This window comes from Ovis aries, chromosome 7, assembly GCF_016772045.2.
Source record: "Ovis aries strain OAR_USU_Benz2616 breed Rambouillet chromosome 7, ARS-UI_Ramb_v3.0, whole genome shotgun sequence".
NCBI lineage: Eukaryota > Metazoa > Chordata > Mammalia > Artiodactyla > Bovidae > Ovis > Ovis aries.
This window is the reverse complement of record NC_056060.1, coordinates 4031762-4175940: the sequence shown is the minus strand read 5'-3', so window position 1 is coordinate 4175940 and position 144179 is coordinate 4031762. Positions and strand designations below refer to the sequence as shown.

The 144179-nt window shown below is 40.5% G+C and overlaps 2 protein-coding genes, 1 long non-coding RNA gene and 1 pseudogene across 5 annotated transcripts; 3 read left to right on the top strand and 1 right to left on the bottom strand.

Annotated features, from left to right (window-relative positions):
• The first annotated feature begins 40950 nt into the window (after positions 1-40950).
• CCDC112 (coiled-coil domain containing 112) lies at positions 40951-72922 on the top strand. Its single transcript, XM_027971452.3, has 10 exons — positions 40951-41236; positions 50616-50737; positions 54549-54670; positions 60550-60639; positions 63095-63170; positions 63567-63957; positions 67896-68306; positions 69720-69815; positions 70982-71100; positions 71326-72922. The coding sequence occupies exons 1-10, from the start codon at positions 41123-41125 to the stop codon at positions 71354-71356; spliced, it is 1572 nt and encodes a 523-aa protein (XP_027827253.2). The 5' UTR covers positions 40951-41122; the 3' UTR covers positions 71357-72922.
• On the top strand, positions 54813-55268 carry LOC121819927 (small ribosomal subunit protein eS27-like; annotated as a pseudogene).
• On the bottom strand, positions 63522-75729 carry LOC105612984 (uncharacterized). 3 transcript variants are annotated; one of them, XR_006060277.2, is made up of 4 exons: positions 73449-75729; positions 69928-70046; positions 67328-67389; positions 63522-63936 (listed from the first exon to the last, which is right to left on the bottom strand). It is a non-coding gene; the product is annotated as an uncharacterized LOC105612984 (long non-coding RNA). The 3 variants fall into 3 exon arrangements; XR_006060276.2 differs by lacking the exon at positions 73449-75729 and adding an exon at positions 70390-70986; XR_009601394.1 differs by lacking the exon at positions 73449-75729 and adding an exon at positions 70390-70986 and having other exon boundaries at positions 67328-70046.
• A 185-nt stretch (positions 75730-75914) lies between these two features.
• On the top strand, positions 75915-134627 carry PGGT1B (protein geranylgeranyltransferase type I subunit beta). Its single transcript, XM_015096697.4, has 9 exons — positions 75915-76062; positions 87290-87408; positions 103770-103837; positions 107806-107957; positions 109374-109506; positions 118356-118401; positions 123827-124011; positions 129178-129286; positions 132315-134627. Exons 1-9 carry the CDS (start codon positions 75923-75925, stop codon positions 132494-132496), a joined length of 1134 nt encoding a protein of 377 aa, XP_014952183.2. The 5' UTR covers positions 75915-75922; the 3' UTR covers positions 132497-134627.
• Positions 134628-144179: the final 9552 nt, after the last annotated feature.

Here is a 144179-nt window from a genome sequence, read left to right as displayed (position 1 = left end):
ACCCAGTGTGTAACAACTATAGAAGTGATGCAAGCAAAGTGATTTTAGAAGGTCAAGCTTCACAAACTCAAATGGCCAAGGAATATAGATGAGTGATTGTGACCAAAGCCGTAGGGGTGACCAGGCAAACAGAGAATGTTTATTCAGTTTAAAACATTCATATTGAATTTAAAGATTACTCAGGACCTGCTATGGACTTTCCATCTTCCATTCCTGGAACATGGAAGAGAAAGTCAACTCTTACAGAAAATATTTTATTTACTTCTATTTATATTGAACCTTGCAGGTTTCCCTGGTGGCTCAGAAGGTTAAGAATCCACATGCAGTGTGGGAGACCTGGGTTCAGTCTCTGGGTTGGGAAGATCCCCTGGGGAAGGAAATGGCTACCCACTCCAGTATTCTTGCCAGGAGAATTCCGTGGACAGAGGAGCCTGGCAGGGTACAGTAGTCCATAGAGTCGCAAAGAGTCGGACACTACTGAGCAACTTTCACTTGCAGAATGAGTAAAACTCCCTGCCCTCACCACCAAAAAAGGAAAAGAGCAGGAAGGGCATTCTAACCTGAGACGTCTCACAAGCGCAAGCCTAACTGGCAGGGGAGAAGAGCCTTTGTGCGTCGGGTGAGGTCTTGAACACCTGTGTGAGGAGTTTGAACTTTATTTATTGTGCATAGAATAGAATTTTTAGATCTGCTCCAAGTGTCTCCTTTTCCCAGGTACTGTGGCTCAGAAATGTGGCTACCATTCCACCTGTCAGTCTGGCCCAAACCTAACAGCTACCATTTTCTACTTTCTTTTTCTCTCAGACCTCAGGGACAGAGTCATGTTTTGTGGACGTGAATCTCATAAATTGGTGATGGGTTCTCTTCAAGAGAAAGGCCATATAGCCAGGTGCAAATATGAGTATTTCGGATGGTCTGTGCACGTGGCAAGAAACCCACTTCTGCAGAATTTATATCAAAACCATCACCGGAATCTGCTGCCTCTATCTTGAAAAATACATTTCCAGACCCAACTGCTTCTCTTGGCATCCGCCACTACTTCTGCAGAACAAGCAACCGTCAGCTCTGGTATTTGTCGTTGTTGAGTCACTCAGTGGCGTCTGACTCTTTGCAGCCCATGGACAGCAGCACACCAGGATTCCCTGTCCTTCACTGTCTCCCAGAGATTGCTCAAACTCATGCCCATTGAGTCGGTGATGCCGTCCAAGCATCTCACCCTCTGTTGCTCTTTTCTCCTCCTACCCTCAATGTTTCCCAGCATCAGAGTCTTTCCCAATGAGTCAGCTCTTCGCATCAGGTGGCCATTCAGTTCAGTTCAGTTCAGTTCAGTCGCTCAGTCGTGTCCGACTCTTTGCAGCACGCCAGGCCTCCCTGTCCATCACCAACTCCCGGAATTCACTCACACTCACATCCATCGAGTCAGTGATGCCATTCAGCCATCTCATCCTCTGTCGTCCCCTTCTCCTCCTGCCTCCAATCCCTCCCAGCATCAGAGTCTTTTCCAATGAGTCAACTCTTCACATGAGGTGGCCAAAGTACTGGAGTTTCAGCTTTAGCATCATTCCTTCCAAAGAAATCCCAGGGCTGATCTCCTTCAGAATAGACTGGCTGGATCTCCTTGCAGTCCAAGGGACTCTCAACAGTCTTCTCCAACACCACAGTTCAAAAGCATCAATTCTTCGGCACTCAGCCTTCTTCACAGTCCAACTCTCACATCCATAAATGACCACAGGAAAAACCATAGCCTTGACTAGATGGACCTTTGTTGGCAAAGTAATGTCTCTGCTTTTGAATATACTACCTGGGTTGGTTATAACTTTTCTTCCAAGGAGTAAGCGTCTTTTAATTTCATCGCTGCAGTCACCATCTGCAGTGATTTTGGAGCCCAAAAAATAAAGTCTGACACTGTTTCCACTGTTTCCCCATCTGTTTCCCATGAAGTGATGGGACCAGATGCCATGATCTTTGTTTTCTGAATGTTGAGCTCTAGGCCAATTTTTTCACTCTCCTCTTTCACTTTCATCAAGAGGCTTTTTAGTTCTTCTTCACTTTTTGCCATAAGGGTGGTGTCATCTGCATATCTGAGGTTATTGATATTTCTCCTGGCAATCTTGATTCCAGCTTGTGTTTCTTCCAATCCAGCGTTTCTCATGATGTACTCTGCATAGAAGTTAAATAAGCAGAGTGACAATATACAGACTTGACGTACTCCTTTTCCTATTTGGAACCAGTCTGAAGCCTGCAATTCTACCCCCCCAACTGGTCCCCCTGCTGACTCTTTTGCCCTGCTGCAGTCTGTTCCAGACACCTCAGGCAGAATGTTCCTCTTAAAGTCTAAATAAGATCACATCATCTCTTTCCTGAAGATCCTTCAGTGACTATCTACCATACAAAGAATAAAATCCAGAGTCCTTCCTCTGGGTTTCAAGCTTCTAGTGTATAGCCTCTACTTCCTCCTCAGGCAACATCTCCGCCCCTCTCCCCACTGATCACTCCACTGCAACTACGCTGGCTTCCTGGCTGTTCCTTTAACAAGTCAAGCACTCCACTGCCTTAGGGCCTTTGTATTTGTTTTTCCCTGTGCTTGGATCACCCTTTCCGTAATATTTTCACATCTCTCCCCATCATTTTATATAGCCTTAGCTAGAATGTCCCCTTCTGATCACCCTGTCTAAATGTACCGCTCTTTAACCTCTATCCCTTTACTTTTACTTTATAGTCTTTATCACTGCTTACTTTATGATTGATTTTTCATGTTACTGTCTATTGTCCCCACTGCATGTAAACTCCGTAAAGGCAGAAATTTTTATCTGTTTTACTCCTCTTTTCCCGAAGCCTAACAAAGTACCTGCCACAGAGAATAGTGTAAATCCTTTTCTGGAGATAGATGGGATTCTTCAAAGCCTCCACAATTTTTCAAACCCAGCGTTTCCTTTTTAAAAAAAATTCCAGACATACCAAGAAGGAGGACCAAAAGAAAAGAAACAGAAAGTAGAACGATACCTTTAGATGACCCACTTAATGAAATTATCAGGCACAAACTCTATATTAATTAATACCTTTTTTAAAAGCCAGATTAAACATATAAGACATGATGAAGATACAGATGCAATGTGATAAAAAGATCTAACATGAGTACAGTGGGACTTCTAGGGGAAAAAAAGAAGAAATAGGCTAAAAATAATGGCCAAGAATCTTTCAAAAGTCATTCAAAAAAAACCTTGCCACGAATTCAATCAGCTCTCCAAGCGTCTGAAGGGTTAGTGTCAGTCGCTCAGTCGTGTCCAACTCTTTGCAACCCCATGGATTGTAGCCCACCAGGCTTCTTTGTCCCTGGGATTCTCCAGCAAGAGTACTGGAGTGGGTTTCCACGCCCTTCTCCAGGGGATCTTCCTGACCCACCGATCGAACCCAGGTCTGCTGCAGTGCAGGCTGATTCTTTACCGTCTGAACCACCACCCTGAAGGGATAAATACAAAGCAAAGCACGATGAGGTGCATCATTGGAACACTGCTGAAGGTGACAGAGAGAATGCCTTAAAGAAGAAGGAGGAGGGAAGGGAAGAAAGGGAGGGGAGACGAAGGAGAGGGGGAAAGGAAGGTAGGAAATTAGGCACTTCCTTCAACAGAATGACAATAGGACTGACAAATCAGGTCACATTGGAAGATGTGGCAGAAGAGGGCCAGTGGCGCTCAGAAGGCAGTGTAACGGCATCTTTAAAGTGCTAAAGGAAAATGATAGTGCTCAGTCACATCAGTTGTGTCCGACTCTCTATAAGCCTGTGGACCATGGCCCGCCAGGCTCCTCTGTCCATGGGATGCTCCAGGCAAGGATACTGAAGTGGGTTGCCATTTCCTTCTCCAGGAAAAGAAAATAATTACCAAAAGGTAAAATTATGTTACCTTTTCTGATCCACAGAAATGTAGGTGATAACCTCCCTGTGATCTTCTCAGTGTGGAAACCAGTTCTTCCAAGGCCTCCTACCAACACTGGCTCACTCACTTCCTCTGCAGGCCACCCAGAGCCCGCCCCGGGGCTCCCGTCCAGGCCCTGCGCCCTCGGCACACTCTCATCCCCAGCTGCTGCTCCTCTGCCCTCACCTATACTCCATAGCATTGCTTCCTGCTTACCCAGCGACTACAGACCGGCTCCAGGCTGGGAAAACCAGTGAACCTCTCTACCATCCAGTGGTCCGAGTTATACCTCCCACAAGGTCTGAACTCCTGTGTTTGTCCTTTCTTAAGAATTCTCTCAAATTCTCAAATAATCTCTCCCAATCTCTCAAATTCTCAAATAGGATGCCACCTAGAGTTTCCTTATACTTTATAGTCACTCTTATCAGGGTGTAGTAATTCTTTATTGTCTATTAACATTATTAAGCTTCTACTGTTAAGCCACTGATTGGACTCAGATTAATACAAAAGACTATGTCAAAATGATAAAGGACCATTTCACCAGAGAAACAGCAAATTCTAAATTTGAATTCAGCTAATACAACTTCAAATTACACAAAACAAAAATGGACATAACTAAAAAGAGAAATGAATTAATGTATCAGCATAGAAATTCAATATCTCATAGTAACTGAAAGAAAAAAGCAAATCTCTATATTCCAAAGCTGTTCTTTGTATAAACATCCTTGAGAAGGTGTCTCAGAACAGAAGCAGCCTGTGCCTCTATACACAAAATTTGCAGAAATTCAAGAGACTCTGTGGAAAATTATCTCCCAACAGTTGTTTGGTGGTATATGGGTAAAGAAAAGTTTAAATATTTTTCCTTAGCAGGCAAGTTTAATTTTTCTTGCTTAAAGCATTTGACTAATATTTTTTTAATGTGAGATTTGCACTATGTATAATACATTGGTGGAGGACCAAATGTTCCTGGGCCCTTATATGAGAACTATAAGGGCCCAAATATTCCAAATATAAGGGACCAAATATTCCTGGGCCCTTTTTCTTTTTTGGAGGAGAAAGAAAGAGTGGCTTTATTACTTTGCCAGGCAAAGGGGGAACACAGTAGGCTAGTGCCTCAAGACCTGTGCCCCTGAGAAGTCTTAATAGATGAAATGAAGCTTATTCAGTATCATTATCCATGTCCACTCTCAGTTAAGTGTTCACTGATAACTCGGGCAGCTCTAACTGGAGTGCCTTAAAAATAACACCGGTTAGTATAAATTCTGCCATATCCATGTAAAACCCAGCACAAGTCTCATCTACAACAAGATAATGTCTCATCTTAAATTAAATGGACATTTAATGTCTTAGAAGAATATAGAAAAAGGGGCTTGGGGTTGTCTGGGAAAGGAGAGAAGGGCTAAGAATGTACAACAGGAAGAGCTACCTGATTCCATTACTTAACCATACACAGAGAGAGAGAAGCTTTTCTCTGAATGCACAGCAGCGCTGACCTCCCCTCAGGTATCATGACATAAGTCGGACTTCACTTCATCAGTCCCAGTGTAGAGGGCACCAGCAGACTTTGGAGTCAGATATTCCAGCCTTTGCGGCTGACTAGCTTTGAGAGTTGTGCATAAGTTTCACGTTTTGCTCCTTAACTGGGAAGCAGATATAATAATGGCACTTACCTCATAGGGCCATTACGAAGAGTAAATTCTGAAGAGTGCTTGTATAGAGTCTAGTATACATTGTCAGTAAATGGTAGCTCATATAGTTGTTGAAAAGACATTAGTGATGATGGGCTTAATGATATATGGGGAAAAAAAAAAAAACCATGTCTTGTCCTCTATTCATATTCCTCACATACGTGAGACAAAAGCCATTCTGTAAATCACCAATGGTGAGTGTAGACTCGCCATCAGAGTGATGAGGCATCTCTGATGCTCAGTGCACCTCCAGGCCACAGTGAGGTTTCTCTGGCTAATGATCATCTGTCCATTTCCTGGACTCTGTGCAGCCATAGAGCTCCCAGATCCAGGAGTGGGCTGCAGGGTATGGTAGTTAAATTTACAGAATGTTCAATATGTATTCTGGTTCCAGTTCTTTTTTATACTGAGTTCACTTCTTTTTCATATTGATTTATCCCTGGTGGCTCAGACGGGAAAGAATCTGCCTACAATGCAGGAGACTCGGGTTTGATTCCTGGGTTGGGAAGATCCCCTGGAGAAGGTCATGGCAACCCACTCCAGTATTCTTGCTTGGAGAATCCCATGGACAGAAGAGGCTGGCGGGCTACAGTCCATGAGGTCACAAAGAGTTGGACATGATTGAGAAAGTAACAGTTTCATACTTACACATAGTTGATATACAGTATTCTGCAAGTTTCAGGTGTACAACACTGACTCATAATCTTCAAAGGTTATATTATAGTTATTATAGAATATTGGCTATATTTCTTGTGCTGCACAAATATATCCTTGTAGCTTGTTTATTTTATGCATAGTAGCTTGCACCTCTTAATCACCTACCCCTATCTTTCCCCTCCTCTCCCTCCCCCTCTCTACTAGTCTCTTCTTTGTATTCGTGAGACTTTTTCTCTTTTCTTATATTCTCGAGTTTGTTTTATTTTTTAAATTCCACATGTAAGTGATATCACACAGTGTTTGTCTTTATCTGACTTATTTCGCTAAGCATAATACCCTCCAAGTTCACCCATATTGTTGCAAAGAGCAAATTTTCATTCTTTTTCTATATCTGAGTAATATTCCATTGTGTATATGTATGTATGTGTATGTATAGTGTTTTTAAATGAAATAGAATACTACTTCCCAATCATCTGGGGTCTAGAAGAGGCAGCTCTTGTAGGAAATCTGAAAGTCCTTAATTTTTTTTTGTCTTACTCATTTTATTTATTTATTTAATATAAATTTATTTATTTTAATTGGAGGCTAATTACTTTACAATATTGTATTGGTTTTTCCATACATTAACATGAATCCGCCATGGGTGTACATGTGTTCCTCATCCTGAACCCCCCTCCCACCTTCCTCCCCATACCATCCCTCTGGGTCATCCCAGTGCACCAGCCCTGAGCATCCTGTATCATGCATTGCACCTGGACTGGTGATTCGTTTCACATATGATATTATACATGTTTCAATGCCATTCTCCCAAATCATCCCACCCTCTCCCTCTCCCACAGAATCCAAAAGACTGTTCTATACATCTGTGTCTCTTTTGCTGTCTCGCGTACAGGGTTATTGTTACCATCTTTCTAAATCCCATATATATGTGTTAGTATACTGTATTGGTGTTTTTCCTTCTGGCTTACTTCACTCTGTATAATAGGCTCCAGTTTCATCCACCTCATTAGAACTGATTCAAATGTATTCTTTTTAATGGCTGAGTAATACTCCATTTTGTATATGTACCACAGCTTTCTTATCCATTCATCTGCCGATGGACATCTAGAGTGCTTCCATGTCCTGGCTATTGTAAACAGTGCTGCAATGAACACTGGGGTACACGTGTCTCTGAAAGTCCTTAATTTTAGTGAGCATAAGAATCACTCAAGGAGCATGTCAAAAGTGCAAAATTCCCAGGCTCTACCCACAACATTTTTGAATGAATAAATCAGGTGGTGCCCAGTAATATGCATCTTTAGTAAACTCCCTGGAGATTCTTCTGCTGTCGGTGATGCATGGAACCCTCTTTGAGAAATATCGCCTCAGATGTACCAAGCTGGTTGGGGCTCATTTATCCATCTGAGATTACTTATTTCTGTTTCTCTTTTACCATATGCCATCATAAAAATCTGCTTTTCAGCATGAGATGTAGAACATGGTGGAGAAGATCAACCAGGGTGAGGCAGGCAGCTGTTCTATTTCCATCCCAGAATCCTAATGTGGGTATCAGGGCCTGGACTTGACACTACAAATAAAAAGTGAATTTTCCAGTGATTGAGAGACTGTGTCTTGGTTTGAGAGAAGAGAAATGGAGGAATTTCTGTCTTTAAGGGCACAGAAATACATGAAAGAAAAGGTTATCAAAGAATAAAGCAAACTGCTTATTAAATAAAAGGAACACCATCCGTTAACATGTGGCTGGTCAGTGAAGATTCAGGTTATTATACAGATAAATTCAGAAGTTTATATGTTTTCAGTGACAAAAATGGACCCTCAGGTTATAATTCTGCTAATTAATATCTCCTGTACTTGGAAAAGTCATCTGAGGATGAAAGTGATGATAAACACTGTGTCCTCTTCCATGTTATCATGTTGCAGGTGGAAAATACATGATAGAGAGTGGCTGTCAGTTCTTGCCCCCAGTCCTACACTGTTTATGGTCTGTTCCCAGCTGGCTGTTTCCTAAAGAATGAAGTATTTCTGTTACAGAGACTCTGTGTTTCTACAGGTGCTTTCCTGTTCATTATTCAAATCCATACAAATACCTGCTTCAGCAGCAAAAGTTTCTTTGCTTCAAAATGGCAAGGTATAAATAGTTTTGTAAAACTGAGTGCCTATATCATCTTATAATGTTGAGAACATTGGCATATAGCTGTGAATCAGGTTTCAAACTGTTGTACAATTTCTTGGGGGAAAAAAAGAAGTGCACTTCTTTAATTTATCCCTCAAAGGTCTAATGAATTTAATTGCTCCTATTTTCAGCCTGGCTTCAAACAGTATACTCGATTAACCGGGCTATATTTAAAGGAGGAGGAATATCATCAAATCAAATAAAAATGCAACACCCAGAGATACAAAACTGAAAATAATGTTACTCTTTATTGAGTCATTTTTTGAGAGGAGTAAAGTGACCTCTTACATGCTGCTGCTGTTGCTGCTAAGTCGCTTCAGTCGTGTCCGACTCTGAGCGACCCCATAGACGGCAGCCCACCAGGCTCCCCCGTCCCTGGGATTCTCCAGGCAAGAACACTGGAGTGGGTTGCCATTTCCTTCTCCAATGCAGGGAAATGAAAAGTGAAAGTGAACTCACTCAGTCGTGTCCAACTCTTAGCAGTCCTATGGACTTCAGCCTACCAGGCTCCTCTGTCCATGGGATTTTCCAGGCAAGAGTACTGGAGTGGGGTGCCATTGCCTTAGCAAAGTAATACTCAAAATTCTTCAAGCTAGACTTCAACAGTACATGAACTGAGAACTTGCAGATGTTCAAACTGGGTTTAGAAAAGGCAGAGGAACCAGAGGTCAAATTGCCAACATCCATTGGATTACAGAAAAAGCAAGAGAATTCTAGAGAAACATCTACTTCTGCTTCGCTTACTATGCTAAAGCCTTTGGCTGTGTGGATCACAACAAACTGGAAAATTAAAATACTGGACCACCTTACCTGCCTCCTGAGAATTCTGTATGAAGGTCAAGAAGCAACAGTTAGAACTGGATGTGGAAGAATGGGCTGACTCCAGATTGGGAAAGGAATATCTCAAGGTTATATATTGTCACTGTGCTTATTTAACTTATATGCAGAATACATCATGTGAAATGCTGGGCTGGATGAAGCACAAGCTGGAATCAAGATTGCTGGGAGAAATGAAAATAACCTCAGATATGCAGATGACACAACTCTTATGGCTGAAAGTGAAGAGGAACTAAAGAGACTCTTGATGAAGGCGAAAGAAGAGAGTGAAAATGTTGGCTTAAAACTCAATATTCAAAAAACTAAGATCATGGCATCCAGCCCCATCACCCTATGGCAAATAGATGGGAGACAATGGAAACAGTGAGAGACTTTATTTTCTTGGGCTTCAAAATCACTGCAGATGGTGACTGCAGCCATGAAATTAAAAAACACTTGCTCCTTGGGAAAAGTTATGATAAACTTAGACAACATATTAAAAAACAGAGACATTACTTTACCAACAAAGGTGCATCTAGTCAAAGCTATGGTTTTCCAGTAGTCTTGTATGCATGTGAGAGTTGGACCAAACAGAAAGCTGAGCACAGAAGAATTGATGTATTTGAACTGGGTTTTGGAGAAGACTCTTAAGAGTCCCTTGGACGGCAAGAAGAACAAACCAGTCCATCCTAAAGGAAATCAACCCTGAATATTCATTAGAAGGACTGATGCTGAAGCTGAAACTCCCGTACTTTGGCCACCTGATGTGAAGAACTGACTCACTGGAGAAGAACCTGATGTCGGGAAATACTGAAGGCAGGAGTAGGGGATGACAGATGATGAGATGGTTGGATGGCATCACCAACTCTATGGACATGAGTTTGAGCAAGCTCTGGGAGTTTCTGATGGACAGGGAAGCCTGGCATGCTGCAGTCCATGGAGTTACAAAGAGTCGGGCATGACTGAGCGACAGAATTGAACTGAACTAAATGACCTAGAGACATGAAGTCTCCAGGCCATCCTATATTTGGAAGTGAACATGGACACAGTGAAATGGAATGATTGACTTCCTTCACCAGGAGGAGTACACTGATCCACAGCCCAGTGAGGGGAGAAGACCCTTTCTTCTCCATCTCTAACATAGAGAATATCACACCTCCATAAATTCCTAAGAGAGAAAGTCTTCCACCACCCTCCCGAATTCTGTCACAGAGGATATAACAGATGCTATGAAAGATACTGATTCAGAAACTTTCCTATAGTATCTTTAAATGAAACAGAACACCCTTTGCTGATTATTTTTAATCAAGAAGACAACTGTGATTTGCTGTGCATACCTCGTTTTCCTGGCCCTTACTTAGATCGAGCTGTCCAGCCATCCATCCATCTCTTCCCTCCCACTCTCAGATTCATTATTCAGAGAAGATCATTTCCCAGCACTTTCCACTGTGGTCACTGACTTGTCTAACTTCTTATTCCCTCTGTTCAAAAAATTATCAAAGGAGAGTGATGAAGCTCAGAAGGCTGTGAATTACTGCATCTTCACAATGTACCACAGTTTCTGTGCACATTTGAGAAAAGCACTGGGTTTGGGAAAAGCAGATAAAAATAACCAGCTGATACTTTAGGGGTGTTTATCATGTGCCTTTGGCCTTGTTCTAATTTACTTAATCTCTACATCAGGCCATGCATTTATTATATCCATTTTACAAAGAAGTGAATCAAGGAGGAGGAAGGGTCAGTGACTTGCTCAAGGTCACAGTTCACAAGGCTTGCAACCAGGATTGGGACACGGGCTGTAGAAGCTGTGCCTTTAGCCACTATGTAAACAGGAAGACTAACCAACAGTGTGCACTCAAGCCCTGTTCTCCTGGCTAGACGTTAAGTGGACTGTGTGACTTGGGGGAAGAAAGGGGGAAGAGCCAGTGCTGCTGCTGTCACTCAGAGTGGAGAGGGCAGCCTGTCCGCAGCTGAGAACCTTTGGAGGAGGCTGCTGGCAATGTTACGTGAGCCCCTCAGACCTGGGCTCTGGAAAATAGGCCTCCTTTCTGAAGCTGCTAGCTCAGCTGGTAAAGAATCCACCTGCTATGTAGGAGACCTGGGTTTGATCCCTGGGTTGGGAAGACCCCCGGAGAAGGAAAAGATTACTCACTTTACTATTCTGGCCTGGAGAATTCCATGAATTGTATTTTCCATGGGGTCGCAAAGAGTCGGACACGACTGAGTGACTTTCACTTCACTTCCTGAAGCCGCAGGACTCTAAAGATCAGTTGACATTTCACTGTAGGTGTCAAGATGTCCATCACATGTGCTGGTGGGGAGGGAGCCACTGTCTTTTGTCCTGACTCTGTGTTTTATCATTATTAATTTTTATTTCTTTATTTGGTTGCACCAGGTCTTGGTTGCATTCAAGATCCTGTGGCCTGCAAACTCTTGATTTGGGTGTGCGAGCTCTTGGTTGCTGCCTGTAGGATCCAGTTTCCCAGCTACTGATAGAACCTGGGTCCCCTGCGTTGGAGTCTTAGCCACTGGACCACCAGGGAAGTCTCATGGCTCTGCTCTCTTGAGCCTTCTCAGCTTCATTCCCTAACACAGAGGTGCCAGAGCTCCCCCACTGCCGCTCTGGTTGGTGGAGTCCTGAGCTGTGAGGATGTGGTGCAGATGGAGGGTTTTCTCTGTGAGCAAACAGGACCCTCAAAGCCCCAGGTGTGGCAATAGGAGGTGCACACCTGAGAGAAGGAAGACCCACTTCCTGTTAGGGCCTGGTCCAGCGTGGCCCTGGGCACTCACACCGCGACACTCATGGGCATCTTTCCTGTAGTCCACTCACGGGGCAGCCCCTTTCATGTGGCCCAGGATCAGGTTCCAAGTGCAAAAGAGTATGTAAATTACACCTGTTTTAATCACTTCAGATATGTATGTGTGTGTGTATATATGTATACAAACTCAGAAAAATCTCTAGATGTTGTCTTCCTTTCTCTTTTTCTTTTCTTCTTTGTTTTTCTCCCACTCGATTGAAGCACAGAGTATTGTCTGTAGTTTTGAACGGTTCTCTTTGCTAATGTTCCCTTCACTGTTTTAATAATAGTGCAGTAATTTCTAAACTTCAGTGCCATGCAAAGCTTGCTTGTCTTTGACAAGTAGAAAACCATTTTTACAGAAACAAAAGTGCATACTTCTGTTTATGTATGTTTGCACTAACATGGAAAAAAGATTAAAAGAATACACCCTGGGTCAGGAATATTGGTTATCTTGGAAAGGGGAGATAGTAATGGGGGGGGGGTAATTGAGGCAGTTTATATTATTAAGGTTTTCTTTATATGTTTTTTTTTTATTGTTTTACTTGTCAGAATAAGCACTTTTTTTTTTTGTAGATTAAGAGAACATTTTCAAAGGAAAATATAGACTTCCACTTCTAAAAGGATGGAGTAGAGTATACACACTTTTCTCTACTGCTCCCACCAAGTGCAACTAATAACCCTAGACAATTTATATAAAACAAAAATAAAAATACTCCGAAAGGTAGAGAGAGAAGGCAGACTAGCATCGGCCAGAGGACTCCATGGAACAACTTAGTATTTAATTCTCTGGGTTTTCCCTTCTGCCTTCTTTATTCCTGACTTTGAGCTAAAGAAGCTAGCCCCTCAGAAAAGCCAATGGATACAGACACAGATAAAGCCTAGGAAAAGCCTGCTGTTTGTAACCAAAGGACCCGGGAAAGGGCAGTCTAGTAAGACAGAAAGCATTTAGATAAGAACCACTCTTCTCCAGCCAGACACCTAGCAAAGGTTGAGTGGGGAGCCTAGACTTCTACCCCCAGCATACCGTCAGAAGAGGGTGTCAGAAAAGACCAGATGAAAAGCCCCTGTGCTTGCCAGACAGTAATAGCCCCACACCTTTGTGATGTCAGGTGGGAGCCTGTGGGACCTGGCCTTCCACCCTGCAGGGTCAGTGACAGGCACCCCCCGCTTCCTACCAGGTAGCATCAGGGCAGTCACCACCATCCAATGGCAAGGAGATGCCCTCCCTCCCCAGGCAGTGTCCATTGGGCAGTAACAAGGGACTTCCAGCTCCTCTTAGCCAGGGAGGTACCCACAGAGGCCTCATGGGTATCACCACAGCCCCTCACCCCCACCGTAACATCTATCACCAATTTTTAAAAGCTGTGAGACTCAGAATAGGCAGAGTTGTATCTTTACTTGACCAGTGAACTACTAATTAGCAATTCACTCAATATGTGCCTTGAATGTTTGAAATACCTGGTTTCCTAAAAAATTTTATAGAATATATGAATATATTCTAATTTAAGAGTCTAAAGTCTATAGACGTATATAGAAGACAGTCACAGCTAGCAGTTTGATGTATACCTTTCCAGAAAATTATATATCCATTTATATAAATATACACATATATATTTATAGACCTATGGATAGAAAAATAGTCTTTGAAAATTTTAACGTAAGTGGAATTAGGCTTATGTGTTATTTTACTTTTTAAAAACTTATAAACCAAAGAAAACTTAGCACAATATCATGGAACCCTTTACATGGTAGTACATACTAGAACATGATATTTACACGACACTGAACAGTCTTTTCTCCACTGCTGTGTATCTATTACATGCATATATCATAATGCCATCATTACCGTAATGAGTATCTTTGTATTCTTTGGGCACATATATATGTATTTTTCTAAGGAAACTCTCTAGAAATGAAATTTCTGGTTTGAAAATCGTGGCACTTTTAAAATGTTGACCCATCCCACCGCATTGTCATCAGTAAAGCGTGTACCAGTATCTCCTCCCAACGTGAGGGAGCCTCATGTCTCTGTATCTGGAACCCAGCGTCTCTGATATATATATACTTGCTAGAACAGACCCTCACCTGCAGCAGCTCTCCAACAGTGTCCTCCCTCAGCCCACTTCTTCTTGCTGTCTTTCAGGAAATTTTCAAAACATCTGTTAGTGGCAGTCCTTGTTTTCTAGCATTCCTTTATTTATTTTTAAAATACGGATCTGTTAATTGAAAGGATTTGGAGAGGTGGGTATGTGGGCATGTCATTCTGATCTTTTAGCTCTGCACAAAGGGAAGGTGAGTGATTCAGAATTGTCACAGGAAAAGACTTACTAAGAACCTTTACATAGAAATTCTCTAGGAAATTTTCCTCTTTTGGAAATCTCTGACCTTGAACTCTGCCAGTGGGCTCTATGAAACATCATCTGTCGTGCCAGTTTTCTTGTCGCTGTTGAATGTTTCTCACTGTGGGTCACGGGGCAGAGGACATTAGATTTTGTATCATCCTAATGGATTAATGGCTCAAAATCATATCCTGGCAGAATATCAAAGACTTACATCAGAAACACAGGGTGAAAGTTCCGTTTCTTGAAAATGTATAATTTGGGACTTGTTGTAAATGTTGAATATATTTATCATTTTCTTTTCATCTGAAAAATCAAAAGAAAACCACATGGTACCAAAGTAAGAAAGCAAGCCTCCAAAGAACACAAAATAATTTTGGAAGCAAGAAAATCTACTTTAAAAGATTTGCTCATTTTGAAGAGCAGCTCAGTGACCTCATATTGTGTATCAGGTTTCTGAAGTCTGGACGATCGTATTCTGTTCTCTGTGTAAAGTCCCGTTCCAGCACCCAGGCACTGCTTTCTCCAGCTGCGTTGTGCCTCGAGCTGTCTCTGCTCTTTTACAGGATTTCAATCACTTCAGGTGGCAGGAAGGTTTCCAGCCACAAACTCCGTACTCGGGGCTGGATCTCTGCAACGCTGTGAAGTCAAGAGATTTTCTTTTTAATCTGACTTGCTAGTTTGAACAGCCTTTTTCTTCTTCCTCTGCATTTTCCTCCATCTCCTGGCTGTTATAAACCTTTGGTTCTTTGTTAGGTTTCGGTGCAGATAACCGTCAGTAGCTTAAACGTTTACCCCTTTGAAAGTACCTGCCTCTGATCATCGACGCTGTAAATGTGACGCCCTGCTGTCAGCAAGCAGGTGAGGGCCGATGACACAGGCCTCGGTGGGAGCCAGCACCTTCATCTGCTTCTCTTCTCCTCAGGACTCTCACCTCCTTGCAGCCAACCAGTTCCTGTGCCTTTTCTGTTCAGAGTCTGGAGTCAGCAGGGCTTCATATGGTCACTTCTTCAGTGTGAGCCCCTCAGAGGCCTCCAGGGGAGGAAGTTGGTGAGCGAAGGTGGGACTCCTGTCCCTCCCTAAACCCGTACTTCGACCAAAGTAATTCTTATTTTTCCTTTTCTTCAGTGTAAAATGTTTCAAAAGGGGGTTCTGTAGCCAAAGGAAAAATTTTAAAAAGGAAAAAAGTTGTCTGGAAAGGGAAAGATCTGGGCTCTAACTCCAGCTTCCTGGAGCTCAGGCGAGTTCAGTATACAGTTGTATATTGATGAATATACATGTCAGAATATACATGTATGTATGGGCAAATTTAACTCAGATGACTGCTATATCTACTACTGTGGGCAAGAATCCCTTAGAAGAAATGGAGTAGCCATCATAGTCAACAAAAGAGTCCAAAATGCAGTACATCTCAAAATGACAGATTGATCTCTGTTCGTCTCCAAGGCAAACCATTCAATATCATAGTAATCCAAGTCTATGCCCCAAGCAGTAATGCTGAAGAAGCTGAGGTTGAATAGTTCTACGAGGACCTATAAGACCTTCTAGAACTAGCACCCCCAAAAGATGTCCTTTTCATTATAGGAGAATGGAATATAAAAGTAGGAAGTCAAGAGATACCTGGAGTAACAGGCAAATTTGGCCTTGGAGTACGGAATGAAGCAGGGCAAAGGCTAATAGAGCATTGCCAAGAGAACACACTGGTCATAGCAAACATCCACTTCCATCAACATAATGGAAGACTCTACACATGGACACCCCCAGATGGTCAATACTGAAATCATACTGCAGTGAAAGATGGAGAAGCTCTATAGAGTCAGCAAAAACAAGACCAGGAATTGACTGTGGCTTAGATCACAAACTCCTTATTGCAAAATTCAGAATTAAATTGAAGAAAGTAGGGAAAACCACTAGACCATTCAGGCATGACCTAAATCAAATCCCTTATGATTATACAGTGGAAGTGACAAACAGATTGAAGGGATTAGATCTGATAGTCAGAGTGCCTGATGAACTATGGACAGAGGTTCATGACATTGTACAGGAGGCAGTGATCAAGACCATCCCCAAGACAAAGAAATGCAAAAAGTCAAAATGGTTGTCTGAGGAAACCTTATAAATAGCTGAGAAGAGAAGCGAAAGGCAAAGGAGAAAAGGAAAGCTATACCTATTTGAATGCCGAGTTTCAAAGAATAGCAAGGAGAGATAAAGTCTTCCTCAGTGATCAATGCAAAGAAATAGGGAAAACAATAGAATGGGAAAGACTAGAGATCTCGTCAAGGAAATTAGAGATACAAAGGGAACATTTCATGCAAAGATGGGCACAATAAAGGACAGAAAGGACAGAAGCAGAAGATATTAAGAAGAGGTGGCAAGAATACACAGAACTATACAAAAAGATCTTCATGACCCAGATAACCATGATGGTGTGATCACTCACCTAGAGCCAGACATCCTGGAATGCAAGGTCAAGTGGGCCTTAGAAAGCATCACTACGAACAAAGCTAGTGGAGGTGATGGAATTCCAGTTGAGCTATTTCAAATCCTGAAAGATGATGCTGTGAAAGTGCTGTACTCAATATGTCAGCAAATTTGGAGAACTCAACAGTGGCCACAGGACTGGAAAAGGTCAGTTTTCATTCCAATCCCAAAGAGAGGCAATGCCAAAGAATGTTCATACTGCCTCACAATTGCACTCATTTCATATGCTAGTAAAGTATTGCTCAAAATTCTCCAAGCCAGGCTTCAACAGTACATGAACCGAGAACTTCCAGATGTTCAAGCTGGATTTAGAAAAGGCAGAGGAACCAGAGATCAAATTGCCAACATCCACTGGATCATCAAAAAGCAAGAGAGTTCCAAAAAACATCTACTTCTGCTTTATTGACTATGCCAAAGCCTTTGCCTGTGTGGATCACAAAACACTGTGGAAAATTCTTCAAGAGATGGGAATACCAGGCTACCTTTCCTGTCTCCTGAGAAATCTGTATGCAGGTCAGGAAGTAACAGTTACAACCAGACATGAAACACCAGACTGGTTCCAAATAGGGAAAGGAGTACGTCAAGGCTGTATGTTGTCACCCTGCTAATTTAACTTATATGCAGAGTGTATCATGCGAAATGCCTGGCTGGATGAAGCACAAGCTGGGATCAAGATTGCTGGGAGAAATATCAATAAATATGCAGATGACACCTCAAACATGCAGATGACACCACCCTTATGGATGAAAGTGAAGAACTAAAGAGCCTCTTGATGAAAGTGAAAGAGGAGAGTGAAAAAGTTGGCTTAAAACTCATCATTCAGAAAACGAAGATCATGGCATCTGGTCCCATAACTTGATGACAAATAGATGGGAAAACAGTGAGAGACTTTATTTTGGGGGGATCTAAAATCACTGTAGATGGTGACTGCAGCCATGAAATTAAGATACACTTGCTCCCTGGAAGAAAAGCTATGACCATCTTAGACAGCATATTAAAAAGCAGATACATTACTTTGCCAACAAAGGTCCATCTAGTCAAAGCTGTGTTTTTCTAGTAGTCATGTGTGGATGTGAGAGTTGGACTATAAAGAAAGCTGACTGCTGAAGAATTGATGCTTTTGAACTGTGGTGTTGGAGAAGACTCTTGAGAGTCTCTTGGACTGCAAGGAGATCCAACCAGTCCATCCTAAAGGAACTCAGTCCTGAATATTCATCGGAAGGACTGATGCTTAAGCTGAAACTCCTTTACTTTGGCCACCTGCTGACTCATCTGAAAAGACCCTGATCCTGGGAAAGATTGAAGGCAGGAGGAGAAAGGGACATGGGAGGATGAGATGGTTGGATGGCATCCCCGACTTGATGGACATGAGTTTGAGCAGGCTCCAGGAGTTGTTGATGGATGGGGAGGCCCAGTGTGCTGCAGTCCATGGGGTTGCAAATAGTCAGACACGACTGAGCGACTAAACTGAACTGATATGAATGATTGTCTGTGCCATACCTGTGCCCTACAGCTGCTGCCCAGCTCAGGCCACACATTTGTAGAGAGAGGACTTTTCACTCCTCCTTGGGGCAGGAAAGATAATGTACATGAGTACATAACCAAAAACCATCTGGTTTTTAGTAAACATGGAAAAGCACACTGTTGTAAGAGACATGTGATATTTTAACTGACTCTCCAAGCCTCAGTTTCCTCATCTGTAAAATGGGAATGATGGCAGTGACCTCATCGGGCTGTTGTAAGGACTGAGTAACGAGGAACACGCAAAGCAGTCTGCCTACTGTTTGGCCCACAATCAGTGTAAGTGCAGCTATTATCATTAAGGATATGCTGTTCTGTTTCATTCTCCCATCTCTTTTTGTGGGACAGTGTGTCTCCCAGCTGGACAGGAAGTGGTTGGAAAATATCCTATGTTTTTAAACTCCTATTTCCCTACTGCACCTAGCATGGTATCTGACATATCATGGATTCTCAACAAAACTTGTCAGTTGAGTCATAAATATTGCAGCTGAGATCATGAACTCTTTTCTTCTGAAACCAATGAAATTGTGTCACCTCGGCTGACCTCATTTCTGTTTGTTCTTCATATATATAGAACTCCACATTTCCTTCTAAGCATTTTTTGATTTTTTTCAGAAAGAAAAGTTTCTCCTATTTGATCTTTTGGTCTATGTACATGAAAATGTAAAGGAAAAGAAGGGATAAAAATCAACTTCCTCTGTGTTTTTTTTAAATGTACTTTTGAGTCAACTCAGTAAGAGCTTATATTTTCTGCTCTTAAACTATAGCATGTTGGAAGAATCTTTCGTTTTCATTTTGCTTTATAGTCGCATCTTAGAAGAGGAAAATATGTTCCTGTGTCTTACAGAGACTGTCTTGTTTTTGTAAGATTAGAGAGGTAAACATCAAGAAAGATCAACTGCATAAAATGTGTTCAATAGTAGGGACAGGAAGAGAAGAGGATTACATTCTCTTCCATCGTTGGGTGGATTTTAAGTTAAAAACAGATCTGATACAAGGTTAGGTTTGTAATTTATGAGGTGGCAAAATAATGACTTCATTAAGTTTTTTAAGATTTGTTGTTGTTCAGTAGCTAAGTCATATCAGACTCTTTGTGACCTGATGAACTGCAGTATGCCAGGCTTCCCTGTAATTTTAAGAATTACAGAGTAAATATTGTAGTTAATATTAGATTACAAACGAGTTTTCTTGCTTAACGTATGCTTTATAAACAAATAGGAATAAAGTGGTAGAGTTACTCCAGAATACAGTTGGGTAGTTTCTTTACTACTAAACATGTGCTTGTCATACAACCCAGCAATTGCCCTTTGGGGGATTTATCCCAGAGGAATGAAAGCGCATGCTTATGTAAAACTTGTACACAAATATTCACTGCAGCTGGAAGCAACCCAACTGTCCTTCAGTGCCTAAGAGGTCAAACAAACTGTGGTCCATCCATTCTCAGCAATAAAAAGATGAGCTACTAATATACACAACAGGAATTATGCTGAGTTAAAGAGCCAATCTCAAAATATATGGTATTGCATACTGTATGACTCGATTGTGACTCCATTTTCTTGCAGTAGCAAAATTAGCACTATGGAGAACAGATTAGTGGTTGCCACGGTTTAAGCAGGGAGGGCATAGCTGTAAAAGAGGAACAGGAGGCAGCCTGGTGTTGGTGACACAGTTCTGTGTGTTGATTGTGGTGGTGGTTACATTCATCCACACGTGCGATAAAACTGCATAGAGCTGAACACAAACATACACACACATAGGGCATGTGATGCTGGTGCAACTGAATAAGCTCTGTGTGTTCCACCAGTGTCAAACCCCAGGTGTTGGTATTGAACTAGCTATGCAGATGATACAGTTAGAATAAACTGGATAATGGGTATTTGAAACCTCCCTATGTATTTAGCCCAGGTATGTTTATTAATCTCTTAAAAATCCAGGCGCGTTCCCCAGCATACTTATCCATATATTTAGAGAAATAAAGCATAAAATGTCTCACTCTATGTCTCACTGATAAACTCTATATAGTTTACGCTACTGAATTTCTGTTATCCCAGAAATTCTTCATTCTCCGCTATTCTCTGTATTTCTTTGATCCTCAAAATAATCACATGGGATATGTAGGGGAAAAAAAACAGAAGTATAAAAATCTTGTGTGTATGCTCAGTTGTGTTCAACTCTTTGTGAACCCATGGACTGTAGCCCCCCCAGACTCCTCTGTTCATGGAATTTTTCAAGCAAGAACATTGGAAGGGGTTGCCATTTCCTCCTCTGGGGGATCTTCCTGACCCAGGGATCAAACTTGCATCTCCTGCATTGGCAGGCAGGTTCTTTACCCCTGAGCCCCCTGGGAAGCCCGGAGAACACTGTGTTCTTGTTGTTCAGTCGCTCAGTCAAGTCCAACTCTTCACAACCCCAGGGACTGCAGCATGCCAGGCTTCCCTGTCCTTCACTATCTCTCAGAGCTGGCTCAAATTCATGTCCATTGAGTCAGTGATCCCAAACAACTCATCCTCTATCATCCCCTTCTCCTCCTGCCTTCAATCTTTCCCAGCATCAGGGTTTTTTCTAATGAGTCAGCTCGTCACATCAGGTGGCCAAAGTATTGGAGCTTTAGCACCAGTCCTTCTAATGAATATTCAGGACTGATCTCCTTTAGGATGGACTGGTTGGATCTCCTTGCAGTCCAAGGGATTCTCAAGAGTCTTCTCCAACACCACAGCTCAAAAGCATCAATTCTTTGGCATTTGGCCTTCTTTATGGTCCAACTCTCACATCCATACATGACTACTGGAAAAACCATAGCTTTGACTAGATGGACCTTTGCGGGCAAAGTAATGTCTCTGCTTTTAATATGCTGTCTAGTTTGGTCATAACTTTTCTTCCAAGGAGCAAGCATCTTTTAATTTCATGGCTGCAGTCACCATCTTCAGTGATTTTGGAGCCCCCAAAAATAAAGTCTGCCACTGTTTCCACTGTTTCCCCATCTATTTGCCATGAAGTGATGGGACCGGATGCCAGGATCTTAGTTTTCTGAATGTTGAGCTTTAAGCCAACTTTTTCACTCTCATCAAGAGGCCTTTCACTTTCATTAAGAAGCTCTTTAGTTCTTCTTCACTTTCTTCCATAAGGGTGATGTCATCTGCATATCTTAGGTTATTGGTAATTCTCCTGGCAATCTTGATTCTAGCTTGTGCTTCATCCAGCCCAGCATTTCTCATGATGTACTCTGCATATAAGTTAAATAAGCAGGGTGACAAGATACAGCCTTGACATGCTCCTTTCCCAATTTTGAACCAGTCCGTTGTTCCATGTGGCTGCTAATATTATAGTTCTTCCATGAACTGCTCAGATGTTCACACATACCCAGGCACAAGTGCCCCCAATAGCCCAGAGACCACAGGTACCCCTCAAATATCACGTAGAAGACCCAGTGTGCAGTGACTTGACAGGTTCTGCAAAGCACTGTGCTGATCCAAGCATCGTGCTGTTTGCCTCATTACATTCCCTAACACTTGGTTCTCTGACAGTCCTGTGAGGTAGGCATCTTATAAAGAATCCAGATAACCTGTAAAACTTGTTGATGGAGTCTGTAGATAGGTAAGCCCAGGGCAAGTCCTGGCCATGCCACACTTGAAGTGACTCTATGCTGTGTGGGTCATGCAGTGTGGGTGTGAACTTCAGCTGTAGGGTATGAGCTGTGCCATCCCATCTATATGACTTCTCTGTGCCACAGTTCATCTGTAAATTAAAGGGTATGATTGGAGTGCTTTGAAGATCAAGTAAGTTAATACAAGTAAGTCATTTAGATCAAGGGCCATCAAGCTGTGTCCTGTGGACCTCATCCAGCCCCACCCATGTTTGGGAAAATTCAGTGTTGCCGGAACACAGCTGTTCCTGTTCCTTCCCTGTTACCTCTGGCTGCCTTCTCACTGCAACAGCAGAATTGAGCTCTGCTTGCAACAAGACCATCTGGCCCACAGACTGAAAACATTTTCTGTCTGGTCCTTTACAAAAGTTTGCCAACACCTGAGTTGGATAAATGCTTGGTGAAAACTCAGTGTTTAGGAAGTGGTGACTGTTGTTGTCACTGTTAATAAAGTTGACACAGAAGTCTTGGGGCACAGTTTCGCCCCATCCATTGAGGGCCTAGTGCAGTTCAGACTTCGAGTAGTTTATCCTTCAGTCGTCATTCTGAAGCCTCACACTACGGAAAGCCGTACAGTTGGCCATGTCTTAGGCCTCTGTTACAGGCCTCTGTCATGAGGGCAGTAACCTGATAGAACTGGTTCCTGCTTTCAGAGAAAACTGCAGTCACTCTGATTAATGAGTATAGATGACCTGTCAAAAGTGCCTGGGTCTTGGCAGAGCTGCAGCATGGCTTTCCCAGGTCAGACAAACAGATGTGTTTGCTAGGAAATCATGAGGCAGCGGACTGCTTCTCTCCTCTACTAGGTCGTGATGCTCATGTTCTCTGGGGATGGGAAAGGTTATCACCCAGAAGGCCCTGCTGTTTCTGGAGGTCACGTCTAAAGATAAGGAGAAAGAGAAACTAATCCAGATTTGCCAAAAGCAGAAAATAAAAATAACAGCCCTTTCACTCACCCGAGGAGAACTCCTGGGTGAGTTGATATCAGTCCAAATCACAAAGCTAACATAGATCCATTTGTCACACAGCATGCTGCTCCATCTGTGAAGACACAGACCAGATTATGTCCCTCCTTTGACTAAAATCTCTCACCAGCTTCTCATTTTAACCTAAAATCAGAATTCTGCGATCCTGCTCTGCCACTTCTCTGACCTCAGTTTGCCACCCTCCTCCTGCCTGCTCACGGGGACCCATCACGTAAGCCTGCTTTCCTTCCCGGCGTGTGTCAGGCTCCCCTGCCCGGGCTGTGTGTGCCTGCTCCCCTCGCCCTTCTGCCTGCCTGGCACACCGTGTCCCCGCATCTCCACGGGGCTGCCGCGTCCTGCTCGCATCTCAGCTCACATGGCACTTCCCCAACCCGTTTTCTCTCAAGATCTCCCACTCACGTTCTCCATGACATCTTCCTGTTCCATTCTGTGCAGAGCCGTCACTGCTAACTGGAATGATCTTATTTGCTTATTTGATAACCATCTTCTTCCATGAGTACATGAACTCTGTGAGAACCTAGGATTTCCCTGGTACATGGTTGGTCCTTAATAAGTAGTTGTTTGATGAAGAATGAATGAGTCGGCAAGGTTTTTACCTCACAATTTACCAAAAGTCTGAGGCAAAGAATAGTAAAAAAAAAAAAAACAAAAACAAAACAACCATGAATAAAAAATAAGAACTTTCTAGGGAAAATTAATTTGGGTCAAAAAGCAAGGTATAGTGGAGTGTTGTTAGTATAAGGTGGCAGAGACTGTGTCAAGCAGAGGTCTCCCAGATGTGCTTATGATGTCCGGATAGGTGCATCCTGTCTCCTGCCACTTAGGCTGGGCTTTCCTACTTGAAAAGTCTATGGAAGTGTGTTTTAACTAGCAATTCCATTCCTCCTTGTTAATCTTCATCAAAGTGCCATTAAGGCCAGCAGACAAATGAAATTTCCCCCAGTGCTGAGTTCACCAAAATGTCTGCAGGTAATTTTTTCCTTTTAGGTAGTTTTTCTTCTAGCAACGTGGTCAAAAGGTCAATCAAGTCCCTCTTTCAGAAGAGAACAAAAATCACTTATAAACACTTTTGAACTTTTGGTTAATGGTTCCATTTCCAGTTAAAAAAAAAAAAAACCAACGTAAAACGTTATTAACATATAAAAGCCCATTAAGGAAAATCATGTTGTATGTGAGAGTGCGTGCTCATTCTGTCAGTCATGTCTGACTCTTTGTGACCCCGTGGACTGTAGGTCCCTCTGTCCATGGAATTTTCTTGACAAGAATACCAGAGTGCGTTGCCATTTCCTACTCCAGAGAATCGTCCTGACCCAGGTATCAAACCCACATTTCTTACATCTCCTACGTTGACAGGCAGATTCTATGCCACCTAGGAAGCTACATATGCGAGAGTAGTTCTCTCATATTTTCACAAAAACTAAAACCGAATTTGTCATTAACTATTGGAAAGACCTCAACCATAAGTTCTTTGCATTATTACCAAAATTAGACAAATATTCCACACAGAACGTGAGATCTAAACAGCCCCTTAAATTATCTATACTACCAAAATTATTATTATCCAAGACTACCGTGAAAGCAGCCCTCTATTCTTCAGGTATGTCTCTTAGGACCAAACATGTCTAAGTCATTTGTCAATAGTACATGGATATTGTCATTGAAGTGTGTTTAAATCTGCATACAAGGTAAAATGTACACAGTTCATACACGTGAAAAGCTCTAGATAAACTTGAGAAATCAAAAACAGGGAAGAGTTTAAAATAATTTAATGAAAAGAAAAACTACATGTAATATTCTGTGTATTTAGATGAAAGAAGCTTACCCTAGTACAGATCTTATTTGCTAGCCCAGATGGCAAAAAGTGTGGCAAAAAGCTTACTGGTTCATTCACCGTTCACTCAACAGTGACTTATTAAGTTCCTGCTATGTACCAGGTAAGATTTTAGAATAGAACTTATATACTAGTGAAGAGAGACAGATAGTTATCAAAAAAAAAAAACCACCAAAAACACAGAACTTACATACTAGACAATTAAAAAAAACCACAAATGAATTCAATTCCATATTTAAATCCAGAAGTTTTAAATGTCAAGCAAATTATCTGAAAATGTTATAGTCTTGACCAAGCTTTAATATTCTTCATGTAAATTATTGAATGTTGGTCTGAACAGACTTAAGGAATATTAACTCTAGCAAGAATCCTGAATTTCTCATAGACACAGATTTGAGTGAGAATTTCAAAGTGGGACAGATGAGAAGTGTGTCTTCCAGTAGGATTTTATTTTTAATGAACTGAAAGAGGATTGGCCCCTGATTTTACTGAAGCAAATTAAATATTGGGCATTTGCTCTAATCATGTAACAAAATACATTTTCTAAATGGAGTTTATAAAACAAAAAAAAGCTTTTCATCTATTTAGTGGCTTAGAAAGGCCAGTCTTTCCTGGAACCACGCATTTTGCTTTTTCCACAGAGTGCTCCTCTGAGAGAGCATGTGCAGGAAAACAGGGCCTGAGGCTCTGGGGCTCTTGCTGGGCTCTGCCAGGGTGCAGATGGCTCTACAACCTTATTTAAACAATCACCTTATTTAAACCTCACAAACAACCCACCCAGACACGCAAAGAAAATGACCGGAAACAGTTAAGTAATTTGCCCAAGGTTTGCACAGCTAGTGGGTCAATGGGAGAATCTAGGTTTGAATTTAGGTCTGACTCAAGAGTCCATCTTGGAGGAGGGCACGGCAACCCACTCCAGTGTTCTTGCCTGGAAAATCCCATGGATAGAGGAGCCTGGTGGGCTACAGTCCATAGGGTCCCACAGAGTTGGCCATGACTAAAGCAACTTAGCATGCACGTAGGTAAGCAAGAGTCCATAAACCCTCAACTGCTTCACTGGGACCTCTCTCAGTTGAGAAATATCTGGTGAACTTGAATTTGAATCAAGACAGTGTTATGGGCCATTTGACTATTTCCCTAAAGTGAACTCCTCAAGTCCCCTGGATAAACTCTGGCATTTGACAGGCTTGTTTTAACAATGCTGGTCAAAGATATTTTGTCCCAGCGCTTTTGTTTTTCACTGTGGATCTTCACTGTGGGTTTTGCCTTAAATTTTTGATTCTTATTTTAAGTTTGTTAATAAACCTTATCAAAAGGAAATTCATGACATAGTTAAATGCTAAGAGACCAGGGGACAAACTTAGGGCTGGAAATAGTGACCTGGTTTCTCTAGATATTACAGTAAAATTACTGATTTATAGGTCACTGCTTTTTTTTCTGCCAGAAGTGTTTGACTAAATTAGGTTACAGCCTGTAGGCCCTTCACCTGTCTCTCAGATAAATAAAATTTCCCAAGAGTGGCCTCTCAGCCCTGCTCATTGGATGGCTGACAAAAAACATTTGAACTAGTAAAAATTACCTTTAGTTTGTTTGTTTCAGGAGAAACTTGGTTCCCTCAAATGAGTGTGGGTATGACATGAAGATCTGCTCAAAGCCAACAGTAAATGATAAAATGTCTCTGAAAGGATCCCGGTCCCATCACTTCATGGGAAATAGACAGGGAAACAGTGGAAACAGTGTCAGACTTTATTTTTTGGGGGTCCAAAATCACCGCAGATGGTGACTGCAGCCATGAAATTAAAAGACGCTTACTCCTTGGAAGAAAAGTTATGACCAACCTAGATAGCATATTCAAAAGCAGAGACATTACTTTGCCGACTAAGGTCCATCTAGTCAAGGCTATGGTTTTTCCTGTGGTCATGTATGGATGTGAGAGTTGGACTGTGAAGAAGGCTGAGCACCGAAGAATTAATGCTTTTGAACTGCGATGTTGGAGAAGACTCTTGAGAGTCCCTTGAACTGCAAGGAGATCCAACCAGTCCATTCTGAAGGAGATCAGCCCTGGGATTTCTTTGGGAGGAATGATGCTAAAGCTGAAACTCCAGTACTTTGGCCACCTCATGCAAAGAGTTGACTCATTGGAAAAGACTCTGATGCTGGGAAGGATTGGGGGCAGTAGGAGAAGGGGATGACAGAGGATGAGATGTCTGGATGGCATCACTGACTCGATGGACATGAGTCTGAGTGAACTCCGGGAGATGGTGATGGACAGGGAGGCCTGGCGTGCTGCGATTCATGGGGTCGCAAAGAGTCGGACACGACTGAGCGACTGAACTGAACTGAACTGATGCCTAAGACTCTTCGATTATAGGATATGGAATTGAAATTAATGTGACATGTTTCACACAAATGAGCAGATCTAAGATTAGAAGTATGTCATGATTTAAAGACAACTCCAAATTTGTTTTTAGGCTACATCAATCTTTCAAGGTTCCTGAGTTAAAAAAAAAACACATACTCTAGTTAGTTTAAGCAAAAAAAAAGTTTTATTAAAGGTTTTAAGTAGTTCTCAGAATCTTAGTGAGGACAAGAGAATCAACCATGGATGCTCTGAGACCGGGAGCCACGTGCAGGTTACATAGGAGGATGGCTCTAGAGGATACCCGGCTGTCCCTGTCTCCCAGGGTCCAGACAGCCCATCTCCCACCCCAGTGCTAGAAACGAAAGGCTCCTGCTAGGACCTCTGGCCATGGCCTCTAGAAGGCGCTGCTTCTCCGTCTGCCTGTCATGATGGCGTCTGTAAGATACCCTGCTCACTTCCCCATGGAGTTCTCAGTCAGGTGGGTCTGATTGGCAGAATCTGGACCCTACATCCTCAAATCTAAGGTGCCAGAAGAGTTTATGACTTCTCTGGAGAGCAGACTCTTAAATTAGTACATTCTCCAAATACGAAATGAGCCCAAAGGTAATGAGTAGCCAAATAACATGACGAATGCCCGCTTCAGTGAAGCAGTATGACCTCAGCTTCCCCTCCATGCCTGGGGAGAGTGAGTCATGCCTTGCCAGGGTAGTTAATGCTCCATGGGGCAGACTCATGACCAGTGGGAAAGTGAGGAGTGGGAAAGAGCTAACAGATCAATTCCTTCCCTTTCCCTTCCCCTGATTGGCTGCCTTGCGATGCAGTAGCTTATCTGGTCTTACTGAACACATCCCATGAGATGGAGCTTAACTCTACATGTTACCAACCACAGGCGCACTCCAGCCTCCCTCACTACACTTCCCCTCACTGTCGCTTTCCTGACATGGCTTCTCCTTAGAAAGTGGCAGCTCATCAGCTTTTCCTGTAGGCTTCTTGCAGCCCAGCCTACAAGAGCATCTCTTGCAGATGCAATATAGTCTCACTAGAGTCAATTATTTTCTCTAGAAAACTGGTAATAGCAGCTTGTGCTGATTTGTAAACCTGTGTTTCCTGTAACTGTCACTCATTTTGAAACTTTTCTATTATCTCTATTTTTTTTCTCATGTGCAAAAAAAAAAAAAAGGAATTATTCACTGGGTGGGGTTGGGTTGTGAGAGTGGCAAAGGAAAGATTAACTAGCTTCTAGTTAACTGTCTTCTAGTTCCCTAAATGAGCCATTGGGTCTCACTTCTCTGTGCCCTCTCAGATTATTTTCTCTTCTAAAAAGTTGTTTGCTCTTTTTTTGTCCTTGAAAACTAAGCTTGGGTGTCTCCTCTTTAAGAAAACTGTCTTGAGGACCTCTGATCCCAAATTTAATTTACACTGGGTTGGGTATTCCCATAATATGCTGTACATCGTATTTACATGGGCCACGCTGGACTTCACTTGTTGGTTTTCCTTGAACATCTGTCTTCCCTAAAGGATCGTAAGCATTTTAGGGGCAAGGACATGTCTCATTTGGCATTGTAGCCCCAGCTTAAGTCAGTGTAACTGGCACTTAATGATTATTCAATAAAACAGCTGCTGAATATGTGATTAATACTTATGGGATGACTCATGGAGTGAGTCCATTCATGATCCCTGTGCCATGCTGTGGCAGTGCTTGGGAAAGCCCCCCATCCAAGCTCTTTCCTGACTGGAAGAGCTACCCTTGCACCCAGCTAAGAGGTGGTAATTGCACTGCAGTGTCCTACCTGACAAAGCCCAGTAATTTCCCCAGGAAAGAAGAGAAACCTATGAAAGGATTTAGTGTTGCATCTGTGCTTGATTCCTGAGTGAGTGAATGAAGGTGATAAAAAAAATTCCTACTGAAAAAAATGTAAGTGTAATGTCACCTAAGATTTGCTTCATGAATGACCAGTGGTTTTGTTATCCACATACCACTTGGCCAGTGGACAAAAATAGTTGTTAAAAAAAAGATATTTATTTGCTCTTGTATTTGGTAACTCTGTCTAAAGTTAGTCCTCATTTAGTATATGTATCCAAATATGTTCTAATTTTCTGTTTAGAAGAAGAGGGAAACAGGAAGATGGACAGGGCCACAAAATACAGGATTTGTAGGTCATTTAAGGAGTCTGGTTACACACAATAGGGAATAAGAGACTATCAAAGATGAACGAAATTATTGGTAAACATTAACTTGTGAACGTCAAAGTTACAAGTGTCTAATCTTTTGGTTTATATTCTGAAATAAGTAGTTGAGTTTTTTTTAACTGTTTATATCATATAGAAATTAGTAGTATTAAAAACTATTCTAACAATTTTCACTAAAAAGACTTCTTAGATTTAGTATAAAATTTGGGAAAGTGAAATCTATTTGAGAGACTGAATGTCAGTTGACTGTATTTGAGAATCTGAATATGAGAGTAAATGTTTTTATTTTCCTTCCTGGGTTTTAACTGGTATGTGCCTTCATACCCTAAATGGTGATAGATCCTAAGAAGAACATTCTAATTTTCATGCATAAAAGATGAAAAAATTTTTTTATTAAGAATCATAGTCTCTCTACTGTTGATTATTGTCTCTCGGGTGCCATCTGGTGGATAAAAACTAAAATGCAGTTTTCTGTTTGGGAATGAGAAGCAAAGATGAGGTTCTGCTAAGAAATCATTAAAGAATATGAACTGAACAGGTTGAAGATTAATTTTGCTTACACTTTTGATGTTCGATTTTCTACCTTAAATAGGCATCCTGGGGTCAGATGTAATGGAGAGAACACTCTAGAGAACAAATCCAGGAGAGAACACGCTCTCCTGGATTTGGCAGGCTTTGAGTTCTGCTCAGATTTCTGACAGTAAATAGCAAGATGATTTGCTTTTGTTTTTTCTTTTCTAAAGAGTTTCCAAGTTAAACGACGAGATTAGCTATAGATGGAAAAGAATCAGATTGTTCCTGGACTTCTCAGTGGCAATACTGGGTAGAACAGAAAAGAGGACGATATCGTCAGTGTTTCTGAGGGAGAATTTCTTTCTTTCTCTAGAGTACTCTACTGAGCCAGGCTCTCTCCTTCAGGTACGAGCAAAATAAAAGCACTTTCAGACATACATAGGCAAGAAAGTTATCCTTTCGTATAAGTTCTCTCTAGAAGAGTTACTAATTTCAATGTCATCTTTGTTAGGCCCTGTGTTTCAGTTTAACTTTAGATATTTTCCTTTTTGGCTATTGCAATTTTGGTGTTCATGTCTTTTTTTGCTTTTTTTGCTTTTTTTTAAACTTGCATATCCATGATGTCTTCTGACTGGTTGTTTGTATAAATGAAGGCAATTCATTTTTGCACACTAATCTGGTAGCCATCCGTCTCATAAGTTCTCATATTGTTTACAGCAGATTTTTAACTGAGTTTATTGGGTTTTGCAGGTATACAGTTATCTATTAATAATAATAATGTACCACTCTTCCAGTGTTGTTACCTCTTACATATTTCTCTTGTCTAATTGCATTGGTTAAGCCTCTAGAGTTATGCTAAATAATAGTGGTGACTGTGGACATAATTGTCTTGTTGTTGATTTTAATGGGAATACTTCTAGTGTTTCCTCATTAAACATAGATACTGGCTTTTAAGAAATATTTATCTTTCCTATGTTGTGAAGATTTTAAAAATTAATTATGGATGTTGAAATTCATCAAATGCCTTTCCAGCATATTTGAAGAAAATTGTATACTTTTTCTCCCTTTTAACCTATTTTATCAGCCAGAATTCACCTGCAGAAAAGTGAAAGGGATTGAAAGGGATTTAATACAGGGAATAAACTGCTTCTGATTCAGTGGAGAGCTGGAGGTGCAAGCTCCTCTGGGAATATCGCCCAAATCCACACTATAGACCTGACCCACCAGGAGACCCGGTCCCCCTGCCATAGTAGGAGGTCACGCCTGCACTCTTAGCTCCAAGAGCACACTGTCTTCGTGTGGTCTGGGAACAAGAAGTTGCTACCAGAATTCTTACCTGCAGGAACATACCTTCTTCTCTCTCATACCTCTGAATAAGGAAACTGATGCTAGAATTGGCAGCTGCAGGGTTTTACTGCATCTGCTGTGACGTGTCCTGGAAAAATGTGCCTCACCAATGTGTCTTCCCCTACTCAGTTGAGTTCTGAAGTGGAATTTCACACAAATGCATCTGATTAGCAAAATAGATTTTACATTGCAAACCCTAACTACAAGGGAGCCTGGGAAATGAGGATTCGGAGCTTTTCCGTCTCTGCAGTATAGATGGCACACCAAAAGAAGCTGAAATAGATGCTGAGTGAGCCAGCGGGTGGTACCCACCCACTGCATAATGGGAAATTATACTGAAACGCTCTTATGATACTGGGTGGGGACAAAGTAGTTTCTTTTAATTCTTCCAATATGTTACTGGATTCTGTTTGCTGAAACTTGGTAAACACTTTCTGCATCAATATTCATAACTAATTTCTTTTTTGTGCTATTGCTGTCAGTTTTTGGTAACAAACATATGTTGCTATTAGAATTTGGAAGTTTTCCACTCTTTATCTCTGCTCTGGAACAATTTAAAATGCATTAGAGGCTGTTTGTTCTGTTAAGTTTCATAATATTAGTCTATGAAGTCCTCTGGGCCTGGTGCTCTTTGGGAGCCTACCATTTTAATATTTTTTCCTTTTTTTTAGGTTTTTAATATTTAATTTAGATTTTTAATTTTCCAACTTTAGTAAGTTGTATTTTCTTAGAGAAATGATCCATTTCATCTGGATTTTCAAATTTATTTGCAGACAATTGTGAGCAAAGTTACCTCCTGTGATTCTTTTTTTTTTTCCTTTCATTTTTCTTATGTATGTTTAGTGGAGCTTTCTTGACTTTAATTCTTGATCATGTTAGCTAGTGATTTATCTGTCTTAACTGGTTAAATTTATTCTTTAGAATTGTCATTTCCCTGTTTTTTATTTTATTTTTTCTTTTATATTTCTTAATTCATTTCTCCTTTTTTCCTGTTCTGATTATTGATTTTTTCCCCATCTTCTTGAGTTGAATGGTTAATTCATTTATTTTTATTCTTCCTTATTTACTAATATAACTACTAAAATTGCTTATTTTCTTCTGAGGATGGATTTAGTTGTATTCCATGGATGATGGTTTGTAGTGTTACCAATGTATTTTAATTAGATTGCAGTTTTAGTTTTCATATTTTCTTTGACTTGGGAGTCTTAAATATTTATGTAATAGAGTCTTTATGTCTTTTCAGTTTTGTGTATGTGGGTGTGTGATCAGAGGATTATATCTGCATTGTTTCTGCTTTTTGACGTTTATTGAGGTTTTGGTGGCCTAAATATATGGTTGTTTTTGTGACAAAAATGCCCCATTTCATGAGTGTTAAAAAAAAAAGTATAATCTATGCTTCCAGTGAATACATTTCAGGATATGCCAATTGGAATTATCTTATCAATCCATCATCTAATCTACTCCATATTGAAAGCTCCTGTCTGTGCCCTTCTTCATATAGTCTCCCCATGGCCTGACAGCCTTAAAGAAGGAAAACAATTCTGCAATAGATGTCTGATAGCTACAGTCCCAAACTCTGCCAAGTAATTGCGCACCCCTGCCTCCCAAGCTAAGGACTAGCCTTTGCAGAAATATTGACAGACAGAGGAAGCAAATCTTATTCATTACACTGACCAATAGCCAAGTCAAGCACACACTTGGCTGTATGTATTTGTTCAAAACCAAAACCTTTCCTTTTTTTCTTTCTTTCTTTCTCTCTTGATTCCACTAAGGTTTCCACCAAGTACTTCCTGCAGACAGATCTGTATCACCCTCTGAGCAATCTTTCAGTGCTGCCCAAGTCAGGGTGGGCTGTCCACTTCCTTGTATTTTCCTGTCCTTGGAAACCTGGTTTGATATCTATAGTCTTTCACTGATAATGGCCCTAACACTTATTGATTTTCCTTCCAATGTGAGCAAGTCATATAGTGTCTTTGTGCTCCAAATTATGCCTATCACTAGACATTTCCTTTCTTTTATATGTTACAAGCACTGTAGAAGGAAATGTCAACCCACTCCAGTATTCTTGCCTGAAGACTCCCATGGACAGAGGAGCCTGACAGTCCATGGGGTCGCAAAGAGTCCGACACCACTGATCCGGCATGCATGCAGAAGCACCATCTGGGGCTTCCCCTGTGGCTCAGCAGTAGAGATTCACCTGCAGTGCAGGAGACACAGAAGACAAGGTTCAATCCCTGGGTCGAGAAGATCCCCTGGAGGAGGGCATGGCAACTCACTCCAGTATTCTTGCCAGGAAGATTCCATAGCCAGAGGAGCCTGGTGGGCTGTGGTCCATGGAGTTGCAAAGAGTTGGACATAACTGAAGCGACATAAGCACCAGCTAGTATTAAAATGTTAAGATTATCTCAGTCTATGTGTAACAAAAATTCAAAAAACACTGGTTTAAAAAATAGTTCTTTTTCTCACATAAAAAGAAGCCCAGAGGTAGCCAGTATATAGCTGCTCAAATTAATATATATAATTGTAAATAAACCTCAAACATTACAGAAGTCCCAACCATTGAGTAATATTTTCTGTATCATTTTCATGATGTAAAATTTCTTAACTTTCACATTTATATAAAGAAATGTTTTTGATTTAAAATTCTCAAGTAAGAGTAAATACGTCATTGAAAATTTATTGTGCTCCTATGAGCTAGGAGTTCCTGACATCTTTTGGTATAAATCCAAGGGAATATATATGTATGATACATGAGTTTAATTTTCTATCCAACTGTAGAAGAATGACCCTGCGACATCTTCTGAAATTAATTTTTAATGGTAGGTTCATGTTCATCAGATGGGTTTGAATTTTCAGGGAAAATGGCTCTATTGGGATTAAGGGGTGTAGTCATAAAACTGTCAACCATACTAAAGATTTTTCACTTCCTAAGGCTGATTTGAAAGATGTAAACCTAGGACCACCCGAACAAAAATAACCAACATCCATTCAAACACAAGTGATTCTCTTCTTTATTTTTACTTTTTTCCCAGGGGGAAAAAATATTTTTCAAAAGATGAAAAGAGACTTAGAGGTTTTTTTGTTTGCTTTTGTTTTTGCTTTAGGAAAATAAATTTTAACTATTAAGTTAGATCCAAGTCAGATCCAGGCTTGATGCTTGGCTCTGCCATATTCTAGCTGTATTATCTTAGAAAGTTTATTGACTAAGATTCTCAAACTTCATTTATTTTTAGCAAAGAGTAGTTATGTGTGTTGATAAGAGTGTTTGGCACCAATAGGTCATCGAAAGTGAGAATTATTATTTTTAAAGTAAATATTCACATTTTCCCCTTGTATCTAGACCTACTCTCAAATTGTCGTGACAGTTTCATCTGATGTAAAGATCCACTGTTGTTGCTTTGGCTGTTGTTGTTGTTATTGTTCAACAGTAAATATTTCTGGCCCACCCCTAGGGAACTGACAGCCTGTTGAAGAGTATATGGTTAAGGAACTCTAATATTACCAAAGAACTATAAAAAAAGAGCTGAAAGACTGGGAACTCTTTAAATCACTTTCTCTTTTCAGTTTCTAAGAGTATAGCTGTTTAAACAATTGAACATTTTGCATGGGGATAGTCATTTAATGGTTAGTAGAAGGCGTTCAGCTGTTTTTATGAAATGAAAATTGTTGAGAAGTTATCATCTTTTACATAGGTAATAGGGCTTGCCTGGTGGCTCAGTGGTAAAGAATCTGCCTGCAGTGCAGAAGACCTGGGTTCAATCCCTGGGTTGGGAAGATCCCCTGGAGAAGGAATCTTGAATGGCAACCCACACCAGTATCCTTGCCTGGGAAATCCCGTGGACAGAGGAGCCTGGTGGGCTACAGTCCACTGGGTCACAGAGTCGGACACGACTGAGTGACTAACGCTATATAGGTAACATCAGTTAGCTTGTATTCTAATTTCTGAAGTCAATATGAGACAACCTTATTCTAGCCCTGTCAAAACTGACAATACTGATGAATTCTATAGCTCATCATACAATTATCCATTTGTTAGTGTTTAAGAAGATAATACAAATATTTTGTTATTAATTAAGCTTTATATAAAAGAATAAATCCAATACCCAGGCATAAGAGTATATGTGATTTTGCTTAACTGTCTGGAGCAGTTCCACACATTTTCAGCATATTATTCTGTGACTTTGGAATGGATCATAACTGTTTCATCATGCAATAGTGATCTCTACATAATTATTAAGACAAAACAGTTGCCTCTTCTAAGTCCTTGTTTCATAATCTGACTTCGTGCTAGTTGCTTCAGTTGTGTCTGACTGTGCGACCCCATGGAGTGTAGCCCACCATGCTCCTCTCTCCATGGGATTCTCCAGGCAACAATACCGGAGAGGGTAGCCATGCCCTCCTCCAGGGGATCTTCCTGACCCAGGGATTGAACCCAGGTTCTTATGTTTCCTGTTTTGGCAGGCAGGTTCTTTATCACTAGCCCCACCTGGGAAGGGGAGCCCAAATTGACAGCCTTCTTCTGTCTTCCTGTCTGGAGTAAGTGTGAGAACTGGAAAGAAACAGATGACATTATCTCTATTTGCAGATAATGTAATTGTATAAAGGGAAACCCTAATGTAAAAATATGAAATTAAGAAATCATTCTTAATTGTACAACCAAAATTAACAGAATTGATTAAAGTAGCAATATAAAAAACGAACAAAGAAAAATCAAGAGTGTTTATATATCCAAAGAATAACACTAGAGGATATCAAGGGAGGGTAAATCACACCTGTAGTTGCAATAGAAAATTATTAAAACCTAGGAATAAGCTTAAAATACTCATTCCTCACAGGTGCAAAAGTAGGCTTGAACAAATGAAAGGCCTTTGTTCACGGGTAGGGCACGTCTACATCATACATGTGTAAATTCTTCCCAAGTTAAGAAAACATTTAATGTAATTCCATTAAGAATATTGAGATTCTTCTCTTAAAGTAGACTCTCGATTCTAAAGTTCTTTGGGGGTCAGGAAAAGGCAGAAAAATCCCATAAAGAACAATGAGAGGAACTAGCCCTGTATGATACTAAAACATTTTATCATTGCCCTATAAATTTAAAAAGGCGCTTTCATTGATACATCACTAGATATACAGAATGACAGACTAGAATAAAAAATTTAACATAGAACAATTATATGGGAAAAGTGATACCTCAAGTCACTGGTGAAAATATACTGTTTTTAATAAATGTTTTTGGTATAACTAGATAGCCACTTGGGAAAAGTAAAATTGAATCCATATTTCATCCTGGATACCAGAATGAAATCCAAATAATCCAGACATCTATCTGTAAAAAATAAAACTGCAAAAGAAAACAGATTCATTTCTTTATAAACTGGAAGTGAGAAAAACCTTTCCAACTATGATTACCAATCCAGAAGCACCAAGGAAAATCATAAAACACTGACAGACTTGACTCCATAAAAATAAACTTTTCAAAGCAAAGGGGGAAAAAAGCAAAAGTCACTAATCAAATTAAAATCCAGAAGAAAATATTTGTAATTTATATCAAAAAAATCACAATCACTTAAGTGATAAAGAGCTCTTAAAAACTGGAAAGAGAAAGACCAAATACCATTGAGGAAAGATATGAACAGAATTTAAAGAAAAAGCTGATGTCCTTCAACTTACAAAAAAGAGCTTCATTCATACCAAGAGAAAGGCATATTAAAATTACTTACACATACTATTTCTCACCTATTGAGACTGTCTAAAATACAAAAATTTGAAGAACTGTGATGGCAAATAATAAGGAAACAGGCACCCTTAGGCAAAGCTAGTGGGAGTGCAAAATGGTACAACTTTCTATGGAAGGGAATTTAGCAATATCTAACTACATTGCCTTTGCATTTATCATTTGACTCAGCAATTCCACTGAAGGTACACTTCCCCAGATAGGAAATACTAATGATCATTACTTGTGATGGCGTTCAGGGCAGGCCAACCCAAAGTATGCTACTTTGACATATTGATTGTTTTGAATTCAAGTTGAGAAACAGCCAGTGCAAGAAGGACATTCTGACCCTGCCCTCCTCCCCCTGAAATCAGGAAATAAATCTCCCATCCGAAAGGCAGCCTCTGAGCACCAGGGCATGGGACATCTTTATGTCCAGGGATAGAAAATTCAAGACAGAGATGACTCTGCTTCGTTTCTTCACTCATTAGTACCCAAGCCTAAGTGTCTTTGTCAGTTCCTCACAAAGACATCTACTGTTTCTTTTCTAAACAATATAAAGGCTGCCTGCTTTAGTCATTTCTTTGAGTCTCACATTTCCATGAACTCCCATATGTGTGGAGTTAAAATTTGACCATTTTCTGTTAATCTGTCTCATGTCAATTCAATTATTAGACTACAAGAATAACCTAGAAAGGCAGAGGAAACAAATTTCTTCCCCAACACTGTAACTGCAAAAGACTGGAAATAACCTGTCCTTAGTGTGTCAATAAATGACTGAAAGTGAAAGTGTAGTTCCTCAGTTGTGTCCAACTCTTTGCAATCCCATGGACTGTACCCCGTCGGGCTCCTCTGTCCATGGGATTCTCCAGGCAACAATACTGAAGTGAGTTGCCATTGGCTTCTCCAGGGGACCTTCCCAACCCAAGAATCAAACCCAGGTCTCCTGCACCGAAGGCAGATTCTTGACTGTCTGAGCCACCAGGGAAGCCAGATGGATGACTGGCTGAGTGAAATACGAGCATTGTGGTTGTCGTTCAGTCGCTAAGTCGTGTCTGACTCTTTGTGACTCCGTGCTCAAATTCATGTCCATTGAGTTGGCGATGCTATCTAACCATCTCTTCCTCTGCCACCCCCTTCTCCTTTTGCCTTCAATCTTTTCTAGAATAAGAGTATTATCCATTCATTTTTTAAAAATAAGGAATATTTCTGTGAACTTACTTCAAGGAGTTACAGAATCAGTTCAGTCAGTTCAGTTGCTCAGTCATGTCCGACTCTCTGTGACCCCATGGACTGCAGCACGCCAGGCCTCCCTGTCCATCACCAACTCCCGGAGCCTACTCAAACTCATGTCCATCGAGTCAGTGATGCCATCCAACCATCTCATCCTCTGTCGTCCCCTTCTCCTTCCGCCTTCAATCTTTCCCAGCATCAGGGTCTTGTCCAGTCCAAGAGACTCTCAAGAGTCTTCTCCAATACCACAGTTCAAATGCATCAATTCTTTGGCACTCAGCTTTCTTTATAGAGTTACAAGATATATTAAGTTAAAAAGAGTAAGGTGTAGAGTATTATATATGTGCTATGAGTGGAATTGTGTCCTCTAAAGAGATATGCTGAAGTCCTAATGCCCAGTATCTCTGAATGTGACCTTATTTAGAAACCAGGTCTTTGCAGATGTAATAAAGTTAACATCAGGTCATATGGGATTAGAAAGAACCCTAATCCAATGACTGGTGCCCTTATAAGAAGAGGGAAATTTGGACACAGAGACACAGACACACAGGAGAGAAGGCCATGCAACCATACAGGCGACGACTGGAGTAACGTTTCCACAAGCCCAGGAATAATACTTCAGGTAACCAGAGATGGTAGGAGAGAGGCGTGGAACAGATTAACCCATTCTGAGTAGGGAGGAACTGAGGAACCAGGATCAAAGCCTGGCTGAGATGGTGGAGGAGATAATGAAGGTTATGAGATTCTTAACTGTTTTGTTTTGGGGAATTTTTCATCCTAACAAAACAGGAAAAATCTTAAAGCAGGTATTTTGCATATTGTTGCCACATTCCCTTAAGAGTGTCCAGTGGCCTCCCCATTGTCAAATCTAACCATCAGTTCTGTTGTCATGTCACAACCTCTGGGCAGCAGAGCACAGTTGATCATCCTCTCCTTTTTGAAACACTTCCTTCCATAGGATTGCAGACCTCCCCCCTTCTTACTGACCTCTCCCACCTTCCACGTCATATATGTTGGAGAGTTCTAGGCCTCACTTTCCAGACTCCAGTTTGTACTCTTCCTGAGCAGCCTCATTAGGTCTTTTACGATATTTTCTACATGGAGATGAAGACCAAATTCATATCTTTAGCTCCAGTCTTTGTCCAGGGCTCCAGCAGCATTTATCCATCTGCCTGTTTAACATTTCTACCCAGAGGATCTCTGGAGTCAGGCCACCCAAGCTTGTATTCTAGTTCCCACCTGTATGATCTTGTGTTACTTAACTATATCTGTGAGATGAAAATGATAATAGTACCTACTTCTCTAGATTATTTAGAACAGTGCTGGCACAAAGTAAATGTTCAGTAAATATGCTGTTTACTTGTTTGAAGTCACTGCTAGAAGTTTGGAAAGAAGGAATCTTGTGTGTTCACCTGATTCAACAGTTAATTTTCCAGGGCTGGCAGCTGGATATTGACTGAATGAATGATTTGATGAATGGATGAATCCATTCCTTTAAAGGAAGAAAATGCAAGGTAGCACAAACTAGCTGAATTGTGACTGGTTGCACATGCCTTGACTGGAGAAGTCATCTCTGCCTTTCCCCCCGCCACTTCCCAACACTGTATCTTTGGAATTTCTCTTCTCTTTGGCCAAGTCCTCGGAGTGGGCCATTCCTGCTTCTGATATCTGATGGGGTGGGGCATGCTCTGTTTTGTTTGTTTGAAAATGTGAAATATCGTTTATTGTTTAGGCTCATCAATCATGTTTTTTTCACTTTATACTGTTTCACCAGAACTTAACAGAAACCTACAAAAGTTCTATTTTGTAAAGTATCTATCTTTGTTTTTTTGTGAAGTTGCTCAGTCGTGTCTGACTCTGCGATCCCGTGGACTGCAGCCTACCAGGCTCCTCCATCCATGGAATTTTCCAGGATGGAAAAGAGTACTGGAGTGGGTTGCAATTTCCTTCTCCAGGGTAATCATCCTGACCCAGGGATTGAACCCAGGTCTCCCACATTGCAGGCAGACGCTTTACCGTCTGAGCTACCAGGGAAGCCCAAAGTACCTATATCTATGAATATATCGATACCTATATATATAATATATATATGACATGAATAAATTTAAGTATGACAGCGAAAGAGAGTGAATTTTCCTGGTAGTTAGGGAACCGGGGGCGAGGAGAAATATTTTTGCCGAGTAAGAGTAGATACATGGACGGTGATATATCAATACTACCGCGCCACACAGCACGGCACAGCCCACCCCAAGGCCCGGTCCCCACCCCGCCCCAGGCCCCCGCCCCTCGGCCCCCGGCCCCCGGCCCCCGGCCCCGGGTCCCGGGTCCCAGGCCCCCGGCGCCGGCCCCCGCGCCCCGCCCCGGTTCCGACCGCGCCCCGCCCCAGCCCCCGCCCCAGCCCCGGTCCCCGCCCCAGCCCCGGTCCCCGCCCCAGCCCCCGTCCCCGCCCCGCCCCGGTTCCGGCCCCGCCCCGGCTCCGGCCCCGCCCCGCTCCGGCCCCGCCCCGCGCTCCGACCCGGCCCCGCCTCGCTCCGGCCCCGCCCCTGCCCCGCGCTCCGCCCTCGCCCCTGTCCCGCGCTCCAGCCCCTGTCCCGCCCCAGCCTACGTCCCGCGCTCCGACCCCGCCCCGCGCTCCGGCCCCGCCCCGCTCTCCGGCCCCGCCCTGCGCTCCGGCCCCGCCCTGCGCTCCGGCCCCGCCCCTGCCCCGCCCCCCCCCCTCCCCGGCCCCGCCCTGGTTCCGAACCCGCCCCGCCTCGCCGCTCGGCCCGGCTCCGCCCCGCATCTCCGTCGCGCTCTGCATCCCTGTGGAGGAGCCCAGCCGCCCCGGCAGAGCCCGGATCTCCGCACGACCGAAGCCCGCCACTCCAGACCCGGGTGGCCGCCGCTGGAGCGCGCGGCGCGGCGTGAAAAGATGGCCGCCCTGACGACGGTTGTGGTGGCGGCGGCGGCCACCGCCGTAGCCGGGGCTGTGGCGGGGGCGGGCGCGGCCCCGGGAACCAGCGTGGGAGCCGCGGTGCCGCAACAGGTAAATAAATGGAGGAGGCAGAGGTGGGCCTGAGGGGGCTGCTGGCGCCGGAGGCGCGGGACGGGTCCCCGGCTGAACAGGTGTCCTCTGCAGCGCGGCCGGGAGGCGGGAGCCGCGGCCGTTAGCCTCCCTTCGCCCGGGGCCTGGCGCTTGCCAGCCTTGTGCTTTGTTCGCTCGTGCATTTTTAACTGCTGTTACGGAGCCCCCTCCCTGGTTGTTTGGGAGTGGAGGAAAGTCTGGGTGGAAACCCTGGCTCTGCCTCTGTGATAGGAACACACTTAACCTCTCGTGACTCCGTTTCTTCTCTAAGCGTTGGATCTGATCATACGCACCTTCCTGAACCCTGCACCTTGTCTGGGAAGCCCCTGGTACAGTGCTTGGTTGGAGAGAGAGTCAGTGCCCAGTGGCTGATGGCTGCTCTATTATTGTGTCAGCGCTGGGAACACAAGGAGGAATCAAACTGGGATGGTCTCCGAGGCAGATGTGTTTCCAGAGATCTCCTTGGGACCCCTTTCTCTGCAGTAAGGATTAGGAGATTCCCGGAAGAGGATCGTTGGAGCCAGCAGCTCTTGTCAAAGATCTCGACTCCTCCGCATTCTCTCACAGCCCACACCCAAAGCACAGGCAATTCCTGTCTGCCCTACCTTCAGAATAAGTCAAGAATCCCACTTCAAGCACTACTACCCATGTCCACGCCATCATTTCTCCCTTAGCAGAAACACTTTCTTAGTTGGTTTCTATTCATCCACTCTTGCCTTCCTGACATATTCACAACAACCAGACCATTCAGGAATGACACTTGTCTGCCCAGATCCCTCAGAGTGAAAGCAGACGTTTTCACCATGTTCCACACCTTAGACTCTACAGGGCCTCTGAGCTGCCCCCAAGATCTCCCTGTCACCTCATCTCCAGTCCCCTGCTCTGGGTCTGCTGCAGTCATACTGGCTTCCTGTGGTCCTTCAGACAGGCGAGCACACTCCTGCCTCAGGAGCTTTGCAATTGCTGTTCCCTCTGCTTGGAATGCTCTTCCTTCCTGGTCTCACGGCCAGCACCATCTCCACCTTCAGATATCTTTGTTCAAATGCAATCAGCTCAGTGGTTCTTTCTTTGACCTCCCCAAACTGAATCCCCTTACCTAGCACGCTGTTCTCTTTTTAGGTTTTTTCTATATCCTACTGAAGCGACTTAGCAGCAGCAGCATAACACTTATTACCCTATAATATACTACATATTTTATATTCATTTTTTGTGTGTTGTTTTTCTCCTCTCCATCTAGTAATGTAAACCCTGCCCTCTATGAGGGAAGAAACTTTTGGAAATTTTATTCACTGTTACATCCCCAGCACCAAAAACTGTGCTGCTTTAGTCCAGAAGCGTAGTAGACACTCCCTAAATGTTTGTGGATTAGTCCAAACCTGAAGGAAGGCTGTTATGAGCTGAGGACAGCTTCCATCATTTTCTTCCTCTAAGGAGATTCAATATCTTTACATATTTCCAGAAATTCCACTTCATCCTGGTTTGCATTTCTCACAAGTTGCTTAATATTGTTACTGATGCACACTCCTGCCCACTACAGTGGTTCTCAGAGGTTTGCCTTCCTCAGTGTTGGATCAGAATCACCTATGGAGCTGTTTCAACTGTCCCTTCAGCCCCTCACATTTACCAGTGTCTGGAGACAGTTTGGGTTGTCACAACTGCAGGTGGACTGTGGAGAAGGCTGTGTGTGCTACTGGCATCTAGCCGACACAGGCTGAGGGACAGTCCCCCACAACAAAAAGTCCCCTGGTTCAAAATATCAGTAGGGCTGAGGTTGAGACACCCAATTTTATATGCTCTCACCAATTTAGAGAAGGCAGAGCCTCATGGTTGGCTATTGTGGTAGTAGCGAGGTAGAATTTCTCAAGGGTGTTTGGGTTTTAAAAAAGAATTAGAATCTCTAGCAGATTGTGACTTTTGAGGAGTTTATGTGTTATCCTTCTTTGTACCCCCCCCAACATATCACACACACACACACACACACACACACACACACACGCACATTATAGACTCAGATTCTGTAGCCCCGCCCTGGACTTGAATACTTGTCGTAGGAATTTGTGAATCTGTGACCCTGACATTGAAACCGCTAACGTGTTTCTGAGAAGAGATCATTTTCCTCGTGACAGCCTCATGATATTAGAGGTATCTGCCAAAATACTGAAGTTCCTAGATTAGCCTGCCCGGGCTTCTGTGACAAAATACCACAGACTGAGTGATTTAGATTACAGAAATATATATATATATTTTTTTACACTCTGGGAGGCTGCAAAGATCCAGCCGAGATCTTGTGCAAGATGAGGGAGCTGTCGGGGTTGGTTTTTGGCTTGTGAACAGTTGCCGTCTTGCTGTGTCCTCACATGGCCCTTTGTGTACATGCAGAGAGAGAGTTCTCTGGTGTTCCTCTTCTTGAAAGGACACCAGTCCTGATGGATTAGGACCCTATCCTTATGAGCTTATTTAACCTTAATTACTTCCTTAAAGGCACCACCTCCAAATCTAGGGCCTCCACATGTGAATTAGGGGAGTGGTAATTCAGTCTATAACAGTTCCCTTAAATTATTTTGGAACAATTATCTTTGAAGTTTTAGGACTATTTTATATTTTATTTTATAGCCTCCAGAGAGTGTGAAATCTTCTCATTCATCATTAGGAAAAGTAATAATGTACCCTATCGATGTATTTTAATGTTTGTATATTATTTGTTCATAATTCCTCTCAGCCATTGCTTTTCAAGACCAAAGACTACTAATTTCTTGATTCTCCTCTTAGATGCCATCTCCCTCTTGATCTTTTTAGCACGTTTAATTTTGACTTTTTTGAAGTATCTCTGGCTGCATCACACAAGTGTATGTCCCGGTTTTGCTCCAGAGTAGGGCTGTGTCCTCTCTTTGTCTCTAGTGCCCTCTCTGTGATGACCTGTATGTAATGGCATTCGGCTGACTGGAGTGGTCCTTCAGTAATAACCACATTACTTTTCTGACTTTACATAATTACTCAAAATGGATTTCCTCTAGAAGATCACACAAATGAATAGAGCTGTGTGTATATCCAGGTGTGGCAGAGTGAAGAATTCCCCACCCCTCCCATATACACCTTTTTTTGGTCTTCTTTTGACATTTCCCTTAATGTTGTTAATACAACAAATACAAATAATACACAATAAACACAAATAGGGGAGGGGGAATCCTTTGTTATTAATATATTTTTACAAGCAAGCCTGTCCCACACAGCTGCTTGGACAGTCCATCTCTTCTCTACTCCATGTCAGTCAGTCATTTCCATCTGCCTCAGACACAGTGGATTGTAAGTCAGTGTGCATCCTCACTGTATCACTATGTTACCTCAAGGATAGTCACATCCTAACCCCCAACACCTGTGAACATGTGACCTCATGTGATAAAAGGAATTTTGCAAATATGATTAAGTTGAGGCTCTTGAGGCAGGGAGTTTATGCGGGATTATCTGGGTGGGCCAGTGTATTCATGGAGAAGGAAATGGGAATCCACTCCAGTACTATTGCCTGGAAAATCCCATGGACAGAGGAGCCTGGTAGGCTACAGTTCATGAGGTCGCAAAGAGTCGGACACGACTGAGCAACTTCACTCTACTTTCCAATGTATTCACAAGAGTCCTTGTGAGAGGGAGCAGGAGGATTAGAACCAAGAGGAGATGTAATAGTGAAAGCAAGAGGGCGATGCGATATGAGGAAGCGGCCATGAGCCAAGGAATGAAGGTGGCCACTAAAAGCTGAAAAAAGGTAAGGGAGTAAATTTTCTGGGTCTCCAAAAAGAATGCAGTCTTTTCAACACCTTAATTTTAGACTTGACCTCAAAAACAGTAAAAGAATAGCTTTGTGTTGTTCAAGTCTCTTAAGTTTGTGGTGAACTGATTTTTTTGGTAAGTTTGTTGTAGTAGTGATAGGAAATGAAAACAACCAGAGAAAGCCTAAGAAGGCCTGAGCTCTCATCTTTGGCTGACCTTGAAACTGTGCAACAGGAAATGAAGGCTAAAGTGGAGTTGTAAACTGCTTGCCCCAGTATTGATGCCATGTTCCAGCTTGCACACAGACCCTCTCAGCAAAGTGTGGGGACTTAGAGGTGAAAGACATCTAAGAAAATCTTTGACCAACCAATCATTCACTGACAACTAAGCTAACAAAGCAGAGATTTCAGTGCCACACAAACAAAGAATCCAGACTTTACTGAATTAGTTCAGAGAAATGACTGAAAAAAACCCAGCAACAACAGCAGACCTTGGAAAGAGGGGAAAAAAATCTCATTTTTAGTGTTGCCACATTATATATTATTTAAAGTATTGAGTTGCTGACAAATTATGAGATATGCAAAGAAATAAGAAAATATGGTCCACACACAGAAGAATTAAAAAAAAAAAAAAGAATAGTAAAAAGAAACTGTCCCTTAAGATGACCGAATGTTGGAGATAATAGACAAAGATTTTAAATTATTGATTTAAACATGTTCAAAAAGCTAAAGAAAACCAGCTCTAAAGAAATAAAAGTATGAGAATGGTATCTCACCAAATAGAAAATATCTATAAAAAGAGACTGGAAAAGGTGAGCTTTCAATCCAATCCCAAAGAAAGGCAATGCCAAAGAATGCTCAAGCTATTGCACAATTGTACTTATCTCACACACTAGCAAAGTAATGCTCAAAATTCTCTAAGCCAGGCTTCAACAGTATGTAAACCATGAACTTCCAGGTATTCAAGGCAGAGGAACCAGAGATCAAATTGCCAACATCCATTGGATCATCAAAAAACCAAGAGAGTTCCAGAAAAGCATCTATTTCTGTTTTATTGACTATGCCAAGGCCTTTGACTGTGTGAATCACAACACACTGTGGAAAATTCTCAAAGAGATGAGAATACCAGACTCCTGACCTGTCTCCTGAAAAATTTGTATGCAGTTCAGGAAGCAACAATTAGAACTGGACATGGAACAACAGACTGGTTCCAAATCGGGAAAGGAGTACATCAAGGCTGTATATTGTCACCCTGCTTATTTAACTTATATGCAGAGTACATCAGGAGAAATGCTGGGCTAGATGAAGCACAAGTTGGAATCAAGATTGCTGGGAGAAATATCAATAACCTCAGATATGCAGATGACACCACCCTTATGACAGAAAATGAAGAAGAACTAAAGAGCCTCTTAAAGAAAGTGAAAGAGGAGAGTGAAAAGCTGGCTTAAAATTCAGCATTCAGAAAATGAAGATTATGGCATCTGGTCCCATCACTTCATGGCAAATAGATGGGGTAACAGTGAGAGACTTTTATTTTTGGGGGCTCCAAAATCACTGCAGATGGTGACTGCAGCCATGACTGCAGCCATGGAATTAAAAGACGCTTGCTCCTTGGAAGAAAAGCTATGACCAACCTAGACAGCATATTAAAAAGCAGAGGCATTACTTTGCCAACAAAGGTCCGTCTAGTCAAAGCTATTGTTCTTCTAGTAGTCATGTATGGATGCGAGAGTTGGACTATAGAGAAAGCTGAGCACCGAAGCTTTTGAACTGTGGTGTTGAAGAAGACTCTTAAGAGTCCCTTGGACAGCAAGGAGATAAAGCCAGCCCATCCCAAAGGAAATCAGTCCTGAATATTCATTAGAAGGACTGATGCTGAAGCAGAAACTCCAATACTTTGGCTACCTGATGCAAAGAACTGACTCATTTGAAAAGTTCTGATGCTGGGAAAGATTGAAGGCAGGAGGAGAAGGGGACAACAGAGGATGAGATGGTTAGATGACATTACCAACTCAATGGACATGAGTTTGAGTAAACTCTGGGAGTTGGTGATGGATATTGGAAGCCTGGCTTGCTGCAGTCCATGAGATGGCAAAGAGCCATACACGACTGAGTGACTGAACTGAACCGAACTGATTAAGAGAGAAGTTATAGCAAAAGAATGGAATAGAAAATTTGGAGCTAAAAAGTACAAAAATGCAAATGAAAAATTCACTAGAGAGACTCAACAGTATGTTTGGGCTGGCAGAAGAAGGTAGGTCAATTTAGATTATCCAGAATGAGGAATCTAAAGAAAGAAAGAATGAAGAAAAGTAAACAGAGTGTTAAAGACCTGTGAGACACCATCAGATGTCACAGCTAATCAGAGTCCCAGGAGAGAGGGAAAAGTGGGGAAAGACATTTTGAAGGAACGATGGCTGTAGTATTGATCTACACATTACTGGAAATTAGTGAACTTCAAGATCCGTACCTAGACATGTCATAATCAAACTGTAAAAAAGAGACAAAAAGAAAATTCTGGAAGTACCAACCAAGAAATCAGTTCAATACATATTAGGCATTCTCAATAAGATTAACAACTGATTTCTCAACAGAAACCTTGGACTTCAAAAGTATGGGATAATATGCATGCATGCTAAATTGTTTCAGTTGTGCCCAACTTTTTGCAATGCTAGGGACTGTAGCCTACCAGGCTCCTTTGTCCATGGGATTCTCCAGGCAGGAATACTGGAGTGTGGTGTTGTGCCCTCTTCCAGGGGATCTTCCAGACCCAGGAAGCGAGTGTATGTCTACGTCTCCTGCATTGGCAGGTGGATTCTTTACCACTAGCCCCTCCTGGGAAGCCTCATGGGATAACAGACATAGTCAAAATGCTAAAAGAAAAGGACTGTTGACCAAGAATTCTGTGTCCAACAAAATAATTATCTAAAAATGAAGGAGGCTACATCAAACTGAAAAGATTCTGCACAGTAAAGGGAATATCAGCAAAATGAAAAGATGACCTACTGAATGGGAGAGAAACATTTGCAAATCATATTTTGGTAAGGACATATCTAAAATATAAATTCTTAAAACTCAAAAAGACACCCCAGTTTTTAAAATTGGAAAATATATAACTAGGTATTCCTTCAATGAAATAGCCAATAAGTACATGAAAAGATGCTCAGCATCATCAGTCATTATGGACTAATCAAAACCACTGTGAGACACCACTTCACATCCAGTAAGATGATTATAGTAAAAGAGACAGACAATAACAAATGTTGGTGAGGATGTGAAGAAACTGGAACTCCCGTAGCATGCTGATGGCAATGTAAAATTATATAATGATGCAGCCACTGTGGAAAACAGTTGGATAGCTCTTCAAAAGTTCAAAACTTCTGTCTTTCAAAGGATATTATCAGGAAAGTGAAAAGAACTCTGAATTGGGGAAAATATTTGCAGGTCAAACAAAATATGATAGTCATGTGGACTATTACTTAAGCATGAAAAGGAATGAAGTACAGATTCATGGTACAACGTGAATGAATCTTTAAAATATTATACTCAGTGAAAGAAGCCAGACACAGAAGGTTGTATATTGTATGACCCTGTTCATGTTAATTGTTCAGAATAGGCAAATCCATAGAATCAGAACGTAGATTAGTGATTACCAGGAATTGGGCGGTAAAAGGGTATGGGAAGTGACTGCTTAATGAGTGTGAGCTTTCTTTTGGGTATAATGGAAATATTCGGGTACTAGGTAGTGTTGCGGAGAAGGCAATGGCACCCCACTCCAGTGTTCTTGCCTGGAGAATCCCAGGGACAGAGGAGCCTGGTGGGCTGCCGTCTGTGGGGTTGCACAGAGTCGGACACGACTGATGCGACTTAGCAGCAGCAGCAGCAGATAGTGTTGGTGATTGCATGACTTTGTGAATATAGTAAAAAACACTGAATTGTAAACTTTATGTGCACATTCTATGGTATGTGAAGTAAATCTCAATTTTAGAAGTACTAACCTAAAATCATTACTTTATTCTTGTTTGCTCGTTTCTTGAAATTTGACGGCTTGGTTCCTTTATTATTTTTTTTTTAATCTCTCAGGCTGTCAGCAGTTCCTCTTGGTTATGCCTCCAAGATACATCTAGGCTCCTTACTTTTGGTCTCCACCATCATCCTGGTAGACCTGAATGCCATCATTCCTAGTCTTTGCTGCTGCTTCACCTGTCTCATTGATTCTCCTGCTTCCAGCCTTGCCTCACCTCTTCCTCCACCTCCCTGAATTTGTTCTTTAAAAAATAGAAAGATTTTCTTTAAAAATTAAATGTATCATGGCATTCTCCTACCCTAAACCCTTCAGTAAAATTCAGACTCCTGTAGTGACTTAAAATGCTGGTGTGATATGCCACTTGCCTGACTCTATACCTCAGCTCCTACAAAGCTCTGCACTTCACTCATCTTATGTCACAATTGCCTTTGCTCTGCTTGAACCAGCCAAGCTTTTTTCCTGCTGGAGGGCTTTTGGACACCCTGGTCCTTCTGCCTGGCACACCTTTCCTTGCAGCTTTTGGCCTGGCCGGCTCCGTTCTTCCTTAAACATCATCCCCTCAAATAGACCTCTGTGGCCATTCTAACTGAAAAGAAAAAACAAAAAAAACAATCTCTTGTCCCCTTTATCTTCATCTCAGCACTCTTTATTTCCTTAATAGCCCTTACAGTATTGGGTTTTTTTTAAAAAAAGTGTCGCTTATTTACTCTTTTCTTAAGTCTGTTCTCCTCTCTAGATTTTAAGGCAGAGGCCCTATTATCATGGGGGCTTCTCCAGTGGCACTAGTGGTAAAGAACTCGCCTACCAGTGCAGGAGACATAAGAAATATGGGCTCGATTCCTCAGTCTTCTGGGTTCAGAAGATCCCCTGGAGAAGGGCATGGCAACCCACTCCAGTAGTCTTACCTGGAGAATCCCATGCACAGAGGAGCGTGGCAGGCTGTGGTCCCTAGGGTCACAAAGAGCTGGACACAACTGAAGCAGCTTAGCATGCAGCGCACACATGTTACCATGGACCGTCTTTGTTTCCCTAGTGTCTAGGCCAGCATCTGTCACATCATAAGTGTTCAATGCATATTGGTAAATGAATGAATGAATGGAAGAGATTTTTCTAAAACTCCCTGAAGACTTTACATTTCTCACTAATTTAGCATTTTAAAACACATATTCCTTCTTCCACAAGCTGTATTTTTAAAAATTAAATAAGATTGGCCCCAAAATTATCCCCTGAGAAACTCCATTATTGATGTTTTATCTCTGAAAAAAGGGCTTCCCTGGTGGCTCAGACAGTAAAGAATCCACCTGCAATACAGGAGCCCTGGGTTCAATCCCTCTGTTGGGAAGATGCCCTGGAGGAGGCATGGCAGCCCACTGCAGAATTCTTGCCTGGAGAATCCTCGTGAGCAGAGGAGCCTGGTGGGCTACAGTCCATGGGGTCACAGAGTCGGACACTGCTGAGCAACTAAGGACAGCATACACTCTGAAAAAAATTCCACGTTCATCTCCCACCATTTTTATTATTGAGGATAAATTTGTTTTTGTTTTCTCTTCAGAATGATGGCTGTCTTGGTACTTCAGGTGGAATTCGTCCTTTTCAGCTTCAAAACTGGAAGCAGAAAGTTAATCGAACTAGGAAAGCAGAATTCATACGTACAACTGAAAAATTTAAAAATCAGTAAGTATAAGAACAGTATCTTCAAGGAATATTACTCATCATTTTATTATGAACAATATAAAGTTAATTCTCCCCCAGTCTGTCTAATCCCATACCAAAGACTAGTCACTAGACTTTCAAATGTAAAACAAGGGACCAGTGAGAAATATGAAATATACAAATGATAGTAAACTATTTAATATAAAGTTAATTTTAAGTAGAGTTCTTTAAATCTTAATTTCACTATTTTGAATCAGTGAATATCAAGGAGAATAAAAGATCACATATATCAAGTAACAGATTGAATACATTTTGACTTAGCAAAGTAAGCACTTGGTAAATATTTTTGAGTGAATAATTTTAATGAAGAGTCCTACTGTACTCTTGAGTTTTTTTTTTTAATTGGCCTTTTAATCGGTCTCCCTTCCTTGGTCTCTACCTCTTTCAGATCCACCCTGTACATTATGACTAGAAAAATTGGGAAGGTGGCATTTAAGTTTTAGTGTTTATGTATTTTTTAAATAACCAGTGATATTTACTGAATGTTCAACATTGTTAGTAGCACCGTATGATTTAACAAATATAATGAGTAAAGGTAAAAGAACTAGAGCTCAGGCAGCTAACCCTCTCCTATAGCTGGAAGCTTTATAGAACACTGCTCTGAATTTATGCAGTATCAATTTGTTGAAGAACCAAGAGAAAAGGAGGCTTTTGTAAGAAATGATCTCTGGACCAGAATTAGTGGCAGTTGTCTGTTTAGAAATTCTACCAATAAATAGTATACTGTTTGAATTTTAACAAGTTATACCATAGTGCAGCCTTGTGAGACTAAATTCTAACTGTATTGGTTTAATTCTCATTTTTAATACTCAGAATTTGATAAACTACAGTTTTTTTTTTTTAATTTATAAAATGCATTATCTTAGGATTGGACTCTAGGTTAAGATTTCTGGTTTATGTTTCTTTCTAGATAAGATAATCTTCCAGATGATTAATGTACATAAGTATAGCAAGCCAGTTACATTATGCCAGTATAGATAGGTACCTTATCTGTGTATAGGTTTTATAACTCTGGTTAGGCTTTCTTCATCTGTTATAAGGTTTTGGAAAAACTCATTGAAAGAGTATTAGAAAAATCCATTGAAATTGAATCCAACAATTCTCATTGAATATAGAGAAGAACACCATTTGTAATATTTTCATTTTCAGAATAGGTTATATATTCATGTAATTCAAAAATTAATTCAAATCAAAGGATCCACAGTGGAAGGTCTTTGTTTCACCTGTGACCCATATCACCCATTTCCCTTTTTCCCAAACAACCATTTTTAGTTTCTTATGTATCCTTCCACGGGTATTTTATATGTTTTTTTAAAGACATAAAAATGCATATTCAGATGGTTCCTTTTTTTTTTTTAATAAATGGTAGTATACTATATACATTGTTGTGCATCTTGTTTTATATTTTTAACTTAAGAGTATATCCTAGATACCAAGAAATTATTGATTTTGTTCAGGCATGATATTATACAAATCCAATACTCATAATCTCTAGGAATGCACACTGAAGTATGTTGGGGTAGAAGCACATAATGTAGTGGGTTTCCTTTAGAGTACTTAAGCAAAAAAGGAAGAGGAAAGATAAGAAAAGGTAGATGAAAGAGAGGAAAAAGACAGGTAAAATTGTTGAGTTAGAGTGATATGAGGTATATATCATATGAAACGATATGAGGGGAATCAGTTTACCAGTCTCTAGTATGTCTTAACATTTACATGTAAAACTTCTGTTAAAAAGGAGAGTCTCTTGGCGATCTTTCCTTATCCGTACATAGAACATGGTACTGCATTGTATCCTACGGTATGCATATACCATCACTTATTTAATCTGCCCCCTGGAGAATCCCAGGGACGGGGGAGCCTGGTGGGCTGCCGTCTACAGGGTCACACAGAGTCGGACACGACTGGAGTGACTTAGCAGCAGCAGCAGTGATAGGCATTAGATTGCAGAAAACGTTAAGTTATAGTAAATAAATGCTTAATTCATTGGCGCCTCCATGGAGGTTCATATCATTTTGCACATCTTTGAGTGTATCTTTAGGAAAAATTCCTACAAATAGAAGTGCTGGATCAAAGGTATATGAATTTGTGATTATAATGAATAGTTTCTGATTATGCATGATTGTAATGAATAATGAATAATTTCTAAATTGTCCTTGATAGGCCATTTATGATTTCCCCAACAATATATGAGAGGACCCATTTCCCCACAGCTTTATCATCAGAATATATTAAACTTGTGTGTTTTTTCCCACCAGTCTGATCGATACGCCATGTTACCATGGTATAGTTTCAGTTTTCCTTTCTCATGTTACGAGAGAGGTTGAGCATCTCTTTTTCTTTGGCAATTTATCTCCATTATACATTTTGAATACCGATATGGGTCAATATTGGAGAAGGCAAGGGCACCCCACTCCAGTACTCTTGCCTGGAAAATCCCATGGATGGAGGAGCCTGGTAGGCTGCATTCCATAGGGTCGCTAAGTTGGACATGACTGAGCAACTTCACTTTCACCTTTTGCTTTCATGCATTGGAGAAGGAAATGGCAACCCACTCCAGTGTTCTTGCCTGGAGAATCCCAGGGACGGGGGAGCCTGGCAGTCTGCCGTCTGTGGGTTTGCACAGAGTCGGACACGACTGAAGTGACTTAGCAATAGCAATGGGTCAATATTTCGAATCCAGGAGTAACAAAGCATGACTGACTGTTGTAGCATAGCCTGCGTCCATGGTGGGCATTTCTGTCTGCTTGTAGTGCCTCTCCCCACCCCAGCCAGAGTCGAGACGGGCTGGCGCTCAGTGCAGGGCTGCAGGAGCTGCCCTCAGCCTGTCAGACTGACCTGCAGACTAAAGGCTTTTTGATGTCTCTGTTCTCCCCCTTCGTTCCTCCCAACATAGATTGAAGCTCTGACTCCCTTAGCCTTGGGGCAGCCAGGTAGGGCCTGTGGCATTCTCATCTATTTACCTCAGGGTGCCTTATATATGAAATTCTTTTCTTGGTGTGGCAAGCGAAAAAGATTGGGAAACTCTGCCTTATATAGTTGCCCCTCAGGATAGAGCAAAGGAAATCAGTGACCAGAGATACTCCACCACTCATTAAATTCAGGATTAGTGGAGACGTATTTATATTAATTTCCACCTTGTGGGAGAAAGAAAATAGATGTTGAGAAAATAAATTTCTTTGTCCAACCGAAAAAGTTTCTTGATGGTAAATTGTTTTGTTTTACTCCAGGGTTCAAGCTAACATTAGAAGTCTTACTGGTAGAGGAGTAAAGCCAAGGAGCAAGGGTGAGATGGAGTAGCTCTGAAGTAAATGTAGACCATATCCCATAAAAACCACTGAAATCCCTGCCTTCATAGATTGTTTGCCTTTTGGAGTTTTAGTTTTACTAGCATTAACAACTTGCATTTCTATAGTGCAATTTGCTTCCCTGGTGGCTCAGATGGTAAAGAATCTGCCTGCAATGCCAGAGACCCAGGTTTGATCCCTGGCTTGGGAAGATTCCCTGGAGAAGGGAATGGCAACCCACTCCAGTATTCTTGCCTGGAGAATTCCATGGACAGAGGGGAGCCTGGCAGGCTACAGTCTGTGGGGTCACAGAGTTGGACATGACTGAATGACTACTGTTTTGATTCCATAGCCTTATTGATCCAAGTAATTTTATTTTGAATCCTTTGGTGAATTAATACAAAGTACAGATTGTAAGTATATTCATATTTTAAACAATTAAAAATGCACTTAAATCATATTTATACTATTTGTTTCTTTCCCTAAAGGGTTATTAATCTAGAAAAAGACAAACACAGTCATTTCTACAACCAAAAAAGTGACTTCAGAATTGAACATAGTATGCTGGAAGAATTGGAAAATAAACTGATTAACAGCAGGAAAACAGAAAGTAAGTTGAGTTCATGATGAACAAAACCCATTGAGAGATATAAAGTCATAGTTTTGGCCTGTGCTTTGTCCTTGTGTGTTGACTGTTACAGTCTCTATGAAGATACATTCTAGTGGGTGTAATGAGTTTATCTTTTAAGGATATGTATTTATTTTGGGGGGGGGTCACTATTTAGTCTGGATATTTATACCTGGATTGTTATACCTGGATTGTTTCCTGTGTATATCTCCTCTTAATAGGAAAAAGAGAGTTTTGTTTTCTGGTTGTCAAACCAGTTAATGATACTACATTATTTTAAAGGAAAGGAAGGGTGCCTTAAAGATCTGCATAGGCTGGGCTTGCAAAAGGATCAGCAGGCCTCTAGCTGGAAATGTACTGTAGCCTTCCTTGGAAGAGGAACAGAAGAAACATAAAAAGACACAGCTGGCTCAAAGTCCAAATTCTTACTTTATGTATGCAAAATGTCCAGCAGCTACAAGATTACGTACAGCCAGGCTTACACAGTGGTGTTGGGTGTGGGTTTTTCAACTGTTGTGCCAGCCAATAGGAGGAAAGGCCAGACTCAGAAGGATGTTCATTTAGAAGAAAGCAATACTAATGATCCACAGTTTCCTGAATCTGTGTCCTGTCACAGAAAGCCTTTTCAGTTCAGTGATTCCAGTTAATCTACCAAGATAATGCAATTATGTTTAATTTTTCACATGGTTTGCAACAACGCTCTCATATTTTGGTGTCAGTTTTTAAATAGAGCTTTGATTATGGGCAACAAATTTAAAAAATAAAGGAAAACTGATTACTGGGTGTCTGATCTTAGCTCATCACCAGGATCCTATTGACTGAATCCCAGACTCAGTAAGCATCAACAGATTCAGAACCTGTATGACCGTTAAAGTGCTCAAGTCACATAGTTGCTTAAACCTGAGTTTACTTGTCTGTGATATATTAATAAAACCTGCCATTTCTACCATAGGAGAGCTGTCTGTGCATCTGATGAAATAGTATTGGGTAGGCTCAAAGCTTCGTTCAGGTTTTTCCGTAAGTTGTTATGGAAAAACCCAAATGAACCTTTTGGCCAACCTAATATATAAGAAAGTGTTAGAGATTGTACACTGAATATGTTCTACTGCTTGTTATGAATATTAATAATTATTAGCTATACTAAATGTTGGCCTTAAAAAAGAATTTTACAAGAATACCTTGTTTCCTTGTAGAGTAGATTTTTTAAACTGCAAAGTCCTTATTTTATAGTAAAAACACGTCTTAACTTTGATTAAAGGAAAAGTAAAGGTTTTCAGGGGCTTCCCAGGTGGTGCTAGTGGTAAAGAACCTACCTGCCAATACAGGAGACATAAGAGATGTGGGTTTGATCCCTGGGTGAGAAAGATGCCCCCGGAGGAGGATATGACAACCCACTCCAGTATTCTTGCTTGGAGAATCCCATGGATAGAGGAGCCTGGCAGGTTACGGTCCATAGGGTCGCAAAGAGTCACACACAGCTGAATCGACTTAGCACAGCACAGCACAGCAATGGTTATCAACCAAGTGAGCTTTATAAAATATTAAGACTTATTACACAGAGATTATACTGCTCATGAGACACCTTTATAGTTAATTAAAAGAAATTTTTAGTAAGTTTTTCCTTTCAGAATATAAGATTGCACTATTTTAAAAAGTCATCTTTCGTCAGACAGTGGCAAGAATCATTCTCTCTCTTCTGTTGGAATGATGAGACCTAACATAAATGCCAGATTTCCAGTTCTCCTCTTTGATTCATAGAAGAATCTGAGCATCCCTTGTTTAATATTAATGTTTCTTAATATCCCTCAGTTCTTTCACAGACAAAAAGGCTGATCTTTCTGTCTCTCCATCATGCCATTAAGTAGAGTACCTCCATTCTGTGCATTTTAAGTCACTTGATTTTCTCCCTTTTAAGGCACTTTATTTTTATTTTCTAATTTCCCTTTGTCTACAATTTTGCTTCTCTTTATTCATACTTTGTGTTTATCTTATCGTGGAGAAGAAGGAATGCATTGCATTAATATAAGGATATAGAAATTTCCCTTTCACATGTTTCAGCTCAGAAGCATTAAATAGCTATACTTTACCTCAAATATTATGTCACATTTTAGCATGTATTTATGTAATGTTGTACTTGAATGCTTTGCCTATTTAGTGTAGAATGTCAGTTCCAAATGAATTAATAAAAGATCATCATTTTCCCTATAGTGGTATCATTGTAGCTGTTCAAACTATGGCAAATGTAAAACAACAGAAAACACTTTCCTGATTACTAGGGAAGTTTCTTGACCTAAAATTCCAAAAATGAGTAAGACCTTATAAAATACATGGGGTAAAGTTTCTACTTCTGTAGAACTCTGGAATTTTAATAAAAAATGGAAAAATCCAAAGTCATATATGCATACTTGGGTTTGTTTTGAATATCAGCACTGGCTTCCAGCCTAAAGATAAACTTTTAAAAAAATAACTGTTTTTAAGGACTTTTGAACAGAGCCTTTTGGTGTTTCATGTTCATTTGTGGAAGAGTTGCAGAAAAAAAAGGGGGGAGGTACATAAGCAAAATACCCAAAGATGATGATCAGATATTAGTATATGAATATGTATACAAATATGAATATTCAACTTTATCCTAGGAATTTAAGTAAATATTACAGTAAGGCCACTACTTCAGAAGGGAGATATGAAAGAAGAATCCAGTCTTCTGCTGGTGATACAGAACGCCTGAACATGGCTTTGAGACGCTTTGCTCTTCAGGCTTTTATTGTGGGCCTAGCACGTTTCTTTAGACTGGTCCCTTGGCTGCACTTGGCAACCTGTAGCATAGCAATAGCAGTGTGAGTCTCTCAGACGTGTCTGACTCTGCAGCCCCACAAACTGTAGCCCACCAGGCTCCTCTGTCTATGGGATTTTCCAGGCAAGAATACTAGAGTGGGTTGCCATCCCCTTCTCCAGAGGATCTTCCTGACCCGGGGACTGAACCCAGGTCTCCTGCATTGCAGGCAGACTCTTTACCATCTGAGCTACAGGGAAACCTATAGCATAGACAGCAGTAAATGGCACCTGAGACGTCTCCTCAAGGCCATGACTGTGACACCAGTGGGTGTCACCAGCCCGTCTTAGGTGTTGTGGTTAGATACAGTTAATTCTCACTGGGCAGTTTGTCAGTATTCATAGCATTAGTATTGGCAATACAGTTTTAATATTCTAACAATAATTGAGATCAACTCTATGTCCATAAATTATAGCAAAAAGGAAAAAACTGTTAAAGAATAAAACATGACTAAAATTATGCTGCTGATCCATGTATTGGAGTGTCCAAAAACTCAGTCTCCAGAGTTAAAAAAATATTTCTAAGGACATTTCCCTGGCACAGGTTATAATAAGACTTAACCTATTGTGCCTTAAAATATTAGACAAAATTAGATGCTTTCTTTAGAGCAAGAGTTGGTTCAGGCTATTTTAACACTCATAAACCATTTGTTCTTTAATTGTTCTTCAATAATTTACTAGGTGAGGGTGATCAATCTTGTGTGAAGAATCCTGAATTGGTAACCATATTTGTCATAGACTTATTTTAAAGTACATCCTTCTTCCCTCAATCAGTTCAGTTCAGTTTAGTCGCTCAGTCATGTCCGATTCTTAGCGACCCCATGAATCGTAGCATGCCAGGCCTCCCTGTCCGTCACCAACTCCCGGAGTCTACCCAAAATCACGTCCATCAAGTCGGTGATGCCATCCAGCCATCTCATCCTCTGTCGTCCCATTCTCCTCCTGCCCCCAATCCCTCCCAGCATCAGGGTCTTTTCTAGTGAGTCAACTCTTTGCATGAGGTGGCCAAGGTATTGGAGTTTCAGCTTCAGCATCAGTCCTTCCAATGAACATGCAGGACTGATCTCCTTTAGGATGGACTGGTTGGATCTCCTTGCAGTCCAAGGGACTCTCAAGAGTCTTCTCCAGCACCACAGTTCAAAAGCATCAATTCTTCGGTGCTCAACTTTCTTCACAGTCCAACTCTCACATCCATACATGACCACAGGAAAAACCATAGCCTTGACTAGACAGACCTTTGTCGGCAAAGTAATGTCTCTGCTTTTGAATATGCTATCTAGGTTGGTCATAACTTTTCTTCCAAGGAGTAAGTGTCTTTTAATTTCATGGTTGCAGTCACCATCTGCAATGATTTTGGAGTCCAAAAACATAAAGTCTGACACTGTTTCCACTGTTTCCCCATCTATTTCCCATGAAGTAATGGGACCAGATGCCATGATCTTCATTTTCTGAATGTGGAGCTGTAAGCCAACTTTTTCACTCTCCTCTTTCACTTTCATCAAGAGGCTCTTTAGTTCCTTTTCACTTTCTGCCATAAGGGTGGTGTCATCTGCATATCTGAGGTTGTTGATATTTCTCCCAGCAATCTTGATTCCAGCTTGTGTTTCTTCCAGTCCAGCATTTCTCATGATATACTCTGCATAGAAGTTAAATAAGCAGGGTGACAATATACAGCTTTGATATACTCCTTTTCCTATTTGGAACCAGTCTGTTGTTCCATGTCCAGTTCTAACTGTTGCTTCCTGACCTGCATACAGGTTTCTCAAGAGGCAGGTCAGGTGGTCTGGTATTCCCATCTCTTTCAGAATTTTCCACAGTTTATTGTGATCCACACAGTCAAAGGCTTTGGCATAGTCAATAAAGCAGAAATAGATGTTTTTCTGGAACTCTCTTGCTTTTCCATGATCCAGCGGATGTTGGCAATTTGATCTCTGGTTCCTCTGCCTTTTCTAAAACCAGATTGAACATCTGGAAGTTCACGGTTCATGTATTGCTGAAGCCTGGCTTGGAGAATTTTGAGCATTACTTTACTAGCATGTGAGATGAGTGCAATTGTGCAGTAGTTTGAGCATTCTTTGGCATTGCCTTTCTTTGGGATTGGAATGAAAACTGACCTTTTCCAGTCCTGTGGCCACTGCTGAGTTTTGCCAATTTGCTGGCATATTGAGGGCAGCACTTTCACAGCATCATCTTTGATTTGAAGTAGCTCAATTGGAATTCCATCACCTCCACTAGCTTTGTTCGTAGAGATGCTTTCTAAGGCCTACTTGACTTCACATTCCAGGATATCTGGCTCTAGGTGAGTGATCACACCATCATGATTATCTTGGTCATGAAGATCTTTTTTGTACAGTTCTTCTGTGTATTCCTGCCACCTCTTCTTAATATCTTCTGCTTCTGTTAGGTCCATACCATTTCTTTCCTTTATCTAGCCCATCTTTGCATGAAATGTTCCCTTGGTATCTCTAATTTTCTTGAAGAGATCTCTAGTCTTTCCCATTCTGTTGTTTTCCTCTGTTGCTTTGCAGTGATCGCTGAGGAAAGCTTTCTTATCTCTCCTTGCTATTCTTTGGAACTCTGAATTCAGATGCTTATATCTTTCCTTTTCTTCTTTGCTTTTCACTTCTCTTCTTTTCACAGCTATTTGTAAGGCCTCCTCTGACAGCCATTTTGCTCTTTTGCATTTCTTTTCCATGGGATGGTCTTGATCCCTGTCTCCTGTACAGTGTCATAAACCTCCGTCCATAGTTCTTCAGACACTCTATCAGATCTAGTCACTTAAATCTATTTCTCACTTCCACTGTATAATCATAAGGGATTTGATTTAGGTCATACCTGAATGGTCTAGTGGTTTTCCCTACTTTCTTCAATTTAAGTCTGAATTTGGCAATAAGGAGTTCATGATGTGAGCCACAGTCAGCTCCCAGTCTTGTTTTTGCTGACTGTATAGAGCTTTTCCATCTTTGGCTGCAAAGAATATAATCAATCTGATTTTGGTGATGACCATCTGGTGATGTCCTTCTTCCTTACAGGAGCAAAAATCCAGCAACAATTGGCCAAAATATACAACAATGTAAAGAAACTTCAGCATCAGTTAAAAGATGCGAAGCCTACACCTGATTGTAAGTAAATTTACATTTTCAATTTTTTTTTATGTATTAGTTTTTTCTATTGTTCCTTAGAAAAATATATATTTTTAAATAAATTTTTCTATTTGGCATTAATGTAGGAGCTAAACCCTGCTATTTGTTAGAGATTTATAAGGAAACATTGGGAAACTGTAATATCTGCTGTTTATATATTTTTTAGTCTTTAAAATGCTATCAAATGCTTACAAATTATGAAGTAGAACAAATATTCATGTCATATATAGGATGAATAGGGCTTCCCAGGTGGCACTAGTGGTAAAGAACCCGCCTGCCAATACAGGAGACGTGAGAGATACAGGTTGGTCCCTGAATGGGGAAGATCCCTTGGGAGAGGGTATGGCAACCCACTCCAGTATTCTTGCCTGGAGTATCCCATGGACAGAGGAGCCTGGTGGACTAGAGTCCCTGCAGTTGCACAGAGTCAGACACGACCGAGGGACTTAGCAGCAGCAGCAGCTTCAGGTGAGGAATCTGTGGTATGCAAAGATTCAGGCTCAGGTGATAAAGAGGAAAAGATTCTTGATTATTTGCCTACTGTTCCCATCATTTGCTAATTGAAATTACTGCCTTTCAGAGGCATTTCAAATACCTGAGGGAATGGCTAAGTAGTATTTGGGCAAATTTTAGTCATTTGTGAAAGACAAAGTAGTGTCCTTACCTCAATCCTTATACCGACATTCATTCCTGAGAGATCAAAGCAGTACAGTCAAGTGCTCAAACAAGTAAAGTGCTCAAGATGTGTGGGCTTAAGAATCAGGCACATGCTGGGCCAGATCCTTGAACTGTCAGGTAAGTGGCTTTAGGCAAGTTACTCGATCTGTTTGAGCTTTCACTTACTGAGCTCTGACATAGAGATAATCATGCAGCCTAACTCAGAGTTGTGGGAATGAAGTGAGACTGCACGTAGAGTGCTATGCACTGCTTACAGCATAATCACTAGAAATAGTAAATATCCGAAACCACTAAAGATATTAGAGAAGAGCATGGATTTCTATTCTTATGATTATATTATAATTTATAAGAATGACAAAAGTTAGAAGTCATAAAGAAAAAAGTGGACGTAATTGACTATTCAAAAATACCGCAAACCTATCAGAAAAGTTGAAATACAAATTAGGATAATATTAGCAATAAATATATAACTTAAAAAGCTAATAGCCATAATGTGTAAAGAGTGTCTACAAATTTGAGCAACAAAGGTAACAGATCAAGAGAATGGGCAAAGATTATAAGTTGCATATTATAGCCAAAGAAACACAAAACACATATGGAAAAGTGCTCAGGCTTAGTAATTATTATAAAAATGTCAGTTAAGTCAATGATAATAAATTCTTGATTATTTTGGAAATGGCTGGAATTGCATGAGACGGAGCACTCTCAGGAGCTGTAAATAGCTCGAGCCTCTTTGAAGGACGATGTGACAGTATTTTACATACTGTAATGTGGGCATACTTTTTATAGCAATCAGTTATCCTCTAAAAATACTTATTTGACGGGGAGGGATAGATTGGGAGTTGGGCATTGACATGTACGTACTGCAAAATAAATAGGCAACAGGGACCTACTGTATAGCACAGGGGACTCTGCTTGATATTATATAATAACCTGAATATGAGAAGAATTTGAAAAAGAATGAGGTGAGGTGAGGTGAAGTCGCTCAGTCGTGTCCAACTCTTTGCGACCCTGTGGACTGTAACCTACTAGGCTTCTCCGTCCATGGGATTCTCCAGGCAAGAATACTGGAGTGGGTTGCCATTTCCTTCTCCAGGGGATCTTCCCGACCCAGGGATCGAAGCGGGGTCTCCCGCATTGGAGGCAGCCGCTTTAACCTCTGAGCCACCAGGGAAGCCTGGAAAAAGAAGAGATACATGTATGTTTGTAACTGAATCACTTTGTTGTACACCTGAGAGCAGCACAATAGTGTTAATCGATGATAGTCTAATATAAAATGAAAATTAAAAAATAAAATAAAAACACTTACTTGAGCATCCAAAAATATGCAAAGATAGTTACTATAGCATTGCATCTATTGAAAGGTTCATCAGTTGGAGAATTAATGATTTAGGGTAGCATTAGACAACAAAATGCCATGTAGCCATACAAAGAATGAAGTACCATATGTATGTTGATATGGAAAGTTAATTACAACATATTGTTAAAGAAAAAGTACAAGTCACAGAAAACATATGTGATATAGAAGTTTTTTGGAAAAAAATAATATTTAAGGTATGTATGCTTAGGAAAAAATCTGAGATAAAATCTCAATCATAAAAATTTACTTTTTAAAAGAACATTTTTTTCTTATCTTTTAGGCTGAGAAATGTTTTTTAATTAAGAGAACATTCTAATTTTCTACCTAATTTTTACTTCTTAGTCATAATAAAATATGATGTAATTTTTCCCTTGTTTTTTTTTTTTTTTTTTACAGTTGTTGAAAAGCTCAGAGAAATGATGGAGGAAATTGAAAATGCAATTAACACTTTTAAGGAAGAGCAGAGGTTGATGTATGTTTTAAACACATTTTAATTTAAAATTATTTACCTTTATTTTTCAATAACTCTTTACTAGGTAGTTGTATGTAAACTATTTTATTGTTATAAATTTAATACTAGTCTTACACAAAAGCAATATAATACCTCTCTTTTGCTTTAGGTTTTAGACTGCTTTTCATGTTTAAAGTGAATTTTCATTTATATTTGGAGTCTATAAACTCTCAAGAGTTTGAAAGATTGTTTTTTCCTCTGAGGAAACTGTTTGAAGGCTTAGATTTATAAATGTTAATAATGTGAAGTGGAGAAGATATCAAATGAGTTGGGAATAATAAAATTTGAAGGAAAACAAAGGGCTAACATGGATTGGTTTGTATCTTATTTTTCAAAATTTTATTTTTAAAATTTTAGATATGAAGAGCTTATTAAAGAAGAGAAAACAACTAATAATGAGTTGAGTGCCATATCAAGAAAAATTGACACATGGGCTTTGGGTAATTCAGAAACAGAGAAGGCCTTCAGTGCAGCATCGAGCAAAGTTCCTGTGGACAAAGTCACACCAAGTGCTCTTCCAGAAGAAGTGGTAGAGTTTGAAACGTTCCTCCAGCAGACAGGAGGGCGCCAGGGGGGCTGGGATGATTATGACCACCAGAACTTTGTGAAGATGAGAACCAAGCATAAAGGGAAACCAGCGTTCATGGGAGAAGTTCTGGAGCACCTTCCCGGAAGAACACAGGATGAAGTTCAACAGCATGAGAAATGGTATCAAAAATTTCTGGCCCTAGAAGAAAGAAAAAAAGAGGTAATAAGAATTGTAATAGCTATTATTTACTATATATTTCTGTGTTCTAGGACTGTGCTACACTCTTCAACATATATATTATTAACTTTAGTGCAACCCTATGAAATATGTTAACGATTTCCCCCCATCTCATAGCAGGTGAAACTGAGGCATTGAGAAGTTAAGTCATTTTAGTGGAACTATAGTTGACATAGTTGGGACTTCCCTGGTGGCTCAGAGGGTAAAGCGTCTGCCTGGAATGCAGGAGACCTGGGTTTGATCCCTGAGTTGGGAAAATCCCCTGGAGAAGGAAATGGCAACCCACTCCAGTACTTTTGCCTGGAGAATCCCATGGAGGGAGGAGCCTGGTAGGCTACAGTCCATGGGGTCACAAAGAGCTGGACACGACTGGGTGACTTCACTTCACTTAATAGTTGACATACTCAACATCCAGCATAATCTACTCTAAGAAATAATACAGTGAGTCAGAAAACATCTGACAGTGGTCAACATTCTCTGTCAACTGGAAATAGGAAATTCAGATTTAACCAGGCTTTTGATAAAAGTCATCATACTGGTGAAGTCCACATTATTTTCAACAGAAAATAAAGAGGGCAGTGGGAAAAAAAAATTCTTTGACTCAAAAGTTTCTAAATAGTTTTGGAACTTTAGTTGCACTACTTATTTTAAAAGACTCAAAGTTTTAGCAACCCCAGAGTACAAAGTAACTCTTAATTGTAGCAAATACCTAAAAGGTCCCATTTTCACAAAAATGTTACTGTGGCTCTGGTTTAGATTAGGATTCCTCAACACTGGCATTCGTGACTGTTTGGACTGGATAGTTCTTTACTGTGAGGGCTGTCTTGTGCACTGTAGGGTGGTTAGCACCATCCTTGACCTCCACCCAGGAGATGCTGGTAGCACCACCTTAAATATGGTGATCAAAATATCTGTAGACATTACTAGATGGCCTCTGGAGGGTAGAAATTGCCCCTGGTCAAGAACCATAGGCTTAGATAGTCCTAAGTTGTTGTTGTTGTTTTTTTTTTTTTTTTGTAGACATGAGTGCAATAAATTTTAATTCAATTTGGTTTGACAAGAAAGGTATGACGGTTCAGCAGACAACATACCCAAAAAGGAGCATTAAAGAAATACTTGATTCTACATATAAAGTATTAGAGGAAATAGCTCGTGGTTTGTTGTTGCTATTGTTTCTCTCCAAAATAAGTTGAATGTTCATAAGGTCGACACTTAAAACCTTAAGAAAACATTTTGAAGCATAAGTCATTAAAAAAAATAACAGTCTAATAATTATTTGCACTTCCCTGGTGGCTCAGACGGTAAAGCATCTGCCTGCAATGTGGGAGACACAGGTTCAGTCCCTGGGTCAGGAAGGAAGTGGCTATCCAGTCCAGTATTCTTGCCTGGAAAATCCCATGGATGGAGGAACCTGGTAGGCTACAGTCCATGGGGTCACAAGAGTTGGACACTACTGAGTGACTTCACACACAAGAATTATTTGGGATTTTTTTCCAGGGGCCAGCAAAGTAGTCTGAGGACTAGCAAAGTCAGCATCACCTGGGAACTTGTTAGAATTTAGCAGGGTCCAACCCCAGACCTAGTCTGAACTCAGGGAGTGGGGCCCCAAAATCTGAGTTTAAATAAAGCCTCTAGGTTATTCTGTTAACAAGCTCAAGTTTCAGAACCACCTGTCTAGGGTAAAGGAACAGACAGTGTTGCTTAACTGTGCTTCTTGTGATAAAGGTAAACCACCTAGATTCTGGCTTTCTCTTCTTGTTCCCAGCCACTCTATGTCCTGATCCCTAATGACTGATTGAATGTCGGGGTGATATAGGAAAGAGTGTGAAAGAGAAGATGTCATTTACTAAAGCAGGACATGTTTGAGAAGTGGGAAGTTTGGGAGTATAGCATCAGGAATGCAGTTTTGTATTTTGGGGTTTTTTTTTTTGGCTGCACCCTGCGGCATGCAGGATACTAAGTTCCCTGAGCAGGATCAAACCCATGCCCCCTGCAGTGAAAGCGTGGAGTCTTAACCACTGGGTGGCCAGGCAGGTCCAGAAATGCATTTTAAATCTGTTGGATTGAGAAGGTTGAGTAGAAAAGTTACCATTACTATCCCCACTTCCTTTAACATATCCCACGTTTTGCCTAAATGAACATACTTCTTTTCAGACGCTCCATGACCTTTCTGGTCCACGTCCTCTTGCTGATCTTGTTCTCACTTTCTGGAACCTCCTCCTTTCTTCCACCCTCCACTGCTAACTCACCTACATCTGCCCAGACCATCTGCTGCTTCCTTTTGCCTGCTCACCCCTCAGAATTTCACTAGCACTTGTTTAGATGTCTTGTGTGATATGCAATGGCGTGTTCTAAAATATGTTCTAGTATTTATGCGCATGTCTTATCTCACCTAGAGCAGTGCTGGTCAAACTTGGTCCATGGACTGGATGTTAGTTTGCAAACTATTTCTGGTCTTCAATGAGTTATTGTGATTATACAAGAATCAGCTACCCAGTAAGCATGCTATTTTGGAGAAGGCAGTGGCACCCCACTCCAGTACTCTTGCCTGGAAAATCCCATGGATGCAGGAGCCTGGTGGGCTGCAGTCCATGGGGTCGTGAAGAGCTGGACACGACTGAGTGACTTCACTTTCACTCTTCACTTTCATGCATTGGAGAAGGAAATGGCAACCCACTCCAGTGTTCTTGCCTGGAGAATCCCAGGGACGGGGGAGCCTGGTGGGCTGCCGTCTATGGGGTCGCACAGAGTCAGACACGACTGACATGACTTAGCAGCAGCAGCAGCAAGCATGTTATTTAGTTCAAGTGACTGTTTTCTCATAGAAAACTCCCTCGTTGAAAGACGCAGTGCATTGCTTTGCCTTCCGGCACGAATTCCTGATACTGTTGTGGACTGGGGCTTTGAGTGGCACTGGCCTAGATGGCATTTGGTATTGTTTAAGCACCTGTGGTTCCTATTCACAGTGTCTTGCGTATCGTACATGCAGCATAAGCATGTATTTCATGAAAGTGGATGATATATCATGAGGAACTTCAGGGGAAAGTAATTCCGTTTCCTTTATGGCATAGAAAAGGCCGCTAGAATTTTGAATAATCTTTACATACCCACATATAAAGATATGAAGCTATTTTCCTTTTTTTTTTTTTTAATACTTTTGAAGCACTGTGTGCCAGGCACTGACTCATTTAAACTTCAGAACAACCCTGTTTGAGAAATGCTACCTACCACTTACAGATGAGCAAAATGAGGACAGAGACATGTAACGACTCATCCAAGGTTACACCTAGTAAATGGCAAAGCCAGGATTTGGTCCCAGATACCTGGCTTCAGAGCACATATCCTCACTTACCTCACTTTTAACTCCTTTTCTGAATTTGACCAGAGATGGGTCACTCAGAAGGGATTATAAGCCTAGAAAGAGAATTTGGAAACAAGTGAAATGATCAGAGGAAAGGACTGTTTCCCCCTGAACATCAAGGAAGGAGGTAAAGGGGAGGAGGAGACTTCATGAGGTGCAGTCCTTGTGTACCTGGTGATTCAAAGAGGAAGAGAAAGGCCAATGGAAAGGCCGTTATTTAGTGTTTTAAAAGATACATTAAATTTTTTACAAAGAGAAGTAGAAAAAAATTGCATTGGTTTAAAAAACCACTTTTCAAACCTAAGCAACAAGCATACTGCAGTCACTATGTAGAAAGAGATACAGATTTGAGGTTGTATTTTAAAATTCTTTTGGCGGGAATTCCCTGGCAATCCAGTGGTGAAGACTTGGTGCTTTCACTGTTGAGGCCCAGGTTTGGTCACTGGTTGGGGAACTAAGATGCCACATGCTTCACGGTGCAGCCAAATAAAAATAAAAAATAAAATGCTTTTGGTTATTAAAAAAATTTTTTTCTTGCTGTTGTTTTTTAACCACATAGTCTATTCAGCATTGGAAAACCAAAAAGCAGCAAAAAAAGGAGGAAATTTTCAAATTAAAGGGAAAAGACAGCATACAAGTACTTTCTCATAGTAAACAGGAAGATAACCAAAAACAAAAAGAAGAACAAAGAAAGAAGCAAAAATTGGCCATTGAAGCTTGGAAAAAGCAGAGAAGTATAGAAATGTCAATGAAAAATGCTTCCCAGTTAAAAGAGGAGGAAGAGAAAGAGAAAAAGCAGCAGAGAGAGCGTCAGCGCCAGTGTAAACTAAAATTGCTGCTGGAGACTTACACCCAACAGAAGAAAGAACAGGAAGAATTTTTGAGACTTGAAAAGGAGATACGGGAAAAGACAGAAAAGGCAGAAAAAAGGAAAACTGCTGCTGATGAAATTTCCAGGTTTCAAGAAAGAGTGAGTAAATACATTTCCTGAATAATTTTTCAGTGATACACATGGAAGTATTACTTCCAGGCTCAATTCAGCAAAAATTAATTGAGTGCTTCTTATGTATCTGGCCTGGACCTAGCTTTAGTACTCCAAAATAAGTAGGCTGTGCTCCCTGCTTTCCAGTAGGTTATAGTCTAGTGGGAATGACTGGTGTGCAAATAGGGGACTTCGCTGTGATACGGTAAACAGTGTGGCGCTTGAGGTGCGGACAGACAGCTTGGGGAGGTGGAACGCATGGAGGGAAGCTCACCACGGCTGCGTGAGACAGGAGGCGACACTTGAGTCTTGAAAGAGAAGAAAGGGAAGGAAAGGGGAGCTCGCTTCCTAGCAGAGGGAACAGCATGAATGGGCAGCTTGGAGGAGTGTAACACTAGCTTACGGGGGAAACCGTAAACACTTCAGTATTCTTAGGGGGAGACGGAAGCCAGCAGGAGGCGAGGCTGGAAAGGCAGCCACAGTCCAGGCCACGAAGGTCTTGTCTGCTCTGCCAGACTGGCTGGGTTTTGCCCGTAGGCGATTTGCTTGCTTGGTCACTGTCCGGCTTCCTACCATAGTGTAAGCTCCATGAAGGCAGAGGTTTTGTCCTTTTTGTTCATGCTTTACCCTAGGGTCTAGCACCTTATACTCAGTATATACTTCAAGGAATCAAGGTTATTGCTGAGAGGTAGGATTATAGTGATTTTAAACAAATGTATACAAGAAAACTCCTAATCAAAGAAAGAAGTTGCAGTCTCATCAGATAGGGTGGAATTCAGTCCAAATATATTAAAGACAAGGAAGGGTACTTTAAAATGAAAAAGTACAAATGAGAGATAACTTAAGAATTGCATCAAAATATACATGCAAATATGGGCAACACTCATAAAGCAAAACATAAGGGAAGTGCAAAGAAAAATAATAAAAAATAATAGGCGTAACACATTACTAATGGTATTTCTTTTGGCTCATATATAAAAATAAAAATCTCCCTAAACAACCAAAGATCCAGTCCCCAAAAAGGCAAGCAAGTCACATAATAAAAGACTTAGAAAAAAAGAAAACCTTGTATCATACAGAAAGTATAATGCAAGAGATCTAAAACCAGACATCTCTATTGATAACTGAAAATTTTACCCATTAAAAGAAAGGAAGTTTTAGATTGACCCATAAAATAAAACAAACAGTTGAAAGAAAGTGATTCAGAAAGATGTGCATGTGTTATATTGATATTCAGAGAAAATAAAGCTCTTAGATTTTCTCTTTTTGGAAAAAGTTGATATTAAAGGTATATTGCTGTTAAGGTAATTTAATTTTACATGCAAGCAACTAAACTTTGAAACAAATTCTAGTTAATTTTACTTCTTAATGTTATCTTTTTTGTTGGTATATGTCTTTTAGGATTTACATAAACTTGAATTGAAAATTCTGAATAGACAATTAAAGGAAGATGAGAAGGCAGAAAAACAAAGAAAACTGGCAAAGTTAAAAGAAAAGGTACTCTACACTGAGATTAATTTATTTTCATTGTTATAATTCTTTTATTTGTAAGGATACAAACATAAAATCCAATTCTCTTTTATCTCCATCTCCTTTATTTCATACTTACTTATTTACCAATTACAAAGCAACTGTTTTAATTCTGCCATTTCACATTATAAGCACCTCGTGTTCTTGTACCCTGAATTCCTTCTCTCTTCCTGCTCTTCGTTCTTTTCTTCCTTCTTCCTATGTGAAAAAAAGTGAAAGTGTTAATTGCTCATTTATGTATAACTCTTTGCGACCCCATGGGCTGTGGCCCACAAGGCTCCTTTGTTCATGGAATTCTCCAGGCCAGAATACTGGAGTAGATAGCCTTTCCCTTCTCCAGGGGATCCTCCCAACCCAGAGATCGAACCCAGGTCTTCTGCATCACAGGTGGCTACTTTATTGTCTGAGCCACCAGAGAAGAAGCCCCCATTCTTCCTATATGAGCCTGTATTTTACATCTATAGCAGCTGTGAGCCGTGTTTAATTTCATTGGTGATAAAGATACTAGTGACTCTCACAGATGAAACAAAGGACTACTTACTGGTGGTTATTTATCTTAAATTTATTGTCCGTCATAGTTTGCTGAGTTATATTTCCCTCATGCTGCTGCTACTAAGTTGCATCAGTCGTGTCTGACTCTGGGCAGCCCCACAGACAGCAGCCCACCAGGCTCCCCGTCCCTGGGATTCTCCAGGCAAGAACACTGGAGTGGGTGGCCATTTCCTTCTCCAATGCGTGAAAGTGAAAAGTGAAGTCGCTTAGTCGTGTCCGACTTGCAGCCCCCCATGCTCCTCTGTCCATGGGATTTTCCAGGCAAGAGTTCTGGAGTGGGGTGCCATTGCCTTCTCCGACTTCCCTCATGAGAGAAATACAAAAAAATAACAGCGGAAGTAGAATACAGTAACTAGAAAAAATAAATTAACATTTTATTAGTAAATTGATGTAATCCAAATTTTATTTTAGCTGTATTAGCACAATTAGACGATTACTGAAGAGGTTATTAACAGTTTTATATCTGTCTAGGGAATATCAAGTATTTTTCTTAAACCTGCTTTCTGTTACTAAAGATCTTACAAGTACAAACTGAATAGTTCATATAAATTAACTGGCACTCATTTTCCTTCCGATTACAGGTTGAAAACAATGTTAGTAGAGATCCCTCTAGACTTTACAAACCTACCAAAGGTTGGGAAGAACGGACCAAAAAGATAGGACCAACAGGCTCTGGGCCACTTCTACATATCCCACATAGGTAAAGGAGGAGTTAGAATGGGTGTTCACTCTATAATAAGCTAATAAACTGTATATGAACTGTATATATTTTATGTAATTTATATATATTTTATAATAAAGTTTACTATAAACTTTTTAAAGAGTGTATAGATAAAACAAATCTATATACTTTTTAAAAGTTAACATTTAATCAAGACTTTAAAAAAATACCCTGTGTATTTATACTCTCTTTTCTTCTCCTTAGGGCTATTCCAACCTGGAGACAAGGAGTTTAGAAAATATGGGATCATGAAATTGGCATTCAGTTGATGAGAATGTTAGCATATGGAGTTATAGGAGGAGGGAATGACCATGTCCTTAGAATTTTATTAGCCTCTTCAGATTGATTATCGTGTTGCATGTGAATTGGCAGGTATTAAGTTCTACAATGCATTGTCGTTAGTATTTCTTGTTTATACTAAGAGGGTAATTAATATATGTTGGCCTGCTGATGTCAAAGTTCTTTGAATAAGTTTATGTTAGAAACAGTATTTTATTTAAATACTTAAAACATTTGAAAGATTTTTTTTTTGTCATGGCATGGCAAAATAAATTGAGACAATCATAGAGTGACATTTTTAAACCAAGATTTTGTACCATTTATAACTTGGAACTAAATTAACTTGAGTAACAAAAATTTTAAGTTTTTCTTTTGAGTTATGAAATAAGTTAGAACTTTTTCTAAGTTTAACAAATCGGTAATTTGTCAGTTACTACATTTTTGTGTAACAAATATTTTGTATTTGTTTGAAGCATGCTTTGTTTTATAAGGAAAATATTTATTTTAAAAATATACTTCTCACCTCCTATATATTCTGTTATTTGCATTATTGATACACAATCTTACTGGTCTCCTTCAGCTGTTTCACGTCTCCGTTCAGCCTTCCTGGGCCCACACGTTTGTAAACCTGTGTCCTTCTCATCTTCCTGGGCCCACACGTTTGTAAACCTGTGTCCTTCTTATCTTCTCGGCTGATGCAGTTTTCTTTGGGGCTTTGTTTGCCTCAAGATACCAAAGTTTTGTTTTTAACAGCATCAGAAGTAAGCTGACTTTAAAGGACTATGATATTTCTTAGTGGTATTTAAAATTTTTAAATTGGTAGACTAATACATTTGGTCAAAAGAGTCAGTTTTACAATTTCCAAACTTTTATAAATGAAAACACAATTTAACTTCATTCGACTCGATTTTATGAAAAAAATTTTTTTAAATCTTAGTTCCTAACTTTAAGTAGTTCCCACCATACAGGAAGGGCATCACATACATGATAAATGTAAGAAACTTCATTTCTTATAACTTTTATCTCAGAGTATGTTAATTATAATTTGATCATTTAGGTCAAATGATTTAGATACAAATTTACTAGGAGTAGTGTTTAAAACCTTTTCTTATTTCACAGTTAATATTCAAAGTAGATGGCTTCCAGATTTTGGAAACTGAATTCTACTTATACAATTCTTGGTTCAAAAAGAGAGAATCAATATAAAACACGGTTTCTCAGGAACGCCCATTTTATTTGTTGCACTTGTTCTCCATAACTTTTTAAAATGACTTGAGGTGGCTTAGAAATAAAATACAAGTAACAGGACAAGAGTATTTAAAACCAGAATTGAATAACAACAAGATAGAGCAAAGTAAAGGTTTCTTATGCATTGCTTTCTAACATGTTGCTTTTTTGTTGTGCACAAATACAGCTTTCTGTTTCCCGCATTTAAGGTAAGCCTATTGTATTGGGTGAGGTGATTCTTACAGTTTTTACTTAATTTTTTTTTAATAAAAGAAAGTATAGTATTTTGAAGAAACTTGTCCTTGTAGTTGTATCTGAAGTAAATAAGGAATTTATCATATGGATCCTTTGTATAAAGGATGTAGAGGAAACATATTGTCTTCAGTTACAGGCTCATGGAAAAGATGTCAAATAAACATTTCTTATACTGGATTAAGAAATTGAGGGAAAAACCACTAAAGGAAAAATGTCATAAAGCACCCACAATTCTACTACTCTAAAGGTAACTTCTCCTGAAAATATACCTACATATTTTAAGTAGCTATTCTTAGAGTACATTTTAGATACTATACTATTATCACTTAGCATTACATCACATACAATTTTTCTATGTTTCTATATAATTCAAACATTATCATTTAATAGCTAAATATTCAGTTTTATAGATACTCTGTCATTCCTATACTTTGAAGACTTGTGCTCTACATTTTTTAGCTAATAATGTGCAGTGACATTCTATGTGAAGGGTTAGATTCTGTGACATGTCTGTCAGAATTCTTGTATGGTCAGAATCACCCATGAAAAGGTGGGTGATTACTTACCTAGGAAGTATATTCTCTCTCAGTGAATCCACCATAGAAATATTTTCTCCATTTGGATCATATTAGTACTTCTTGAGCTGAAAATCAGATGAAATATTTTGCTTCTCGCTAAGAGCCAGGTTGAATAGACTTTCTGTCTGAGCTTTGAATAGCTTCAGCCATTTGGTGGTGTATCTGTGCAAGTGAGAAAAATCTTCATTGTAATCATGGAATGAAAACTCCTCTAGACTGGACATACCTATGGACAGTGACTCGTGGCCTCCATGTTTGTACAGAAGCACCAAGGACAGCCCTCTTCCCATACCTGGTAGTTTGTTAATGCAGTATTTGTTAAAGACATGTAGGAATACCTAGAATAATTAGTTACTAGTACCTAACATTCAGAAAACAAAGATCATGGCATCCAGTCCCATCACTTCATGGGAAATAGATGTGGAAACAGTGTCAGACTTTATTTTTTTGGGCTCCAAAATCACTGCAGATGGTGACTGCAGCCATGAAATTAAAAGACACTTACTCCTTAGAAGGAAAGTTATGACCAACCTAGATAGCATATTCAAAAGCAGAGACATTGCTTTGCCAACAAATGTCCGTCTAGTCAAGGCTATGGTTTTTCCAGTGGTCATATATGGATGTGAGAGTTGGACTGTGAAGAAAGCTGAGCGCCGAAGAATTTTGAACTGTGGTGTTGGAGAAGACTCTTGAGAGTCCCTTGGACTGCAAGGAGATCCAACCAGTCCATTCTGAAGGAGATCAGCCCTGGGATTTCTTTGGAAGGCATGATGCTAAAGCTGAAACTCCAGTACTTTGGCCACCTCATGAGAAGAGTTGACTCACTGGAAAGGAGTCTGATGCTGCCAGGGATTGGGGACAGGAGGAGAAGGGGACAACAGAGGATGAGATGGCTGGATGGCATCACTGACTCAATGGACGTGAGTCTGAGTGAATTCCGGGAGTTGGTGATGGACAGGGAGGCCTGGCATGCTGCGATTCATGGGGTTGCAGAGTCGGACACGACTGAGCGACTGAACTGAACTGAACATTATGCAGGGTGCTTTGGGTTGGTGAAAACTCCAGCCCACATGGTATGCTTTTTAAGAAATACATTTTCTAAGAAGGCTAACAAAATTATGCCCAAACTTGTATTAGCTGACTGTAAAAATCGAGTTCAGACCAGGTCCTTGCGTGGATATTTTCCCCTAAGACTACCTCATAAACTTTTAAAGGGAAGAATGTATGGCTGAAGCAACTGAAATCCCTCTTTTTGAAGAAAATTAAAAAGAAGCTTATGCTATTTCACCTTCTAGCATATGCAATGGCAACCCACTCCAGTACTCTTGCCTGGAAAATCCCATGGATGGAGGAGCCTGGTAGGCTGCAGTCCACGGGGTCGCACAGAGTCGGACACGACTGAGCGACTTAGCAGCAGCAGCATATGCATATTTGGAGAACACCTAGCGTTTATTTGCTCTTGCAAATTGATGCATTATTGATGCTGGATGACACACTGACTTAAAGAGTAAAATCTCTAGTCTCCTAAAAGAAAATGATACAAACCCTCGTATGCAAATCAGCAGTGGTGTGTGTGTCTGTGATACAAACCCTTATATGGGAATCAACAGTGGTGTGTGTGTGTGCGCGCGCGCACGCACATGCAATTCCTGGTATTCTAGAAGACTAGAAACATCTCTTGGTAGCGTTGATAATGATTTAATGAGCATTTAGTTATTTCTGTGTTAGTTTTGTAGATTTTCTCCATTCAGCTTAAAACTGTGGCCCTCCAAAAATGAATCTTTTGGCAACTCTATACTGACTTATTTCAGTTTTCGTATATACCATCTTAATGTTTCAGTTCAGTTCAGTCGCTCAGTCGTGTCCGACTCGTTGCGACCCCATGAATCGCAGCACGCCAGGCCTCCCTGTCCATCACCAACTCCCGGAGTTCACTCAGAGTCACGTCCACTGAGTCAGTGATGCCATCCAGCCATCTCATCCTCTGTTAGGGCCCTAATTTTTTCAAAACGACCTTGAAGCTATTGACCTTGCACTTCTTCCCCAAAATCGAACAAAGATAAAAGTTCTGGAAGGATTTGTCGGCTGAATTTTACAGGGTTTAAGAGGTGTTTCCAAAACTTTGGGCTTAGAGTACAAAAGGGCAAGATCTTGCCCCACCAAAGGGTAAATCTGAGGGAGAAATTGCCACGTAAGGCCTTCGGTTGACAGCATGTAATTTTAATCGTCAACTGGGGCGGGGGCGGACGCACGCCCCACCCTCCCCACGCACGCCCCCTCCCCACGCACGCCCCCTCCCCACGCACGCCCCCTCCCCACGCACGCCCCCTCCCCACGCACGCCCCCTCCCCACGCACGCCCCCTCCCCACGCACGCCCCCTCCCGAGGTGTCGCCCCTCGGTTTCCTTCGAACCGCGCGCCAACTGCTTCCGGGTCGCCGCGGACGTCGTTTCCGTAGCAGTATGGCGGCCACGGAGGATGAGCGGCTGGCGGGGAGCGGAGAGGGAGAGCGGTTGGATTTCCTGCGAGACCGGCACGTGCGGTTCTTCCAGCGCTGCCTCCAGGTTTTGCCTGAGCGCTACTCTTCTCTGGAGACCAGCAGGTAATTGGTAGCTCACAGTCAGCGGGGCCGACACGGGGCCCGGCCCCCCGAAAGGCGCTGCGGAGCTTGACGGCTTAGTGGGCACCCGCAGGGGGCTGCGCCGCCGCCCACTGGGCACTGCCTCGCCTCCCGGGCAGTGGTACAGTCCCCATTGCTCCCGCGAGCTAAGGCGAGAGGGCTGGGACGAGCTGGAAGTCGCGGGCTTTTGGAATCTTCAGGTTCCGCCCTTTTTCACTTCCCAACCATTTTTTTGTATCAACTTTGACCTGCTTCCCCGAGCCTGTGAGTCACTTGGCCTCACTTCTGAGTATAAAAAGAGCATTTGTTATCATATTTTAACTAATAATCTCCAGTGCTTCCCTTGCCTCCGTAAGGTCATTAACTCTTCCTTGAATGTCTATAAGGCATTCAACGGATAGGCGCGGCAGAGAGCCTCTAAGGTTTCCGTAGATAAGAACTTTGCAGGAATTCTAAGTCTAAGGATTGGCGTAAAAGGTAAAGTGCTGGTTGGAGCAACCTGTTAAAGTTTTATTTGCAGTAGCATTGTGAGTTGGGGTTGTCTGAGGACTGTGATCTGGCAGAAGCTAAGAAACTTAATTAGCCATTCAGAGTAGAAGTCGGGATGAGGAGAACGAGAGGAGGCGGCGATCTTTGCTCTGCATTGCTGTATTTCAAAGTGAGATTCCAAAGATCCCTTGGACTGGCTTGGAAGAGAAGGCAGATTGGTTTTGCCCTGATCTCTTTACATATTTTCTTAACTGAGCCTGGGGTTAAACGGTTTGACCGTTTCATGACTGGGTCAGTTTGGGAAGGTTTATAGATTACATACACGGTCAAGAAATATTGTATAGGTGCTGGAGGACAGCTGAACAAGACACTCAAACAGTTTCAATAGGGCTTTCAATAGGTTCCTAAACCAGATTTCCTTCAACTTTCCCTAGTCACCCTTTCCAAAAGAGACTACTTCCAGTCACCACCTGAAATTATATATTGATTGATTTGTTTAATATCTTTCACACAGGGTTGTAGACGTCAGGAAGGCACAGTTTTTGTCTTTCTTGTTTACTTCTATAACACCTGGACTGCTTCATCCAATTTGGTAGCCACATTTGGATATTTATATTTGAATCAAAGTTAAATAAAATTTAAGAATCACTTCCTCTGTTTGCAGTAGCTACCACACTTCAAGTGCTCAGTCACCACATCGGCCTATGGCTTTTGTTTGTGTTTCAACATTTCCGTCGTTTCAAAAAATCCTGCTGGACAGCATTGCACTGGATCCTTGACTAACCTGGCATAAAGGCAGACAATAAGTACATAATTTTGTTGAGTAATCATTCTGAGCTTAGCCCTGAAAGATGAGCAGATTTTTGCTAAAGAAGCAGTGAAGCATCATTTATATTCCTTTCTCCATCCATGTGCATTGTTTGACTAGTAGAGCCTATATCTTGGACCTAAATTAGCATTTCCAAAACTCGGTCAATTGATTGTGATGGTATGGGATGTTTAGAAATATACTGGTAAATCACATTTATAGTTTATGATGATTAATTTTATGTGAATTTAAGGCATTTGAATTAAAAATATCATCCTGTTTTGACTGTTGAACAGTTGAACTTTGTTGGTAGCTACCACAGGTCTGTGTTGCTTTTTCAAAATGCCACTGTGTTTGATCTCTTTAAAATTCAGCAAGGACAAAACCATATAGACTAATGTACGTTGGCTGCTGCTGCTAAGTCGCTTCAGTCGTGTCCGATTCTGTGCGACCCCATAGACAGCAACCTGCCAGGCTCCCCCATCCCTGGGATTCTCCAGGCAAGAATATTGGAGTGGGTTGCCATTTCCTTCTCCAATGCATGAAAGGGAAAAGTGAAAGTGAAGTCCCTTAGTCGTGTCCAACTCTTAGCGACCCCATGGACTGTAGCCCACCAGGCTCCTGTGTCCATGGAATTTTCCAGGCAAGAGTCCTGGAGTGGGGTGCCATTGCCTTCTCCGAATGTATGTTGGCAGTAAACTCTAATCTTGCTCAAAGCGTAAGTAAAGCAGCAAAAATTCTCTGATTAAACAATTAACAATTGATTTAATAACCATATAACCTTAGAATTTACACCAGACATTGTATATTAGATAACAGATATGTAATATATTGTGCTAGTAAAGAAATAGTAATTATATTCTTTTGATGCTTCATGTTTGTTAACCTAATCACTTTGGATTTTTTTAATGGCTCAGTTAATAACCACGTTTCAGATACTCTGCACATACTAGTTTTTGTAGTGATTTTTTAGAAGTTTTTCAGTATTTCTTGATTCAAACTTTTTACTTTCCTTAGTTCAGCATTAAATCCTTTTGTGGTGTATCAATTCATAATTGACTTTAAGATGCTTGTGAAAGAAGCTTCAACTTTTTAAGCAAAGGTGACCAGTCACAAAATTTTTACTAAAGATGAAACAGCATGTTACCTAAGTCATAACTGTTAGCTGATATTGTAGTTAAATTCCACAAGCATTTGTTGAGGGGCTGCCATGTGTCTGGGTATGAGGATATGGTATAAAGCAGCAGTACCCAGCTTATTTGGCACCAGGGACCAGATTCATGGAAGATGATTTTCCATGGATGGAGAGGAGTGGGGAGGGTTTCGGTGCAGGATTCGCGCACATTACATTTATTGTGCAGTTTATTCCTATTGTATCATCAGCTTCAACTCGCATCATCAGGGATTAGATCCTAGAGGTTGGGGACCCCCGGAACGCAGTGATTCAGGTGTTCTGTGTTCGTTTTTTACTGATAGATATGAAGTAGCTGACTCCTAGGAAGGCTACTGTTGAACTAGACATTTAGACTCTTATTTTCTGACACAGCATTTTGGCAAAAGCATTTCTCTCTCTCTCTTAGCCTGACCAACAGAATAATTTTATTTTTATTTTATTTTTCTAATAGTGGTTTTATGAAAACTAAAAGGTTCACTCAAGGTTTTTCTTTTATCTTCTGAAAAGTGGTAGTTACTAGTTAACTCAGGTGAATATAGACCTTGGATTGTGAGCTTTATCAGTGAGCAGGTTTCTTTTCATGAATGGTTTAGAGAGCTTTTTGGTTATGCGATATTGTTGCCATTTGTGTTTAGGCAGTGGGCATTAGAATAGGCCTTTTTAAATTGAGAAGCAAATATTGACCATATTCTGTTATTTTTAACGATCCAGCTCTTCTAGAAGGTCTAGACAATTTGTTTTGTTTTTAAGACGTTTACAAAGTCTTTCTATTCTTGTGTCCTCCATATCCCCTGTGTATCCTGTGATGTCACCACTTAGCCACCTACCAGCTAGCAACTTCTCTGTCCTTTGGTTTCCTCCCTTATCTGAAGTATATCACAGTCTGACAGCGTCTCTCAATCAGTGATAATGGGGTGCTTATAGAAATACATATACCCGAGGCCCCTCCCCAGATCTGCTGCATCGGACTTTCTTATGGGCTTGGGAGTCTAGCAGCATAGTAAGCATCCCAGGTGGCTCTCATGCCCACTAAAATTTGAGACAGTTTGCCTAATAGGAGAAACGAAAGTACAGATGATTACAGCAGTGCACCCCAACTCTAACGTGCATGTGACTCACCTGGGCGTCTTGTCAACCTGCAGATTCTCAGGGTGTAGGTCTGGGCGGGGTCTGAGATGCTGCGGTTGCGACAGGCTCCCAGGTGAGGCTGAGGCTGAGGCTGCCGACCCCTGCTGCCCCACTGTGAGTTTGTTTGCACAAAGGCTGTGATCGTCACAGGGCATTCTGGAAGCACCTGTGTAATTCCACCCAAAGAGAGACTCAGAGAAGAGTCTAGTCTGAGGCTTCTTGGGAAAAGGTAACTCTGGAGCTAAATATTAAACAATGTGTTGAGTTTTCATGTCGGTGGGTGGATAATAGGCAAAAGGACGATAAAGGCAATAAAGATGGATAGGCGAGTGTTGAGCAGGGCGTCGTCAGGCAGTGCTCTTTACAGTGGTTCAAAATGTTAGGCAGATATGGTCGGAATTTAGTATGGAGGGGAAGGCGTGGACTTTGCCATGTCAAGAAACTGAGAACTAAATATCATGTGAGTGGTGGGAAGTTGCCAAGCAGTGGGGCTTCCTGGTTAGCTAAGCATTTCAGAGTGATCACTAGACTTTAGATAGGTTATTATATTAAGTGGGACAAGACCAGAACCAGAGTCATCAGTAGTGACTGAAGCTGTGGCAGTCATCCAGGAGCCAGGTCCTGGGATAGCAGAAATAGGAATAGAAAGGCGAGGACGAAGGAGGAAGGAGGAATCCCAGAATTCTAGGGTTGAAACTGCCAACTAGAGAACAAGAGGCAGAAGGATATAGCTGCTTAGTAATTTTCCTCGCACATTTCACCTGCTTAAGTTTGGGATGTGTGTCTTATTTATTTTTGTCATGACATCTAGTCTGTAGTGGTACAGAATCTGCCTGCAATGCGGGAGACCTGGGTTCAATCCCTAGGTTAGGAATATCCCCCTGGAGAAGGGAACGGCTACCCATTCCAGTACTCTGGCCTGGAGAATTTCATGGACTGTATATATAGTCCATGGAGTCGGAAAGAGTCAGACACGAATTTCACTTCTAGTCTGTAGTAGATATTCAGTAAACATTTCTTATTAAAAATTAGTTTGCAGGAGAAATTTTATTTTGCATGTTAAATAATTCCAAAAATGTGTGACTGTTCTTGAAAGTATTTATAGGCTGAGTCAGCTGTTTCAAGATATTATGAATGAAGAATAGGCTTTAAATTCTGGAAATCATGAATCTTTGCACCATTCATTCCAAATTATTTATTGGTGCTTCTATATACTATGTATTTTAACTTGATGATTCTTTCTAATGTATACTACCAGACTCTCCATTTCCACTGTTAATTTTATCAGCAGCTGTGCTTCTGTTTCTTGATGTAACTACTTGTTTATAATTTTAGAACTCTTTGGCAGCATGATTTTGGCCAGGTTGTCGTCCTCACTAATTTGTGTCTGACTCTTTTGCGACTCCATGGACTCCTGCCTGCCAGGCGCCTCTGTCCATGGGATTTCCCAGGCAAGACCACTGGAATGGGTTGCCTTTTCCTTCCCCAAGGGATCTTCCCCGACCCAGGGATTGAACCTGCGTCTCCTGCATTGGCAGGCAGGTTCTTTACCACTGAGCCACCAGGAAAGCCCTGGTTTGGTGATAGCCCCACCTTAGATCTAGGCAGGAATGCCGTCTGTTGCTGAAGATGCTGGTAGATATCAGTAAAGACATTTGTACTAAAAAGTAGCAGAGCAAGTGACCCAAAATTTGAGAATCTAGTCAACTCCCATGAAAAGAAAGTGAAAGTCGCTCAGTCATGTCCAACTCTTTGCAAACCTGTGGACTATATAGTCCATGAGATTCTCCAGGCCAGAATACTGGAGTGCGTAGCCTTTCCCTCCTCCAGGAGATCTTTCCCAACCAGGGATCACATCCAGATCTTCCACATTGCAGGTGGATTCTTTACCAGCTGAGCTACAAGTAAAGCCCAAGAACACTGGAGTGGGTAGCCAGTCCCTTCTCCAGCAGATCTTCCTGACCCAGGAATAGAACCAGGGTCTTCTGCATTGCAGGCGGATTCTTTACCAACTGAGTTATTAGGGAAGCCCTGATCCCTAACTCCCATAAGTCAGTGTTGGTATACCCCAATGATCATTCACTTGCTCTGACCTGATGGTGGAGAAGGCAATGGCAACCCACTCCAGTACTCTTGCCTGGGAAGTCCCATGGACGGAGGAGCCTGATGGGCTGCAGTCCATGGGGTCGCAGAGTCGGACGTGACTTCACTTTCACTCTTCACTTTGATGCATTGGAGAAGGATATGGCAACCCACTCCAGTGTTCTTGCCTGGAGAATTCCAGGGACGGGGGAGCCTCGTGGGCTGCCGTCTTTGGGGTTGCACAGTCGGACACGACTGAAGCACTTAGCAGCAGCAGCAGCAGACCTGATGGTGCAATATACTCAGATAGTAGCATAGGAAAATCATCACAGCTGATCCGTGAGCAGCTTGGGGCTCGAGGCCCAGGGTGTGCAGTGGAATGTCAGAGGTCAGGCTCTCCTTATCATAGGCTCCGCAACTTCAGATTGTGTGCAGTACACTGTAGTACATATTTACCGGAAAAAGAATCAGCCTATAAGTTTGTATTCAAGAGTCATGCAATAGTATGGCTAGATTTTTTCCCCCCACTGCACAGAATGTTTTTCCTTTTTTCTTTTGGTTCTCTTTAATTCTTATTTCTTTTGTGCTGTTTTCTAAGCCTGAAACCAGTTGTTCTTAAGTCTAAAAAGTTGAGGCCTTTTGGAAGCATCATTTAGTTTATGTCTCTTACCTGCAAGTTGATCTGCTGGTGAAGGAACTTCATTGGGCTCAGGGGGAGTGGGGTGGAGATGTTACTTCTTCATCCATGTAAGATAAACCTTTTATATGTAATGCTCGGAGTAGGAGAACGGGCAGGAAGACATGGCTGGCTTTGGTTTTTCAGGCTACAGACTCAGAGTTCAGTTCTGGGGGAGAGAAGAAAGGAAGAAAACAGACAGATGCACTCTGAAGAAGTAATAAAGTAAAAATCACTTCACTGGCCTCGTCTTAGAAGCATGTACTGGCACAGTCACCCCTCTAGAAGCCTGCACCAAGACAGGTTGCCTGACAGTCTCTACCCCAGGCACCATAAAACCTCACGTTATTTCTCCCAGAGGCTCCCAGCCCAGAATTCCTTTTTATTCCTTAGGAATTGTTTAATTCTCTTGCTCTCAGAGTTTTAGGACTACTTGAGAACTCTAGTGTGGTCCAAAAAAAAATCTTTTCTTATTATCTTATCTTAGAGGAAGGCTGGGTGTTTGCTCCAAAGGCTTCTTGGTTCTATCCTGCCAGCCACTGCTGGATGCTAAATTTGATAAACAGTCTTTTCACTATAGTGCTGTTAATCCTATAAACCTTAGTCTAAAGTGCAGTGGGTTGAAAATGCTGGACTTTAAGAAGCCTTTAATAAGTATACAAGGTTTTAAAATAGTTTACCATCAGATGACTGATTTCCATACCATAGTACAAATATAATTTTTAAAAAGATCATTCAGTTAACACTTGCATGCAGATAACAGTAAGACTTAAGAGCAGTTTCTAGACCTCAGCACTTTTGACATTTTGGTCCAGATACTTCTTTTTTGAGTAGTGCTGTCTTGTACATCATAGCAGCATACCTCACTTTTACCAACTAGATAGCAAGGAGCACCCTTGTCTAATGGTGAAAACCAAAATTGTCTTCAGAATGGCCACTTGGGAGCAGTGTTGCCCCAGTGGAACATCAGTATGCTTCAGTAAGCCTTGCTGCCCACTAGAATCACTTGAGAAGCTCACTACTTCCCATCCCCACTCACCCAAACCCCAGGTTCCAGACCCTGCCTTCCATCTAGAATTTCTGATCTCTTTGCTGCGTAGTGAGGTCTTGGCCTCCAGGTTTTGCTGGTGGTGTATTGTTTGTTTTAAGCCGATTCTAATTGCGCCATGCTTGAGAAATACCCCTTGACTCAGAGCCCCTTCGGTAGTTTCCCTTGATTATCTAGCATTGAAATCTGAAGTAAGTTACTTGAGTTCCTAGGATTTTATTATCTTGAGCTAGAAAACTAAAGAGATGGACTGGATGACTTCTGCTTTTAATTAAAAACATAGTACCTACTCATGTTTACAGCCCCTTGTTTATGGTTTTCTGTAACATATTTTAGTAATGGGAAGATCGTTGTTTTCTCAGGGTCTTCATGTTGTCTCTCACTTGTATCTCTCTTCATTTTGCTTAAAGATTCCGCCAGCAATGCGGGCTAGGCAGGATCAGTCCCTGGGTCTGGAAGATCCCCTGGAGGAGAGTACGGCAACCTGCTCCAGTATTCTTGCCTGGAGAATCCCATGGACAGAGGAGCCTGGAAGGCTGTATAGTCCATGGGGTCACAGAGTTGGACACGACTGAAGTGACTGAGCACATAGTAACGATTTAATAGATGCCTTATTTTACCTGACTATAGTCATTCACTTTTTAGATTTCAGCAAAACTGAACCCCGTGATAGCGCTCCAGCAGGCTTATTTGTTGGTTAATTCTGTAGATTATTTGACTGCATACCATGCACAAGGCAGACCTTATCTCATGAAACATAATTTTCATCAAGAGAAGTGACTTTCAAATGTGGGTACTGTTAGGCAGAAATTTCCCCATGTCTAAAGCATTTTATTTGAGAGAAGAGTGGTTGGGGGTGGGGGGTGGTGGAGGCTGCCAACCAGTGAAAAGGCCTGTAGTGTTAAGACGGTGAATGTTAGTGCTGTCCCTTCAAATCAGGAAATGCCAGTGGTAAGAGCTTCAGTTTATTTAGCGCTTGCTTGTGAGCAGGTGAGCACAATAACTGTGTGAACTATACTGACTTACAGGTGAGGGAGCTGACTTTGAAAAGACTTGGAAAGGGTTAGGTAACTTAACCAGATTACAGATGGATGGAAATTGGCCAACCGAGGATTTGAAGCTAGCTCGTTTGACTGCAGATCTGAGCTCTCAGCTACTGCTTCCCACATAAAGGGGTGCCACTCCCCTTCTTTTATTCCTGATCTTACTCAGATAAATCACCTCTCTAATTCAAGTGAATTTCAGTGACTTGTTGGAATTAAACTGAGATAATAAATGAGAAATTTTCTAGGTCAGCGCCTGCTGCTGCTGCTAAGTCGGTTTAGTCGTGTCCGACTCTGTGCAACCCCATAGACGGCAGCCCACCAGGCTCCTCTGTCCCTGGGATTCTCCAGGCGAGAACACTGGAGGGGGTTGCCATTTCCTTCTCCAATGCATGCATGCATGCTAAGTCGCTTCAGTTGTGTCCGACTCTGTACGACCCCATAGATGGCAATCCACCAGACTCCTCTGTCCCTAGGACTCTCCAGGCAAGAATACTGGAGTGGGTTGCCATTTCCTTCTCCAGGTCAGTGCCTAATACATAATAATAATCTCTCAATGGGCTTCCCGTGTGGCTTAGCTCGTAAAGAACCCACCTGCAATGCGGGAGACCTGGGTTCAAGTCTGGGTTGGGAAGATCCCCTAGAGAAGGGATAAACTACCCACTCCAGTATTCTGACCTGGAGAATTCCATGAACTGTATAGTCCACGGCTTCGCAAAGAGTCAGACACAGCTGAGCAACTTTCACTTTCCACTTGCCAATCTCTCGATAACATAAGTCTCCCAGGATGTCTTCTTGAGTATACCAGTATCTCACTAGTTTTAATTTTTGCCTTTAAGCTTTGGTTAGAATTAAATTGCTCTCTGATTTCTCCTCCTGTTAACTAATGGATGCCAGCCTTTTCAACCAGGGATTAGAGAGAGAATTATACGTTTAAAAAAAATGAGTGAGTATTTTTCCATTTCTCCTAAAGTTGGTAATACTATTCTAAATTCAGAGAAGAGAAGTTAATTATATATAGTGATTACCTTAGTGCATTAAGTCTTAATTTTCTCTTGGGATCTCTATTTAAAAGGTTATAGAATGCATTTAGTGGTTCTGTGAGAAGACTTTAGACCAGATAATTTGAAGTACTAGTTTGTCAGTATTAGTCATAGGAATTATTAGAATGTGGAACTGAGATAACCATGTTCAATCAGACAACACCATAGAATGCATCTCAACAGGAAAGGAACTATATATGTAACAAACTCTTCTTGTAATAAGCAACCACTGCGGGGACCAGTTTTTATATAAGAAGACAGGCTTAGCTTTCTGACTTAGTGCACAGTCTTGGAGGGGAAGGATTTTGCTTTAGAGTGTTGTATTTCATCAAAGACTGTTCATTTCTAGGAAATGGGAGTTAAAATGCATTTGCATTTTTAGTGTTCTTTGTTCCCCCTTTTTTTCCCAAGGAGTTACATTATTTATAAGCAGATTTGAATAATGATAGGTTTATTCTAACATCCTTAAAAATTAAGCACCAGGTATAAGCATAACTGCAGATGGTGACTGCAGCCATGAAATTAAATGATGCTTACTCCTTGGAAGGAAAGTTATGACCAACCTAGACAGCATATTCAAAAGCAGAGACATTACTTTGCCAACAAAGGTCCATCTAGGAGAAGGCAATGGCACCCCAGTCCAGTACTCTTGCCTGGAAAATCCCGTGGACAGAGGAGCCTGATAGGCTGCAGTCCATGGGGTCGCTAAGAGTTGGACACGACTGAGCGACTTCACTTTGACTTTTCACTTTCATGCATTGGAGAAGGAAATGGCAACCCACTCCAGTGTTCTTGCCTGGAGAATCTCAGGGATGGGGGAGCCTGGTGGGCTGCTGTCTGTGGGGTCGCACAGAGTCGGACATGACTGAAACGACTTAGCAGCAGCAGCAGCAGTCAAAGCTATGGTTTTTCCAGTAGTCATGTATAGATGTGAGAGCAGGGCTATAAAGAAAGCTGAGCACTGAAGAACTGATGCTTTTGAACTGTGGTGTTGGAGAAGACACTTGAGAGTCCCTTGGATTTAAAGGAGATCAAACCAGTCAATCATAAAGGAAATCAGTCTTGAATATTCATTGGAAGGACTGATGCTGAAGCTGAAACTCCAATACTTTGCCCACCTGATGCAAAAAACTGACTCCTTGGCAAAGACCCTGATGCTGGGAAAGATTGGAGGCAGGAGAAGAAGGGGATGACAGAGGATGAGATGGTTGGATGGCATCACCGACTCAATGGACATGAGTTTGAGTAAGCTCCGGAGTATGGACAGGGAAGCCTGGCGTGCTGCAGTCCATGGGGTGGCAAAGAATCAGACATGACTGAGCAACTGAACTGATAAATTGCTCTTGGCGAATCAGTGAAAATTGAGATTTGTATATATTTTCCGTCCTTTTGGCCTTATATATACTGACTAGGTGCATGGAATTCTTTCTCAATTCTACTTTTAGCCTTTAGGTTGCTCATAACCTGGCTTCAGTAAATTCATGTATACTTCAGATGAGTAAGATGAGTTCTTAGGCCTTAAACGTCCCTTTATTAGAAATTAAAACAAAGATTTGATTGATATTATTAAATTATAAGGCTAAATTGGGTTTTTCTGATTTCACAAGTTGGGGCTATTGTTTAAATTATTGTAAATTTAAAATGAGTTTATTGTTTTTCTGAAACAGAAAGACTTCATTGGTTTGATAAGATGGAATTTTATATTTTTTTCTTTTTAGGTTGACTATTGCATTTTTCGCACTCTCTGGGCTGGATATGTTGGACTCCTTAGATGTGGTCAACAAGGATGATATAATAGAGTGGATTTACTCCCTGCAGGTCCTTCCCACAGAAGACAGTGAGTGAGTTTTTAGCATTTTATTTTTAGTGTGACTAGCTGTACCTAGTGTAACACGTGTGTTGGACTTGGAAATCTTCGTGTATTCACAAACCATTATCATATTGGGTTGGCTGAAAAGTTCGTTCGGGTTTTTCGTAACATCGTACAGAAAAACACGAACAAACTTTTCGGCCAACCCAGTATTTCATTCATCTGCGTTTTCCTTGTGATGCGGCGCTCCCGTTCTGTTTGAGCAAGGTGCTGGCCAAGGTAGGCACATGCCTTGAGAGGCTGCTCTGAGGTTGAGCGGGGCTTCGCAGCTGTGCGCCATGCTGCTGTGCACGGCCGCCCTGACAGCCGCTGCTCGACGACCTGGGTCCACGCTCATGTTTGGTTAGTTTTGTAGCGTTCACTGTTTTTCATTCTCTGCCATTCTTTTTGTCTCTTCACTGAAAAACTCCTTGCCATCAAAAAGTTTCATTCCGACTTCTTAACCATTTTCCCCGCTAATGTTCCGTTAGTGTTTCTTTAATGGTTTCTTAGAACTCTTGGTTATACTTCAGTCATTTTTATGGTTCTTAACCCTTTATATATTTTGATCAATTAAATAAATCCTCAGAATTCATAAATTACAGATCAGTTAAATACACATAAGTTTTATAAACTCTGTTGTTCACTCCATTAAGTTTAAAATACCAAATATTGATTGAACTTATAAATGTTAGAAATTCTAATAAACTCCCAGAAAGTCATGTACTTCTTATGTGTGATCACTGCTTTCCTTTCTTTTATGAGTCAGCATTTATAATTTAATGATATGGTTCATTGGTTGGAGTAATCTCACCCAGGTAAGCTTTGGGGAAATAATAAACCAAAGCTTTATTTAGAAAGAAAGAGCTTTGATCTGTTAGCAGATACCATTGGACATAGTGTGAGCTTTCTATTTTATTATTCTTGAAGTTTGTAGTATTTGTTTATAATTTTAAAAAGTCTTTGCTTATTAATGGATTCTTTTTAAAAAATGGTTAGGCATTTTGGATCTTTCAGAATTCTAATATAAAATCTAATCATTTTTCACCAATGACTTGAGACAGCATATGTGATATACTGATGAGTAGTTATAGATTCCAACATGTTGCTGAGTAGTATTTATTGAATGTTCTGCTAAGAATACTCTGCTAAACTTGAACAGAAGGACTGTTGAAAATTATGAGATATGGTTCTCGTTCTCCAGGAGCTTGTGGCTGAGGTGAGGCTAAGTTCTAGTCACCTGCAAAATGGAAATAATTTGTATTTCCTTTTTAATCAGATTTTTTTTTTCACTAGTCTGAGTGAAAGTCTGGAAGTTTTTAAAAAGTTAGATATTAATATTAAACAGATGTAGTTTTGTTACAGATTATGTGTAATTTTTGCTTGTTTACTAACAATGCATGTCCTAATTATAAATTGTTGTTTCCTAAGTATATTTCACATAGTACAGATAGGAAATTATACACTGTGGTATATAGCAAAGCTATTCTATAAGAAGTTTTTGCTAAAATATATTACTTTTAGACATTACTTATGATACTCATTTCCTTGGAATAAAATAGCTATGGTCCCTCTAGAAATGTAGGAAACCCATGCTGTAGGTTACAGTTACCAGAGCACTAGTCATTTTTTTCATTGTGCTTCCTACATTCTTTTGTATTTTTATCTGCCTTTAAGGACAGTTTGCTGGCTTCATGATTGAGCTAATTAATACCGTATTTGTTTTGAAGGCTTCTTACTTCTCTCATTATTTGATCTTCTGTTGCAAGAGCCTTGCCAATTGTCATCTGAAGCTGTGACGTTATCCCTGATAATTGTGTTAGCTGTGCACTCACTAGAATGACCAAAATGAGAGAGGTGGGAAACACCGAGTGCTGATGAGGAAGTTGCACAACTGTAACTGCTATTTATAGCCACTGTTCGGCAGCATTTACTAAAGCCAAACAAATGTACATTCTGTGGCAGTGATTCTACTCGCTAGTATAGAGCCAACCAGAAATGAAAGAATGGACTCTCCAAAAGATGTGTACTGGAATGGTCATTCATAGCAGTATTTTTCACAGGAGCCCGGGGTAGGAATATGCAAACTGCCCGTCAGTGTAGATCAGTGATGTATCGGAATTCACACGCTGGATCACTGCACAGTAATGGCAAAGGACAATTTAGACCTGCATACAGAAATCTGGATGAGTGGCACAAACCTATTTGTGATAGACATATAGTATGTTACTCTATTAATGCAAAGTAAACATGTCAGTAAAGCCAGTGTGAGCCTTTGGGGAGTGCCGAGAAGGGAGCAGGACGGGCTTCTTGGGTGCTGGCCATGTGCTTTTTCCTGAGCAGAGAGCTGGTTATACAGGTACGTTTCCTTTGAAGAAGTTCATTAAGCTGTTTATTATACTTTGATGAAAGTTAAAGATTTTTTTGAATTTGGGTGTATTTACCATCTCTTTTGAGATCATTCAGAATTCTCTTTCCCATTGTGCTTTCAACTCCATGTACTTCACAGAGTGAAGCCCATTGCTAATTTTTTACTTTTTCAATCATTGCTGCTTACCTGTTGCTTTAAATATTTTTGCTCATGTCTGAATTGTAGACTTCTGGAGGGCAGTGAATGAACCTCTCTTAGATTTTTTTTCTCTTTTCATGTGTGGTGCATCATTGTGTATCAGCAGTTGTTGCACTGTAAATTACTTATACCTTTTCCTACTTTTTTGCTTTTCTGTATTTTCACATTTAGCCTACAGCATTCTCTGACTCCTCAAATATTCTCACATTTGTAAGGCATTTGCAAGCTGAATAGAATGCTTTCTATAACTCCTAACTCTCTATTTGTCCTACTTTGTGATATCACATAAAATCCTAGGGGACTTAAAAATCGTAAAAGTGTTAAACAGAACCCAAAGACCATAAAATAAAAATTTGGCAGATTTGATTAAATATTTTTAAATGTGACATAGGGAAAGATAAAGTCGGATAAATAACAGACTTGGAGGAAATTGTGCCACTGTATATATTAGACAAAATATCAATATCAAAACTGTAAAAAGTTGTTAAAAGATTGAGGAAAAGATGACACATTGCCATTTAGAAAATGCCAAAATTTGTGAATAGATACTCCACAAAAGAAGTACATATAGCCATTAAATACATGAAGAGAGGACCGACCAATAGTAGAAATTAGGGAGATGCAGTAGAAACAAGAGATGAGCATTATTTTTTACCTAGCACATCAATTTACCAAAAAGTTTTGAATACTCTGTTGTTGGAAGTGAAAAGTGCTGTACCCTTTGGAAGGGCATTTTAGGAGGGCGACTTTCTGCCCTCACATATCCTTGTGTGTGTTGTATCTAGTTAAATCGTGGTCCCCCAAAGGCATATGCACCCAGAACCTCAGAGGGTGCCTACATTTGGAAGGAGGGTCTTGGCAAGCATAATTAGGGTAAGGGTCTCAAGAAGAGTGACTGGTGTCCTTCAGAGAGAACGGAAGGGAGGTACTTGACGGAGGACAGGCCATGTGAAGACAGACGCAGAGCTCAGGGGTGGGTCCGCGTGGTAAAGAGCATCAGGAATGCCCACCAGAAACTCAGAGGAGGTATACACTTGGCTTTCCCTCAGAGCCCTCGGAAGGAGCCAACCTGCTGACAACTTGATTTTGAACTCCTGGGCTCTACACCTACAAGAGAATACATTTCTGTTGTTTAAAGCCGCCAGGTTAGTGGTAAGTTGTTGCTAACCTCAGGAACCTAGTACCTGTGCACGGAACTCTGTAGAGGCATGTGTTGGCATTGTTTGTTATAATAATACGTCAGAAACAGGAAGTATCCACCAAAAGTGAAACAGTTAAATAAGCTTTGGCCAGTAAAGAGTACTGCCCTGTAGTAAGGTGACTGCGGTAGATCTGTATATGTACTTACATGAAACTGTTCATCAGATGCGGTTAAATGGTAAATACCAACGTGTACAGGGGTGTTTTGTTTTAACAATCTGTTAACATCAGTGTATAGGAAAATCTCCAAAAGCATGCATAGACAGCCTTTGTCGAGGGGAAAGTAGATGAGAACAGAGGTAGGGGATGGCTGGATAAGGTACTTTAGTTTTATTCTATATTTCTGCATTGTTTGAATGCTGACAATAAATATTCTGTATTTAAAAAATTTTAGTTAAAAAATCTTTATCTCAGCCTCTCTTCAAAACACAACACAAATAAAAACGAAGCCAATTTATATGATTACACACAAATATTGACATTTTGCTGCTGGCAGGAACAATTCAGTGCATTATTTAATATTTTGTAGTTTTCAAATACATCATCACATTGTTCTTCCCTCAGTCTGCCTTTCCCAGAAGTCGGGCAGACATTGAAAGGAAGAGTGAGTGAGAGGCCTGCCCGAGGTCACACAGAGATGTCAGTGACAGAGTCAGACTGGAATCCCTGGCTTCTGACTCCAGGTCCCCATGCTGCTGTACTGGGAAAGTATACAGTCCCTTGTGGAAACTGTTCTGTGTGGCAATTAAGTACATTGTAAATATTTAATCACAATTATCCCCTAGGATTGTAAAGATCCCCGTGGTATCCTAATAATAAGTGCGGTCAGACCATTGGAGGGTTGGGGCCCTTCTCATCAATGTCAGGAAGTATTTAGGAAACACCAGGGATCAGCCCGGGGACTTTGTTACCCTCTCTGACCAGGGGCACAACCAGACAATTTTGGAGCTAGAACAAAACAAGGAATATTATAGTCCATCGGTTTACAAGTAGATGTTAAGATCCAGAGAGAGTAATCATTTGCTCACAGTAATATAACTAGTTGATGTTAGAAGCAGGGTTAGAGTGCAGCTTCCTGCTTCTCATTTTCAGGTTTCCCTACACTGATCCCATGCACCAAGTGCTCTTTTTATCATGGGTATTTTTCTGTGAGATGCGGATTTTTTCATGAGAACTCTGAGGCTGTCTTACGTGTCTAAAGGAAGATAAATCTGATATCTCTTCCTTAATAGAGCTCATAAAAATTATAATTAAGTGTTTGGAAATGTAGATAAAGTGGTTTACTATTAAAATGTAAAATGTTCATTGATTTCAATTTTTTAGTAGACTTTCAGTGAGTTTGCGTCCTTTTTTTATTTTAAACAACGTGCTGGAAATGTAAGTATAGTTTCATGTGGCTAAATTGAGCATTAAAACTTTTAGAAATTATAGAACACTTGTTTGGGAGGCATTGTAGATCAAGAATTTTATGTAAAGATAGTGTCCCGGTCATGGGTTGGTTTACGTGCCCAGCGGCCCTTAGTCGCTTATCTGGTATGCTATGCCACACGTCTTTTCACAGCCCACCTGCAGTTCCAAATTCTCAACTTACTGTTTTGTTGGATGAAATGCTATTAAATTTCAAATCTCTATGAAAGAAAATCCCCTACCTGCCTTCTCTTTAACTGGTCTAGGTCCTATTCTAAAACTAATCTGTGGGATTTAGGAAATAGATACAAAAACGTTTTTTAAGGTATGTAGTATTTTATTGACCTTGTGGGGATCTTCTTGACATCCTGAAACAGGAGTCATATAAGATGTTCTTTTACTAGGAAACCTTGTGTTTCTTGAGACCTGTGAGAAATTATTTCTATAGCCATAAAATGTACATGTCTACTTTTACATTTTAAAAAAATCACCACATTCGCTTGAATTCTTTTTGCATAGTGCAATAACATAACTTTGAAAATGAAAATTAGAATGTTAAGAACATAACCAAAACAAGTTTTGGATTATATAAGCAGCACACCACCACTAGTAATGTGATATTTTAGCTCGAGTTATATTTTATTGGAAGCATTTAAATATAATATTTTATGTATTTTTATTTTGTCTCAATAAAATTTTCTCTTACGAGGGCAAATTCATTTTCTTATGAAAAGCAGAGTAACTCTGCTGAAAATAAATCTTTTTAACCTCTCATTAAAGTTTTACATTCTGCGAGTTTCCTTGCTTTTTAGAGAATATCTAAATCCATTGTCTTTATGATGCTCTGCATGGCTGGAGTTTCTTTGAGTTTAGTAGTCAAATCCTAAGTTGTAAGTCAGATATGACCCAGTCATCAAGCAGAAGTCAGCTTTGTAGCTTACTACTTATCTTTAATGGGCAAGCATGCAGATAAAGGGATTGTTTTCCTTTATGGTTGATAGCTAAATATGTTTTACTCTTTAATACGTCTCTCTACGTATTTGGCCTGCCTTGGTGACCGAGTCGTAAAGAACCTACCTGCCAATGCAGGAGACATGGGTTTGATCCCTGGCTCAGGAAGATCCCCTGAAGGAAGAAAGGACAACCCACTCCAATAGCCTACCCTGGAGAATCCCAGGTACAGAGGAGCCTGGTGGGCTACAATCCATGGGGTCGCAAGAGTCGGACATGACTCAGTGACTAGACAACAACTACATACTCACACATAAATGCCCATATGTATATTACACCCATTCATGTGCCCATATTTGCTGCTGCTCCTTTTTCTTTCTGTTGACCCAGTTTCATTTTTTAAGTAATCTGGGTTTTTATGATGCATAGCTGTTTAAGCTACTTTCATATAACGAGGTAAACTTGTTTGACTTTATGGATGTGTTCACCAAATCAGTGATTCTCAATTTTGACTGTGTAATAAGGCAGGGATTATTTTTCTTTCTTATATGCATTAGTTCAGGCCCTACTCTGAGGGTTTTGATGTGGGCCGCAGTTACGACCCAAAAGCATCCAGATTTTTCTGAACTGGACTTGATCATGTTCATCAGCCAGACCACATTTTATTTCCTAGTACTGAATAGGAACACTAGAGGGTGCTGTCTCAGTTCAGTTCAGTTGCTGAGTCCTGTCCAACACTTTGCAACCCCATGAATCACAGCACACCAGGCCTCCCTGTCCATCACCAACTCCCGGAGTTCACTCAGATTCACATCCATAGAGTCAGTGATGCCATCCAGCCATCTCATCCTCTGTCGTCCCCTTCTTCTCCTGCCCCCAATCCCTCCCAGCATCAGAGTCGTTTCCAATGAGTCAACTCTTTGCATGAGGTGGCCAAAGTACTGGAGTTTCAGCTTTAGCATCATTCCTTCCAAAGAAATTCCAGGGCGGATCTCCTTCAGAATGGACTGTCTGGATCTCCTTGCAGTCCAAGGGACTCTCAAGAGTCTTCTCCAGCCTCACAGTTCAAAAGCATCATTTCTTCGGCGCTCAGCCTTCTTCACAGTCCAACTCTCACATCCATACATGACTACTGGAAAACCATAGCCTTGACTAGACAGACCTTAGTTGGCAAAGTAATGTCTCTGCTTTTGAATATGCTATCTAGGTTGGTCATAACTTTTCTTCCAAGGAGTAAGTGTCTTTTAATTTCATGGCTGCAGTCACCATCTGCAGTGATTTTGGGGCCCCCCAAAATAAAGTCTGACACTGTTTCTGCTGTTTCCCCATCTATTTCCCATGAAGTGATGGGGCCGGATGCCATGATCTTCGTTTTCTGAATGTTGAGCTTTTAAGCCAACTTTTTCACTCTCCTCTTTTACTTTCATCAAGAGGCTCTTTAGTTCGTCTTCACTTTCTGCCATAAGGGTGGTGTCATCTGCATATCTGAGGTTATTGATATTTCTCCCGGCAATCTTGATTCCAGCTTGTGTTTCTTCCAGTCCAGCGTTTCTCATGATGTACTCTGTATAGAAGTTAAATAAGCAGGGTGACAATATACAGCCTTGATGTACTCCTTTTCCTATTTGGAACCAGTCTGTTGTTCCATGTCCAGTTCTAACTGTTGCTTCCTGACCTGCATACAGATTTCTCAAAAGGCAGGTTAGGTGGTCTGGTATTCCCATCTCTCTCAGAATTTTCCACAGTTTATTGTGATCCACACAGTCAAAGGCTTTAGCATAGTCAATAAAGCAGAAATAGATGTTTTTCTAGGACTCTCTTACTTTTTCCATGATCCAGTAGATGTTGGCAATTTGATCTCTGGTTCCTCTGCCGTTTCTAAAACCAGCTTGAACATCAGGGAGTTCACAGTTCACGTATTGCTGAAGCCTGGCTTGGAGAATTTTGAGTATTACTTTACTAGCATGTGAGATGAGTGCAATTGTGTGGTAGTTTGAGCATTCTTTGGCATTGCCTTTCTTTGGGATTGGAATGAAAACTGACCTTTTCCAGTCCTGTGGTCACTGCTGAGTTTTGCCAATTTGCTGGCATATTGAGGGCAGCACTTTCACAGCATCATCTTTCAGAATTTGAAACAGCTCAACTGGAATTCCATCACCTCCACTAGCTTTGTTCGTAGTGATGCTTTCAAAGGCCCACTTGACTTCACATTCCAGGATATCTGGCTCTAGATGAGTGATCACACCATCGTGATTATCTTGGTTGTGAAGATCTTTTTTGTACAGTTCTTCTGTGTATTCTTGCCAGCTCTTCTTAATATCTTCTGCTTCTGTTAGGTCCATACCATTTCTGTCCTTTATTGAGCCCATCTTTACATGAAATGTTCCCTTGGTATCTCTAATTTTCTTGAAGAGATCTCTAGTCTTTCCCATTCTGTTGTTTTCCTCTATTTCTTTGCATTGATCGCTGAGGAAGGCTTTCTTATCTCTTCTTGCTATTCTTTGGAATTCTGCATTCAGATGTTTATATCTTTCCTTTTCTCCTCTGCTTTTCGCTTCTCTTCTTTTCACAGCTATTTGTAAGGCCTCCCCAGACAGCCATTTTGCTTGTTGGCATTTCTGTTCCATGGGGATGGTCTTGATCCCTGTCTCCTGTACAATGTCACGAACCTCATTCCATAGTTCATCAGGCACTCTATCTATCAGATCTAGGCCCTTAAATCTATTTCTCACTTCCACTGTATAATCACAAGGAATTTGATTTAGGTCATACCTGAATGGTCTAGCGGTTTTCCCTACTTTCTTCAATTTAAGTCTGAATTTGGTAATAAGGAGTTCATGATCTGAGCCACAGTCAGCTCCTGATCTTGTTTTGTTGACTGTATAGAGCTTCTCCATCTTTGGCTGCAAAGAATATAATCAATCTGATTTGGTGTTGACCGTCTGGTGATGTCCATGTGTAGAGTCTTCTCTTGTGTTGTTGGAAGAGGGTGTTTGCTATGACCAGTGCATTTTCTTGGCAAAACTCTATTAGTCTTTGCCCTGCTTCATTCCGCATTCCAAGGCCAAATTTGCCTGTGACTCCAGGTGTTTCTTGACTTCCTACTTTTGCATTCCAGTCCCCTATAATGAAAAGGACATCTTTTTGGGGTGTTAGTTCTAAAAGGTCTTGTAGGTCTTCATAGAACCGTTCAACTTCAGCTTCTTCAGCATTACTGGTTAGGGCTAGACTTGGATTGTTATGCCCAAGTCACGAAATCTCCCAGTGACCACTAGGGAGCCGATATATGATGCAAAAAGCAAGAGAGTCTTTATTACCAAGCTCGAGCTGGGGCTCCCACCGTTAACCGATGCAGCAGCTATAGGGAGGAGCCCTGGGTTTTGGGTTACATTGCTTATATAGGGAGTGTTCATGAAAAAATGTCTAGGTTGCAGGAAGTCTGATTGGTCACTTTCTTTCAAAGGGTTGTGTGTTGGTTTTTGATTGGTCCCTATTACCTAGGTAGACCACAAGTTCCTGAACGTTAAGTCAGGAGATTCTGGTCTGGATCCGATTGGCTCGTGGGTGGTGGGGGTGAGGTCAGGGGATTTCCAAAGGCTCTTTTCCCGGAACCTTACTGAATGGAGTTTTTCTGTTAACAAAATGGAGTAGCTTAGATTCTTCAGGATTACTGTGATATTGAATGGTTTGCCTTGGAGACGAACAGAGATCCTTCTGTCGTTTTTGAGACTGCATCCAAGTACTGCATTTCGGACTCACTTGTTGACCATGATGGCTACTCCATTTCTTCTGAGGGATTCCTGCCCGCAGTAGTAGATATAATGGTCATCTGAGTTAAATTCACCCATTCCAGTCCCTTTTAGTTTGCTGATTCCTAGAATGTCGACGTTCACTCTTGCCATCTCTTGTTTGACCACTTCCAATTTGCCTTGATTCATGGACCTGACATTCCAGGTTCCTATGCAATATTGCTCTTACAGCATTGGACCTTGCTTCTATCACCAGTCACATCCACAGCTGGGTATTGTTTTTGCTTTGGCCCCATCCCTTCATTCTTTCTGGAGTTATTTCTCCACTGATCTCCAGTAGCATATTGGCACCTACTGACCTGGGAGTTCCTCTTTCAGTGTCTTATCATTTTGCCTTTTCATACTGTTCATGGGGTTCTCAAGGCAAGAATACTGAAGTGGTTTGCCAGTCCCTTCTCCAGTGGACCACATTCTGTCAGACCTCTCCACCATGACCCGCCCGTCTTGGGTTGCCCTGTGGGTATGGCTTAGTTTCATTGAGTTAGACAAGGCTGTGGTCCTAGGGTGATTAGATTGACTAGTTTTCTGTGAGTATGGTTTCAGTGTGTCTGCCCTCTGATGCCCTGTTGCAACACCTACCAAAGAAGTTTAAACTTTATCCTGAATATGCATTCAGTTGTAAATTTGTAATAAATTGCATATTTATACTTGAATAGTTATCATGAATAGGTAAGCTTACTAGCATTATAAAAGACTTCATAGTAGCAGACAAATGTTGACAGGAACCAGAAAGAATGGCCTGACGAATATTTTAAGATGATGATGTGTACTCCCTTTTGAAAATGGAAGAAAAGATATTTTTATTTTAAAGAAACTTTCCTTTATGAAGCCCCTACTATATATCAGCCTCGATATGAAACTGACTTTGTGGGGGCTCCAGAAGGTTTCTTAAGGGAAGTATAAACTCAAACCTGAAACATGGAATCAGAGCTTTCTTTCATCAAAAGTAGAAATAGGATTTGATTTTCATAGAGAACTGTCAGCAGATCAGTAGCTTGAAAGGATAACTTTTAGAAAGGCAATCCAAAGGGGAAAAAGGAAAAGCTGATTGCAAAAGTTTAAGTAATAATAGTAAAACTTTTTAGGGTTCAGATAAAATACAGGACCTAGGACAGTATATTGTTTAACATTACCCCTCACCCAATTCAAGATGGATTAAAACAAATGACACTAAAAGGATAGAGGCACTCGTAGCTTGGTAAGGAAGGGATAATTTATTTTTAATTTAAAAAATACAATGTTACATCCAGTTTGGAGTATGGAAAGAGTATTAGGCAGAATTCTGAAGATGTCACCTCCTCTCCCCCCATAATTCCTGTTCCCTGGTTTTTCAGTCAAGCACTACTCGGGGCACTACAGATGCTGCAGGTGAAGTTAAGGTTACTAATCAGCTAATCTTAAAATATGGAGGTTGTCTGTGGTTGTTACACATACAGTCACAGTATAATCACATGCGCCCTTATTATAGAAGACAAACGAGAAAAATGCGGGGAAGGAGGACAAAAGAGAGATGCTGCAGAAGGAGAAGCTAGAGAGAGTCTAAGCATGAGAAGGATTGGGACCCCATTGCTTTATTCTGAGATGCAAGGGCCCATAGCAGGAGATGGCAAGAGTGCCCTCTGGGAGGTAAGGGCGTGCCCTAGCTGACATGGCAAGGGAGTAGAGACCTTAGTCTTACAACTGCAAGGAACTTGGTTCTGCCAAACAACCTTAAATGAACTCAGAGGCAGATTGTTCCCCAGAACCTCCAATAAGGAATGTAGCCCTACAGCATAAAACAGATATTTTAGCCTGGGGAGACCTACCTTGGCCTTCTGACCTTACAGAACTGTGGCACAATAAATGAGCGTTGTTTTAAGTTGCTAAGTTTGTGGTGAGTTGTGATGACAACAGTGACAAAGACAAAATTCAGCTTTATTCATGTCCCATAAAATATTATATTTATTCCCTTTGAAGCTTTGATAAGTACACTTCCTAATTATAAACTTAATACACCTATATTTTTGTATCCTGCTTTTCTCTTAACTTGATAATATATATTTCTCTGTGTTACTGTGCAGTTTCCCCAAATCATTGCTTTTAATAGAGTAGATACATTGCTTTTCTTTGAGTAGGTGCAATATGTTATATATTTAACCCATTGGACTTCTGTGTCACTTCAAAATTTTTATCATCAAAATGCTACCCTGAGTGTTTCTGTGCATATGATCATCTCATATTTGAAGTTACTGGAGTGGATATTCATGTGCATCATTACCAAGTCAAAGGGTACGGGCCTTTCTATGACTCACGAGGCATTAGCAAGTCTTAAATGGCTTACCAATCTAAAGTGAAAGTCGCTCAGTCATGTCCGACTCTTTGCGACCACATGAACTGTCCATAGAATTCTCCAGGCCAGAATACTGGAGTGGGTAGCCTTTCCCTTCTCCAGGGGATCTTCCCAATCCAGGGATCGAACCCAGGTCTCCCGCACTGCAGGCAGATTCTTTACCAGCTGAGCCACAAGGGAAGCCCTATCAATTGAAAAGTTTTTAGCAAAAGTAAGAGAACCATGTTCATCAAAATCATTATCACCATTAGATGGTAGTCATTTTTAAGTAATTTTGTTGTTGTTGTTAATGGGGGAAGATTCTTGGTGCAGAGTTTTAACTTTAGGGAAGTTGAGTTCAGTTCAGTTGCTCAGTCGTGTCCGACTCTTTGCGACCCCATGAATCGCAGCATGCCAGGCCTCCCTGTCCATCACCAACTCCCGGAGTTCACTCAAACTCACGTCCATCGAGTCAGTGATGCCATCCAGACATCTCATCCTCTGTCGTCCCCTTTTCCTCCTGCCCCCAATCCCTCCCAGCATCAGAATCTTTTCCAATGAGTCAGCTCTTCGCATGAGGTGGCCAAAGTACTGGAGTTTCAGCTTTAGCATCATTCCTTCCAAAGAAATCCCAGGGCTAATCTCCTTCAGAATGGACTGGTTGGATCTCCTTGCAGTCCAAGGGACTCTCAAGAGTCTTCTCGAACACCACAGTTCAAAAGCATCAGTTCTTCGGCACTCAGCCTTCTTCACTTTCAGCTTTCTTCCAACTCTCACATCCATACATGACCACAGGAAAAACCATAGCCTTGACTAGACGAACCTTAGTCGGCAAAGTAATGTCTCTGCTTTTCAATATGCTATCTAGGTTGGTCATAACTTTCCTTCCAAGGAGTAAGCGTCTTTTAATTTCATCGCTGCAGTCACCATCTGCAGTGATTTTGGAGCCCCCCAAAATAAAGTCTGACACTGTTTCTACTGTTTCCCATCTATTTCCCATGAAGTGATGGGACCAAATTTAGGGAAGAAGTTTCCTAAATTACTCAGAGTGTTAATGTATAAGCTACTATTCTAAGTATTTCAGGAGATACAAAACTGAATAGTGTGAAAGGTAGAGTCGCTCAGTCGTGCTTGACTCTTCGACCCCGTGGACTGTATAGTCCGTGGGATTCTCCAGGGCAGCCTGTCCCTTCTCCAGCAGGTCTTCCCGACCCAGGAATGGAGCCGGGTCTACTGCGCTGTAGGCGGATCCTTTACCAGCTGAGCCAGAAGGGAAGCCCTATCACAGTGTCTGGTGCCTGAAACCCATCATGGTTAGTCGTGCACCAGTCAGGAGGGATGTGAAGCTAGTTCCTCACCTCAGAACCAGTTTTTAAGTCAGCTTGATTTTTTTCCCCAAACTTACTTATTTTTTTTTAAACTTGTTTTTAATTGAAGGAAAATTGCTTCACAGTATTGTGTTGGTCTGCCGTACATCAGCATGAGTCAGCCGTAGGCATGCATGTGTCCCCTCCCTCTGGAACCTTCCTCCCACCTCCCCGCCCTTTCCCGCCAGGGTCACAGAGCCCCGGTTCGGGCTCCCTGAGCCATGCAGCACTTGCCCGTTGGTTATCCGCGTTACCCGCGGTAGTGTGTGTGTTTCCGTGTTACTCTCTCCGTCCGTCCCGCCCTCTCCTCCTCCCCCAGCCCACGCCCATAAGTCTCTCCTCTATGTCTGCATCTCCACTGTTGCCCAGTGAATAGGTTCATCAGTGCCATCTTTCTAGACTCCATATATATGCATTAATATACAGTATTTGTTTTTCTCTTTCTGACTTACTTCACTCTGTATGATAGACTCCAGATTCATCCACCTCATTAGAACCGACTCAGATGTGTTCCTTTTTGGGGCTGAGTAATCAGTTGTGTATATGTACCACAACTTCTTTATCCATTCATCTGATGATGGATATCTAGGTTGCTTCCATGTTCTGGCTATTGTAAATAGTGTGTCAGCTTGATTTTTTTTTAATAGCAATGCATATACAGTCTGTTGGTACTACAGTCCTACCTTCTGTTTCTATCATGCTGATTTTCTAATAGTTCTTAAAACCACACTTACCTTTTAATGTGGGTATAGCCATTTTTTTTTTCATTTAAATTTTTGAATTTCTTTCCAACATTACTGACATATATGTAAGTTTAAGGTGTATAGCATGGTCATTTGATGTACATATATACTGTGAAATGATTGCCACAGTAAGGTTAATTAACAGCTCCATTCCTCTCCCAGAATTACCTTTTTGTGTGTGTGGTGATAAAATTTAAGTTCTGCTATTTAAGGTCATATTAACTCACGAGGATACAGTATAGTATTGTTCAGTACACTCACCATGCTGTACATACATGAGATCCCCAGATCCTATTCACCCTACAGGTCAAAGTTTGTACCCTTTGGCCAGCATCTTCCCTGCCAGCCCTGACAACTGCTAGTCTCCTCTCTCTGAGTTCAGCTTGTTCGGATTACTAAGTGTAAGTAACATGCGCTGTATGTCTTTCTCTGTATGCTTTATTTCACTTAGTGTGATGCCCTTTCCATGCTGTCCATGGGGTTCTCAAGGCATTACTTTGCCAACAAGGTCCGTCTAGTCAAGGCTATGGTTTTTCCAGTGGTCATGTATGGATGTGAGAGTTGGACTATAAAGAAAGCTGAGCACTGAATGCTTTCGAAATGTGGTGTTGAAGACTCTTGAGAGTCCCTTGGACTGCAAGGAGATCCAACCACTCCATCCTAAAGGAGATCAGTCCTGAATATTCATTGAAAAGACTGATGCTAAAGCTGAAACTCCAATACTTTGGCCACCTGCTGTGAAGAGCTGACTCCTTTCAAAAGACTGTGATGCTGGGAAAGATTGAAGGCGGGAGGAGAAGGGGACAACGGAGGATGAGATGGTTGGATGGCATCACTGGGCATGAGTTTGAGTAAACTCCGGGAGTTGGTGATGGACAGGGAAGCCTGGTATCCTGCAGTCCATGGGGTCGCAAAGAGCCAGACACGACTGAGCAACTGAACTGAACTGAACTGAATGCCAATTAGGCTCATCCATATTGTTGCAGGAAGCATAGTTTCCACCTTTAGATGGCTGAGTCATACGTGCATGTGTGTGTGGGACATACATGTTTGTCTGTAGATGCCTCACATGCTTTCTACCCATTCCTCCATAGTTGGACACTTACGTTGTTTCCGTGTCTGGGGTATCGTGGATAATGCAGTGAACATGGGCCTACAGATAATCTGTTTGATATAATGACGCCATTTTTTAAAATGTATATACCCAAAAGTGAAATTGCTGGATCACATGGTGGTTCTAGTCTTAATTTTTTCAGTGGCTACAGCAGTTTACATTCCCATGAGTAGTGCACAAGAATTCCTTTTCATGGATGTAGCTGTTTTCTTTCTTAGGTTCCCAGTTATATTCCATTGATATCTTGAAAAATGAAAAATTTTAGGTGGGAAAAATATCTGTGTGATTAAACATGCTATGAATAAGCAGATACCAGGTTCTAACTTCAGTGTTCTTTGCACAAAGTATTGTACGTAGAATGAAGGACTATCTTATACTGAAATGTGAAGTACATTTATTTTCTGCAGCTGTGGAACAATTTATACCTAAACCTTTCTCCCCTGTGAAGAAGCTGTGAGTTAGGGTTAAAAGACACTGGACGGGACTATTTGTATTGCTAACCAGCTATTACTGTGAACATGTCACTTATTATCAGCGCATCTGCTTTCAGTTCTTTAGCATGAGAGGTTGAATAGGTTGATCACATGAAAAATCATCATTTAGAAAAGGTAGGAAAACATTTTTGACTCAGTGACATAGGCTGAAATTAAAAGTATCTGGTGGGAAGTCATGTTTTGGTTTGGACTGGTTTGGAAATTAAATGAAGAAATCCACGTAAAGCTCCTAGAGCAGACATTCAGCGTTAGGTAGCATGAAAATGGAGATAGTGACAAAGCTTTGGTACTAAAATATGCTTTTTCTGAGAGACTGTATAATTGAACTGCATTAGAATCTGTGTGAAAATAAGGTACACTTTAAAAGTACATGTTTTTATTTTCCAGGATCAAATCTAAATCGCTGTGGCTTCCGAGGCTCTTCCTACCTGGGTATTCCATTCAATCCATCAAAGGTTAGTTCTGTTTGGATTAGGAGGAAAGAGGAGGGGGGAGTGTAGAGATTTTAGTAAGAAAACTAAGAAAGTATATAGGAAGAACCAGGTTTCCAAGTTTTAGTGTACCTAAATAAATGTGTTTTATGAACTGTAACTCTAAGGGAAAGCTATACCCACTTTACTTTCTGAAATAATGCACAGTATTTAAACCCACAGGAATTTGTATTGTTACAAAAATTATGTTTTTGTTGCTATTGCACCTGCGTGTGTGTGTGTGTACAAATTATTGGTGATTTCTTGGAGAAAATGGAAATAAAGTACTCGAGTACATTTGTTCTCTAAGAAACCTTCCATGTGTTATAGTAGGACTTTATGTTTGGTTCACGTTTCTTAGGAATGAACGAAAACGTTCTTGCTAAGGCGCTGATTCGAGGCCCAAGTAGCGATGAATTATGATGACCTTCATGACAAAGGCAGGCTGTCTCCAGGGTTTCAGGCAGGACTTTGGTACTAGTACATGCGGGTGCAGAAAATCTGTGAGTCCTGACAGAAGTTTTTTTCCTTCTTCAAAGAGGTAGACCCCAAACGAGCTTTTGTAGGTATTTCTTCTATGTACAAAGTATTTTTCTACAATAGAAAGCAGAGAAAAGCTTCATCATTTTGTGGAAGACCTCACAAAATAGAAACTTTTTCCTAGATGGGATCAGCCTGCTTATATGATGGTTACAAGCCAATATCTGGTTACACTGAGTACATCAAGATTTGTATCTGGTTCCAAACTGAAGGTAAATGGCATGCTACCAGTTTTTCCATACTCTGCTTCAAAAATTTGGAATAAATAGTGATTTTGGAGGAGGTGACATGATTTGACAGAGGCACCACTTCAGCTTTCTTCCTTTGCCTTAAGCTGTAGACAGGCATGCCTATGTGAGTCATATGACTTTGCTAAAGTATCTCCAATCACGTATGCTCATTGCTTTTATTAGAGAATCTAGAAAAAAAGATCCATAAAAATTGTTCTTTTTATCTGATGCATAAAATACTTTGCTACTTAAGCCAGTGCTAAATAGAGATAGCTCTGCATTTAGTCATAATGGACAGGATATCTATAAGTCATGACCCTGATGATAATGACCGTTATACAGCACTATACCCTATACAGATGTATACCTACACTTGTTGGAGTAAAACAGTTCTTTGATAACATTACTTTAAGGACCTTTTTCCCCTCACCCCTCTCCCAAAGCGTATTTAAAATAACAAAAATAAAGTTTAAAAAGAAACCTTTTTTGCCTTTGGTTCACAGGGTCTCCTAAAACCCATTTATGGCCCTAATTCATCAAGATCTAGGCATTTTCTGGGGATGCTGGGTCCCACTCCAGTCTGTGTTGCATTAATCTGAATGTTGAATGATAGAAGGAGCTAGAGGCTCTGGTGGAATCATACGGGCCCATGAGGAGTTGTCTGTTAGTGTGGTGGCTGAGAATCCAGGAGAGGGGTGAAACCAAGAGAACCTGAGGGAGCAATAAGATTTTCTAATATAGTATATAACTAAAATAACATCATCAGTTTTTCTTCTAAAACCACCTGTAGGCCATTGACTTACCTGAAAAATGCTCAGGGCCGCTAGTGGCCATAGAATACGTTTTGAGAAACACTGATGGATCCTCTCAACCCCGTTTTCTCAGTTTTTCTTCCAACAGATCCCGTATTCTCTGTGAAACCATATACTGTCCTTAAGATATACTGCATAGCCAGGAGTTTTCCTTCTCTGCTTTGCTTCTACTTTCCCTCCTACCTAAAGCCCCCTCTTCACTGTGCCTAACCAAGTCTCATCCTGCAGAAAAAAATCTTTATCCATGCATTACTGTATTTCCACCATGGCACTTACCGCATCCTGTTTTGTACTGTACTTATTCAAGTAGACCTCTCTTCTACCTTCAAGGTTAAGGTACACGTTTGATTTATGTTTGGATTCGCCACAGTGCTTTTAACATAGCAGATACTTAGTTTAAGTAAGTTCCAATACTTTGGCCAACTGATGCAAAGAGCCAGTTCATTGGAAAAGACCCTGATGCTGGGAAAGACTGAGGGCAAGAGAAGGGGGCGACAGGATGAGATGGCATCACTGACTCGTGGGCATGAGTTTGAGCAAACTCCAGGAGATGGTGAAGGACAGGGAAGCCTGGCATCTTGCAGTTTGTGGGATCTCAGAGAGTCAGACACGACTTGGCAGGTGAACAACAACGACAACCAAAAAAAGAATTCTAAGAAGTCAGTTATAAATGTGGAATAGAATATCCAGGCATATTAGAGCTTAAGTTCTAAGGAGGAACTCAGAATGAAAGAGATGCCACAATGAGGATTTGCTTGTCATATTTGTGAGACCGTGTAAGGAATTGTATATGTAAGACTGGACAGGTGGGGCGAGTTCAGATTTAGAGGAAATTTGAACACCTTACAAACTTACTCTGTGAAGACCTGCAGAAGGTGAGTTAAGGGTTCTGATGCAGGTCAGTGTTCTGATGAAGCGGTTCTAACGCCCTTGGGTCACGACTCCAAAGAAGCGGTGGCCCTTTTGATATTTGCCTTGCACTTGCGTCATCATCAGTAAGATAACTAGCATCTGTATAGGCAGTAACTTTAATCTTCATAGTAACTCTGTGAAGTGGATACTGATACCTCCATTTTTCAGAATGAGGCAAGCCAGTGCGTGAGTAATAGAGCCAGGATTTGATGCCTTTCAGTAGTGTAGAGGTTAACATTTATTGTAGAAAGCAGTGGAGTCTATTTTATTTTTATTTTTATTTTTTTGGAGTCTATTTTAACCAAAATCTTTGTATAAGATTCGTTATAACCTTGTAGTATTTTGAGCAGTTATTCAGGTATTTGAAGCAGTTATTGATGAGCCCAACTAAAACAGAAAGAAAGCCGATGAGAAAGATGAATTTAAAATGTGCTGTTAGTCTGTCAAAATCAAAACTTTCTTAACAGAGAGATAATTAGTACAGTGTGAAATTTTACATTTTTTTAAGTGAAATTAGCTTTTTAAAATAACTAGTTAATAGGATTGGTTACTTGAAAATAATTATAAAACTTTAAGTGCTTTGTGTAATGTGCAGTCTTAAGTTACTTGGCTTTACATTTTTACTTTTATTTTAAAAAGTTTTTAAGTTAATTTTATCTATGTCTGTGCCAACTAGAGTCTACAGGGTTTCCTACAAGGAGTCACATATTTTACAAACCTTGAGAGAGTTTTGATAACTTTTGTAGTTTTCTTGGAACCATCAAATCAGTGAAACTAATTCAGCAAGTATTTTGGTAATACGAGTTTCCTAGTTTGACTCCCCAGCTCTGCCTGGGCAGTTACTAGTCTAACAGTCTTCACAAAACACTTTACAGTCAATACTCATTTGAGCTCCAAACTTTAAAAGTTAGATTATTTTATTCAGAGAATTTTTCAATGTTAGTATCTTAAGCCTTTGTATTTTTTTGTTATTTACTATTCTAAGTGTTAATGTTATTAGAAAGTAAAATAATTCAACTATATGAAAATAGGAAAAGATTTTTCAACTATATTGTTTTGTATTATTTTTAAATGGTAATTAGTACTGTGGTACTTAATTTGAATTTGTATGGCATAAAATAATTATTTCTAGGTGCTTTTCTAACTTTATAAGCCTTAAATTATAATTGATCTGGTTGATCAAATAAAAAGTTTAAATAATTTGGCTTACTTGAATATCAGATCTACTTCCATAAAGCTTGAGGATAAATTTTAAAACTACGTGCCTGGATAGTATGCAGTAATACCTATGTTGAGACATACATGAAATTCAGTTTTATTTTTCTCTACCAGATGTCTATACAAGTCAGTAAAAACAACGTTTGATTTTACTGTTTACTGAAGCTTCTTGTCAAATTGTATAATGGAGTAAGATTTCATTTCCGTTTTCTAATTAACATTATATTAATTTTGAATCTAGAATCCTGGAACTGCTCATCCTTACGACAGTGGCCACATAGCAATGACCTACACTGGCCTTTCATGCCTAGTTATTCTTGGAGATGACCTAAGCCGGGTGAATAAAGAAGCTTGCTTAGCAGGCTTGAGAGCCCTTCAGCTAGAAGATGGAAGGTACAGGTCATTTGTTGTTACTTGTCTCTCTCTCTCCTGTTTTTTTTTTTTTTTTTTTTTTTTTTTTAAGAATCTTTTGAAACTAAAAATTAATATAGTACTATAGTAGACCTATAGAATTTGTCATAAATTCTTATTCCAACCACCTAAAAGTTCACTGTATAATATGGTTTAAATGCCTGATCAATAAAATATTTCTTATGTGAGTGAAAATAAAAGTAATCACAATAATAGAACTCCATTTTTATTTTTATTTTTTTTAAGAAGACAATAAGTGATCCATAAATAAGTGGTTTAATAGTTTCAGGATTAGGATCTACTTTAATTTACCTTCCGGGTAAAAAATTAACATTTTGAAGCAGATATAAATTTAGTGTCAATGTTTTAAAAGTTTATTTAGTCTAAACTTTCATTCCTTAAGGTAGTTATGGGGGAAAAAGGGATGAATGTTGAATATTATATTCTAGTATAGGTAGTTTCTGTGATATTTTTAAAGGTTAGAAAAAGAAGTTAGTTCATTAATACTTGATGATTTGAGTCATGGGTCTAACAAAAAAGAGTTTTAAGGTGAAGCATTTTTTTAAATCTTGGAAGTAATAAAGCAGTAGTGATTCTGTCTAAAGAGGGAACTTGGCAAACAAATCCCGCCATATTATATCTGTGTTCCGTCTACTGTTGTCTCTGTTTTCCTGTCATTATTTTAAAAACACTGCTCTTGATGAGGGGAAAATTAATGGAAACATGCAAGATAATTGGCATTGATTGGAAATACTATAAATCCTTAACGCAGCAAGTACATGTCACTGATTTCTCAGTATTTCACTGTAGTCTTTGGCTGCTGCTGCCTTACCCTTGTTTATAAATAAAAGACATAAAACACTCTTACATACTTCTCTGCAGTCCACGGGGTCACAAGGAGTCGGACACGACTGAGTGACCTTACTTACTTACTGAAAACTAATTATAGGTGAAAATTAAAACAATATGATCAGTTATCATACTGGTTATCTCTATGTACACTGAGAAGAAATTTTACACAGGCAAAACCAACAGTTCCCAGGTTTCACCTGCTCCTGTTTCTCTCATGGCTTCTCAGACCACTGTGCCACAGCTTCCCGTGGCTGAGAGCGGATGAACTTGCTCTGGAGTGGTGGCGTCTGGAGAGGAGTAGCTGTGGTCATGGGTTAAGCTACCCGGATACCAGAACTTTGGAGCAGAGTGATGATTTAGGGGCAGTTTTGTATCATTCAAGTTAATAGTCCTGTTCTTTACTGAATAATACAAGTAGTATATGATTTTTAAATCCGTTATTAGTGATAGGCTTTTCTGTGAGTGAAAACATAAAGTGGCTGTTTCTAAACGGCCCCCTGTACAAGTAAATTACCGTACAGTAAATCCTATTGTTCTCACTTTCAGTTTTTGTGCAGTACCTGAAGGCAGTGAAAATGACATGCGATTTGTATACTGTGCTTCCTGTATCTGCTATATGCTCAACAACTGGTCTGGCATGGATATGAAAAAGGCTATCAACTATATTAGAAGAAGTATGGTGAGTTATGTTGATAGTGACTCTCACCTCTAGTTATTATTGCTGATATAGGAGAGCTGGGAGGAGAATGGGCCAACAGAGGATGAGGTGGTTGGATGGCATCACTGACTCGATGGACATGAGTTTGAACACGCATCAGAAATTGGTGATGGACAGAGAGGCCTGATGTGCTGCAGTCCATGGGATCACAAAAAGTCGGACACGACTGATGAGAGCTGAGGCATGCCTCATCTCTTCTATTAATAGCAGTAATTTGGAAATAGGGTAATTAGATTGTTTTCTAGGTACATCATATAGCCATGTAAAAATAGCCATGTAAAAATAATAGCCATATATTTAGCCAGAATAGCCATGTAAGGACAGATTGACTCTTTAGCCATTAAATTTTAAATATAATCCGATTGTATCCAGAGAAACAATATCTTTCGTGGAAAGAAATTGGTCAGCCTTGGAAGCAAAAAAAAAGTAAAATCTCAAAGTAAATGTTGATAGCCTGTCCTAGTAGGGGTCCTTGAGAAGTCACAGCCGAACTTAAAGGAGAATTGTGGTGCCCTTGGTGAGATTATTCCTATGTATTGGGTGTGAGATGTTCCTTAAGCCATTTTAAATAGCAAGATTGGGCTGACAATAGGTTTTTGGATCACTTTTGGTTTCTAAATAGTTTTATGTGTGGGTTCTTTTTTCTTTTTTTTAATCTAAGGTTTAAGGAGAGTATCAAGTAGAAATGTCTCTTTCACACAATATAGTTAGTCTTTCTTTTTTTATCAACAATAGTAAGGAAACCTTAGTCTCAGCCAGAAATATCATTTGCTCTTCTTTTTAGTCTTTCATATAAAATCACAGTAATAGAAGTGCTGCTTCCCAGGTTTATTTTACTTACTAAATATGAAATTTTTATTTTATAGATTAAAGTATTTTAGGCTATAGCTCAGCTTTTACTAGTCCATATTTCAGAGCAGAAATGTAAGTTTTTAGAGGAATAGAGTTATTTTAAATTAAATATATAAATCAGAATTTGCAGAATATACAATAGCACAAATTTTTAAAAGCCTCGAGAGGCAGAAAGAACAAACCTTTAAAGAAGTTTTAAGACAAAAGGAGTTTGATATTATAGACAAAGATGGGTGATTGTTTTGCCAAAAGTTTTACTTTTGTTTTCAATTCAAAGGATTCGTTAGCCAAAGAAACCCTTGTTACACACATAAACAATTTCTATTTTTTATGGAAGAAAGATAATTTGAAAAGAAATATAAAAAATAGAATTAACAGTGTATACATCACCAAATTGGGCTGAGCTACCTCCAGACTTGAACAGCGCTAGGGAGTCCCTTGTTAACAACAATCTGGAGGCCCAGTTGAGAAGAGTCCAGGGGAGATGCGTCCACCCACCAGTGAGACTTCAAATCGCAGTTTCAGGGGCTTCTGCTCGTAATCCTAGGCCACAAGCTGATACCATCATCAGTTTGCGTCAGTTTGTGTGCAAAAATGCGGGTATGGTTTTACTTTAATCTTTCTACAATGTGGAAAGATTTGCTTCACCTTATGAGTTATAGAATTTCATTAAACCCTCCAGAGAGGGAGCAGGGATTGCCCAGACCATCAGGGGCTCAAGAATTTCAAGACGAATTCTCTTTCTAATCTGAAGTGCTGCCTGACTTGCTGTGCTTGCCCGCAGGCATGGAATCCAGGCAGTGTCCACGCAGGTCAGAGCAGATCAGAGGGCTGCTCTCCTGCTTCTGAAGCCTGAACAAGACTTTCCCCTATTTCCCCAACAGTGATAGGCATTGTGGCATGATTATTGCAGAAATAATGCCACGTTCTTCTTGAGTGAAGTCGCTCAATCATGTCCGACTCTTTGCGACCCCATGGACTGTAGCCTACCAGGCTCCTCCGTCCTTGGGATTCTCCGGGCAAGAGTACTGGAGTGGGTTGCCATTTCCTTCTCCTTTCTTCTTAGTGCATTGTATTTGGAGGTACAGCTTGTTGATACGCCTTATTATTGGTGATGTTAACTTTGATCACTTGGTTGAGGTGGTGTATGCCAGATGTTTCTCTGTAAAGTCGGCATTTTTCCCTTTGTGACTATATTTAGTATCTCATGGTGAGATGCTTGGAGGCTGTGAATTTCCTGCCCCTCATCAAGCCTTTGTCGTCCGGTGTCAGCACGCATTGGTGATTCCCCGCTCTGCCATTCATTCTGTAATCACCAGTTAGCATTCTGCTGTTAAAAAGCTTTCCTTTCACCTTCATCTATTTATTTAATTTCAACAGGAACTCTAGGTTGAGTTTGATTAAATGGGTTATTTTCTGTAACTATCACTCATTTAAAAAGACCCTGATGCTGGAAAAGACTGAGGGCAGGAGGAGAAGGGGACAACAGAGGATGAGATGGTTGGATGGCATCACCGACTCAGTGGACTTGGGTTTGGGTGGACTCTGGGAGTTGGTCATGGACAGGGAGGTGCCAGGGTCCAGCCCTGGTGGATCCAGGGAATTCGAAGCAGGATAGAGTCGGTGAGGAGAAATTTATTTATTTAGAAATCTAAAGAGAAATTAGGAAAGAATAGTGTAGTAGGAAAATTACTGGTGAAAAGAGGCTGAATAACTTGGTTTACACAGGAGACCAATAAAGCTCCAAGACAAGGGGCTTGCACCGTCTACGTAGGCCACTGGCTCCCGCTTGAATAGTGGAGGGTGCTCCGCCTTGGGCTCCTTCTCACGTGGGTCTTAGAAGCCAGGGCAAATAAGTAGACACAGAGAGCCTCTGTGTTCCAGACGGGAATTCAGCCTGTAAAGGGAGAAAAGAACGACATGGGGGAGCCAAGCATTGGTGCCAGACCCACAACTTTATTTTCAAAAGCAGCTTATATACCCCAAGTTGTACATAAAGAAATAATGGGATATGCAGAGTTATGCAGGGGCAGCAGTCCTGACCCTTATTGAGACCAGGCTTCCTTTTTGCATACCTTCTCGAATACAAAAGGTCTCAGGTGGTTTTACATCATCTTCTGGCCAGGGGGCCTGCTAACATTTTTATGGCTCTCTTCCTAGATAAATGTCTATCAACCAGAAAACTCATTTTCCCTTGAAGTGTTTTTTCTTTAATCTGCTTCACCCTCAAAGTACTAAATAAAGTTACATTCCTGTAGAACAAAGGTGCAGTGGGTTATAACAAAGAAAGTACGTAACTTAAAGATCTAATGTTACTAATACCAGGGCTACTACCTGTTTTTTCTACATACCAACTATTCAGTTCAGTTCAGTTGCTCAGTCGTGTCCGACTCTTTGTGACCCCATGAATTGCAGCACGCCAGGCCTCCCTATCCATCACCAACTCCCGGAGTTCACTCAGACTCATACCAGCTATATCTACAAATAAAAGATATGAAAACTTGGCAGCAAGTATTGGCTCAACAATGAAACCCTTAATCAGTCCTATTCTAATGATTTTGACTCCTCGAAAGCCCCTACATTCCTAGGATGTTTTGAGCTTCCTGTGCCTCTCGAGGTTGGGAGGCTGCAGACAATCACATGCGCAGCTGTAAGAGTCTGGACAAACCTGTCAGGCAGGCTAGAAAGCCATCAGAGGGGTTTTTGGATTGAAACACTCTTATTATGCCCTGGAGACTTATTATCTAAAAGCTCTAAATTAACTTTTTCCAGAAAAAGGTGGTGGGGGGAGAGCCCCCTGTAAGCCCCCTGTTAATGTCAGAAGAGTAGGTGGAAAGCATAACACAGTAAAGCAGGCAGACTCTGATTTTAGGAGTAGATGCTTGGGAAAACCCAGGGGGACCCCTGAGGCCTGATCCCGCCTTTGCGTTTGTCAGGCGCCCTTCCTCATGACCTTTGTCACGGGTGGGGTTCCCCTTGCTGGCTCCCGGCAGGGAGGCCTGGCGCGCTGAGGTTCATGGGGTCACAAAGAGTTGGACACGACTGAGTGACTGAACTGAACTGAACTGATCATTTATTTTGATGCTGTCCCAGATTCAGACAGCAAAAACCCCTTCATGCAGGCTCTTATGCCCTTTTGACGCGTCCCGTTCATTTTTGAGCACGTCCTTGCTCTGTGGCACAAATTATTCTGGGTTCGTAGTTTAGTTTCCCAGCTTCATTTCTAAAATTGGTCATTTCTTCAAGAAGTCCTGGTTCTTCTTTTTGAAGGGTGGTGTTTAGAAACCAGGATTTGGGCACAAAATGTGCTCATTGGTACTAGGTTGTCATTGCTTCTAGCCCCTCTCCGAGAGGTAGGAAATGTATATATGCATACAGACATCCCCCTGACACACATCCACACGTTTATATCTGTTTATCAAAAACCATGAATTTATGCTAATGAAACGATGAAAGTTGCTTAGTCATGTCTGACTCTTTCTGATCCCATAGGCTGCAGCCTGCCAGGCTCATCTGTCCATGGAATTCTCCAGGCAAGAAAACAGGAGTGGGTAGCCATTCCCTTCTCCAGGAGATTTTCCCCACCCAGGACTTGAACCCAGGTCCCCTGCATTGCAGATAGATTCTTGACTGTCTGAGCCACCAGGGAAGCCTGAGTTCATATTACTTTTAATCCAACACCATTTGTTCAGTCACTGACTCTTTGCGACCCCATGGACTGTACATGCCAGGTTCCTCTGTCCTCCAGTATCACCCAGAGTTTGCTCAGATTCATATCCATTGAGCCAGTGATGCTGTCTAACCATCTCATTCTCTGCTGCCCTCTTCTTTTGCCTTCAATATTTCCCAGCATCAGAATCTTTTCCAGTGAGTCCACTTTTCTCATCAGGTAGCCAAAATAATGTAGCTTCAGCTTCAACATGAGTCTTTCCAACAAATATTCAGGGTTGATTTCCTTTAGGATTGACTGGTTTGATCTCCTTGCATTCTAAGGGACTCTCAAGAGTCTTCTCCAGCGCCACAGTTCAAAAGCATCAATTCCTTGGCATTCAGCCTTGTTTATGGTCCAACTCTCACATCCTTACATGACTGGTGGAGAAAGCATAGCTTTGATTAATCAGACCTTTGTAGGTAAAGTGATGTCTCTGCTCTTTTACATACTTATCTAGGTTTGTCATTAGCTTTTCTTCCAAGGAGCAAGCGTGTTTTAATTTTGTGGCTGCAGTAACCATCCTCAGTGATTCTTGTGGGCCCAAGAAAAGAAAATCTGTCACAGCTTTTACTTTTCCCCCTTCTATTTGCCATGAAGTGATGGGCCGGATGCCGTGATCTTTGTTTTCTAACTCCATTCAGTTCATTTTAATCTTCCCCTTTTCATTTGTAACTTCCTTCTTGGACAGTGACAAACCTGACTCCTATTATCCAGAATGCATTGGTTCTTTCTGCTTAGAGCCCACAGGTATATTGTCAGAATGTTAAAAAACACTTGGGTTTTTTTTTTTTTTAATTCCCTCCACCACCACCTTACCCCCAACCTTTAGTATGTCTGTCATTTATTTGAAATAGAGTTGTTTGTTTGGATTCTGCTTTAGGATCACCCCCCTCCCCCCGCCCAATTTTGTTGATTTTATTTCCTTAATATGTGATATATTAACTTGCTTTTGAAAGTCAGAATTTAGGTTCAAAACTGTGTAACTCACAAGGGCTTCCCTTGTCTTCTGCCTCCTTCCTCCGCCTAACTACCGTGTTTGGCGCCTTGCTGCCATTCGCTCTGTAGGTAAATGTTCTCATTAGTTTCTGGTTCATCCTCCTCTCTCACTCAAAAGAGTACGTTTTTGCATTTTGCTTTTTTCGCTTGAAAGTGAAAAACCACCCTGTATCAAGTCAAAAAAATTTTCCTCATTCTTTGTTTTTCTTTTTTTGCAGTTTTGTAGCCCTCCATTATGTGCACATCATAGTTTTTTTCGGCTAGTCTATATATAGGGCATGTATTTTCCTAAGGCGAACAGTGTTGAAACTAATCCTTTCTGCATGTATGGTTATGTATTATTGGGGATGTATTTTCAAAGTAAATTCCTAGAAGTGGGATTGCTTGATCAAAAAGTATATGCATGCACAGATTTTCATTTTCACTCCAAAGTTATGAACCAGTGCATATTCCTACCAGCGTGTGAGAGTGCCTCTGTCTACTCAGACTCACCAATAGAATGCTGCTGCAGTGTTTTTATTTTACCAATCTGGTGGGTGAAAAATGATACCTTGGTGTATTTCCAAATTTGTGTCATTTTATTAGGATTGAGATTGACTGTTTTCTTAACTTCAGGGCTACAGAAAACCAGCCTCAGGCCAGGTTTAGCCTGCAGGCTCCAGATTGCTGACCCCTACTTATAGTCCATTGTTTTTCCTTTTTCTTTAGATATTGCAATTTTGTGTAATTTTCTTTCTTTGCTCATCTTTCATTTCAACCACTTTCTCTTCAACTCCTTTTACTTACTTCTTTATCTCATTTTTATTCTCTCGGTTGTTTTCAGCCTTTCTTACATGCCCCTTAATGTCTTTTCCTGAAATCATTTAATTTTCTTTATTTCTTCCTACTGTTTATCCTTTTCATTTTTTAACTTTAAATCTCTTTTCATTTCCCAAGTGCTCTTTGAGGGTATACAGTTGAGTTTGGGGTGCTTTACTGTAGTTTTCTTTTGCTTTTCACCATACTTTGGAGGTGAAGGCAGATTTTCCTATACAGAGATATTTTCATTCTGATTGCCATGTTTCCATCTCAGAGACTCAGAGTTCTTTTGTGTAGATTTGTCTTTTTCTGTTTAGTCATTAGTGGATTTGTTTTTTCTTTCAAGAATTCCTAGTTAAGTAAGAGTGCCATCTTTTCAGTGCAGAGAAACAAAGTATGATTATTTTTAAGTTAGAGTGTGTTTTTGTTTGTATAGTGGTTGGGGAAGGGTAGTGAGTTCTATGATTTTCTGCTAAGAGAGAGTTCTTTTTTGTTTCCTGGGTTTTTAAAGTTTGCTCCTTAGAGTTTTGCTTTATTATCTGATCTTCAAAGGGCCCTTCTTTCTTCCCTTTCTTCTTCTGTCTTCGCCAGAGTTAACGTACTTAGAACGCTGCCACCTTGGCTTGCACGCCCTCCTCAGCCCCTTTGCTGTGGTGAGTGCTCAGTACTACCAGAACTCCTCTAGTACCGGTGTCCTCGCTTTGACTGGTGGCCCCAGACTATAATGATGGTTGTGCTGGCTGAAACCATGCGAAGTGATCTTAATCACCAGTGGGAAAAATGACACTTGTTCTGTGACCTTTATAAATTTTTTGCCAGAACATTTAAAATTATTAATGCTACTGTCAGTTATAAATGTATAGAGAAATTTTAATGGTAAACCAATATTTGTTAGTACACTGTAATTTAAAACATTAGCAATATTGAAAAAGTTTAGAAAATTCATAAGGAGTCGTTTGAACAGCCTTTCTTTGTCTTCTCATTATATAACTTACAGTATGGAGCAGGCATCTTTTCTGTCTTGGTAGATGATTATTCTCTTTTCTAAGATTGTGTCAACTTCCAGCATTTCGTCCTTTGCATTGTCATTGTGAAATACCTGAGAATTCCTTTTATGTGAAGTTGTTGCCAACATCACTTCTCTAGAACATCTTCTTCCTTTTCATGATAGCCACTTTCTTCATTCATGTAGATATTTCACCTTCACCTAATTTTTCTGACTTCATAGCTAGTCTCAAACAGCCAGCACTATCATGAAAACTATTTCTTCTATTACTCTGCTTGATCTCAACTTCACTTTCAGTGCTACTGCTTTCCATTTCTTTTCTGCACTTCTGTCTTTGGCGGCCGGTCTCTTCCTTGGTTTTGACTTTTGGCAAACATCACATTGGTTATTCAGTAAAATACAAAGAAACAGCACAACCCCATACGTTGCTGTGCTGAATGACGAGCAGTGACCAGTTGCAGACTGTGAAGAAGGTGATGGGAATGTTCATAGCTCAGGATACACATCTGCTGTCTGTGTAGTCACTTGTGGGCTGAGGGCCTAGCAGCAAGTTCGTACTTTCTGTAACTGCTCATAGTCACTATACTGTTACTGGATTCTGTACTATACTGAATACTATACTGTTGCTGAAATGGGAGGCAGACTGTGTTATTGGAATTTGTGTATATTGGAAGAATGCAAAACAAGGATTTCCTATAATTTCACCCTTAAGGAGGCCTTTCCTTTTGAGCCAGTAATTTGAGGTAGTCTTAGACAGCCCCTCTCCTCTCTCGTCCTCACGATTTTTCTTGAATTGCCCTTGCTCTCTGCAAAAGTGTATCAGGAGTGTGAGATTTGATGTTTCTTCTTCTGTAGACAGGTAATTTTAAGCTTCAGCATGTCTTCTAGCTTTGATAGAGTTCCAGATCTATATAGTTGTATTATTCTTTTTAAAGAAATATTTATTTATTTTTAATTGAAGGATAATTGCTTAGTTGTATTATTCTTACCCTGTTTTGATTTTGTGGGATATGTGGGGAAATTCAAATTTTAGGTAGGACACCATTATCCTCAGCTAACCAAAAGCCTCAACAGATTTGTTTTGTATTTATAATGTTATATATATGGGTATGAAATCCTTATGTTTTCCTTAAACTCATACCTCTTGCAAGTGGGAGAGGAATAAAGGTTGAGGTTTTTTATTGAGTAAAGGTTAAATATGTAAGTGCCATCTTTGAACAGTCTATTCTCAGAATACGCCTAGTGTATACATTTACTGATTCAGCTTGGTGAATAAGACAAGATCAGGTATTTGAAAATGTGTAGATGTATTTTGTTGTGGGAAAGAATACATATTTTGAAAGATAAAAGAGAGATAAAATGAGACCAAGAAGAAAAATTAGCATCATGACAGCATATTTATTTATCATTATTTCAGTATTAACTGAATATGTTTCTCTTTTTCAGTCCTATGACAATGGGTTGGCGCAGGGAGCAGGACTTGAATCTCATGGTAAGGCATCTTAAAATAAGTGGGTGTGTGGTTTCTTTGTCTTTAAATAACATCATGGCATCTTCAACATGTAGGACCTCAGAAGTTTGTCTCAGCTCTTGAAGCAGCCTGACTCTCTTCTTTCCCACTCCTCCCTGTTGACACTGTTGTGCCAGTTTGAGCCTCTTCTAGGTCAGTAATCATTCAGAGATTATTCAGACCAGAATGTTCAAACAGTATTTTCGAGTAATCTTTTCAACTGTTAGCTGCATGAAAGCATCTTGGGAGGATTTAAGAAATTGTTAGAAAACAGCAAGTTTTCTTTTTTGGTGTAATACTAAAAAGCTTCTTACTATTCAGTGTAATACTAAAGGACTTCCCTGGTGGTTCAGATGGTAAAGCGTCTATCTACAATGTCAGAGATCTGGGTTCGATCCCTGGGTTGGGAAGATTCCCTGGAGAAGGAAATGGCAACCCACTCCAGTACTTTCGCCTAGAAAACCACATGGACGGAGGAGCTTGGTGCAGGCTACTATCCATGGGGTCGCAAAGAGTTGGGCACGACTGAGCAATTTCACTTTCACTTTCACTAAAAAGTTAGATACAGAATATTGAACATGAATCAGTGAATTTGTGGAAAAAAATTTTTTTACCTTCTTTAATGTAATTGTACTAAGTCATAGTGATAAAACATTTTTGTGTATGGCATATATTCACTACACACACAAATATAAGTCTCTCTCATATTTTCCCTCAATTTTGGCAGAACCAGAAGAGTGAGCAGTAGTCAGTCTGTCAGCAAATCAGTAGCCTGAACTCTTCAAGTGGAAAATTTTCATGTGGAAGAAAATATACTTTCATGCTCCTTAAGAAAAGAAAAAAAAAAAGCTCAGATCAGGGAGGCTTTCTGAATGAACGCCATATTTCCTCTTTCTCACAGCTGTGTTTTTGTGCTCCCTTGGCGTGTCCATCCTTTTGCTAGCATGATGAAGTGGACAGAACACATCCGTATTCAGATCTCAGCCCTAACACTAGCTGTGCAGCTTAGGCTCCTCACTGAGTCACTCAGAGGCATTCTTCTTTCTTTGTTAGAGATAAGAGGGCAACTGGTTTGTAAACCATAGAACAGGTATGAAAGTTTTTTAAACGTAATGCTTGTGCTTCCTCTAGGGCCCAGCCTCTCGGGTTGCTCCTCCTCTCTCACGCTCTGACGCCCTCCTCAGTGGTGTTTGTAGAGCGCGTGTCACTGAGGGGCATACAGAACACTGTCTGGGACTTTGCTCTGAAGCCATCCTGTGCTGAGGACGTCTTAACTCTTGTGTGTGCCTGAGTCTCTATGAGACTGGGGTGGCAGTAGCAGTCGTGTCACTGGTCATCACCCCTGGGTAAGGAGGAGTATGCTTACAGTTGCACAGAGAGGAAAACTGGCATCTGTGGAAATGTCTGAGAAGACGGGGTCTGAGCTTTCTACTGAAGGATGTTAGTAGCACCCTGGCTGAGGAGATACTTAGCAGTGCAGGAGACTTGGGGAACAGACACCAGAAAATGGTATTGCGTTCTCTGGAATGTGAAGCAGAGAGGGCTGCTCAAACCTGATACTCTTGATTGAAAAAAAAGTCTTGCTGAGTCACACAAGTAGTGATTTTGAGTCCATTTGACTCAAGTAGGTTCTCACCCAGCAAGACCATCATTGATGGACTGTAGTTCATGCCTAAAAGCTTGCATCTTCCTTTTACCTCTCTTTTTGGGTTAGTAGGTTTCAGGCCTAAAGCTGCAGAGGGGAGGGCTTGCTTCTCAGGGTGCCAAGGTGCAGGATACGCTGCAGAAGGGCTATAGGCCTGCCAAGCTATTGCTCACTTGCTCCTCGCTCACTCAGCTTTTGGGGCAGCCAAGACCTGGGCGTCTAGAGCTCCTCAGGCCACCACTGAGTGTCCTACAAATATCGGATGTTTTAATGTTCTTCTGTGCTGTGAGGTTAGGCAGGCTGAGAAGTACTGTTCTGGAAGGCTTTGTTATAGCCTCCCTCCCTTGTCTTATCCCTACCTACACTGGCAAGAGGACCTCTTTCTGAAAACGAGCACTGCGGTTGGGGCACTCTGACGTTGTTGTGTGTGTTCTCCTTTCTTCCCATCAGAGAGTATCAGATCTGAGCGGCCCTCTCTCCTCCACATCCCAGAGAACATAGTCTCGTTTTCTGGTGTCTGTTCCACAAGTCTCCTGCACTGCTAAGCATCTCCTCAGCCAGGGTGCCCACTAACATCCTTTACAATAGTGAGCTCAGACCGTCTTCTCAGACGTTTTTACAGGTGCCAGACTTCCTCTTTGTGCAACTGTGAGTGTACTCCGCTTACTGAGCGGAGACGGCCAGTGACACAGTTGCTGTTGCCACCCCACTCTTCACTTCACATCCTCCAGGTATTGGCTCAAACGGTATTTTTGGATAAGCCCCCTATTTACAATTGCAAACCAACAACAAGCACAGCTCATTGTTTGAATTGCAAACCAACCATATATACATATCCCAGTCTCTATCTGGAAATCTTTCTCTTATTTGTACGTGCCTTCTCTTACTGCCTTCGATAAAGAAGGTTATTTATTTACATAACCTTCTTCCACTCAGGCATAATGAACAAAGGTTAGAATTTGGATCATTATTATGAGAAGCATTTCTTAAATTGTAATTTAATTTAATGATGGGATGTTCTCGAGATTTTTTGAAGCTTGTAGGAATCATTGACCTAATCCTAATACTAATACTAATACTAATACTAATGTATTTAGCCGTAAGAGCATATTGTAGTTGAGTTCTCGAGCCTGCTCTTTAGTAATGTTTTTAATATGCTTACTGTCAGAATGGTTCCTGTCTTTTGGTGTTTTCATGTCTGCCTCTTACACTCTTCTACCATGCTACTTTTAATCCGGGTTTTTAGAACTGGTTTTTTAGAATTGTTTAGATAGAAACCTCTGAGGAATAAATGTTCATAAGTGAGTTTTAGCTTAACGCATAGACTTTGTAATAACTCTTTGGCTCTTCAGAGTCCAGGCTTACTTCAGAAGTTGTTATTTTCAAAATTTGGTTGTTTGGGCAAAGTAAAGAGTATTTTTATTTTGAATTGTTCTGGCTTGCTTTAAAAAATTCCAACAATTATTTTGGAAAGTAGCAATAATGGAGAAGGCAATGGCAACCGATTCCAGTACTCTTGCCTGGAAAATCCCACGGACGGAGGGGCCTGGTGGGCTGCAGTCCATGGAATCGCTAGAAGTGGGACACGACTAATCGGCTTCACTTTCACTTTTCACTTTCATGCATCGGAGAAGGAAATGGCAACCCCCTCCAGTGTTCTTGCCTGGAGAATCCCAGGGATGGGGGAGCCTGGTGGGCTGCCGTCTGTGGGGTCGCACAGAGTCGGACACGACTGAAGTGACTTAGCAGCAGCAGCAGCAATTAAGTACTTCTTTATTTCTTGGTGTAGTTAGTTTTTAAAATTACGTACTTTCTGTTAGAGGCTTCATATTTAATGATGTGCAATACTTGAAGTCGTGGGCAGCTTCACAAAAGAGAAATTGAGACTAGTAGGTCATTGAAAGAGGAATGAGATTGATAGTTGCTGAACAGAAATTAACCTAAAAGGTTATGATATGTTTGTTTCACTTTTGTTTTGTTGCTAACGTAGATCTTCTCTTTTTTTTCCATTGGGAAAAAAATCTGAAGACTAAATAGTTCTTACACTGACCCTTTATTTATTTATTTGTTTGTTTTCATTTTTTGACAGTGACCATTTTAGTGTGATAGCTGTCTTATATTTCCTAGAGCGAATGCTCGCTTTTCCTTTGCCAGGGAATATAACCAGGATTTGTAACACCAAAAGGAGAATTGCAAAATGACGCATATTAGGAACAATCTATTTAAAGAGCTAGAATTAATAAAAATCTGTAGATGAAGTTGTAATAACTTGGAAATATGGAGTATTTTCAGATTGTTTGGAGTTGACAACAGATAGTGCCAGTGGAAAGTGGTGGAATTTGTTCGTTTGTTTTTTCCTCTGTGGAGAAATACTGACTTTTCATTTCCTGAGGAAAGTAGTTTCCTTTGTGACTATAGTGTTTCCTTTGATGCTATAACATTTTAATAAACTTAGGGGTGTAAGACAATGCAAATTTGTTCTCATAGCTCCAGAGGCCAGAAGTCTGAACTGCGTCTTACAGGGCTTCAGATGAAGATGTCAGCAGGGCGGGTTCTTTCTGGAGTTGCCAGGAGGTCTGTCCCTTTGCCTCTTTCAGCCTCTGGGGACTGCTCACATTCTTTGGTTTGCCGTCACATCGCTTGAGTCTCCGCTTCCATTGCCTCCTTTTTGATTGTAGTTCAGTCTCTCTCTGTCCCTCTCTTACAGGGACGCTGTGGTTGCATTTAGGGTGTCTCCCACCCAGGATAATCTCCCCATCTCAAATCCTTAACTTGCATCACGCTTTCGTAGTCCATTTTGGCATGTAAGGAAACATGCCTGTGTTCCAGGGGCCAGGCCCTGGCTGTCACTGGGCAGCGGTGGAAGGCGGGGTGGGGCGGGCATTTTTCAGTCTAGCATAGTGAGCGTGGACACGTGCTGTGCGTCCACTTCCAGACACAGTTTTCTTCTCCACCCCCAACACACACACTCTTTCCCTCTCCCTCTTCTATTCCTTTGCTTAAGGAACTTTTCTTCCTTAAGATAACTTAAGGCTTCCCTTAAGACAAAGTCTGAGGGCTTCCCCTGTGGCTCAGCTGGTAAAGAATCCGCCTGCAGTGTGGGAGACCTGGGTTTGATCCCTGGGTTGGGAAGATCCCCTGGAGAAGGGAAAGGCTGCCCACTCCGGTATTCTGGCCTGGAGAATTCCACGGACTGTACAGTCCATGGGGTTGCAAAGAGTCGGACATGACTGAGCGACTTTCACTTTCACTTTTTCTTCCTTAAATTTCTGAAGCTGACTGCATATAAGCCTCTAGTTTATGTTATATGTAAAAATTAGTCTGTAGCTTAGGCAGATGGGACCTTAGTTCATAAACAGTACACTGTCATTTTTAAGGGAATTAAAATCAGACTCAGAGGTAGACAGGAAATAGTAGTCCTAAACTTTAGTTTCAGCTCTCCCATTAACCATACAATTTTGAACTACTTTCTAAATCTTACATTTTTCGTTTAAAAAAATGATTCTTATACTTTTAAATTATTTTAAAATTTTTTCTGTTTCATCAAGTTCATATTGAAGACCTCAGTGCCTAGTGGTTACTTTAAATAGTGAAATATAAGTAAATAAAATAGTAATATAAAAGTAAAATTATATTTCTTTTTATTTTACCTTTCTTTCACTGCTTTCTAGAATTACTTAACCATTTTTTTTCTTCACTCATTTCATATCACTTCCCTAGACATCTAGTAAGTTTAAAGTACTGTGTGGTTTTAATTAACAGGAGGATCAACTTTTTGTGGCATTGCATCACTGTGCCTGATGGGTAAACTAGAAGAAGTGTTTTCAGAAAAAGAATTGAACCGGATAAAAAGGTGGTGTATAATGAGACAACAGAACGGTTACCATGGAAGGCCCAATAAGCCTGTTGACACCTGTTACTCTTTTTGGGTTGGAGCAACTCTAAAGGTAAGAGAAATAATAAAAATGAGGAACTTTTACTGTTTGTTAATAAAAACTGTGCTTAAAGGGTTTGGTCTTTTTAATGCTCATTAAATATTATTAGGTTAAAGCCAAAAAGTTTTTCCTGTTGCTCTGGCAAAGCTGGTCTCTGTATGGTTTTTCCACAGAATTCAGTTACTGTTCTACTACTTAAAAATTTTTATTCTTACAGAATTCTAGTGTCCAAAAACCTATGTAAGAAACTAGGTGTAGTGTTATAAAAAGCTTGTAACTGAAAATCACCAGTAGTGCACCTAGATGGAAGATCGGTCTGAACATACCAGTAAAGGATTTATGGGAAAATACCTTAAAAGACAAACCATGGATAATTCCTTTAAAAACCATTTAAAGTTTTCTGTTTTTTATTCATTTGTATAAGCCTTCTGAAATGTATTCATTAATATGATCATACATTTTCCCCATCTCTGCTGCCTTTTGATATGTGTAAATCCATAAGATTATTAGCCATTGAGTACCCACAAGTTTTCTATATCCTAAAATTGCAAGTATCACCTAGGCCTGATATTCTGGAATCTAACAAAAGTGTATTCATCATCTATATAACGTTAATTTTTTTCTCTTAAAATTTATACATGTGGTTGAAGTAAATAAAATAGAATGTTTTTTCTAGTCTCCTCGCTTCTAGTACCATTTATCTGGTACACCATTTTAATCTTTTTAATTATGGAAAATTTCAAACATATTGAAAAGAGAAAAGGTGTTTCAGTTCAGTTCAGTTGCTCAGTCTTGTCCGACTCTTTGCGACCCCATGAATCGCAGCATGCCAGGCCTCCCTGTCCATCACCAGCTCCCAGAGTTCACCCAAACTCATGTGCATCGAGTCAATGATGCCATCCAGCCATCTCATCCTCTGTCATCCCCTTCTCCTCCTGCCCCCAATCCCTCCCAGCATCAGAGTCTTTTCCAATGAGTCAACTCTTTGCATGAGGTGGCCAAAGTACTGGAGTTTCAGCTTTAGCATCATTCCTTCCAAAGAAATCCCAGGGCTGATCTCCTTCAGAATGGACTGGTTGGATCTCCTTGCAGTCCAAGGGACTCTCAAGAGTCTTCTCCAACACCACAGTTCAAAAGCATCAATTCTTCGGTGCTCAGCCTTCTTCACAGTCCAACTGTCAAATCCATATGTGACCACAGGAAAAACCATGGCCTTGACTAGACGGACCTTAGTCGGCAAAGTAATGTCTCTGCTTTTGAATATGCTGTCTAGGGTGGTCATAACTTTTCTTGCAGGGAGTAAGCGTCTTTTAATTTCATGGCTGCAGTCACCATCTGCGGTGATTTTGGAGCCCCCAAAAACAAAGTCTGACACTGTATCCACTGTTTCCCCATCTGTTGTATAATGAACACTTAATATGTGCAGTAGCCAATTTCAGCAGTTCTCGTCTCAAAGCCAGCCTTCCTTCATTCATACAGCTACACACTTTCCTCCTCACTGTATTATTTTAAAGCAATTCCTAGATAACCCCTTTTTACTTTATCTGGAAATTCTTCAGTACAATCATTAAATAAAGATAGCTTTTCAAAGAATGGAGATGTAATATTCTGTCTTCTAAAAATTCAGCCATAACCCCTTATTATCATTAAATATCAATTCAAAATGATGTATATTTCCTATTGCATCACATCAAGAGGCATATAATATAATCAGTCTCTGGTTGTCTCTCCTTTTTGATCTAAGGGCTGCAGAGTTGTCAGAGCTGATTTATCCATTATAAAGTTCCCCATCAACCTGTTCTTCTTCACTTTTTTTTAATGGTGGTAAAATATATGTAATGTAATATTTATCAGTTTAACTATTTGTAAGTGTACAGATCAGTGTTGTGTAATCATTACCATTATCTATACCCCAAACATTTTCATCACCCTAAACATAAACTCTGCTCATTAAACAATAGCTCCCCTTTCTTCCATTCCCCCAGCCCCTGGTAACCTCTTTTCTGCTTTCTGTTTCTATGAATTTGCTTATTCTAGGTACATCATGTAAGTAGAATTAGGTAATATGTGTCCCTTATCTGGCTTATATTTCTCAAGATCCATCAATATTGTCATATATATCACAATTTTATTCCTTTTTATGGTTGAGTAGTATTGTACTGTAGGTATATACCACATTATATTTATCTGTTCATCTGCTGGTGGACACTTGGATTGTTTCCACCTTTTGGCTATTGTGAATAAGGTGGTTATGAGCATTGGTGTAAAGCATCTGTTCAGGTGCCTCCTTTCACTTTCCCAGGTAGTTAACTAGGAGTGGGATTGCTGGACTGTATGGCAGCTGTGTGGTCGACCTTTTGAGGCTCCAGCAGTTTCTCACAACGGCTGCACCGTTTTACATTCCCCCGGTGATGTATAAGGGCTCCAGTTTCTCCACGTCTTCACCAATGCTTCTTTCTTCCGTTTTTTTATAATAGCCATCCTGATGGGTATGGACGTGAATTTGAGCAAGTTCTGGGAGATGGTGAAGGACAGGGAAGCCTGGCATGCTGCAGTCCATGGGGTCGCAAAGAGTCGGACACGACTGAGCGACTGAACTGAACTGAATAATGAGTGATATCAAGCATCTTTTGATGTGCTTACTGACCATCTGTATATCTTCTTTGGAGAAATGTCTGATTTATCTATTGTTTCTTTTGTTGCCAGGGCTTTTGGTTGTTATTCCATGAAATCATTGCCAAATCCAATGTTATGAAGATTTCCCCCAATGTTTTATTACAACAATTTTTAGTATTAACTCTTAAGTTTAGGTCTTTGATCCACTTCAAGTTAATTTTTGTAATGGTGTAAATCAAGGACTTCAGCTTCATCTTTTTACATGTGGATATCCAGCTTTCCTAGTACAGTTTATTGTAAAGACGGTTCTTTACCCATTAAGTGGTCATGGCACCTTTGTAAAGTCATCTGATATTGTATGTGAGAGCTTATTTCTGTGCACTCCATTCTATTGCATTGGTCCTTACTATTTTAATTCCTGTAGCCTTGTAAGTTTCGTTATCAAGAAGTATGTCCTGAACATTTTTCTTTTTAAAGGTTGTTTTTGCAATTTCACACAAATTTTAGGATTGGCTTTCCCATGTCTCAGGAAAAAGGCTGTTCACATTTGTATGGAGATTGCATTGAATCTACAGATTGCTTTGGGTAGTATTGACATCTTAACAGTGTCTTCCTATCCATAATGAGGGGATGCTTTTCCATTTATTTAGGTCTTTAATCTCATTCACCAGTGTTTTATAGTATTTTGCATACAAAGCTTTTACCTCCTTGGATAAATGTATTCTCAAGTATTTAGTGGCTTCTTTTAGAAGCCATTATAAGTAGAACTGCTTTCTTAGTTTCCTTTTGGATTGTTTGTTTTTGGTGTGTAAAAGCTTCATCTTCTTACAGAATGGTTTTAGCAGCCATTGAGGCATCATTTCTTAGATCCATTGTGTCATTGGGGGTTGTTAATTGGTGATATTCTATCATTCCCTGTAAATTTACTAACTAGTATCCTTTTGTAAAGAACTTCACTTTAACTGAAGATGTGGTTGTGCAGAGAAAGACAGATGATTATTTAATTTTAATAATGTTCATTCCATCCATTAAGTTGGTTCTCTAGCATCCTCTACAGTTTTCCAATAAAATAATTTTCGGGTTTTTTTCTTTTTTACACTTTGAGCGCCATTGTGAACTCACAGATTTTAATATGTTCTATCTGTTTTAGTCCATTACATTGTTCTTGTTAATGCTCAGTTTGTCCCATCTCTAACCAGTATGAGCCCCTTCAAGTTTGTTCTTGAGTCTTTTTGTATGATTTTGGTGGCCTTTGACAACTTTCTAGAGGCAGCTTTTAAAAATTTTAATTATGGATAACTTTAAATAACTTTAAACATTCTGATTGCTTGACTTAACACATTTAGACATTATCGTTGGTTCCCAGCTGTGAAAAATGAAGATTTGGTCTCCCTTTTTTCCAGCAAATTGTTACTGAGTTTTTTGTTTTTTGTTTTTTTTAAGTTCTGGACCTTTTCTCTTCCTCTTCCTTCTAAATCTGTCAGTTTACCTTTTTTGTATAATGTCAAGTTAGGTAACATTTGTATTTTGCTCAGTAACAGTGATCAAATATTTCATGCTTTGCCTGTAGGTTGATTTTAAAATTTGAAAACTAATAACCACTTACTAGAATCATGTAAATATTCTTTATTGCTTAACCAAGTATAATTATAGTTTCTTCTCTCTATGTAATGACCCATGTGCTACTTCATACTAGAAAGCGTTTCTAGTATCAGGAAATAAAAGAGGAAATAAAGAGTCTCTGCTTATATTCTATTAATTAAATAAAAATGAATGAATAAGTTTGCTTCTTATTAGTACCATAATTTTCTAATTGGTTTTATTTTGCTTTTTGAGACATGATGCTGCTTTGTTAGTCTTTAATACTTTCTGTGGCTCTCTGGTTGATAATATTAGCACACTTCAGCTGCTTTGTGACACTTGAGCTTTCTTACGTGCTCACTATCCCCTGACCCTGATCTCTTCACGATTTGATTTAGCCTTTGTTTTTTCTATTTAATAGGATCTTGGGAAAAAGAACAATACATGTCCTGAATCTTTAAGCTACTTAATCTTTTATGCTAAAATTGTGTTTGTCTCACCTTCTGTCTTTCTTAATTAAAGAGCTTTAATTTTTTTACTATTCTCAAAATTGTCTTTAGCATGTGATTAAATTTTTATTGTCCTTTTTCTGAAATATTTTTACTTATCATTGCTATAGTTAATAACTAACAGTTCAGAAATCTATTATAAGAGTTAGAATATGGGTAAATAAAATTGCCCTTGTAAAAATAACTGGTGAAGTTGAACACATTGGCGAGTTGTGTTTTGAATATGTTGCAGAGAAGTCATTTGGATCTGTTTCAAAAGAAATAGTGAATTGAATAGGTCACGAAAATGAGAGTAGATGATTTTTAAAAAGTTAATGTGGTTGATAATTTTAAATGTTCAAGTCCCTTAGGCTTGCTTTGAGAGCCTTAACTAGAGAAAAGCATTTTTAAATTATATATATCTGAAAATTGAGCCACAGGTTGATATGAAGGTTTTATGTCAATAAATTTATATTTGTTACTGTCGTTTCAGCTTCTGAAAATTTTCCAGTATACTAACTTTGAGAAAAATAGAAATTACATCTTATCAACTCAAGATCGCCTCGTTGGGGGATTTGCCAAGTGGCCAGATAGTCATCCAGGTAGTTTATTTTTTGTGTAAATCCAGAGCAACCTTTGTTTTATTTATTAAATAGATCTTTAGGTGTTTGTCAGAAAGGGTATATGACAGAAAATATAGCTACAGTTATAAACTTACTTTAAGGTTTTTAAGAAGGTAAATTGTTTAAATTTACAGTAGATTTAGGATCTTCAGGGTGTAAAGGAAGGGTTTGATTATCAAGATACTGGTATAGTTTGCCTTTTTTCCCAAATATTTCACTTAGCAATGTATTATTTTATTGCAGACAATAAGACAGGTGGTCTGAATGGTCCCAATTCAAAATAGAATAATTTGGTTCATCCAAAATCTTTAGGAGTATTAGCTGTCATTTGAGCTATGTGTAGAATAAATTACTCTTAAATCCAAAAGAGAACTAATTCTTATTCTTTGCAGAAGTCATTCTCCAAGCTACTTCCCCCTCCATCTTAGGTTTCACCTCCAGTAAAATGATCTACTTACAGCCTCCAAAATCTCAATTCAAGAGTTTGTTAAAAATAAGTCAGAATGCTGACACTTTTGATAAGCAGAATGACAAAGTATTAGCTATAAATACATGAAACTAGATTCAAGAAATGATTGCTTTTACAACATTGCAATAATATCATGGTTTTTATTGTTAGCCTAGAACCTCTTTCCCTCATCTCTTGTCATAGAACTGTTATGGTCAGAATATGTACCTGAATTGAAATACAAATAAAGGGCTCATGGAATCATATTTTTGTACCTGAAGAAAGCAGGAATATTTCCTTATATCCATATTTACTTGTTTTTTCGTACAAAATACGCTTCTTTTTTTTTAAAAAAAAAAAAAGGTACAATGCTTTTTATTTCTAAGTGTTAGAAAGTGTTAGTTGCTCAGTCACGTCCAACTTTTTGTGACCCCGTGGACTGTGTAGCCCACCAGGCTCCTCTGTCCATGGGATTTTCCAGGCAAGAATGCTTGAGTGGATTGCCATTTCCTACTCCAGAGGATCATCCCAAGCCAGGGATCAAACCCATGTCTCTTGAATCTCCGGCATTGGCAGGTAGATTTTTTACTACTAGTGCCACCTGAGAATATTTAGAAATTTTTGGCATCTGTAACCCATAGCTATAAATATGTTTTAAAAGTCCCTCAAGAAAACAATTGTTTTGGTATCTATTCCATTGTTTTCAACCAGTACATGGTACTATTTTAACAAATAATGAGAATAGAGAAATGACACTCTTGAAAAGCATTTCTTATGTAAACATATTGAGATACATTTTGATTTTTTACAATAGCTTTTTAAAAAGTTCTTGGAGCTTTTTTGTAGAGAGGTCAATTGCTAAGTTTAATATTTGTGTAAATACTTGGTTGTAATATTCTTTTTAGGTGTGTTGCAGTGTCTTCCAATTCTATACATTATAAAGCATAGAAATCATTGTATGATAAATTGACTTTATGTGGAAAAGATTTGTTTCCAGAGCTGTTATAAAAATTATTTTAATAGGATTTTTTAAAATTAGCTTATGCTTGGTTCTGATAAATCAATCTATTGACACATTTAACACAAAGAGATTTTATATACATTAACAGGAAAAATTTATTAAAGGAATTAAGTTTTACTATGAAGAAAATGTATATTTCTACATTTAAAGTGCTCAAATACATCACCACTTACAGATGAGATTATTATTTATTTTTAAGATTTGAAATGTTTAACTTCTATTTCATTAGCTTTTATAAACAATCCTTTTGAGGAATAAAAATTTTACATTACCTGGAACGCGTAAGATCCTGTTTTACATTATTATGAGTGTATTTTCTGTTGCATTTTTTTCCTAGAAAAGTTTTCTCATTTCTAGACAATAAAATTTAATGTTGCTTTGTGCCTTTTGTAATTTAACATAACTGCAAGAAAAATAGAATAGGAAAAATCAAAAAAATTTTTTGGTGTGAAAATTAGAGGAAAGTGAGCTAGAAGAAGTCTTAAGCATTCTCTGAAAAAAATATAAAAGGGGATTAACTTGGGCCTAACTGGTGAAATAACTTTTTCACAAATAACACTGAATAAGTATAACTATCTGTCATTCCTTTCATGAAAACTAAATGATATTTATGTAAGTCAACCTTTCTCTTTAATTCTTTTGATACACTTTGACTTGTTTTGAACCTTAATAGCCCATGAAGCTATAAATAATGACCAACTCAAAAATAGAAAAAAATTTTGACCAGTACAAAATCTATTTTTTGTAAGTGTTCCCATAACGGCAGAACTCTGAGCACTTTTAGGACCCCATATAAGGCTGTCATGCAGACAACGGCCATGTGATTTCAGTGGTCATTTAATGGAAGAAAGTTACTGCCCCGGAAGATGGGAAACTGTAGTGAGGTCAGTGCAGAATCGTTCTGGTGTGAACAGTAGCATTATTACAACCAAACAGAATGTCTGAGTTTGTTTTTATTATCAGGTCGGATATTTTTAGAGCGACTGACGTTACTTGAAATAGGAAAATTAAATATAGTACAGCATTCCAGAATGAGTTATTTGCTCGGTCTTCTTTCATTTAACACAGAGTTGGCATTGTGTGGTTTAGGAGTTGTCAGAGGTAAAACTTACCAAGGAATGCTGTGCTACTTAGATTCTGAGGTTTGTTTATTTTCATTTTTAAGAAGAAATTTCCTTTTATGATAGAAACATCTTTGTTTCCATATTCTGTTGTCAGCAAAAGAGAAAACCCATGAGAGTGAAGAGTCTTTGCTGGTACTCTTCCTGTTTATTCTTCAGTCATAGAAGATGTTGGTGGACTCACTTCTTAAGCTAGGAACTGTTTTCCTTGTTAGTGATATTTTCTTGAATATCATCTGATTTTGATCATCTAGTTTTTTAAAGTTTGAGATTTGAGACTTCGAGAAAGCAAATATTTCAAAACTATTTAGTATTTTTCTAAATTTATTTTAATGTAGTGATGGGCTGATAAGTAGCTGAATATTTCGTACAAATAATAATGCTTGTTGTGATTTTAAAAAAATGTCTTATTTTCAGACGCTTTGCATGCCTACTTTGGAATTTGTGGCCTGTCACTAATGGAGGAAAGTGGCATTTGTAAGGTTCACCCTGCCCTGAACGTAAGCACACGGACTTCTGAGCGCCTTCGAGATCTCCATCAGAGCTGGAAAACCAAGGACTCTAAAGAGTGCCCAGAGAAAGTGCACATCTCCACGTGACCAGCTGTAGGCGGGGGGCGGTGGGGAGGGTTTGTAGCCTAACTGTAGCTCAAGGTTTAAAGCCATGGATAACCAAGTGTGCTCTTTTTTTAAGAGGTAGTCTTACAATCGAATCTTGTGCCGATGTCACTTTGGGATATGCTCTTGAGCCAGTAACCTTTGTGCTAGGTTTCAAGAAAATCTTTGTTGAAGTTTGAACCACAGTGGACTTCGTCATGGTTCTTAAATGTTTATACTGTATTTCTAAGTTCTTTGAGGCAAATTAACTGTATGTATGTAGGTTATCTTAAAAAAAAAAAACCTTCAGTACAGAATTGTATCATATTATAAAGTGGACACAAATCTTCAAAAGAAGTTTACAGTTCACATAGCATTGGTAATCTTCGGGTGAGCACTTAGTGATCATTTAAAAAGCTTGACTGCTTATGGTGGAACATTGCTTTAATGAATTAAGTATCTGGGGTTATTCTTTGAAAACAGATGATCCCGTAATTTTTAAAAAAAAGAGTGACTTATTTTGTCTTATTCTTAAGTAAAATGTGCCAATTAAACTTTTGTGGCCTATACAAATGAAATTAACTTCATAGCAAGAATGAATGGGCTTAACTAATACAGTAATTTCCTAAAGGGAGATTGTTATAAAAAGACTATCATGTAACTGAGAAGAGAGTAATTTAACTGCGTGTGATTGTGAATGGGAAAGTTTTGTGCTGTGTGGGTCATCTAGTTTAGATGTCGCTGGGGTAAATAACAGTTATGTTTGATTTTAATCTCGAATCATTAGTCGCTTTTTTTTGTGCTCCTTTCTCCAGGGAAAGCTGTCTTACCTAGAGGGGAAAACATTTAGTGGTTTTGTTTCTTTTTCTGAGATAAATTTTAAACTGTATTTTTATAACGGAATTATTTTTAGCCATTTGGTTTTTTTGTTGTTGTTGCTCCCAGTGTTTTAGCTTTTCTGATTTCAAACTGATAATTTTCTTATTTTTTGAAGTTAAATAAGTAAACATTTAAGTGAAAAAAAATAGCGCCTCTCAATTAAATTTAATGGTATAGCTCCATTCACAGTCATAATATTTTTGTAATATTTTCGGGTAAGTGGGAAGGTAATGTATGCCTTAGAGGTTAAGGACTGGGGTTTGCTTTTCATTGTTCTGTTTTCTTCATTCTGTGACCTACCTGAATTGTAAAGGAGTGGTGTAAAACCTTACCTTCATTAGTAATCAGTTTATCAGTGAATCACACCCATCACCGTTTGCTCAGTGGCAAAGTTACGAGAGTAGTTCTGAATCGGAGAAGGAAATCACTTCACCAGAGAGACAAGGTTTAAGTTAAAATCTTGGTGAAAATAAATGTTGGAGTTTTTAGGTTTACAAGTAAAGTATCAAGATAAAAACTAAATTACTAGTATCACTGTTTAGATATTGTAATATCTAAATTTTTATTTTTTAGTGTTGAAAAAAAAAGTACTCTTAAATAATGATCCCAGGGGAAACCTAGTATGTACATGACAAAATGATTCATTTATTATTCACATGCTTACTTTAAACCTCAATTTGCCAAAGTCAACTCTTTTTTTTTTTTTTAATAGAAATAAAATCAGAGAACTGATGGTGGGGAAAAAAATAAACCTAGCAATAGATGTCACCCTTCCATGAGTTATTCCAGTTTGCACTGGTTTAAATCCTGACAAATTTAGACACCTGCATCTCAAACTAAGACATTTCTTAGACATCAGGAGTTAAAATGACATATATGTAATGGCTTTAGAACTATATAAAAAGCCCCAGTTTTTTTTTCCTGAATTGCCATTAGTGGTTGGAAGCATAAAAAAGTTAGTATCTGTATTTGTATGACGTAGAATTCCAAGGTCAAAGTATTTCATAAACTGCTAAATATTTTCTAACTCCTTGTATAATTTAATAACATAACATTATATATTTCAGTGTGATTCTAATTAGCGTGCTTTTGAGAGGCATTCTTAAGAACCTGTTGGCCAGTGAATGTTGAATTCCACAGCAGCATATTGACCAAAAAAACCACCAGGCCATTGTGAATTGTGAAGAAGCTATGCCGAACTTTTTCTGAATAGTTACTTACAGGAAAGTGTGAATAAAATAAATCATAAGCACTATTTCTTACGTATACTTGATCTTTAGCAGCGGTAATAGAACGAGAAGGGGGATTTTGAAGCCTCAGTCAGTCTGTTCCCTATGTTCTTTCCCCACCTCCAGTATGGTACTTTTTTAAACTGTGGTAGGATGTTTGGACATCTGCATGAAAACAAGGTTGATCAGATCGTTACAACACAATTCAACCTGTTTGTCATCTACAAGTGCTTTTAGACTTGACCTATATGTGTACATTTTAATTAGATCTTTAAATAATAATTTATAAATATTTAAACTCAAGTAGAACTTTTTTCCAATGGGTGCATCGTTTGGAACTGTGGTCTGTTGGGTCTGATGGTATTTGAGTGCATTATCGTAAAGAGGCGCTCTGGAGTCGGATGAGTGGGGTTTAAGTCTCACACCTGCCAGCTCACCAGTGTCAGTCTGGACCCTAACCTCCCCTGTGATAAGGGGAGGTGAGGAGATCTGACAAGGGTTTCTAAGTCGCTTCGGTCGTGTCCAGCTCTGTGACCCTCGTGCACTGTAGCCCGCCAGCCTCCTCTGTCCAGGGGATTCTCTAGGCAAGAATACTGGAGTGGGTTGCCATTTCCTTCTCCAGAAGGTCAGATGAGATAATACATGCTGAGTATCTAGCATACTACCTGCATACAGTAAACTCCTAGTTGTAATTTCTGTCATAACCATCTTCGAATTGTCTTTAAAACCTCTCTTTCCTACAGTAGAGATCCCACAGAATTTAGACTCCAGGAAGATGATGGCGGCAGGGTAGTTCCTGAGTCTCCCATTCGACCCGAGTAGCTGGGATCCCCACAGACCCCATCCTACAGAGCCAGATGACAGGGCGTCCCCATGAACTTCAAAATGCAGTGTTGGACAACCACTGACCAGCGTAGTTTCAGCCTCTGTGTGGGAGGGAGTGAAAGGCAGGCAGCTGGTTTCTGTCCGCCTTGAGAACAGAGCTATACCACTGCCCACAGTTTTCTCACTAGAAAGTGCAGCGGGCCAGTTGGAGAGCAAACGCTGGAACTGGAAGGGGTTGTACAGGTCCCCACGTGCACGTAAGTGTTAGATCAGTATAGTGTGGTCTGCTCGTTGTGCGGGAGCAGCCTGGGCCCTGTCCTGTTTGCATCTTAAACCTAATGAGACAAAGCCCTGCTCGAGTTAGACTCCAAAATGGACCGGATAGGTACCACAGGACAGTGAGAAGAGAGAGAAAGGCCAGGTATATAGGAAGAAAGGTCAGCATACATAGACGTGGACATAGATGATCACTTTGTGAAAGTGAAACGGGAACTTACAGGGCCAGAGAACAAAGAAAAGACGTCCTAGGGCACCGCTTCCCCATGAAAGTACAGGAAAACTCACTGCCAAAAACAAAACCTTAGAAGGATTACCGTCAAGTCCTATTCAAAACTGTCTCAAGGAACAGGAGGAGAGTCCAGCGTCCCCTCAGACAGAGAAAGCACACCAGAAGGACGTGGCCACGAGACTGGAAAACCATTACGGCAGGAAATGTCTAGTTTCAGAACAAGACCAGTAAAAATGGGAAAAGCTAAAATTACATACTCAAGTCTTAAAAACTGGAGGAAAAAGCAAACCCAAAGGAAGTAGAAGGAAGGGATTAATAGAAACGGGGAAGGAGGAAGACGCAATAAGACAAACAGCCAGACTTTCTAACAACAAAAGGAAAAGTTTCAGTAGCAAGAGAAATAACCATAGACCAGGAAAGTTTTCAAAATTACAATACTATGCAATTTTATGTGGTAAATTAGAAATAACTTCTTAGAAAAATGCCAATTGCCGAGATTACCCTACTTGATACAGAAATTTGAAAACAAATGGGCTTTTTACCAAAACAATATCAGGCCCAGATTGTTTCAAGGGTATTTCTACCAGACTGTCATGAAATAATCCTAATATTGTTTAAACAATTCCAGGGGCTATTAAGAGACTCTTGAACCCCAAAGGGTAAGAAAATACAAACCAAAAAAGACTTCTAAATTCATTTTGTAAAGTGAACATGATGGAGTTGTTTTTTTAAACCTAACAAAGATTATACCAAAGAGAAAATTACAGACCGCTCTTACAGGAATATATCAGTGCATGGATTGCACTGATACATTAGCAAATAATTCAAAAGCACTATTAAGTCATGATTAATTTGGGTTTATTATAGGAATGCAAGAATAATATTAGCATATTATGTTAAAGAGTTAAGGAGAAAAATAATGATAATCTCCATCTTTGCAGAAAAGACATTTGACAAAATGGAGCGTTCATTTATGTTAAGTATACTCAGTAAGCAGAAACTGTTGAGTAGCTCATTTCACGCTGTGCTTCTCCCCAGAAGCCAGCATGTTAATGTTGGTGTGAGAGGCTTTCCAGCTAAGGTCAGGAACAAGGCCTGCTTCCTCCTCAACTGCTTAATTCTGTGTTGGGGGTTTTCGTCTAAGATATTAGATGAAGGAAATATGAACTGAAAAGGTAGAGGGAAACTATTTGCAAATTTGATTTTATATCTGGAAAACCTAAAGGAATTTGTTGGAAAGCTATGAGAGCTTAGTAAAGTAGCAGTTGCACACAACTAATACGTAAATATCAGTAGCTTTCACCAGGCATAGAGGAGTGCATGCTCTGATGCCATTTAGATGAAGTTCAAAATGGGCAGAATTAGTCGTGAACGGTGTCAGGAATCAGTGCCCTTGTCTAGTCACTGCCTCGCTTCTCAAATGTAAGCACCGTCATGACTTAAATCACCATCAGTTTTTGAGCTCTCTCTGAGTGGAGTCATAACCGACACATTAGTTTCCCTCTGGTTTCTGTTGCCCCACAGGGCCTGGCAGAGCACAGGGCAGAGCCTGTGGTGCTGGTGATGTTCTGGTTTATGATCTGGGTGCTGGTTACACAGGTGCGTTCACTTTATGAATATCAAGCTGGACACTCAAGATTTGCGCACTTTTCTGTATTGTAATTATAGCTCAATAAAAATGTCTACTAAAAAGAATAAAAAACTTTACATATAAACCTAAACTGGTTAGAAGGTGTGCTTAAAGAGAAGATTCCTCTTAATGATTGCAAAAAAAAACCGAACAGAAACCACCTATCTATAAACTTAAAATGTCCAAAACCTGTATGGAGAAAATTGTAAAACTCTTAAAAGCCCTCCAGGTGGCTCTGGTGCACATCAAAATTTGAGAACCAATCACTGATTTAGAAAAAGTACCTTGGGAGGAGGAAAAGGTAAGTGAAGTCGCTCAGTCATGTCCGACTCTTTACGACCCATGGACTGTAGCCCACCAAGCTCCTCCGTCCATGGGATTTTCCAGGGAAGAATACTGCAGTGGGTTGCCGTTTCCTTCTCCAGGGGATCTTCCCGACCCAGGGATCGAACCCAGGTCTCCCACATTGCAGGCAGACGCTTTAACCTCTGCGCCACCAGGGAAAAGGTAAGAACCCCAAAATTATTTGCAAATTTGAATTGTAAAAAGTTTTAGGTAACGAGTGTGATTCAACAATGTGATCTTTGTTCCCACCCTAAAAAGGTTAGTATGATCTTAGTCTGTGGTAGTAGGGTTGAAATGTAATGAAGGCTCAGCGGTGCTAAGAAGATGCAAATTTTCTCAAATGGACCAGGCTTTATTTGCCCATGTTTTTGGCTATGAAAGGGTAGAGGAGGTTAAGGAGCAGGAGCATTTAAATTTGTCAGCTAACAGATCTCACTCCTCTGATATCAGTGTTTGTTTTGTTTTGCTTCTGCTCCTTGTCTGTGTGTATGTGCCCCCTGGCAGTTCGTGCGGGGGAGTTGGGGGCACTCTTGCAGGTTGCTGTCTTGATATTGTGCCTACTGGGTGTCTGCCCCTGGCCTAGTATGGCCTTTCCGGGTGGGTTTGTGCCCTTTGCCTCTGATTACACCGTCCCAGGGCTGTGGCCTGTTTGCTCTAATCCCAGGCCACCACCAGTCTCGCTGATTTTAGTGAGACTCTTCTCTGTACCCACAAGTCCACTACACACACCATCCCGTCTGTGGCCTGTGCAGAAACTCCTGGGTCTTTATTCCTGAAACATGGTCTTCATTTCATATATCTAGTAACCTCCCCTCCCACGTCAGGGTTCCTGAGCCACCCTGGATGTAGAGGTAAGCGAAAACCGTTTCTCCTGGGACTTCAGGCCACAGGCCCAGCACATAAACTATATGTGTACATATTTTAAGAGTTGGAATTCATGCTAGGGAGTTACATTCTATTGTGGCTCAGCTGGTAAAGAATCTACCTGCAATGTGGGAGACCTGGGTTTGATCCTTGGGTTGGGAAGATCCTCTGGAGAAGGGAAAGGCTATGCAGTCCAGTATTCTGGCCTGGAGAATTCCATGGGACAGTCCATGGGGTCACAAAGAGTTGGACACAACTGAGCAACTGTCATTTTTCAAACTAACAAATGCATCATAATGACAGATTAGGGGTTGGACAGCAAGTGATGCAGAATAATTGTGAATAGCTTAAGTGCATGATTAATTTCACTTTCCACTCCAGGCCATGATTTGGCAATGACTGTTGCTTGTTTGAAGCAGAACAGACAGACAAAGGGACAAGGCATCCCCTGGCTTGCCAGCCCTGCCTCCCTTCCATGGTTAGAAATATCAGCAGAATACACATCCACTTTCTTTTGTTCTTGGAGGGAGTGTAGGGGGTGACTCTTGCACACACACACATCCCCAAACTTGGTCTTTCTCTGTCCCCCTGCACCTCTTCCATCCCAGCACAAGGGTACTCGACAGTCTGAGCCAGGTGATCTTTGCCCACGTCGTCTGTCCAGACTCCTTACCCACCAATGCCACCCTATCAAGCATCTCAAAGGAAACAGGCTGAAATCTAGAAATGTTGGCCTCCTCAGGGATCACAGCCCATGGCCAGCCCTCTCCCCAACGTAAGCACCCTCCCACACCTTGAAGGGCTGGCTCCCTTATGCTTGTGACAAGATTCCTATTGCCTGCAGCTCCCCCAGGCAGCTGCTCCGTCATCACACCTTGGGCCCCAGGGCGCACACACTAGCAGCACAGTCCAGCGAGAGCCCCGGGCAGGTCCTGGAAAGTGGGCTCCCGCTGGAGTTCCATGACCCCTGGTACCTGGGGGAATGCTCCAGAAGGGGCCCGTCAATCTCCTACGGGGAGCGCTGCAATGGGGCCTCCTTGCCCAGATCTAAGGGCAGCACCGACAGAGTGCCAGCCTCTGTTCTCTTCCTGCACACCCGTCTAGACCTTGCTAGTAGGCTGTCCACACACCTTCACTCCACCTGTCTCATCCTCTGCACTTCCCCAGGGCTGAGAGTGACGATTTCTCACCTGTGTGTGTAGCAGGGACTTGTTTCCCAACTTCTCTCTACCATCGCCTTGATAAGTTAACTGGAGTTTGATTTAGAAAATTCTCAAGTGACAGAGGCTGGCTTTATGGTTTTTATGTTGCTGCAGACTCTAAGGTGGTTTATTGCTTCCCTTTCTCCTTGCTGTAATGTGCTAAACCTCTCAAGGTAAATGAGTGCCTCCGGTGGAACAGGAAATGCAAAGGCGAAAACACCGCCAGGTTGCTCAGTTGGCCCCTGCCTATTGAAGCACCCCTTCGGTAGAAGCAGGGCTGCTGAAAGTAAGGAGGGGATGACACCACCTCGCTCTGTTCTGTCAGTTTCACAGGACCACACAGCCAAAAGGTTACAAGTGAGAAGATTACGCCTTCCAGGGGACAAGGAGAAATGGGCCGTGTATATGACATTCAAATACTTGAGAGCCATTCTGTGGAGAAAGGTTTAGATGCATTGCCAACTCCAGAATGAGTTTGGTGGGGGCTTAGGGAGTGGCCATCAGGAAGAAGGTGAGGCCTAGAGGACTTCCCTGAAGCTGATTTGCGTGGCACGGAACACTTTGTTTATTGTGTTTATTTGAGCTGGCTTCAGGAGCAGGCGAGGACTGGGGGTTAATCTTTGTGTATACCCCTCGTTTGTCACAGTCTGGCTCCACCAAGAACTGCACCACTCAGATCTTTAAACATGTAAAACAAATAATGTTTTCTGAATAATGGAATTGATAAAGGAGTCACTACGTGAGAAAGATAAAGAACTTTGCAATGTCAGAGCTGCATGAAGCTGGAATGGAACCAGTCAGCTCCCCGCCCCAGAGAAGGTGAGCTCAGCTGGAAGGCAGGAACTGATGAGAGGACCACAGGCTGGCCGTGCATGGCTGAACTTGCTTTTAGATTATGGTCAGTTTGGACAGCAAAATGTCAAAGAGGAAAACAAATACTATGATTTTAGAGCATGACTCCATTTCTAAAGTCAGCATTCCTATTGCCTGTTCTTGAACAAACTGCATTTTCAGAGTAAACAAATCCTAATTGATGTGGGAAAGTTCCTCTTTTCAGAAAAAGTCTCAATTTAAAAGGAATGATGGGAGAAGTTGGGGGGGGGTGGTCGAAAAGAACTATTTTACAAATTCTCATGGATTCTAGGCAAAAATCATCAGTGGATACTGAAGCCATTAGGAGATAAATTGATGGGAAACTATAAAATGGAAGGCTCAGACTTCCTGCACTTGAGTCCACTGGTCAGTCCCGACATCTCTAAAAGGAGGATAATCAGACAGTTCAGGTAGGTCGCTCAGTCGTGTCCGACTCTTCACGACCTCATGGACCACAGCACACCAGGCCTCCCTGTCCATCACCAACTCCCGGAGTTCACTAAGACTCATCTCACCCTCTGTCGTCCCCTTCTCCTCCTGCCTTCAATCTTTCCCAGCATCAGGTTCTTTTCAAGTGAGTCAGCTCTTCACATCAGGTGGCCAAAATACTGGAGTTTCAGTTTCAACATCAGTCCTTCCAATGAACACCCAGGACTGATCTCTAGAATGGACTGGTTGGATCTCCTTGCAGTCCAAGGGACTCTCACTAGTCTTCTTCTACACCACAGTTCAAAAGCATCAATTCTTCGGTGCTCAGCTTTCTTTATAGTCCAACTCTCACGTCCATACATGACTACTGGAAAAACCATAGGCTTGACTAGACGGACCTTTGTTGGCAAAGTAATGTCTCTGCTTTTTAATATGCTGTTTAGGTTGGTCGTAACTTTTCTCCCAAGCAACAACTGTTTCTTAATTTCATGGCTGCAGTCACCATCTGCAGTGATTTTGGAGCCCCCAAAATAAAGTCAGCCACTGTTTCCATTGTTTCCCCATCTATTCGCCGTGAAGTGATGGGACCGGATGCCATGATCTTTATTTTCTGAATATTGAGCTTTAAGCCAACTTTCTCATTCTCTTCTTTCACTTTCATCAAGAGGCTCTTTCGTTCTTCTTCACTTTCTGCCATAAGGGTGGTGTCATCTGCATATCTGAGGTTATTGATATTCTGCCAGCAATCTTGATTCCAGCTTGTGCTTCATCCACCCCAGCATTTCACATGATGCATATACGTTAAATAAGTAGGGTGACAATATACAGCCTTGACGTACTCCTTTGTTGATTTGGAACCACTCTGTTGTTCCATGTCCAGTTCTAACTGTTGCTTCCTCACCTTTATACAGATTTCTCAAGAGGCAGGTCAGGTGGTCTGGTATTCCCATCTCTTTCAGAATTTTCCACAGTTTATTGTGATCCAGACAGTAAAGGCTTTAGCATAGTCAATAAAGCAGAAATAGATGTTTTTCTGGAACTCTTACTTTTTTGATGATCCAGTGGATGTTGGCAATTTGATCTCTGGTTCCTCTGCCTTTTCTAAAACCAGCTTGAACATCTGCAAGTTCATGGTTCACATATTTCTGAAGCCTGGCTTGGAGCCAGGCTTGTGAGATGAGTGCAATTGTGCGGTAGTTTGAGCATTCTTTGGCATTGCCTTTCTTTCGGATTGGGATGAAAACTGACCTGTTCCTGTCCTGTGGCCACTGCTGAGTTTTCCAAGTTTGCTGGCATATTGAGGGCAGCACTTTCACAGCATCATCTTTGAGGATTTGAAATAGCTCAACTGGAATTCCATCACCTCCACTAGCTTTGTTCATAGTGATGCTTCCTAAGGCCCACTTGACTTCACATTCCAGGATGTCTGGCTCTAGGTGAGTGATCATACCATCGTGATTATCCGGGTCGTGAAGATCTTTTTTTGTACAGTTCTGTGTATTCTTGCTACCTCTTCTTAATATCTTCTGCTTCTATTAGGTCCATACCATTTCTGTCCTTTAGCCCATCTTTGCATGAAATGTTCCCTTGGTATGTCTAATTTTCTTGAAGAGATCTCTAGTCTTTCCCATTCTGTTGTTTTCCTCTATTTCTTTGCATTGATCGCTGAGGAAGGCTTTCTTATCTCTCCTTGCTGTTCTTTGGAACTCTGCATTCAAATGGGTATATCTTTCCTTTTGTCCTTTGTTTTTCACTCCTCTTATTTTCACAGCTATTTGTAAGGCCTCCTCTGACAGCCATTTTGCTTTTTTGCATTTTTTTCCTTGGCGATGATCTTGATCCCTGTCTCCTGTACAATGTGATGAACCTCCATCCATAGTTCATCAGGCACTCTGACTATCAGATCTAGTCCCATAAATCTATTTGTCACTTCCACTGTATAATCATAAGGGATTTGATTTAGGTCATACCTGAATGGTCTGGTGGTTTTCCCTACTTTCTTCAATTTAAGTCTGAATTTGGCAATAAGGAGTTCATGATCTGAGCCACAGTCAGCTCCTGGTCTTGTTTTTGCTGACTGTATAGAGCTGCTCCATCTTTGGCTGCAAAGAATATAATCAATCTGATTTCAGTGTTGACCATCTGGTGATGTCTATGTGTAGAGTCTTCTCATGTGTTGTTGGAAGAGGGTGTTTGCTATGACCAGTGCATTTTCTTGGCAAAACTCTATTAGCCTTTGCCCTGCTTCATTCTGTACTCCAAGGCCAAATTTCCCTGTTCCTCCAGATGTTTCTTGACTTCCTACTTTTGCATTCCAGTCCCCTATAATTGGAGAAGGAAATGGCGATTCACTCCAGTATTCTTGTTTGGAGAATCCCAGGGACAGAGGAGCCTGGTGGGCTGCTGTCTATGGGGTCACACACAGTCAGACATGACTGAAGTGACTTAGCTTAGCCCCTATAAGGAAAAGGACATCTTTTTTGGGTGCTAGTTCTAGAAGGTCTTGTAGGTCTTCAAAGAACGGTTCAACTTCAGCTTCTTCAGCCTTACTGGTTGGGGGATAGACTTGGATTACTGTGATATTGAATTGTTTGCCTTGGAAACAAACAGAGATCATTCTCGTTTTTGTGATTGCATCCAAGTACTGCATTTCAGACTCTTGTTGACTATGATGGCTACTGTATTTCTTCTAAGGGAGTCTTGCCCTCAGTAGTAGATATAATGATCATCTGAGTTAAATTCACCCACTCCAGTCCATTTTAGTTCGCTGATTCCTAGAATGTTCACTCTTGCCATCTCCTGTTTGACCACTTCCAATTTGCCTTGATTCGTGGACCTAACATTCCAGGTTCCTATACAAGATTGCTCTTTACCACATCGGACCTTGTTTCTATCACCAGTC

Coding starts and splice junctions, on each gene's coding strand:
- PGGT1B (XM_015096697.4), top strand. CDS start 75,923: ATGGCGGCCACGGAGGATGAGCGGCTGGCGGGGAGCGGAGAGGGAGAG. Junction 87,409..103,769: donor GGTCCTTCCCACAGAAGACA/GTGAGTGAGTTT, acceptor TTTATTTTCCAG/GATCAAATCTAAATCGCTGT. Junction 107,958..109,373: donor CTTCAGCTAGAAGATGGAAG/GTACAGGTCATT, acceptor TCTCACTTTCAG/TTTTTGTGCAGTACCTGAAG.
- CCDC112 (XM_027971452.3), top strand. CDS start 41,123: ATGGCCGCCCTGACGACGGTTGTGGTGGCGGCGGCGGCCACCGCCGTA. Junction 54,671..60,549: donor TAACAGCAGGAAAACAGAAA/GTAAGTTGAGTT, acceptor TCTTCCTTACAG/GAGCAAAAATCCAGCAACAA. Junction 69,816..70,981: donor TGGCAAAGTTAAAAGAAAAG/GTACTCTACACT, acceptor TTCCGATTACAG/GTTGAAAACAATGTTAGTAG.